We start from the raw sequence: 136550 nt of genomic DNA, 5'->3' as shown, positions 1-136550 counted from the left end.
GCTCAAATACTTTAAAATTTCTGATTCGCTAGAGAAATTTTAGTGACTTCCTTGGGCAGCTTTCCTGTAATCAGACTGTCTGATAAGTTTTATTTAGTGTTAAAAAGGAAAAACAGCCACAGTGTACATCTTAAACATTTTATAAACTACCTTCCCTTTAGTCTTGTACAGCATTTGTTGGTGCATTAATGGGTTTACATAAAAATCTTGTTTTAGTTTTATCTTTGAAGAAATGGTGGTTTTAGCATATTTCTGACTTTACAGAAGTGTACAGAACTGCTTTTAGCAACTTCCTTGTGAACATATTTTAACATGTAAAATGCTGGAGTATCATTTTTAGCCCATAACGTATGGTTTCATAAATTAAGAATAATGTAACTGCAAGGAAACAAGACACTGTCAAGATTCTTAAGGCTCAGTATTTGCCCCTTGATCCTCTGAAAGACACTTTTTGTTGTAAAGCAGAATTATCCCCATTATTGGGGACCATATGACTTTAAAAAAGGCCTTGCAACCGTTGCAAATAGTAGCTGGTACAAGAGCAAGACAACAAAGGACTTGTATGTATATGGCATTGTCCATTCGCTCCCCTACTAACCCTTTTTTTTGTGATTAAGCATCCTGTTCTTAGTGCTCTTCAGCTCCTTTCTCTCAAAATCAGTGAAATCTGAGGAGTGCCATGCATTTCCATCATGTATTCCTGTGGCACTTGTGACTATCATTCTGCCTAACAGCTGAGATGTTAACACTGTTGCAACCCTTTTTTGGGAAGCAAGTTAATATCTTTCTGATGGGGCACTCTACCACAGAATCTATTGCAGGAGGTAGGATGGAATGTGGTAATATTGAGCTTCTTGGACTTGAAAGTGTCTCTTTTTAATGTCCTTAACGTAGGTTATGAATTTGCCTCCAGGAAGTTCTCTACTTTAAATTTAGATTCCCAACTAGAATTATGTAATAGAGAAATTTTAGTTCTATGCACATAGTGGTGGGAAAAAAAGTAGGGTAAAAATAGTGAGCATACTTTTTGTAAAACGTTGAATAACCTCTTACTACAAGATTGAATACAGGGTGTGTCCAGATCTGGATTTTTGATGTCTGGGGGGTGTGTGTGACAATTTTAGAGTATCATGCACTGTGGATCGGTGCTTTATTTGTAAATAAAAGGGAAAACTTTTTTCTTTTGGGTAGTTTGTATCGTAAGGATAACATCTAACGGCACTGTGTACCAGTCATTTATTTCCATTTTAAAGATTATATTTTTGAGTAATGGAAATTGTACATGTTATCATTTATACATTTATTGGTAGAGAAATAGAAAAGTTATGTTGCTATTACTCTGAAGATGTATTTGATTGTCATGTATTGCTAAATACATTACTGCATAGCTTTTTTTCCACAAGTATCTCGTGCATTTATTTAAAGAGATTGTAATAACTGGTGCAGTTTAAAAAGAAAAAAAGATGATGTACATTAGGAATCCTCCTTCAGTATCTCAAACCTATAGCCTTGTGTTTCAAGTCTAATCCTTTACCTGACATTTGGCTGGGGATTTTGTCATATAGAGCACTGGCGCAAAAAAAAGGTGCTGAACAGATTTATTCGTTTGGGATTATTTATTTAATAGCTCTTTCATCATTTTATATGTTGCATTTTCCCCATGTATAACAAGTTTGTGCCTTTTATTGGGTATTTATTTAAAAGGAGCTTACTATAATGTAGGAGATTGTTTGTTTGTTTTTTACAGGCTTATTCTTGTATGGCTGTTTCTTGAAATCAGTTACTTTCCATTTTATAATAATGGCTACAGAATGTGTGGAAAACAATTCATTGACCATAAAACTGGGAGGGGGGGGGGGTTTAAAGATACAAATTCTGCTAAATAAAACATTACATAAGCACAAGACTGGCTATGTTGACATTTAATTGTGGCACTTAATTTAACAACATACAAAACTGTTTTGGGTTTTTTAAGATTGTTGCTCAGATTCATTCATTTGTTATTGAAAGGTTTTGAAAAATAAACTTTGGCACAAATAAGGTGTGTTTATTTTTAATGTGTTCCGATATTTAAAGCTTGTTTCAAAATTGCTATGAGAGAGTGGAGTTAATTGTTCTTGCTTCATCTTCCTAAACAGAGTGTGATAATCAAAGGCTGCTTAGTTTGTTATATTTAAATATAGTTGTGGCATTATGCCTTTCTTGCTGATGACATTCAAGTGATGCCTGCTTTTTTGTAATTTAAGGGTTTGATCCATCAGAAAGTCAGTCCGGTAAATGGGAAGGTCAGTTGCTTTGTTGAAAAATAACAATTTTTCTTTCCTTATGCAGGCTAATCTTTAATGGGGAACTATTCAGTTAGTCACTAAACTTTGGGGGGGATTTATTGAATCACTGAAAATAAAGTATATTAGACAGACAGTTATCCTCCCCTAAACTTATCCCCATTTGGGATCATTGTCTGTTTGCATCTTGGATGCAGTAGATTTTAGTCAGCACAAATCTACACATATGGATTGCACAAAATACTCTGCCTCTGAATCCAGTATAATAGAAGCAAAAAGGGGCAACATCCTCAGTTGCGTGGTTTTGTTATGTACACTGTTAACTAGAATCCCTGACACAAGGACGTGCAATTCTTATTCTTAACAGGTGGCTGACATTTGTAACCAGTAAATTGCCTTTACTGAGTTTTTTTTTCATTCTCGAAAAAATAAAATTGCTAGTTTTTTCCATCAGAAATTGCAGCATTAGGCAACTTGTTAGTTTTTTATTGCTTGCTTTAAACAATCAGCTAATGTCAAAACTAAGGGCATAAATCCTAACCAGGCAGTGTTCACTGCGGGTAGGTATGTAAAAGCCTCCAGAAAACAGCAAATGAAAGGCATATCCATTTACACATTGCATTCTTTGGATTTTACTATTTTTGGTTTATTGTTGCCAGGGAAATGTCTTGCCTAAAGTTCGTATCATTTGATGTCACAGAGAGTTGCTCTTGGAAATGGTTGTTAAAAACAACTGGCTAGATCTTAAGCTGAGCCATAGGTAGCATGAACAAGACACAGTAGCAAAGAACACAAAACCTGTCTCCATCCATATGTTCCTAACACTAACTTAGAAAGGTTTTTCAAAGTTTCCTATGAGACCAACACTTTAAGCAGCAGTATTTTGAACTGACTGCACTTTGGTGCAAGTTTGTTAGAAGATTTGTTTCAATTAATAACTTGAAATAGTAGACTGCACATTCTTAAAGTACTGGGTCACTGCCAGCAGGTCACATTCTAATACAGAGGCACAGTAACAGGAAAAGCTTTTTATTAATTATAAAGCATTTTAGAAAGTTCAGGAAATCAAGCTATTTGGTTAACCAGCCCTGACATACATCTGTGCTGTGGAGCTGTTCCATGGAATGTTGTACTCTCAGAATTCTGTGCCAAAACATTAACAAATCCACACAGTATTTTAAAATTCTGTATATTTTTGTCAAAATAACACAATATAATCATCCCAGTTTCAATTATTTTCGTAATTTATTTCAACATAGCTGTCAACAATATAGACAACAGCAAAAACCAATTCCCCCACCAGCAGAATTAAAGAAACTCCTACTACAACTCAGTTCCAGTTGGGGAGTGCTGGAGGGGCCTGGGGTGGGGGGCTCTCAGAGCCCTGACATCTGAACTCCCATCTCCCCCTAGAGCCTAGCTGCGGGGCAGCCCCAGCCCAGACACCACCATTCCCTTTCCCTGGATCCTAGCCATGGGGCACCACCCAGCCCTGAGACCAGCATTGGGCAATCAGTAGGCACACTCGGAGCCCAGACACCAGCATTCCCCTCCCCCTAGAGCCCCAACATGGGGAAGCCCCAGCCCAGATACCAGCACCCTCAGAGCCTTTACTCCCCCCAAACTTCTTTACTGTCCTTGCAGGGGATGTGGTGTGATGCAGACATGTCCTTCCTCACTCTTTGCTAGAGCTGGGTCTCTGGGGCCCTCACCCGTCACTGCAAGAATGAGGATCAAGCAGAGTGTGCAGCCTCCAGCCAAGCTGGGTGGGGCAAGCTGGGCTCTGCAGAATCCAGCGGTCCCAGGTGGCAGCCAGCAATTCTGCAGCCCCAATTCTGTGGGGGAAACAGGGAATTCTGTGAAATTCTGCATTACGCAGTAGCACAGAATTTCCCCAGCAGTAAAATGTATGCCTTGATCCTAGAAGTGGAGCTTTGTGGACAGTTCCTTGTACCTGCAAATAGTCCATGGGAGTTGACTGTACTCAGCTCCTAAATATTCACTGTAACTAAAATGAAGATGTATTCTTAACTTACTTATATTATCATAGCACCTAGGAACCTTAATCATGGACCAGGCCCCCATTGTGCTTGGTGCTGTACATACAACAAAAAGACAGTCCCTGCCCCAAAGAGGTTACAACCTAAGTATAAAACAAGAGACAACAGATGGCTGCAGATTGACTCACTGGTGGGAGTTTACAAGGAACAGAGTCAATATTAGCATGATAGGCACATTTTGTAGGCCAGCAGAAGCCACCTTTAAAATCTTTATTATGATTAAACCTTAGGATCAGCTCAATTTCATATGTAACCATAAATTCTGTAATCCCTTATTCACTACCCTTTGTTAGTTTCCTTATCCCTGTTCTGACTTTCACCTTTATCTGTGCCCAGTAAAGAATATTTTTTTGTTCACTTTAAACAAGAGCCCATGGAAAAACCAAAAGGGTGAGATTTTCACACTGTTACCATAACTCTGCTCCTGCTGAAGTCAATGGGAATAGTGTTAGGGCCAATCCCACCTCACAGCTACAAATATATGTTGGCACTTGTCTATTGCTTTCATTCTTAATTACAATTTCAACATTTTTAGCTTCACTGATTGCAGTTGACCCTTCTTGAAACATTTTGGACATATACTGTATACCCTTAACGCTTTTTATTTTGCTAAATACTTTGACTATAATTAGAACTTATTTTTACAACACATACAGAGATCAAATAATGAGGGGGGTTTGGAAACAGGTACTCTGTAGTGTGGTTTAAAATGAACGATACCTTTTTAAAATGCACAATAGACTTGGAAAATTGTCAATTATCTGAATTTCCGTTTGTTTCTGCACTTCATTTATTTCCTACTAAATTTTTGTTGAATTAAAAAGTATATGTAAGACTCACATCCACAAAAACTCTGGCACCTAAAGTCCAGATTTAGGTGCTACTGTGGCCCACAGAATTCCTGCACAGTTGCCACAGAAGCCTCTAAGGTGCCTAAACTCACTCCTCACCTAAATTTAGATTGTGACAGTCCCCAGTGTGTATAAGTTTCTGCCTCTGCCTGTGCATGCACATTACTGCTTCTAGCAGGCATGTGGATGCTTATCTCACCTCTTAAGCCCTACCACCATCTTCAAACCAGGTGAAGGTAGGCAGGGCAATACCTACCTTGCCTTTGAGATGCAATCCAGCTCTACAGAAAACAAATATGCTGGTTTGGGTCATTCTCGGTCTCTAATGTGGAAGCTGTTCCATTTTGTTTAAATATGTATTGGGCTAGAGACAGAATGATTCTAGTCCAATGGTTAGGCCACTCACCGGAGGTGGGAAACTCCTTTTCAAATTCCTTCTCCTCATCAGGCAGAGGGGGGAAAGTGAACTGGGCCCTCCTGCATCCTGGGTGAGGACCCTAACATTGGGCTAAAAATTAAAGAGGCCTCTTTCTGGGCCCCCCAGTCTCTTTTGTGTGGAGTTAGGTATACACTGCCACTGTTCTTGAAAGAAACACTTTACGTGCCCAACTTCAGGAATGGGTGACAGTTCATGGCTGTGGATCCTAAGAAGAGATAGGTGCCTCCCTGCAGCCCAGACTTAGGGCTAGTCTACACTTGAAATACTACAGCAGCACAGTAAAGCCGTAGCACTTCTGTGTAAACACTCATTACAGCCACGGGTGCGGTCTTCCTATTGGTGTAGTTAATTCACCTGCCCAAGAGGCGGTAGCTAGGCCAATGGAAGAATTCTTCTGTCGACTTAGGGCTTGGCTACACTTGCAAGTTAGAGTGCATTAAATCAGCCCCGGGCGTCCACACTGGCAAAGCACTTAGAGTGCCTGGACTCTGCAGCTGGAGTGCTCCTGGTAATTCACCTCCACAAGAAGCATAGAGCTTGCTGCGCCCCGGCTGAAACGCCCGGGTGTCAGTGTGGACGATGTGTTGCATTACTGCGCTGTGATTGGCCTCTGGAAACGTCCCATAATCCCCTGAAGTCAAGTGGCCGCTCTCGTCCTTGTTTTGAACTCGGCTGCAGGCATGCGGATATCCCCTTTCAAAGCTCCGTTTCTGATCAGCTGGCTGCTTCTCTGCCCCGGGACAAAGCAAACCGTTACTGTGGAATGCCGCTGCTGTGAGTGTGAGAGAGAAAGAGGCGGGGGGAGGGGAGTCTGCTGCTGTCTGAACTTACAAGACAGCATGCTGATACACTCTGCCCCCCAAAACACACTGTCTGTCCCCCCACATACACACAACACACTCCCTGTCACACTCCACTGCCCCCACTTTGAAAAGCACGTTGCAGCCCCTTGCACACTGGGATAGCTACCACAATGCACTGCTCTTTGTGGCGTTGCAAGAGCTGCTAATGTGGCCACGCCAGTCTGCTTGCAGCTGACTAAACACACGGCAGCGTTTTCCTTGCTGCGGTCTCCAAAGGCGGGTTTAAGTCCCAGCGCTCTACAGCTGCAAGTGTAGCCAAGCCCTTAGTGCTGTCTACGCTGCAGGCTAAATCTGTTTAACTGTCACTCAGAGGTGTGGATTTTTTACACCCCTGATCAACATAGCTGGGTTGATTTAACTTTTGAGCGTAGACCTGGCCTTAGACACCTAACTCCCTGAGAGGCAGGGCTTAGGACACACCCCACACTTCAGCATCTGCTGTTGGTTAGCTTAGGTGCCTCCTTGCCTAGCGTGCTGGCTTTTGTGGATTCTGTTCTCAGACCTCTATCTCTTCCCACTGTGTTTAGAGAGCACTTAATGCAGGGTTTGTGGATTCCACTGGGTGGCTAGGCACCCAAAAGTTACACATTACAACACTGAGTGTGGATCCATCCAGGCCTAGTCTTTTTTCAAATACAGCAAAGTTGTTTTTTATTACTGTCTTGGTTTAATAAACCATTTGCTTCCAATAAGTGAACTGGATTCACATACTGAAACTTAGATTTGGTCCCTGAATGTCCATATCTTGTTATACTGTATTGTTGTACAAGGAGCTGAAAGCCCATGCTGTCAGATGGGTGTGGTGGTTGAGCCAAGCAATCAACCATCTGTGCAGTCTTTCATACAACCAATGAAAGTGTTGCATGCATATTAGCTGTAGAGTAAGCGTGGTGATTGAGCCACGTCTGATGTGAGGGTAGACCTATGCCTGGCTGAAGCTGTACACCACAAAGGTGTAATTCGTTAAATCAAAATGGCTGAGGATTTAAAATGTTGGCTGGTAACAGACCATGAATCTCAGTGATGATTGAACCTGCTGATCATTTAAACAGAGTTCTCAGCCATTCCTGTAGCTGTTTCCATCATTTCACACTGACTCAACAGCCATGCTAGGCTTCAGAGTGACACACAGTGACACTTCTGGAATCTTCTTATGTAGGTTCTTTCACTTTCTTTTGAAAGGAGGAAAAATGTAAGTATTTCAAAAGCTTAGCAACTAAGTGAGAAATTAATTTTTCCTCATCTGGCATCATTATTTTTTCTTACCACATGGCCTGCGCCATCTCAGAAGTTAAGTCAGGGTTTCTGTTGCCCTCAAATGGAATAATTAGTGAATTGGAAAACACATCTGTCCTAGTCTCTTGTTCCTAATTGCGCAGGTATCCAAATCCAGACTGACAGTTGTGGAAGTACAGAACACTTATCTGTCATGAGATTAATCTTTGGAAAGAGTAAATTAAATTGTATCCAGGATTAACAGCAGTAGTTGTGCTGGCAGAAAGTACAAGGCCACTCTTCTTAAAAAAGCAAAATAGTTTTCAAAAATTGTATATTGTACTTGAGCAGCATCTGTTTGGCAGAGATGTCCTTGAAATGCAGTCCATAAATCTCTAGAGGGACTTTACAACTAATTTATACTTTCCTCTCTCTTTTCTTCCTACTCAGTTGGTGTGCTCGTAATAGCTTGGCTCCATCACTGCACTCTTCTCCGAAATTGCACTGCTAAACAGCCTTTGGCAAAGATATTCAAAAATAGGAGCACAAAGTTAGGCCCCAGAATTGATAGACTCAAGGCCAGAAGGGATCATCTAGTCTGATCTCCTGCACATTGCACACTACAAACCTCACCCACTCCCTGCTGTAATAGGCTCATAACCTCTGGCTAAATAATGAAGTCCCCAAATCTTGATTTAAAGTCTTACAGAGAATCCACCATTTACTCCAATTCAAACCAACAAGTGACCCATGGCCATTGGAGATATTTGCTAATAAGCAGTCCCATATGGGCCACTTGCCATTGTAGGCAACCTCATCATACCATCCCCCCATAAACTTATCAAGTTCATTCTTAAGACAAATTAAGTTTTTTGTTCCCACTGTTCCCCTTGGAAGGCTGTTCCAGAACTTCACTCCTCTGATGGTAAAAAATCTTTGTCTAATTTCATGCCTGAACTTATTGATGGCCAGTTTATATCCACTTGTTCTTATGCCAGCACTGGCCTTTAACTTAAATAACTACTCTCCCTCCCTAGTGTTTATCTCCAATGTATTTATAGAGAGCAATCATATCGCCCTTCATCCTTCATTTGGTTAGGCTAAACAAGCCAAGCTCCTTAAGTCTCCTCTTGTAAGGCAGGTTCTCCATTCCTCTGATCATCCTGGTAGCCCTTCTCTGCATCAGTTCCAGTTTGAATTCATATTTCTTAATGAAAACATGGGAGACCAGAATTGCACAAAGTATTCCAGATGAGGTCTCACCTTGTATAATGGCAATAACTCGTCCTTCTCTCTGTTGGAAATACCTTGCCTGACACACTTAGGATTGCATTAGCCTTTTTCACAGCCGTGTCACATTGCTGGCTCATAATCACCCTGTGATCAACCAGTACACCCTGGTCTTTCTCCTCCTCTGTACCTTCCAACTGATATGTGCCCAACTTATAGCAAATATTCTTGCTGTTAGCCCCAACGTGCATGACTTTGCACTATTAAATTTCATCCCATTTCTATTACAAATAAAATTGGTCCCAAGATGGATCCCTGTGGAACTCCAGTAACCACCTTTCAGCATGACCCATTGTAGTCTCCCTTTCAAACAGTTCCTTACCCTCCTTTTCAATTCTCATATTAATCTCATCTTCTCCAATTTAACTAATTTCCCATGTGGAACTGTATCAAATGCTTTACTAAAGTCCAGGTAGGTTAAATCTGCATTTCCTTTGTCCAGAAAATCAAGTATCTTCTCGAAGAAAGAGATCAGGTTGGTCAGGCACTATCCACCTCTGGTAAAACCATGTCATATTTTATCCCAGTTACAGTTTACCTCTGCCAGTAACTACTCTCTCTTTCAAAACTTGTTCTAAGTCCTTGTGTACAATTGAGGTCAAACTAATGGGCCTGTTGGTTCCCAGATCACTTTTTTGTCCTTTCTTAAATATAGATACCGTATTAGCAATTCTCCAGTCAGAGGGTACAACCCCTAATTGTATGGATTCATTAAAAATCCTTGCTATCGGGCTTTCAATTTCATGTGCCAGTTCCTTTAATATCCTTGGATGGATATTGTATGGGCCTCCCGGTTTGGTCCCATTAAGTTGTTTGAGTTTGGCTTCCACCTTGGATATGTCATTCCTACTTCCACCCTGCCACTGCCCCCAACCTTTTCACTGAAAACATAGGCAAAGTATTTGTTTAGGTGTTGGGCCACACCAAGGTTATCTTTAATCTCCCTTCCATCCTGAGTGCTTAGCGGTCCCACTTCATTTCGCCCTGTTTTCTTTTTATTTGTATGACTAAAGAACCTTTTATTATTTATTTTAATTTCCTTTGCAAGGTCCAGCTCTGCTTGGCTTTTGGCAGTTCTCACTTTCCCCCTGCACTTTAACCTCCAAGAGGAAAGTTTCTTGCTGATCCATCCTTTCTTCCATTCCTTGTAGGCTTTCTGCTTTCTCTTAATAACTTGTTTGAGATGCTTGTTCATCCAGCTTGGTCTGCAACCCTTCCCTATGAATTTTTCCCCCTTGCTTGGTGTGACAGGTTGGATCACAGAAACCCCCTGGGAGCTGCCACCTGATGTGCCAAGACTACTTCTGCCCCTGCTTTCCTGCCCAGACAGCTTAGGACGTCAGTGCCCTGCCTGGTTTGAGCCAGACCCGCTAGCCTGCTGCAAACCCAGACCCAAGTCTGAACCATGTCCCCTAACAGCTGTAGGCTTAACTGAAAGCAGCTTACAAAAGTGTGCCTCTCTTTAACACTCAGATGCCCAACTCCCAATGGGGTCCAAACCCCAAATATATCTGTTTTAGCTTTATACAGGGTAAACTCATAAATTGTTCGCCCTCTATAACACTGATAGATATGCACAGCTGTTTGCCCCCCCCAAGTATTAATACATACTCTGAGTTACTCTGAGTATACATACTCAGAGTTAATTAATAAGTAAAAAGTGATTTTATTAAATACAGAAAGTGGAATTTAAGTGGTTCCAAGTAGTAACAGACAGAACAAAGTGAATTACCAAGCAAAATAAAATAAAACACGCCAGTCTGAGTCTAGTACAGTAATAAAAACTGAATACAGATAAAATCTCACCCTTAGAGATGTTTCAATAAGTTTCTTTCACAGACTGGAGCTGGACACCTTCCTAGTCTGGGCACAATCCTTTCCCCTGGTCCAGCCCTTGTTCCACCTCAGGTGATAGCTAGGGTTTTCCTCATGATGGCTGCCTCTCTTGTTCTGTTCCACTCACTTATATATCTTTTGCATAAGGCGGGAGTCCTTTGTCCCTCTGGGTTCCCACCCCTCCTCCTCAGTGGAAAAGCACCAGGTTAAAGATGGATTCCAGTTCAGGTGACATGATCACATGTCCTGTGAGACTCCCAGCCAGACTCACAGGAGGGCCTGCCTGCAAACAGCCATCCGCAGTCAATTGTCCTGGTTGATGGGAGCCATCAAGATTCCAAACCACCATTAATGGCCTACACTTTGCATAATTACAATAGGCCCTCAGAGTTATATTTAATATTTCTAGTTTCAAACACAAGAGTGATACATTTATATAAATAGGATGACCACACTCAGTAGATTATAAGCTTTGTAATGATACCTTACAAGAGACCTTTTGCATGAAGCATATTTTAGTTACATTATATTCACACATCAGCATACTTTAATAAAATCATATAGAGTGCAACATCACACTTGGGTGGCAGGCTTCAGATAGGTTTCAGAGTAACAGCCGTGTTAGTCTGTATTCGCAAAAAGAAAAGGAGTACTTGTGGCACCTTAGAGACCAACCAATTTATTTGAGCATGAGCTTTCGTGAGCTACAGCTCACTTCATCGGATGCATACCATGGAAACTGCAGAAGACTTTATATACACACAGAGAATATGAAACAATACCTCCTCCCACCCCACTGTCCTGCTGGTAATAGCTTATCTAAAGTGATCATCAGGTTGAGCCATTTCCAGCACAAATCCAGGTTTTCTCACCCTCCACCCCCCATACAAATTCACTCTCCTGCTGGTGATAGTTATCTAGTTATGATAGATATCTCCTGCTGGTGATAGCCAGATAGTTTCTGCCTCTTTGACTTAAAGCAATTCCAAGCCTCCTCCACATTGAGATCCTTGAGTTCTTCAATCCAGTCCACTTCTCTAACAAATTCTCTTAACTTTTTAAAGCATGTATTTTGAAATCAAGAACCTTAGTTGCAGACCTATTTCTGTTTATCCTTCCATTTAGTTTAAACTAAATTAACTCATTATCACATAAACTATGGTTGTCCTTTACAACCAGTTCTTCTACGAGATCCTCACTACTTACCAATACTAAATCTAAAATGGCATCACCTCTCGTTGATTCGGTGACTGGTGAAGAAATCTGTCAACTATCACATCCAGGAACATCTGGCCCTATCATTATTAGTAGCACTTGTTCTCCAATCTGTATCTGGGAAATCTCCCATCATCACATTCCCACTGCTATTTATTTCATCAAAAATATTCTCTATCCATATCCAGATAGGCTCCTCAGGGTCTATAGCAGACCCCAAGCACTATACTAGTGGTTATAAAGATAACCTCTGTTACCTTTCTTCCCCAAAGTGATTTTAATCACAAGAAATTCTGTTTTATCCACTCCATCATTTCTAAGTTCTTTACAATCTACCTTGTCATTACAATACAATACTACTACTCCACCTTTTACTTGTCTTTCCTGAACAGCATATACCCTTCAATACTTGTATTGCAGTCATGACTACCATTCCACCATGACCCTGTTATCCCTACTATCCCGCCTGAACCAGTAGTTCTAGTTCCTTCATTTTGCTACCTATGCTCCTTGCACTGGTGCACAGACATCTTAGTTGTTTCTGCTTGGTTTCACCTAGATTCCTTTCCTGATTAGGTACAGTCATTTATCTGCCAGTATCGCCTGTTACTGTCAGTGGGATTGGCACTATCTTCTAGTTGTCCATTCTCTTACACTCCATTGTTCCTTTCTCCATTGCTGTGTCCTCTCTTACTTGATTTTTCCTCCTTCTCTCTTTTAGAATCAGGTGTGGAGATTGAATGTGCATCTCCCCACTGTCCCCCCCAAATTCCTAGCTTAAAGCTCTTTTAATCAGTTGTGCCAACTTCTATCCCAGACGTCTATTGCCCTCCCTGCTCATGTGGAGTCCCATCTCACGAGAACAGTTCTCTGTCCATGAATGTCTCCCAGGAGTTGAACATCCCAAAGCCCTCTTTAGAGCATCCTTTGCCTGAGTCATCTATTGATCTTGTCTTGCCTTCATTATCCTCCACTAGGTAGAATCCCACTGAAGATCACCTGAGCCTCCATTTTTATTTAAGCATCTTCCCTAGCCTGGTGTAGCCTTCCTTGGTGCATCCCAACAAGAATCTAGCAGTTATAATTTGTCCTCATGTGAAGGGCAATCTGGATTCTTTCCTGCTCCCATGAGGATCCTCTTCAGCCTTCGGTCTACACTGTGTATCTTCGCTTCCAGCAGACCCTTCTGTTCTCTGAGGCTATGTCTACACTGGCAATTGAACAACAAAACTTTTGTCTTTCAGAGGTGTTTAAAAAACAAACAAACAAACAAACCCTGAAAGACAAAAGTTTTGCCACAACAAGCGCTAGTGTGAACAGGAGAGCTCTCCTGCGGACAATGCAAATGCCACTCGTTGGGGGTGGAGGTTTTTTGTCGGCAAGAGAGCCAATAAACAGCGGCTACACTGCACAACTTTTAGCAGCACGTCTTTGGCGACGCAGCCACGTCACTAAAGGCTGTGTCACGTAGACATAGCCTGGGTCAGCTCTGGTGACAGGCCGGTCTGTTCTTATAGGGGGTCTCTAACACATAGACCTTCCTCTTCCCAGGGTTTGTGTGATTCTCTGGCCTTCCCCCTTCTGTTCTTTTTGGCTGCAAGTCTTCTTGTCTTCTGCTCATGTTTAAGTATCTATAGAAGTAGCCTGACTTTTGAGGAAGTCTGAGCCAGAAGGGTGCAGTATCTTTGCAAATCTACATACCTAAATATAGATGTAGGAGCCTCACTTTTTAAATTTTCTTCTCGCTTGCTTTAATCTCTCCCACTTTTCTTCATACTGTTCATGTTGCTTCTCCTTCACAAATGTGTCTGTGTCAGGGTTCCTTCCCCACTCTGAATGCTAGGGTACAGATGTGGGGACCTGCATGAAAAACCTCCTAAGCTTATCTTCACCAGCTTAGGTCAAAACTTCCCCAAGGTACAAAATATTCCACCCTTTGTCCGTGGATTGGCCGCTACCACCACCAAACAAATACTGGTTACTGGGGAAGAGCTGTTTGGAAACGTCTTTCCCCCCAAAATACTTCCCAAAACCTTGCACTCCACTTCCTGGACAAGGTTTGGTAAAAAGCCTCACCAATTTGCCTAGGTGACTACAGACCCAGACCCTTGGATCTTAAGAACAATGAACAATCCTCCCAACACTTGCACCCCCCCTTTCCTGGGAAATGTTGGATAAAAAGCCTCACCAATTTGCATAGGTGACTACAGACCCAAACCCTTGGATCTGAGAACAATGAAAAAGCATTCAGTTTTCTTACAAGAAGACTTTTAATAGAAATAGAAGTAAAGAAATCACCTCTGTAAAATCAGGATGGTAAATACCTTACAGGGTAATTAGAGTCAAAACATAGAGAACCCCTCTAGGCAAAAACCTTAAGTTACAAAAAAGATACATAGACAGAAATAGTTATTCTATTCAGCACAATTCTTTTCTCAGCCATTTAAAGAAATCATAATCTAACGCATACCTAGCTAGATTATTTACTAAAAGTTCTAAGACTTCATTCCTGGTCTATCCCCAGCAAAGACAGCATAAAGACAGACCCTTTGTTTCTCTCCCTCCTCCCAGCTTTTGAAAGTATCTTGTCTCCTCATTGGTCATTTTGGTCAGGTGCCAGCGAGGTTACCTTTAGCTTCTTAACCCTTTACAGGTGAGAGGAGTTTTCCCTTGGCCAGGAGGGATTTCAAAGGGGTTTACCCTTCCCTTTATATTTATGACAGTCTGTATCTCTGCCTTTACCCACCGCAGCCCCATTTGTCTGTTTTGCCTTATCTGTGGCTTCTTTCATTCTATCTCATCCTCTGCTTGCTAAAATACACTCTAGTCCCTCTGCATTGTGAGGCTGCTTAGGATGTTCTAGGTTACCCTTATTAATCCATCCATTAACCTGAGGAGTCAGAGAAAAATACACCCTCTTGATCTGGCTTGCATAGCTGCATGCCACCCAGTGAGACAAAGCAATTCACTACCATTCTGTTGGGAACAATTCCTGGCTAACTGATGTTCATTGATGCAAAGGCACCCAGCTACCTCCCTTGTACATCACAAAGGAAAGATGCATGTCGCTATGGAAACTAAAAAGGAAGGGCACCAGCTATGGAGCATACTTATGTATAACAACAGAAACATTCAGTGTGCAAAACAAATGCCTGGGCAGTAAGGGCTCAGACTCCCATGATTAAGCAACGGAAAGCATAAGTGATAACAGGATGGCATAAGAGGGCAAGGAATTTTGGAACCAACTTTCAGACCTACACTTCTGAGTGTAATTAATAAAAGGAAGTGCCCAAGTATCCATGATTTGATAACAAAGAAATAAAAATACTGACTTAAAAATTGCTAATGAGCATTATTAGGGACTGAGGGGGTTTTTTGGTGTGCGCGTGTGGTGGGGAAGGTCCTGGCTAAGGAGAGAACTATTATGGGAATACTAATCAAGCTACAGCAATCTCTGACTGTTCAGTTCCCCCCTCTCAAAGTAGTATGAAGAGATAACAGTATCATTTTCATAAGCCTGATAGGTTAGTTAATCCTCAAACAAGTAATTGCAAAGGAAATAAAATGTGGAGAAAGCACAAAGCTAACGGAAGTGATGAGTCTACTCAAAGCTGTGAGGAGACTGTTCAGGGCCTTGTGCAAGTACAGTTTGGAGTTAAGAGCATCATAACATTGCTGTGATTATATCCAACAGAATGTGATAAATGCAAAATTTCCCAATGAAATAACAGATTGGACTCAAGTTTATCAAGCCCAGGGCCTTTAGATTTCACCCTCTATCTTAACCTTTCTCCCTTTCACTGGCATATTTAGGTACATTTAATACTGGGTGTGGTGTGCCATAATAATGAACAAACATGTTTGATTTCACGTTCAAATTTGACATTTAAGTCATATAGAAATAGTATTAAAAGGCCTGAGTTCTACCTATATTCAGCTTCCACTGTTTCCAACATTAGTGGCCCTATTTTTGGCAGGTTTGATAAGGCCCCATTAAATCTGTATGAGCTGTTAGTTGGTCATCACTTTGATATCAAAGCTGCATCTCCTAACAGGCTTTCAACTGATGCATGAGCTTACCTTAGCAAGCAAAACCAGTTAGTCAACTGTAAACTCATTTGCTGCATGCTGGAACAGGGACTGTCTTTTGGTTCTTTGTTTGTACAGCACCTAGCACAGTGGGGTCCTGGTTCAAGACAGACTCTTAAGCAATATAAATAATAAACCCAGCCATATAATAGTAGCAGAACTGTACCTCTGTAATGCTATTATGGCTCTTAATAGCAACAATATGGTTGACTTTTTATTCAATCTTTTTAATTTCTTTTGCAATGAGTAGAAAACAAATTTGTGAGGTTTCAGCTCCCTACCTAACATCAAAGAGAAAAACCAAGATTTGATCAATAAAACTTTGCATCCAGTGAGAACTGGCTGAATGCAGGGAAGTTCTGCAGGGGTCATGGGAAGAGTGAGAGAATTCTTTCCCCACAGCCCACCATGTGCTATGTTAAGAACAGTTGCTCTGCAAGCAACTGCAGCCAGGATCCACCCAACCAAGTGTCACGGCCAATATGAGGGACCCTAATTAGTCCCCGCCCTTTCTATGGGAAGTATTAGCCAATCAGCTCTGTTGCCAATCACCTTCAAATTTCCTGTGCATGCAGCCTGTCCGAGAGTACTTGCAAAGTTCAACTGCAATAGCATAGTAGGGCACCAGGCTTTTTTGCCTCCATGTTCAGACCTTCCATGTAAGACCATATGGGTTGTTCTATGCTCTCTGGTTGGGGAGAGCAGATTTGCCCCCAGTGTTTGCAACTGAATTAGTGGATGTTACTTGTATGTAATTGGTATCCACCCCACACTGGCCTTTAAGGGGTTAATAAAGCCCGAAGGAGGCTGCAAGAAAAGCAGCCAATAGGAGAGGAGCTGTGAGGAGCAGCCAATCAGGGCCTAGCAGGACCATATAAGAAGAGCTGCTGGGCACAGCAGATTCAGTAGCTCCTTGGAGCTCAAGGAGGAAGGACTGGCTGCTTTTCAGGCAGAAGAAAGTTAGCACTCTGGACAGAGCAGTGTTGGGGTGTGAGAGAGAGCTGCTGGTTGCTAAGCCTAGTATGCTGAGGTAAGGGTGAAGAAGATGCTGGAATTGTAGGGAAGTGGTCTGGGGAAATGCACTGAGAAGTTGAAGGGGATGCAGTATGTGGCTGTTATCTACAGGGTCCCTGGGCTGGGATCTGGAGTAGGAAGTGGCTGAACAGTTAGACTGTAGTGCTGGCCTCCAGAAGTGGGGAGCACAGATTGTGGCACAGCTGGAGGGCTGTGTCATGAAGAGGATGCTGCAATCCTTAGTGATGTGGATCCAGGAGCAGAAGTGGTGGTGGACAAGACACCTCTAGGAGAGGGTGTATCAACTTGATCCCTAAGATGACCAGCAGGTTGTGCTAGTGTGATGAATGGAGCCCTGTCACACTGCAGTAGAGGAATATCACTTCTATGGGATTTAGGAACTCTTTTTGATGGGTATATTCTCCATGTGTGTAGCTTCCAAAGCTCAGGCCTCCTGAACCACTTAAGTGGTACTGGAATAGTGAGCTGCCACCATGTGGCACCCAGAAGCACCCAGAAATGGTGCTTTCTGCCCCATACCACTGCTAACACTACTAGTATGGCAATTGAATCATGTTTCCTGAATTCCAAAGGAGGTTCCTCCCAATGTCTCCTGGGAGGGCAGCCATGTGGAGAACTCACTGAGCAACTTCATGGGGGGAGTGGGGTGCTGATGCAGAAAAACACATCTATAGACAAAAGGGCAAGTTGCAGGCAAGGAAGTAATCATTTTTATGGAATTACTGAAGTCTTAGGTAGCATCTTGACAAAGAGGTAAATTTGGATTAAAGCATAACTGTATTTTTATATATAAAATATGATTATGCTTTAATCCAAATTTACCTCTGCCATAAATATAAAGGGAGGGGTAACCAACAAGGCAAAGTTTGTAACTTGGGGAAGTTTTTTAACCTAAGTTGGTAAGAATAAGCTTAGGGGGTCTTTCATGGGGGTCCCCACATCTGTACCCTTGACTTCAGAGTGGGGAAGGAACCTTAACAACCTCTTTATAGGGATTTGACTAGCTACTGATTATAAAAATGTGGGGTTTTTTTGGGAGGGAGGGGAGAGGCTTTTTAAAATTGTATCCTGGCATTCCCAGTAATTGCCAGACTGTCAGAATTCCTTTTTGACTAGCAATCTCCCCACGAGGGGGTTCCTAGAATTGAAATATAAAGGTCAAATAACATGTGGTTTTCAATTATTACAGAAGAGCACAAAAAATAAAGTGAGCTCTAATTTTTTTTAAAAATGACAAATTTTAGCTTGACTGACTGGAGCTTCAAGTCCACCTAACAATTACAATTGGAACAAATTTTTATAATTTTGAAGTATAAAAATAAATTATGGGTGCAGTATGTTAGAGTCAATGCAGAGAAAGAGTTATAGTACTCAGCAAGTAGTATGCATTAGTTACTACCTCAAATTTCTGCTATTTCTTGACTGGTTGAAAATACATACAATAATGGATCAAAGCCCCAGCTACATCAAAGACCAAATTTTGATCTATGAACAACTGTGATAGCTGTGCCACCTTAGACAGTGCAGATCACAAAACCCAGATGAAGCTTCTGGGAGCTGCAGATAAAGCATTCTCAGTTGAAGGGATCTGGTTATGGAATAATCTCGCAGAGGAGATCACGGGAAGCTAGAGTCTGACCACTTGTGTGAAACACTGCAAACTTTCTCTTTGAGAGAGCCTCGCCACCATAAGTGACACTCGCAATACAAACACCCCCTTTATTCCCAAACTCCTACCACTTCCAAGTAGAATTTTGATTCCCAGAGAGGGAAAAATGCCAGAAACCCCATGAATTCCACTGACTTTTGCTATTGATTTCACATGGAAGGTAGGGATGTAAATATCCATTTAAAAAGTTAACTGTTTAAACAATATAATTGTAATAGTTTAATCGGTTAACCAATTAAAGGGAGAGGGGTTGGGGTCGATGGGCTAGGGCTGCTCTGGCTGGCTGGGGTCAGTGCAGCTGGGGCTGCTCTGAGTGGCTGGCTAGGGTTGCTCTGGCTGGACCTGGGTTTGGGGGTTAACTGTTAGGGGCAGTTAAGACTAATACTTACCGGTTAACCATTTATTATTTTACATCCCTAATGGAAGGCGCTCAAGATCTCTAATCTATGGTGATGGGCAGCAGTATAAAACCCTATCATAGACAGATAAAATGTACATGCTGGATATGATTAACAATGCTAATTTAAGCCCTGAAGCCTTGTTTTGCCAGGAGTGACATTCCTGTAAAAAGAACGCAATCCTTTTCATAAAAAACTGGAGATCCTTCTTCCAACATGGATGAAGAAGCGCTTTGTGGAAAGAGGTCCAGTTATTTATTTTAGAGAGCCAACACATAATGCAAATCTTCTTCATTAAGGTCCTCAGTTCCTCATGCTCCTTATTCAAAACAAGGTTCACAGCACACACAAAAATAAAAAAACAGCCTTTAAAGAGTAGCTGGGCTGGGCCTGTTAACAAAATATAGTAATGCATATCCGCTGGAGGCACAGCTATGTTAAAGAAGAATTTTCCCAAGAATTAATACAACAGTCTATGGTGACAGCCATCAAACCTCGAATAGGTTGTCAAGCATCTACAACCCTGAAGGCTGGTGATGTGGGAAGCACTTTACTTGACACATTTCCCCTTTCCCACCTGAACCCAGCAATAATAATCCAAAAGATGGTAATGGAGGAGAACAGCAGAGAGATGAGCACCCAGGAGAGATGGGAGGTGGAAGTCGGGAGAGAGGAGTTCAATGGCACCAGCAGCAGAGCCCTTGATGCTCCTTACAGAGCCCTGTACTAGAGCCCTGCAGCAGGCCTGTGATCCTACAGGACCCATTACCATAATAGTGGGGTATGGGGGAGGTAAAATGCTATTTGTTGCAGGTGGAATTGGGTGGGCAAAAAAACCCCAGACCACAGGTGCTGACTTACCAATGTGCAGGGGGTGCTCAATCCCTGGCTCTGCAGCAGGCCCTGCCCCCACCCCGCCCTTCCCCCAGGGCCCTGCCCCCACCCCACCTCTTCCCACCCTGTTCTGCCACTTACCCCGAGTGGGCCGTGCCCTCACTCCTCCCCCCTCCTATCCCTGCATGCGATGAAACAGCTGATGGCGGGAGTCGTGGGGAGAGGGGAAGGTCGGACTGGCAGGGCCGGCAGGCGGGAGGCGCTGTCGGGAAGAGGGGAACTGATGTGGGGGTTGCTGATGAGTGCTCAGCACCCACTTTTTCCCCGTGGGTGCTCCAGCCCCAGAGCACCCCCAGAGTTGGCGCCTGTGCCCCAGAGTGCAATAATTAAATCATAGAATATCCAGGTTGGAAGGGACCTCAGGAGGTCATCTAGTCCAACCCCCAAATTAGTGGGGAAACACTCTATCTCTCGCCAGTCTGTCATACATATGAGTTCGGCAACGTAAAGCGAGTTGTTCCAACATTTCGGTGTCCGAGGTGGCTAGGAAGGAGACACAGTCCTGTGCAGGGCTCTGCGCTGTACCATATTTTCCATGGAGGCCGCACAGGCAGGGAGACAGCCCCTCCCTGGCTGGCAACCCAGCAGTGGGGGAGCAAGGAGAGAGCAGGCGGCTGGGATCAAACCACTCCCCGCGTTCCCTCTGCAGCCCCCTACAGCGGCAGCGCCCCCAGCTCCGACTCCTCGCACTCTCCCAGCCCACCGCTGCGCCACGCCCACTAGCACGCACCTACCCCGCCCACTCAGCTAAGCCCCACCCCTCTCCGGTCCCACCCTCCCCTGTCAGTCAAAGCGCTGCAGCCAATGGGCGCGAAGGGGAGGTGGGTTTCACGCTGACGCAGTGACGTAGGAATCGTGTGGCGCGGCGGAGGCAGGCCGCGCGGACGCAGGGCACGCAGCGCCGTCGGTTCCCCAAGATGGCGGCGGCCACCAGCGGCGAGATTTGTTGCGGCGAGGCGCCCGCGGGCGGAAAACGGGGCCACCTGGGCATCCCCGAGGCCGTGTTCGTGGTGAGAGCCGCTCCCGGCCCGCTAGGGGGGCAGCGGGCGGAGCCGAGCCGGCGGCGCCGTCGTGAGGGAGATGGGCCCGGGTCCGGGTCCGGTCCCGGCGCTGGGGTCCCGGGGTGGGAAGGCGGCACCTCGCCCATCCCTTCGGCCACGCCCCGGGGTCCCTGCCAGGGCGTGGTTGGCTCTCCCCCCACCTGCGGCTCGGGACGGGGGGGCCTGGGGGTGGCCCGCAGCTCCCCCGGCCTCGCGGGTTCTTTTGCGCTGGGGCGCTGCTGGGCCCCGTTTGCGTGCGGCGGGGGTAGGGGTTGGTGATGAGCAGGGAGGCTGCGCTCGGCGGGGTCGGGAGGGTCGCTCCTGCTGTAGCCGCCCGCTCGGCGCGGGCCTTGGTCAGGGCGCGGGTCCTGCTCCCCCGGCTGCGCTGATCGCGGGCTGGGCTGCCGTGACTCACACCCGCAGTGGTGGGGGGCGCTTTGCGGGGCTGGGAGGTAACCCTCGTGGATGCAGTTCTGGATTCAGCGCTGTCGCAACCTAGGTCGTGTCATCTGTGTGCCCCAGACTCGGATACTAATGCAGTTTATGGTGGATGTGAGTGTGCGTGTAGGGAGTGGGTCGGTATCCGAAATCTGAGGTTTTCTTTTGTGTAAAGTTCTGTGAGGTCAAACTGAGCAGACTAGAGTCTTGTATCGTACAACTCAGTGATCCCTGGTTAGCCTATTGTCATCTGCATCCAAAGCAACAATACTCGGTGCGAAATGCTCTGTCTTTATCTATCTGAAACCTTGCTTTCCCTTAAGGTGTCTTGATATCTCCAGAGCTCTTGGGGAAAACTGGTGTTGTCCTGTACAGAGAAATTATTTTGACTCTAAGGTGGTGAGCCATCTTTTTTCCTCTTGGAAAATTAAACAGCATCACATATCTTTGAAACAAAGTGTGCTTTTTTGCTATATTGAATTTCCTTCAAAAGTCTGAGGGGGGGAAAAATAAATCTGCACTATGATCAACTTGCCTTGATGACAGAGTTTAGACTGAAAACTGACATGACCACTGACTATATGTTGTTTAGATTAGTCAGTATACTAACGAACTTGTAAAGGCAACCCAGTATTTAAAAAAGGAAAAGTGAGTTTGAAAAACTTTACTGGAAGGACGGAATATTGTGTATTGTGATGTTGTTATAGGACGTTTTTTAATAAATTTAAAATCATTTTAGGAAGAAAGAAGTTGCATTAATGGCTCCGAGAAGCATGCTGTCTAGTTAGGTGTCTAGTCTTCAAGAGTGGCCACTACTAAATGTTTCACAGAAAATTGCTAGAATCCCTGTAATGGATATTTATTTACAGAATAATCTACTTATTTGGGAAGCTTCTAGTCAGTTAATACTTGCGACCCAAAGCATGAGGGTTTATATTTATCATATATAGTTCTGTATAATTTTACTATGAATGTCCTTTGTATCCATACAAATGGCTAATCCTTTTTGACGCCTAAGACTGAGTTTGATATTGGGGCAAAAAGATTCACATGCATTTTATTTTTAAGTTTTAAACTTACCTTTCAAATTAATTGGCTATCCTCTCATTCTTGTGTTTTGAGAAACTTTGTTTATTAACAGGAATGCCTGAATGACCTTCTTTACCATTCATTAAATTAAGTCATGTTCCTTCTTATTCACATCCCTTTTAAAGTAAGCAGTGAGCTCTTTTCCATCTCTCCTCATATAGAGCTCTTCCCATGCCTCTAATCATTTTCCTTACCCCTTCGATTTTTTTTATACATTTTGCAGCATGGGCAGAACTGAACACTGGTCAGGATTTTCAAAGGTGACTTTAGGTGCTCAGTTTGACACTTCTTAAGTGTGACTTGATTTTCAGAAAGTGCTGAGAAGTTGGGTGCACAATCACTCAACAGTTTAAAAATTGTTGGCTGTTATTCAAGAGAAGGTAGTCCATCAACTTGTATAAAGGCAATACAATTTCAGAATTATTTCACGAACTAGTTCTTTCTATAGCTTGAGCATAAGCTTTCGTGAGCTACAGCTCACTTCATCGGATGCATGAGCTGTAGCTCACGAAAGCTTATGCTCAAATAAATTGGTTAGTCTCTAAGGTGCCACAAGTCCTCCTTTTCTTTTTGCGAATACAGACTAACACAGCTGCTACTCTGAAACCTTTCTATAGCTTATCATTTTGGTGTTTTGACTGCTACTGCACGTTGAACAGAAGTTTTTATTGAGCTGTCGGTGATGACCTCTAGATCTCTTCTTGAGTGCTGTAGTTAATTTGAAACCCAGAATGTGTATATATTTTAAGTTATTTTCCCCCATGTTATTGCCTTGCGTTTTCTAGCAATAAATTTCATTTGCCATTATCTATTCAACTATCTAGCATTTAAGAAGAGACAAGCTTCTGAGATTCACGGAGCTTTTTTCAGACCTAAGGAAGAGCTCCAGGAAACTCGAAAGCTTGTCCCTTCCACCAACAGAAATTGGTCCAATAAAAAGATATTACCTTGCCTATCTTGTATTTCTTATGTCCTAAACAATGTCATTGGAAAACCTTAAACTATGTTGCTGTTTCTCTTGTCTCCCATTCCAATATTAATGAGAATATTAAACACCCCAGTATGGACCCTTAGGGTATATTTCATTATACGACCTCTATGCCATGATTACTTAGTTTAGGTTCCTTTAATCCTTACTACTTCTTGATGAGGGATTTTGTGAAAGACTTCTTGAAAGTCCAAATCCGTTATGTTCATCGGCTCTTTCCCCCAATATCTTGTTGCTTCACCAGAGAACTCTAGGAGACTGAAGAATCATGACTTTGTCCTCTACAGAAGCCATGCTGATCTGACTATTATATTATGTGAATTTAGGTGTTTTATAATTCTTGAATTATTGCCATCAATTCACTTGGCAGTAAAGTAAGGTTTACAATATCCAGGATCATTCTTGCAGCTTGCTAGTGTCTAGTCCTCTGGCATAGTAGCTGATCTTAATGAGAGATTGCATATTTTGTTAGTAACTTTTCCACCTCCTTCTTGAGTTTCTTCAGAACTCCTGAATGAGTGCTATTGATCCTATTGACTCGTTGCTGTATAATTTGTTCAGCTCATTCTCTTTTGACACTTCAGTCTCTGAAAGAGTCTCCTTTTTATTACTTGAAGAGTAGTCAAGGTAGATATTGCTATGTAGTCTCTTAATTCTTTGCTTCTATTTTGACTTTTAGCTTTGTGTACCAGATCAAAAGTAGTGATTAGGTTTTACAAAGATTAAAAAGTTATGTTTCTCAGTGTGGGAAACTGACCTTTTCACATACATCTACTGCTCTTACTTACAGTGTGATGCTACAGTACTTGGAAATTGATATTAACTTGGTACAGAAGGGATCTGGAGATATTTTTCCAAATGAATGAGGTTTCAAGTCTCATTGTATTACAAGTAGTTTTTAATGGTGTTCCATTGGGGGTGCCGTCTTGAGTCTTTCCTGTTTTATGGCTATTCTTATTGTGAATTCTTCTTCTAATGATATATTCTTGAAGTGCCTTGAAATTATTGATGCGTCTGCAGTGTCTGGCAGACCATCTCATGTAGGCAACCAATTCTCTGATGTGTCGGTTGATTGAAAAGTGTTAATGAAGGTGTTGGTGACTTTGTACACCGTTGAGAATGTTGTGTATGAATCCGTGTCTAAAAAGAGATTGATTCAGTATGGAGTATGTCACTCCTGTTCAATAGATATGTTGGTAATGATGATAAATGCGCACGCTTTTTGACTTGACTGAATGTATAACACCTCATTGCCAATTAAAAGACCATCAGAGCCAAATTGTAACACAGTAGGGGACTGTTTGACAACTGGAAAAACGATGATCATATTTTGTCATCTTCAGAAGGAGAAGGTAAGATGCCTTTAGTGAGCTGCTGAAATTCGCAAGTGAAAGTGAAAGTAAGAGTAAGCACTAGCACAGTTAATGCAGCCCCATGAGTTGGGTGCCACAGCTGGAATCTCTTTGTAAACTATTTACCTGAGAAAGCTGCTTGAAGTCTGTTGTGGGGTTTTGTGAAACAGTTTTACAAGTTGGTCCTAATACACTTTTGCAAGCTGTCTTCCAGGGGCAGGAAGGAATTAGTTAAGTTAAGGAATTAGTCTGGGAAGATGAAGTTTTTGTGATTATAGATCATGCTTATATGGTGCCTTGCATCCAAAAGGTGCAACATAAATAGAGTCTTTGAAATGCAGTCTCTTGACTCCCAGTCTAGTGTCTTGTCCATGAGACTTTGTAGATTATGTATCGGGAGGCAGCAATGTGAACTCCTACTTCAGATGAAGCTTGGAATTCACGTTTGGTTGTTGGCTCTATGCTGAGAAAGCAGGTTGACTGCACTTGCCTATTTGGGCAAGTGCACAGTGAGTCTCCATAGCCCAAGGGGATTTATGCTGTCAGTGGCATAGTAAACTATAATAAAACCAACCTGCCTATTTAAATAAATATCACTGCAATAAAGCACCATAAACATACACAGTCTATATTAATGGAATTGTTGGGGTTTTTTGCATTAGTAAAAAATGGAAGCCTCTAGATATAAAAGAGTAAATTGAGAAAGGGCCTTTTTTTTTTTTTTGGTCATCTAGCAGGATATATGTATAAACAAACTCTGTCAAACCAATAGCTTGTGAATGAATTGTAATCACATTTCTTTAACATGAATGTCACTACTTTCCTGACAAAATACTCAATAAGAAATCTAAAAGTAGTGGCCCTAGAAAGATTAATTCTTTGTATTGCAAAAGTGCGTAGAAGTCCCAACAAAGATCATGGCCCTTTTGCCCTAGGCACTTTATTTATATATAGTAAGATGGTCTCTGTCCCAAAGAGCTTACAATTTGAATAGCCAAAGAGTGTGAAAAGGAAGTATGATCTGTATTTTATAGATGGGGAAACTGAAATACAAAGAGGTTATGTGATACTACACTTTCGAATGGAAAAGAAGATACAATTTCATGTTGCATGTGGCTGAAACTGTAAGGTATATGCACCAACAACTCTAGCATTGTGAAATAGCTTCTGTGTCCACTGGACATGATCTAGGTTCTAGGCAAGCAAAGCTCTGAGTGATGTGTCAAGGGAAAATAACGATTGAAGGTATAAAATCACTTTTAGTGCAAAATAACTTTTGTCTACCTAATCTTTCTGATCACATAATTAGATCTTGGGTTTCTGTAAAATTCTTAATTTTATCTTTTTCTTAAAGGAGGATGTAGATTCTTTTATGAAACAGCCTGGAAATGAAACTGCAGATGTAGTGCTTAAGAAGCTGGATGAACAATATCAGAAATATAAATTTATGGAACTTAACCTTGCTCAGAAGAAAAGGAGGTGAGTTAAATTTTTTTTTCAAAGTTTGGAAATTGAAAATAAGATTTCAAAAAAAGGTTATATTTTGTTTAGTATTTCCAACTGCCTTAAGAAGTGACGGGAAGTATTAGCAGTGCCAATAATGCAGTAAATTTAGAAAGGTGCAACTCCACGTTTTTTTTCCCCACAGACTGATCAGCAGTGTCAGTAAGCCTGAGTTTATAGCTTGATAGACTTTAAGGCCAGAAATGACTACTCTGACTGTCTAGTCTGACCGCCTGCATAACACAGGTCATAAAATTTCACCAAGGCACTTTTACACCAAGCTAGTAACTTTTGTTTACTTTTTATTTTTATATAAAATATAAACACATAATAAAACAAAACATATATAAATATAGGCTCAAGATATAAATAGCATAAATATAACAAAATTTAACATTCATTGTTTGCAAAACCTGGAAAAAGCAAAGAAAAAACCCCAAACCTGCAGAGGTCATGCAAGGCATCAGTTATTAAAGTGACTAAATAGATAAGTGAGAACATAACCTACAAGTGTCGGGACTAGCATATACTAAACTGCAAAAGTATGCAATAGTTTCATGTATGATCAGACATCCTCAATTTTTCCAAGTGTTTCTATTACAGTCATTTTTTCCATTAATACAATAGTAGAGCGTTCCCTATGCCAGTCTGTATATGAGGGAGGAATTGCAGATTTCCCATTTTTTCAAAATAAGTCTTGTGGTCACTAAAATAGTTACTGCAGTCCATTTCTTAATGTTAACTGGTAGTACCAACTCATCCAGCACCCTTAAAATTCATAAGCTTGGAGAAAGAAAGAGAGCATCACTTCGTTTTTGAGAGCGCACTGACTATGGTGTTTCAGAATACATGCATTTTTTGACAGGTATAGAGAATGTGTGAAAACCCATAACTTCTGCTTTAGCAAGTTATCTTTTTAGAAAGACATCAAGTCTTGATTTAAATACTTTCACAAATTTTTGGTGTTACTAAAATGAAATAAGATGCCCTAGGACCTGGGAACTGCATTGTGGCAGCTTGGCTGCCCAGTTGCTTGTGAACCTAAAGAGTTGACTGAAATTGAAATGATTGTCAGATCCACTGCTCCCTGCCACTGAATAGCACTGTGAACTGACCAGGCTTTATTAATTTTACTCAGCTGCTACTTTTGGAGAAAGCTGTGAGCAATAACAGAGGCAGATACTGGGGCTTGCTTTTATTGAGGGGGATCCTTATCTATGAATAACTCCATTGCCTGCCTTTGCAGCCAACCTGGCAAGCTGCTGTGGAGTCTGGGTTGCCAAAGAGATGGAGGCACGAGTGGGGGAGCTGGCAGTAAACCAAGCAAGTTTCTATTAAAGGATTTGCCTAAATTGCCACATTCCCGCAGAACTTTTCAATTTTGATTAATCAGCATTTTCTGATGAATGTTCCATGAGAATTTCTGACCAGCTCTAATTTTAATTCTTCGCTCAGAGTAACATGCTTGTGCCATCAGAATTTGCCTTGTATTCATTGTATTGATTAGAATGTTGGAACATGCCAGGTACATCCAGCCTCCCTAGTTAAGTGTACTTGCTAGATATCTTATATATTCAGAAGTGAAGTATTTGTGTTAAATTCTAGGGCTAATTATGACTTTAATAGCTGATTAAAATGAATAGAGAAGGTCTGTAGAACTTGAGTTTCTAAAATTAAAAAGAAAAGATTGGATTATATAATAGCTAATTGTTTGGGGAATCTTATCTGTATGTGCAAAATACTAAATTATGATTCTTGTTAATTCACAGGCTAAAAAGTCAGATTCCTGAAATTAAACAGACATTAGACATTTTAAAATATATGCAGAAGAAAAAGGTAAACTATTTTGATTATTTAATGGGGTATGAATAAATAAAGCTAACAGCTTTTCCATACTAGCAGAAAACATTTCAATAAATGTTTTGGAGAGCATACATAATTCGCTTTTATAAGTTACAGTGGAATTATTCTTAAGGCATATAACTTTATTTACTAGCTTTCAGAAAGTTAACATTCCCGCTGTAAACTTCACTTTTAATAGCTGCAAATGATGCACTAAGCTTGGGCTCCATGGACTGTTAGTCTTTGTAGCCATTTCTAATTTGTGTATAAAATCACCACCTTATAACACGCTGTTCTCAAATTTGGGGTTTTAACTTCTATTTTGAAGTAAAAGTTTACAGTAGTCCCCCGAAAGTTGAATAGTCACATATTACTTTTAAAAAAAAAGCTGAAAAGTGTGTTCTTTACTCTAGTTTCTGTATGCTGTCTTAACCATTTGCAATGCAAGTAGCAACTTCAAGTTCTGTGATCTATCTTAAGGAATCCACAAACCCAATGGAGACCAGATTTTTATTGGCAGATAACCTCTACTGTAAAGCATCAGTTCCTCCTACGGATAAAGTCTGTTTGTGGTTGGGGGTAAGTAACTACAGAATGCCTCTAAAATATTTTTAAATAATTGTTTATCTCTACCACTCAGCAGGACAAAATTCTGTGCAATCATTGAGTTTAATGGAATTGTATGAAGTATAAGGAAAGTTAAGTACCTGGTGTAATTTCTAAAAGTATAATTATGGTCAGAACTAGAAAAACAGCACATTTAGGTGATCAAGTAATTGGTCCCTACTCCAGCCTCCAGTGGGAGTTCAGTGCAAAAAGGTCTTAATGGAATAGTAGGTACTAGATTCTGGACAAGTAACTTGCATAACTATAGTCTTAATTTACAAGACACCACAAGGCTAAGAAAATGCTGTAAAATTTTTAGTGCAATAATTTATGCAATTATACGCTGAAGGGAGACACTGTGGTGTTTGTTTTTGAAAAGCAGTGTCTTTGTTTCTTTTCCCATCTCTTCCATTTCTAACTTATGCCTTACCACTTGTAAGCTCTTTGGAGTATGGACAGGTTTTTTGTTCTGTGTTTATACAGCATCTAGCTCAATGGGGTTTTGGTTCATGACTGGGGCTCATAGTCACTATGGTAATACAAATTAATATTGCAGTAATAGACATTTTAAAAATATCTGAGAGAACCCTTTAGATTCAACTTTGGGTCTGAAAATCAAGCTGTATTCTTTTTGGCTTTTGCATCAGTAATTAAGATTCTTCAGCTACCCCTGTGCAGCCCCATTGTCTTTGACTTGGCACAGCTTAGCTAAGTTCCAGGTGGAGGGCCGACTGGTATGTCAAAGCACAAACCAGAACAGACTCCAACTCTCTCTCCTCCCTAGCTGTTGGCTCTGCAGGGGTAACGGGAGTCCCAAGTAGTGACACACTTTTTCGAGGGGTAAAGTCAAATGGGCTAAAACTGTTAAGGAAGAAGCTGGCATTTTTATATGGTGACTTTTTCTAACCATAATTGTACATTTTCAGTTTGCTTTTTCTTACTTTATGTATAATGACCAACAACTGTCAATAAATTCGGAGCTGTGAATATTTATCTCGCAATCTTGTTGATTATGTTTGCAGCAGAACATGATGTAGCTAGTCTGCAGTTTACATTGACTGCTGCTTGCAACAATAAAAACTGCTTTGTCTGTGAAGTAAACCTTACAGGGCAATTTCAACATGTTAGGGACTTAATTTAATCCGTTTTATTTAACGCTCACACTTTTTTCTGATGAGCCATAAATTCCGATCTGGCTTTTCTTTAAGATTAAATTAATCAGAATGATTGATTATAGGTATTTCATTATTGCACTGTGGTTCAGAATACCACTCCACCACTGCCTTGAAGGCACATGCCCAGTAAAACAGTTTGTTTTGACAATTAGGTCTGTTAATATTTTTCTATTTGTCTTCTGTATGTTTAGCCATATATAGCCTCTTACTACCCTATTCACGAAGTATCTACATTGTATTTCAAATGAGGAAAGGATTTGTCTTGTATCTTACATATTTATAGGGCACTTATCAACTTTGTATCTAAGCCCAGATAACGGCTTGGCTGGGTCAAAGGCTTTAAACAAAAGAGACCTCTAAGTACTTAAGCGATATCAAGCAGGGATATTCTGTGTTCATACCTTTCCTTAACTGCAAAGATAACTAACTTACTAATGTTTATTTTGAGACCACTAAGTCCCTGAACTCCCCATGCCAGAGCTGAGTCTCCCGGTTAGGACAAAAACATGGTCTGCACACAGAGCTATATGATGCTCTCTTACTCAAGTTATCTGCACAAAGGCATTCTTAGTATGGAATAAGAGTGTCCACGGGGGCAGTTAGTGCACACTAGCTATTTTAGGCTTTATCCTTATGAAGACAAGCACTTAGTGAGGGCTTGAAGTACGGAAGTTTTGGAAACGTTTAGAACTTCATTCCAACCTGAGCATCCTTTATTAAATGTCAGCTTTTCTGAAGGATTTCTCCCTGGTCCCCATCAGTGTAAGAGCCTGCCTGCAGAATTCATATAGCTTTGGCTCCATGAAAGCTGTTGCGGGCTTTTGTGTGTGGTGTATTCACATTCATTTACAACTGTCAAAATATGGGGCCAGTGGCTTTTTTGCATTGAATATTTGTTGCCATTAACTTGTATTCACACACAAATAAACCTGCCACAAAAAATTAGTCATGCTAACAACGCATTTTATGACAGGTTTTATGCGGTTTTTGGGCATGCCTTGACCTTACTGCCTCCTCATGGCTTACAGCATATATTGGTTTGTATTGGGCTGTGTATGCTTTGTTTCTAATTGCTTTCTTGAAAAGTTAAGGCTTTCTTTGTCAAGGAAAAAATAATTAGTGCATCCTCGGTCTCATGGAGGCTACCTGTAGGAGTTGTTATTCCAGAGTCATAAGAAGTAACATACAGTGATCCAAACCAATGCTAACATGTTTTTCTGTGGAATGTTTGCTCAATGTTGGTGGTTCCTTTTTTTGCCCCACAATCCTTCAAGAATGTATGTTAATGTTGTCTTCCACTATTTAGTGCCAACCTGCCATTTATGCCTTTGAAAATCACTCCCAGAATTAATTTAATAGTCTGGAAGATAGAAGAGCTCTGTTATATCTCTAACTCTGATTCTGTGAAATTCCACTGAATCACAATGCACTTGACAACTGATGCTAGTTGCTACATAGATGTGAAATTGTAAGCACCGATCTCCAAATAAAGAAAATAATGTTGAAAAACTGTATATAACTCTTACTCAGTACTCACAAAGGACAAAACTCCTCTGGGTCTTCAGCACCTTCACTTGACATTGTTGGTCTTTCGACATGGGGACTCATGCACCGAGAGAACAACGTATTAGTGATAAGATCTGCCATGTATATGTCAAAAAAGAATTTTGTCCTAAATTGCGTCAGATGGTTTTGTTGATTTGTTGTTGGGGGATACTAGGGTAAGAGCATTCTGCTGTTGAATCTGGATGTTTCCAGAAGACTTTATTAAAAGTAGTATATTTTTAACATTTTAAAGATATTTTGGAGAAACTCTTGCTGAGGGAGCCCTCTTCCATTTTGAAAAGGAATGTTAGAATTGTGTTAATTAAAATGTATGTAATTCTGAAAACACTAAAGTCTTGCTTTTGTTTTTGACTGCTGTCCACAAATGCAGCAAGCATCCATTTGTTGCTTAAAATGACATGGGGAGAAATATTTGCAAGCCTTTTGTGGGTTTTACTTAAATACTGAGGTGATAAAGGCCACACATAGGTCCCTGCATTGCACTTCCTTTTTGTTTACATGGCTAGCTTTGGTGTATATCTGTGAGTGTCTGTCTACATAGTAGGTTAGAATCAGTCTGAAACATTTGTAACATTCCCCTTGGAAAGAGTTAATGTTTTCTTTAAGATGTTCAACCTAGAGTAAAAGCTATATTAAAATTAAATATCTTTTCTTTTAGGCCAATGTGATGCTTGAATATGATATTGATGAAGCCCAGGCTCTGTTAGAAAAGAATTTGTCTACAGCCACAAGAAATCTTGAGTCTCTAGAGGAAGACCTGGATTTTCTTAGAGATCAGTTCACCACCACAGAAGTTAGTATCCTTTTGGAGGAAAAAAAAAAAACTTTTAATTTAAACACTGGTACAAATTTTTCTCACCTTTCCACAGATAAATATATTTTTAGAAAGAGAAATGTGTTATTCAGCTCTGTTTATTTGCTTTCCCTAACCAGAGTAGTGGATGGAGGATTAGCAAGTAGCTGTCTTGAATGGTAATGGTGGACTTTGTGTCTCAAATTCTGAGCAAGGGAAGGGACAGTTTAATGTAACACAGCTAGTCCCTGTTGGAATTCCATCTCTTAACAGACAGAGCTGGAAAATGGGCTATGAATGCAACTTGTTGTGATGGGCACTGCAGTTCTAAGTGGGTAACTTGAGGACATAGACTAGTACTTAGAGTTGGTAGCCAATTGGATTTATTGACGCTTCAGAGCAAAATGGTTCCTTGGCACAACTCTGGATAGTACACAAGTGGTGGTCTTTGTGTTCTCCACCAGCAGAATACCTAATTCAACTGCCACCTTGATGCTCTTGTGAGCAAGAAAGCCAGTGCTGGAACCATGTTAACGAACCTCTCTGGGGAGTCTTGATAGTATCACATTCATTTTGCATTATGTTTTTGGATTGTCTGCTTCAAACCTGCCTTTAGCAATGAGCACAGATTATTTACCTAGTTGAAGACTGATACTTTAGCTATTTATTAGTACTGGAGGGGAGCTATTAGGGTTTCAAATGTTGCCAATGTTAAAGGACATTCAGTGCTGAATAAAGTCATGAATGGCTGAAATAGGTAAACGTGGCAACCAAAAAGGGATAAGTTGCAACTGGAAGCAGTTTTAGCTTTGGCACATAGGAGTGGAAGTAAATATGAAGGGAGAAATGTATGTGCAAAAAATATGTAATTGTTAGCATGTAGATCCTCTGAACAGGGGAGTGACCATGAGTAGTGACCATGTATAGCTGCCTTGTCAGTTGTCACAATTTCCACAGCATCAAGGTTCTGCACTGCAGTCAACTGTTCTGTTAATCGGTTTCTATATTGTCTGTCATGCATCAGTGAAACAAGCAAGATTAACTTGGATTGAACATACATGGGTGGTTCTGCAATTAGTTATCTCTTTTTGCATTATAGCAGCTTCCTTAACTATACCCTCAGATATGGCTAGAGTTTATAATTGGGACGTAAAGAGAAGAAACAAGGATGACCCTTCCAAAAACAAAGCATAGTTCTAACAATTTTAAATGTGCTTACGATTTCCAAATATTTTTATTTTAAACACCCCCAAAATTCATCCTTAAGGGACTGAGTTAAGTTAATCATTTCGATAAATGATAAAATATATAAAATCAGTAATAATGGTGAGCGCCATTTTATTTATTTGTAAACTCACAATTTGGTTTCATGCATGCTTCATGAAATTATGAATTATTTGAAAGGATACCACATGATCCAACAAAGGACATAGCATTTTTGACCAGTTCAATCTCTTTGTCATAAGTAAATTCTTTACCTGAAGGTTTGTCTAAAAATGTGAGGTGCATGTATGAAATTGAGTTTAGGACATTTTATAAGGTTATTGTAATGTAAGGGTTTACTTGTTTCATGTTTGCTGATGTGTTGTATACACTTGATGAGGTTAAAAATAACTTGAGGGTGGGGAAGACATGTGGCTGATATTTTAGCAAACAGAGAAAATACAGTGAAATCCTGGGTTTTGTTTCTTAGTCAACTACTGCTTTGGCAACATCAACCTATAAGCATTCCCAGAGATCCACTTTGGATAAACTTGATTTTAATCACGTTTGGGTTAGCCAACTGATAGCTACTGAATTTTCTGCACTTTACATACAACAGTTCATGATCTGTCTTCAGAATAGAACAATTCATGGATTTCATTCAATAAACAGCACAAGCTATGTCAAGACTGCACATCGTCTCACCCCAGGCCCCGTTCACATACACGCACACTGTTTATCTTTGCAAATATATAGAACTAGGACTTCAAAATGCTAATATCCTATAATACAAGAAAATCCCCACTTACAGCCCTGAGACAAGAAGATGACTAGTTCAAATGTCTTAACACTTTTGCAAAGCCTCCTAGGTGAAACCTGTATTAAATATGGACGGTCTGTTTGAGCACAGCTTCTGTTGTAAACAGGCTGAATATTTTTTTCAGTTATAATGAAGCCTCACAAGATAGTTGCCTTTACCTCTGCAGTTTCCTCCTAAAACAAAATGCACACATGGTGGTGAAATTAGTGGTTAGTATTTACACTGCTGAGTGACTGGTAATACAGGTTTTGCTAGAAAATAAATGCAAATGTTAACTGTTCTATCTTCATGTAATAAACAATATACCTGTAAAGTTTTTGTACTTTTATTTCATGATATTAAAATAGTGAAACTCAACACTTGTGGCAAACATCTCTTCTGTGAATCTTTCTTTTTCAGTGTAAGATTACAAGTCTTGCACCTAAACTCGTATAACTCTTCAGTCCCTTGGAGGGGGAAGAGAAACTTGGGTGAAGCAACAGGTAAAGAAATTGGCTAGACTGAAGAGGGAAGAGATGTGTCATAGAATACCAGGATTGGAAGGGACCTCAGGAGGGCATCTAGTCCAACCCCCTGCTCAAAACAGGACCAATCCCCAATTTTCTGCCCCAGATCCCTAGATGGCCCTCTCAAGGATTGAACTCACAACCCTGGGTTTAGCAGGCCAATGCTCAAACCACGGAGCTATCCCTCCCCCCGACAGGAGGAGGTTACTTGTAGCCCCTAGGAGACACTTCCATGGTGGGAAGCAGGATTTGAGGACTGAATATGTAGAAGGGATAGGTATTAATGTTAGAGGCCCCAGCTACAATTTGGCAGTCTCCTGATTGGGAGTAGTCCAAGCTAATTCCATGATCTCAAGTTTGAGAGCTGGGGAGACAGATTAGGAGAAGGAAGTGAAGAGTTCAGTGTTTATCACATTTCAAGAAATCAGTGGACCATCCACAAGGAGATGAGGATAGGCAAGTAGACTGCAATCTTAACAAAGTGACACTCTCTAGGTCACTGACAAGAGATCCTACTTTCTTACTAAAAGAGCACAAAAGTTAAATATATATACCCAGGGTTTCCAGTGAGAGTCTGATTTAAATTATCTACTAGTTCCTAACCTTTCTGAGATCAAGACCCATATTTATGATCTGTACCTGGGCATGCCATAGCTATTGCAGTTGTTGCATCTTACCTGTTTCTTGTCCTTTTTTTCTTTTCTCTATACCTGATGTTTTTGCTTCACCTCAACTGACTTCCTTCTTCTGTACTGTAAAGGAAGCAGTTTCTCATTTCTCTTCCAGCTCCCTCCTAATTCCCTCCACTCCTTCCCTTTCTTCAGTTAACCTTTGGCTCTCGTTTCTCCCTTGGTGTTCCTCTTCCCCCCGGCTTCCTCTGTCATGCTTGGCCCATCATGGTGGCTGACTTTTTGTCCCCAGAATGCAGGCTTCTCTGCTGACTGCTAATTAACTTTCTCCAGTGCTCCCAGCTTCAGGCTGCTGATAAGCTGAGTAGCTGGAGTGTGGCTCTAGAACAATCCGCAGAGGACCAGAGCTGGGAGCAAACTGCCTCTGATAGAGAGAAGCAGCCCATGCTCTGGGGGCAGGAAGTTGCTGATTAGCTTGCTGTCTAGGCCAGGGGCAGCAGTTCCTTGGCCTGGGTTCAAAAGCTGGCAGTCAAACCGGGAGTACTGGTGGCTATTCTGCTTAGCATTTCTCCCTTGTACTTGCCAGGGAGATCCGTATCAGCGGTGGCACTGGGACAGGGACACAGTAGCAAGGATTTTGTGGTGGCCTGCACTACCTATGTGATCCTGGAGAAGAGCACGTGATGCCAAATGGTGCAGACAGCTTAGGTGCCACTGCCCTCACTCTGCTTCCTGACTCCAACCTCCTAGTAAGTGACTGCCTCTTCAGGGGCTGGGAGCCGGGGGAAGGAATCTTGTGGTTTACCCACCCTCCTTGACTCTCTCCCCAGATGGATTTTATATACATGTCCATTCAGAACTACCCTCCTAGCATGACTTGTGAATGCTTGTGCCAGGCTGGTCCCCTACAAGCCATCTCCCAAGAATTACCTGCAGGAATTTGGTGCACAGCATTTGCAGACTATGTCTGTTGGGGCATGGTGATCTAATTAGCAGAGATGGGGCAAAATTCATTGGATAAACTGTTAGGAATTAGTTGCCTACCTCTAGCTTTAAGAGGCTAAGAGATGCAAGAGAGGAAGTGAGTACGCAGAGTGGGAGTGTGTTGGCCATTGGAATGGGGTAATTATCGCTAATGGGATTAGGAAGCTTCTGCTGTTTGTTCTGCTTTCCTAGCCCCATTGCCCCCAGTCACTGCCAGCTGCAGCATGCTCAGGCTTGGCTCATCTCTCTGTGCCAGACTATGTTTGCTCCTTCTCTATGCTGAATGCAGCAGTAGACAAGAAAGGGGTCAGTGGATTTTGCTTGAGCTGGCAGCCATAGGTAGTGGAACGGCCCAAAAGGTGAGAAGGAATCACATGATGGTTCTGGTGAAGTGAGGGGCAACTGCAGGCCCATGCAGTTTTCCACTGTTCTGCCCCAGCATCCTCTCCCACACAGTGGATTAGTATGAGTCTCACATCGGGAATTTCTGCCTCTTGTAAAGCTGCTCTCTTTTTGGATGGCTTCAAGGCAGTGATTGCATTTCTCCACCATGCCCAGTAAAAAGTCAAGCTAAACATTTACAAGCCAGCAAACCTATTATTAGCTAGTGCTTTGGAGTAGAGAGGGAGCAGCAATAAAACCCAAACAGTATCCCCACCCGGTTGCACCTAACACACAATCCTGAGAATTTGTGTAAGCATAAGGAGCAAGCAGAGCCATTCTGTTCATGGTGCAAGCAGTGGGGGCCACCCTGAAAAGAGATTGAAACCTTTAAGTAAACTTATAAAATGTCTCTCCACTAAACATAGACCTGCTAAGGGGTTTCTGAACTGCTCCCCATTCCAGGCTAACTGGTCTCTGAACGGTGGAACATATCCTTATGCATACAGCCTACAGACAATGATAACCTTGCTCTGTTCTTTGTTTTTAAACCGTTCTTTAGGATTTGATTGCAAATCCTAGATATTAAATAATAGTGCTTTGAAGGAAAATACCTACAGATGGTCTAACACTGCAAATTCTGGCTATTTAGTCTCATTCTTATATTTATAGTCTCAAGTTCTCTTTGCTTTATATGGGGACAAATCAGCAGCTGGTAGAATGTGTTCTAGCTTCACTGAAGTCAGGGGAGCTAGGACAAGTTACACCAGCTGAGGACCTGGCATATGGTGCTTTAATATTGTGGATAACTACTGTAACTGTCACTGGCTGTGAACCAATGAATTATAAAAACCCAATGGATTTTTTTTAATAAATCCTGTAGAGCTGTATTGACTTTTGATAGACCCCTATTGACTTTTTTTCCACAAGGACAATGAGCGCATCTTAAATATTGGCTACCGAAAGACACATCGTTAAGAGAAAATGCATGGTAGATTTGTTGTAAACAGAGTGCATGTTGTTTATTATTTTGTATTGGATTTTCAGTCCTGGTTGCTGTGTAGAAGTACGGAGTTACTAGATGGCTTACTGATGAAGAATGGGAGTGCGGGGGAAGGAAAAAAACACAAGTTTTTCTTTACAAGATTTGAATTTCACATAATCACATTAACAATTTTGCTAAATACAAGCATGTTTCATTCACATACAGCTAAATACAGCGAGGGTTTTTTTTCCACATTTCATTACAGTGCATAACAGAAAGCAAGGAAAAGTGTACAGTATACTTTATTCTGGAGGTTCTGTGAAATTCCAGTCCAACATGCAGATTGTTTTAAATCTGTGACCTGTGCCACAAAAAGTTTTTGTTTTCCTTTGTCCTAGAGTAAAAACTCCTGGATGTTTCTTTTGAATGATACCACCATCTGATTTCTCTAATGCCTCTTGCAGTAGTCAAAGCACTAAAACCAGTTGTTAGAAAAGAATGTTTATCAAAGCCTATAAGGTTTTTCATTTCAGAAAAAGAAAAAACAGCCCAGACTTGTACACATGACTGTATTACATTGTCTATTGTTTTTATAAGCTGCCTAGAAAATGCAAGGAATTAGAAAACAGGTGAACACAATGCTCTTTTATTCAATATTAACCATTTCCTTTTGTTTCATTATTTTTAAGTAGTTAGTTTCAGATAGCACAGATTTTTGTCCTCAGACTGTACCTTTTTTGAACTATACTTACAATACAAATTCAAGGCTTACTCAAAGCCTGGACAAGCTTTTTTATGACTTTTCTAAATTTTATATTTAAATACTAAAAACCCAACCCCACCTACCAAAATGTAGATTTTTTTTTATCATTTAAACAAAAAAAGAAAAGGAAATGTAGTGAAAAGCTCAATCATTTTCCCCATTAGTGAGATCCTGCTATGCTGGCTCATGAGACTTTGATACAGGAAACATGATAGGCCCCAAAAATTTTACTTCCTTCGATGTTCACAGAGTATTACTTGATTAAACCAAAGTCTCTATATTTAAGACAGATTGTTGTTTAAACTAGAAAATCTGAGACCACTTTGAATGGGGGTCTTAGAGTTAGGTCAGCAAACTGAGTACAGTTATGACCTAATCAAGATTGACCATTGGTATTCAGAAGTAAAAGGCTGTATCATTTCCCGCAGCCAACCCCCATTTCAATATCCTCTAGATCTACGTTCGCTGCCTATGAATTCACAGTGGCATACCATGTTGGCTCTCACCTGCTGAGCTCAAGGATTGCAAATGTTACTAGAAAATTTAAAGGTAAAATATTATTCATTTTAATTTGTTTACAGCTTTTATACTTAAGCAATGGTCTTGTTACTTTTATGATACTATTGGGCTCAAATGGTACAAACTACAAGAACGGATCTGAAGAGAGACAGATTCAACTTGTCAGAAATCATACTCTTATGGAACATGGTACCTTAGAGGAGCAATTAGAAGTACTTTATTCTTGTCTACCTGGAGGCCTGTATTCAAATGCTGGATCTCTTATGTGGTTTGCCTAATCCCTCATAACCAAATTAACAGTTTGGCTTGTAAAACTCACAAACTTGAATAAATGTCACTTTACGTTTTGCTAACATGTTGATCCTCCTCGGCACAATGCAGGCGCATTGTTACCCTTCTGCATTCCAAAAGCTTTAGTTAATACAGTACTTACACGAAGCAAAGCTGAAATGGTAGATGGTGTTCCCAGAAAACAGACACTTAATTATAGCCTTTTAAAGTCAGCTACCTGCCCAGTGTAGGCCCCATCTTGGGTAGAATATAAATAAAACAAAGAGAAGACTTTTTCTCCTATGCTTCTCTCTTCTTCCCTTTTCACCCTCTCAGACACTTTAGCTCTATACCCCTCCTTCCACTTCCTATTTCTCTTCTTCCCCAGATGCCAGTAAAGAAAGCAACACAATAAGAGCAGAGACTGCTGCCCCTAGCCCCTGCTTTCAGTACTGGACCCAGCTCTTTCCCTTGTTCTTTAAAAGAAAACTCCACCTTCAGGGATGTATGATGCTCTTGCTTTAAATCTTTTTAGTTTTCTTTTGTTCTTTCCTTTTTTCCTAAGGAGCAATGTAAGTTTACACTGAAATGCTGCCAACATCACCCTACTTCTGACAGTAAGACAGAAATATCTGCATTCCCCACCTGGCTGCTAATCACTGGTTACCTTGACCCAGCTGTGAGATACTGGATGTGAGGATACACTTAGGAAGCTTTATACTCATGATCTGTTAATTATATTGGAAATCCATATAGTCGAGGTACTTCTACTAAAATCATGGAGAGAGATAATAAGTATTTATAAAGTCATCTGATAATTATAATTGGAGCTGTCATGCTGGACTTAGCCCTTAGTCTCAGCTAGGCAGGGCAAGGAAAACACCCCTCTTTAGGGGGATGGTGATGGTTAAGTTTTAGTTATCAATAAAATATCCCTTATTTTCCTGTTAAAGTACCATACTATAGTCTTAGTCTATGTTTTAACAAGGTACAAGAACATGAAGCCCCAAAAGTGTGCGTGCCGTATCTGTAAAATATATTTTTTTTGAGTTAACCCTGGAAGTAACATTCATGAATGGCAACCACGCTATATTCTAATCTTCCTGGAAATAAATTGTTGATGCAAACCAAGATTTTCTCTCTCCTCTCATGTGTATTGTATTAATAGACTTTTCAGACTGTGGCTTCAACACATGGCACACAAAAACAGTACATGTAAATTTCCCTGTTCTGTACCAGCTCATTCAGATCCTCTCTTGTTCTTATGCCTCCTGTCTCCTACAACATAAACATGCAACTTTGTTCATTCTCACATAGGTTTGTAGCCCCCCCAATTCTGAAAGAGGTTATTTGGAACGGACCATTGCTTTCCTGGTTCTGTTCCTCTGGTGTCCAAAACAACGTGTGAGGCCATTCACCATGCTAGAGTTACAATCCCTTTCCGTCACACTGAGTTCACTTAGTAGAGTATGTTTGATTAGTAGAGTTCATCATAGCTTTTCTCACTAGAAGTGATTAGCACAAGCATCTCCTATCTGATTTCACCACCTCTTCTGAAGAGTGCACTACATTCGGTACAAACCCACTCTTTACCCCTTCCCAGCCTTCCTGGATCGAAATTTCCCCCCTTTTAACAAGCTCATATATATCTCGAGTCAGGTCGGTGAAGGCCTTCTCCACGTTAATGGCATCCCGAGCAGATGTCTCAATGTACTTCATGCCGTATGCAGCAGCTAGTTTCTCAGCCTCGTGTCTAGTGACTTGCCGCTGTGTATCAAGGTCGCATTTGTGACCTACCAAAACAAAGACAATCTGGTATGGCTGGACGTGCACCTTTGTCTCTTCGAGCCACTCATGGACGTTCTGGAAGGACCTGCGGTTTGTAATGTCAAATAAGAGGAGCCCGCCTACTGAGTTTCTGTAGTAGGCTCTGGTGATGGATCTGAAAAAGAACCCCCCCGCCCAACAAGAAAGTAAAGATCATTTTAGAAGTTGAACATTCTGGGGGCAAGTTTTGTCCTTCTGTTGGTGGTGGCTGAAATTTTCCTTTTCCCAAACGTTTTTGACCAGCTCTATTTGTTAGCAGGTAGTTGGGTTTGAAGATTTATAGTGACAAAGGGGTCATTATGATCATGTAGTCTGACCTCCTGCATAACAGGCCAAAGAATTTCACCTGATAATTTCTGCTTCAAACCCACAACTTCTGTTTGAGCTATAGCATCTCTTTTAGAAAGACAGCTAATCTTGACTTAAAGACTTCAAATGACAGAGAATGCACCACTTCCTTTGATAGGTTGTTCCAATGGTTAGTCTCCCTCACCGTTAAAATTACTGCCTTATTTCTACTCTGAATTTGTCTAGCTTCAGCTTTCAGTCATTGGCTCCTGCTGTGCCTTTGTCTGCCATCTCAGAAGTCTTTTCCCCAGCTACTCCACGATCAAGTCACTTCATGTTAAGAGACACTGTACCATACACCATGTACCTTCCCTAAAAGGGGTCTTCTTGGAACCAAGCACTCAGCAGGTTTTAGCTTTTTGTAAGGCAAAGAGGGCGTTTTCAATGGCCTGCAGTAGACTTGGAAGCTGGAGCCTAGAAACACTGTGAAAAATCAGAGGCATCATCTGCACGCACAGGCACGCTTTCATTCTCTTACGGCTGCTATAAGCGCCAACACGTTGCTAAGGAACATTCAAGCCGCTCTCTGGGGCCACATCTACTTGAAGCAACTTGGGGACAGGGATATTATTGATTGTTAGCAATGATACAGTTTAATAATAATGCTGGTTGAAAATATGGGGAACAAATTCCACTTTTTTTTTTTGGTCAAAAATGTTAATTTTTTCCGTACACTGGTACCAGCACTATTTGTTCGTTATAATTTTTGTTGCCCTGCAAGACTTGAACTCACGGGGCTAGAGCCACAGAAGACTTTACGCTCCTAACTGCCACTTTTGGCACCTAAGTTCAAAATGTAGCCCCTCAACCCCCTGCTCAGTTGTTGCCTAATCCTGGAGGCAGCCCAAGTTCCTGGGCACCGAAGTTTCCACTGCTAAAGTCTCTGCCCGTAGGCATATGCAAATCCATCGAAGCTCTGCCACTGCTGACAGAGATGGAGTGATTAGAGCATTCACCTGGGAGGTTTAAGACCCGAATAAAAATCCTCAGTCTGCCTAAGGGGGGAGCGAGTGCCCGAACCACGGGGCTGTCGGGTATTCTGGGGTGGGCTCACTCGATCTTTTGTGTTGCAGCTGTTTCACTTTGTATAAAATACTTAAAAAATCATTGGGCCAGAGAATGAATGACTCTATAGCCGTGGGGTTGGTGCATTCTCCCCGTAGCCCCAGGTTCCAGTCCCCTGCTCCAAGGACTAGCTAGGTATTGTATACAACGCGGAACAGTTTCAACAGGAGAGATGTCTGATGTGTATGGCCCCTTCCTGCAATATCCTCAGCAAACCTTATTGAATTAAGTTTGTGTCTTTGGAGTCCATTGTATTACATGCAAAGGTGAATATTATTCGGGGCTACATTGAACAATGTGGTAGACAAGAATAGGCTTTTGAGACAATAGGTATGACATGGATTTCCTGGGGAATCACTAGGGGGAAGAGAAGGCAAAGTCCCCAGGTCCAGTTATGCAAAAACCCAGCCGTTTGAAGCTCTGCCCTGAGGAGAGGACTGTTGTCTGCTGATTACATGTTCCCAGATCAAAGGGCCAAGCTGGACACAGGAATGCTGGAACTATTCATGGTTGTTCTGGTTCTGAGCTAAGGTGGTTATGAACTTGTAACCAAAGAAAAACCCCTTGATGGGTTTGGAAGGACTGGCACCTACCAGAGCCCTTGTTGGCACTGGGGTAGTGGCTGTTAATAAAGAACCTACAAGCATGCTAATAAACTGTATTGTTGTTAATGTTTTCTCTGTAATGCTTTTACCTTAAGAATAAATGTGCTTGCTTAGAAAGAGCTATGGGGTAACTTGTAACTGTTGACCATTACAGCCGTTCATGGGCTTTGAAGACAATGGAATGTGCAGATGTTGGCCTGGTTAAGCAGTCTGGGGATATCACAGGGCAGATAGGGAACTGTGCAGCCTGGAAAAATCCCAGTCAGGAGGGCCATAGTCAGAGATGTGGTCTCTGCCCAAGAGAGGTGATGGCTGAGGAGCTGGAAGCCTACAGTGGGTGCCCTTGGTGCACCATGATGGGGAAATAGAGATGGAGTTGCCCTGAAGTGGGACAATCGCCCCCCAGAATACCTTAGCCTGGTGATTAGGGCACTCACCTGGGGTCAGGTCCCTGCTCTTGATCAGACAGAGTGGGGGCAGAAGCAAGGTTTCCCACACCCTGGCTGAGTGCTCTAACCAGTGGACTGTAGGATAAAAGGGGGTCACTTTCTTCCCCTCACATGTTCATGAGAAAGGACTAACCTGCTTTAAGCACCTACTGCAGGAGAGGGTTCCTGGCTGTGAATCCTGAGTGGAGGGAGGCATCTAGCCACCTTTGTCGGGGCAGGGCTTAGGCCTCCTCCTATTGGGTAGCTTAGGTGGCTCCCTGCTCAGCGTGTTGGCTTTTGGCTCCCATTCTTAGGCTCCTGACTCTCCATCTGCATTGTCTAGGGAGCTTGGGGACTGAGGACTCCAGTGGGCAGCAGGGCACCTAAAGTTAGGCATTGCAATGCTAAGCCTAAGTCCCCTGTGTGGATCTGGCCCATGGTAACTGAAGCACCTGGATTTTCAGGTGGAGGATGAAAAACGAAGGCCCCTATAAATGTTTTACAATCCCCAGGCATTACTAAAATGAGTGTTGTTTTTCTTTTCTGTACAATATATGGCATACAAGAGTCTGACCCAACTCCCTTTCCTGTCAAATAGGAGTCTCTCCATTGCCTTCAAAAGAACTTGGCTCAGGCAGTCCCACAAAGAATGGCTCCTACATTAACACTCATGTGGGCTGATTTGCCTGATGGAACAAGCCCAAGCTTACAACGAAGTGTAAGAAGGGCACTTTGATTGGCATTAGGCCTCTCACTTTTGTTTCCAGCTCCACTGAATTACGGCATAGGTATTTGAACCTTCTACTGATTTAGGCCCCAATTCAGTCGAGCACCTGCTTTTGCTTCAGTGCTTTTGCTATTAGGCATCTAGTGGAAAATATCAAATGCCAATGGACTTGTGTCCTTACATGCCTGAGGTCTGACCATTCACAGGTTCTCTGTTCTCACTGCTGCAAAAAACAACATGCTGGGAACCGTGAGGCACCTTACAAGAGCTTTGTGAGTCAGGGCAACTGCACGTGCAGCTAGAACTGTGACGTGAGAGCAAGCCAATCTGTGTAGTATTCATGCTGTAAACGGAACTACTACAAAACCAGCCCGTGAAATTTAGCCCGAGCAGATTTACATTTTGATGACAACTAAACTTGAGTAAATGCCAAAGAAGCTGTAGAATGATTGCTGACTGCTGCTTTCTGTGCAGATTAAGGGATCCGCTGTCAATCAGGAAGCAAGTATACACTTCTCCCTGGAGAAGGTCATGCTCCTGAACGCTCTTTCCTTTGTGGGATCGTCCTATTTCATGACGGAACGTATTGCTGCTCTTTTATCGTGGGACAGGCACTGATTTCTTAATCTAGAGCAACCAGAATCATAGTGAGGAGTCAGTGGGTCCTGCAAAATCTTCGTGTATCCAGAGAAACTGCCCCACAAATGACTATTTGGGGCTTCCAAGTTTTGCTTTATCAACAGCAAGCAGCACTGCTGTAGCGTGATGGGAGAAGAGCCACAGGGCAGAGAGAGAAGAGAACTGAGAAGAAGGAGGATTTCTTACCTATGCTATAGATAATCAATGCCCTCTCAAGTCTCTGGCTCAGATTCCCTTTCATGGACACACCCCCTGCCAACCCCAGCTTCCATGTCTTCGCTACAGCAACTCCATTGTTTGCATATGTGGGAAAAGTAATTTTTAGGGTAGTATTAAAGACACAGGTGAAAATAAGGTCACTCTGATCTCATGGCTATGGCTGCTGGGTTATTTCCTCTGGTTTTGTAGCTGTGCTGCTCATGGACCTGGATTAGGGTTAGAATTAGGGATACTTCCAGCATCCTGGAATGCTCTTCCTGGACCTGATTCTGATCTCAGTTATTCTGGTGTAAATCAGGAGCAACTCCACTGAAGTCAGTGGCTCAGTCAAAGTTAAGCACATGCTTGAGTGCTTTGCTTAATCAAGGCCCAAAACAACATGGTCTGTGGGAAAGCACTGACTCAGGCTGGCTGCTTGGAAAGCCGTATGGGGCCAACTTTTGAGACGCACAATATGCTGTGGAGAAGACTTACCCAGCGTGGACCTAGCTGGTTTGCTAGCCCAAATGTCTGTAATTCTGTGATTTCATGTCTTTTTGCCTTGAAGGTATTGCTGAAGGCCAAGCGATTGTGTACCATTAACAAGAACAAAAGACTTTGCAACCTGTGTTATGTGAAGATTTGTGCGGCCATCTGCAGCCCAGCTGTCTAATTCCATCAGGTAGCCTTCCAGCCACTTACAGGAGACGGGAAAGCTTCAATCAGCGATGGCCTCCAGCTGGGAGTCTCCTGCTCAGGTGTAGAGCAGAACAGGCAGAGAAGCTAATCAAGATTCAAGAATCGGTGGGCCAAATGGGTGGAACAGCAGTAGCTGTAAATGGGCTAGAATCAGGGGACAAGTAGCTGAGTGGTGTAATTTGCCCCCATTTAGCATTCGAGTTGTGCATAAAACAAAGGGTAAGCAGCCTCAGTATTCCCACTATTTCTAAGGCTTTAAAGCAAGGAAAAATTATTGTAGGGGGAAAATCTTTCAAGCCTTCTTTATGCAGCGTGGGGGGTGGGAGGCGCAGTGGCATAAGCTCATTTTTAAAAAATTCCTTAACAGGTCACCTTTACATTCCAAGCTGTAAGGACAGAGTCTGTATCAACTGAAGGCTGGGAACTGCCCTCTCCCAATGGTATAAATCTGGTATTTCTAGCCCTGAATGGATGCAAGGTATCAGACCTTAAACATGTCACTTGCTAAGGACTGAACATTGTCTATCCCGGGCCACAACCAGTGTCATGTGAGCAAATGGAGGGAGGGATTCAGCCACTGAAATGTTTCTGAGTCAGGTTAACAAAAAACGGCAGCTTTTTGAAGCTGCTCAGAGGTCTGGAAGGCTGGAAGTGGCCCACCAGGAAGTTGGATGAGTGAGCAGAGTGCAGGTGAAAGAGGTATGATAAATACAGTTATCACATGGCTGCAATTTACCATATGGTTCTGCACTGAATCCCGTGGATATCCCCCCATATAGTTCTTTTCTTTGCTAATGAAGTCACATTTGCTACCAATTAGTCTCTTAAATTACTAGTTCCCATTCAGTATTCAGTGCTCAAGGCTGCAAGGCATGCTACCACAGTACTCTCCCTATATGTAGGAAGGTAACTGTTACTCACAGTCAGCCTAAAATCCTTGAACTGGCCTGGTTGATCTCCATCCCATAGTCTAGAGCCTTCACTGGAGCTGCTGCACTTTTGACAATCCAGTTGCATATTTAGATGCCTCAGCTAAGGCCGTAGGAACCTAACTTTAGGCAACCATGTTAGAAACGCTTGGCTGCTGTTTCTTTACACCAGCCTGTTCCATGTTCTTCCTTCACCTTCCTGCTTAAACTGCGTTTTTGATGTGAAGAAGGTAACAATCTGCACTGAATTTACCTTGACTTTCTGTGCTTGGTGAACATTTATGTCTGTTCCCATAGCTAACATGCAGAGATCTGTTTTGATTTATTTTCACTTGGGCCAGCGGAGGCAAACAAGCCTTGTTATGTTTCAAAATCTTCCATTCATCCTCCGCAGTACAGAGAGAGGCTGCATGCTTCTGTATAACTTGGGCAAACGTTGATACACGCTCAGAATGCGTATTTTGCCTACTACATCTTTTTGGGCTCAGCAGAAAATTAAAGACGAAACCTTCTCTGTGCCATTGACTTCAGTGGGAGTCAGACGTGAACAAAGCAAGCAGGATTTGGCTCTAAATGGAACTACATCTGAGTCTCTGTGTTACAATTTATAATTTTGGCTTGCTCAGTATATTGCACAGATACTTACAAATCAAGTCTGAAGATGGTATGTTCGGTGCTACATCTTGCTGCTGGATATACTGTTTAAGAATTCCAGTTTGCATAAAATAGTATCAATGGACAAATAATTCATAATGACACCAAGGGACCATATTTCAAGGCAGAGGCATTAACTGCATTTCCTGGCTTCCAAGGGCCTGATTTCTCACCGGTCACATATGAACAATGCTGGCTTTTCTAATCGGAATTGTACTAACTCTTTCTATTTCATTCATTCCACCTCTGAGGTTTGAACGTATTGTTCTGTGGCGTCAAAAACCAGAGCAGGCTCACTGAATGGAAACCCACCTCGTTCTTTGTGCAAAAGGCAAAGGCCTCATAGAAAAAGGTGAACAGCTGCTAGCTAATTTCATTCCCTCTGGGCTAGGCAACACCCCCGGCCAAAGGGGAAAATCTACAGTTTCCCTCCACCTAAAAAGCCAGCTCTGGTCTCCGGCCCAACAACCAGGGACCAGCATTTTCTCCGAGTGTCCGAGGGTTGCGTTAGGGGCGAGCCCTGGGGCAGCCAGGCCAGTTAGATTTGCTCTAGCCCGGGCGGGGCTTGCGGCCTTCCCTGCTCCAGTGTCAGAGGGTTACAGGGTCACAGGGAAAGAGGGAGGCCTGGGATGCGGCCCCTGCAGCCTGTGGGCGCTGCCGGCTCCCAGGCTAGCTGCTTCCATCCCCTCCAGCTCAGCCCCCCGGAGGCCGCGGCCAGGGTGCGGCGAAGGGCCCTGAGCCAGGCCCGCGGGTGGGCTCCAGCTTTGCGGTCTCGCCTGGCGCGGGCCGGCTGCTCTCCCCCGGGCCGCCCGTGCACCCCGCGGCCAGGCTCCGCCGCCCGGCCAGGGCAGAGCAAGGAGGCGGCGCTGGCTGGCGCGGCTTCCCTCGGCAGATCTGCAGGCTGGTTCCCGGCGGGCGGGCTGCCGACCGGATCCCACCGGCCCTCCCTCCCGCTCCTCTCACCTGAATCGCTCCTGCCCGGCCGTGTCCCAGATCTGCAGCTTGATCCTCTTCCCCGGCTCGATCTCCACCAGCCGCGAGAAGAAATCCACGCCCACCGTGGGGTCCGAGACCTGGGCGAAGCGCCCCTCGGTGAAGCGGCGGATCAGGCAGGATTTGCCCACAGTGGAGTCTCCGATCACGATCAGGCGGAACTGGTAAAGCCAAATCGCTTCCATGCTCCCCCCCGCGGCTCGCCCCGCTCTGGCCTCGCCCGGTGCAATGCAGCCTCTGCCAAGCGCCTAGCACAAGGCACGCACCTCACAGCCCATGCCGAGCCCGGAGCGGATGCGATGGAGGCTCTGCGGCCAGCAGGTGCCCCGCGGTTCTGCTCCCAGTCCTGCAGCCGGCTCCAAGGGAGGCACCCAGCAGAGGGCGCTGGAGGGACACTGCCCACCAGAGGGCGCGCTGCCTCGCCCGCACTGCCCACCAGAGGGCGGCCCAGTCTCACCGCTGCTGCTGGGTTCTGGAGCTCTGATTTAGGAGAGAAATACAAGCGCTACGAGGGCAGGTCTGCGTGGAAGGTGGAGATCAGGGATGCCTTCAGAATGCATGGGATCCGTCTTCCCCTGTCCAGTCATGGTTTCTGGCTGCTGGGAAATCTTCTTGGGGGAGAGGCGGGTGGCAGGAATGCACCCCCTCCCCCTCCCTCTGCCTCCAGTTCTGCAACACACATGCAAGATGTCTCTGCTGGAAATGCAAAGGTCAGATGGTCTCCATTTTGCCCCAAGCCAGTCTAGATTTCCCCCTTCGCCAGCTGGTTGTTTTGCTTTTTAAATCAGGATCCGACATGCATTTTGCTACTGATCCGTATTTCCTTTTGCAATTGCAGAGAAATGCGTTTGTAATTCACTGAAAAGAACTTGGCAGTGGCTGGCCTAGATACAAAAGCAGAAAAGGGGTTGGATTGAATTTCCAGCTCTCATTCAAGGGCTCCAACCTTTTCCCCCCCCCACTCCCCCCGCAGTGTTTACACAAATATCTAGAGCTATAACTCAGCAGCCTAAATCCAGGTCAGCAACGAAGGATGCCAAGAAAAGGCTCTGATCCCCCCCTTCCTTACCCCTCACCAAAACAGACTCCACCCTGCATACAGGAAGATCAAAGCCTCCAGGCTCAGGAAGTCCGATCTTGATTAAAACAAAAAAACAACCCGATGCTAGAAGGCTTCCTAGGCTCTATTATTCTGTGCCTCCAAGCAGGCATTACCAAGGGGATGGTCCTCAAGGGCACCTGACTAGCTCCAGAGAAGAGGTTTCATTTCCCTGCAGCCAGAAGAATTGTAGCCCTTCCTCCAGTGTGGACTTTAGTCGCAGAGATGCCCAGGGTTGTAAAGATGGAGAGCTGGCGAATAGGGGATGCTGGGGATCACAGAGCTGATGAAATGGTAGCAACATCAGCACCAAACACTCTGACTCATCATTGGCATCAGCAGCTACTGTAATCCCCAGGATAGAGGAGCAACCGCCTTCTGTCTTACTCTACCACATTGACTAGAAAAGAAGCTACTCACCCAAAAAAACAAAACAAACAAACAAACAAACAAAAAACCCCAACCCGAACACAGCAAAGATCCAGATTTTAGCTGAAGACCAAGGAAATTAGCAAATGGATCAACCTGGTAAAATAAGGAGACACGTTGTGCAAGGCTCAGCCACCTAGAAATGCTGGCAGTGAACATCTAACGGTATCATGATTTATTATTTCTATCTTGGGAATACCCATAATGTGCTAGGGGCTGTCCTCATGTGTAGAAGCCACTGTCCCTGGCCCAAAGAGCTCACAATCTGGATAATGATGATTTTAACTGGGTGACTAATGGAACACTTTGTACTTGAAATAAAATAGTTATACAGGTCTATCTTTGCAAATGTTCACCCCTAAAACAAGTGGCTAATGAAAAACATTTAAATATCACAAAACTTAGCCAACTCATTGATTAAATGTGCCCACTTTTATTTTAGCAGTGTTTTGAATGAGCATTCCTGTCTGTTACACAGTGCTGAGCATAGTGAGGCCCTAGAAGCAACAAACAATACTCTTTTGAGCAACATCAGCGTGCTTAATGCTGTCCAAACAAAACTACAGAAACAAGCATCTTACATTGTATCTCATAGCTTTCATCCTGAAGTTGCACACAGCATTTTACACATTTAGAAGTAGATCCACCCATCACTTGCAATGCAGCCATCTCTGGAGTGGAACATGGCAGCTCTTTAACACCTCATAACTGCATCATACATCAGAGCCACTTAGGACAAGCTAATTAGATTATAAACTCAGGGCGGAGACTATTGTTAACTCCAGTGTTTGTACCTAGTACAATGGCACGTTGAGCTTGACTGAACCCTTTAAAATGGAAAAACAGTGTACTGAAAATGACAACAAAAATGTTGATTGAAATTTTTAATGTAGCAAATCATAAAAAAATCAAATTTTGAAAGTATAGACAATTGGTGAATAGTTTTGACAAAGAAAAAGGGACTTTTTTGACAAAAAGATTTGTTTTTGTTCAAGTTTCAGAGTAGCAGCCGTGTTAGTCTGTATTTGCAAAAAGAAAAGGAGTACTTGTGTTCAAAAAAATTCCTACTAACTCTAACACTGACCGGGTAATAAATAATGATAAGGGAAGAACAACTATATCCACGTGACACTGCAAGGGCATTTATTTTGGCAGAAGTGAATTTCCTAACTTGAAATTTTACCAGGATACTTACTTTAGTGTTTTTATTCCTGTGAAAAATGTCTAGCGATTTTTAATGGACTTTAAAATATAATTTATTAATTTGAAATATTTACCCAGGAAGTTCTCATTTCAGTAATATCTTGGGAATGGGGGAAAGGATGCTTCAAGTAGCTACAGAAATAGGGCAACAGAGAGATATTAAAAACATTAATCAAAGTTAGCTTTAAATTAACCAGAGCATTGTTAACAGTAATACTCGGCACATATCAATTGTATTTTACCCAACAATTTCAAAGCATTTTGCAAATGTGAATTAAGGCTCACAACAGAGCTTGCTGTTTATCACTGGTTTTTCACACACACCCCCACCGCCATGCTCGTCTTTCATTTGGACATTACAGAAGGCTAGTGAATCTAATAACAGGTTTCAGAGTAACAGCCGTGTTAGTCTGTATTCGCAAAAAGAAAAGGAGTACTTGTGGCACCTTAGAGACTAACAAATTTATTTGAGCATGAGCTTTCGTGAGCTACAGCTCACTTCATCGGATGCATACCGTGGAAACTGCAGCAGACTTTATATATACACAGAGAATATGAAACAATACCTCCTCCCACCCCACTGTCCTGCTGGTAATAGCTTATCTAAAGTGATCATCAGGTTGGGCCATTTCCAGCACAAATCCAGGTTTTCTCACCCTCCACCCCCCCACACAGATTCACTCTCCTGCTGGTGATAGCCCATCCAAAGTGACAACTCTTTACACAATGTGCATGATAATCAAGTTGGGCACCAATGTGATATATGCCATCATGTGCCAGCAATGCCCCTCTGCCATGTATATTGGTCAAACTGGACAGTCTCTACGTAAAAGAATAAATGGACACAAATCAGATGTCAAGAATTATAACATTCATAAACCAGTCGGAGAACACTTCAGTCTCTCTGGTCACGCAATCACAGACATGAAGGTCGCTATCTTAAAACAAAAAAACTTCAAATCCAGACTCCAGCGAGAAACTGCTGAATTGGAATTCATTTGCAAATTGGATACTATTAATTTAGGCTTAAATAGAGACTGGGAGTGGCTAAGTCATTATGCAAGGTAGCCTATTTCCTCTTGTTTTTTCCTACCCCCCCCCCCCCAGATGTTCTGGTTTAACTTGGATTTAAACTTGGAGAGTGGTCAGTTTGGATGAGCTATTACCAGCCGGAGAGTGAGTTTGTGTGTGTATGGAGGTGGGGGGGATGTGAGAAAACCTGGATTTGTGCTGGAAATGGCCCACCTTAATTATCATGCACATTGTAGGGAGAATGGTCACTTTGGATGAGCTATTACCAGCAGGATAGTGAGTTTGTGTGTGTGGTTTTTGGGAGGGGGGTGAGGGGGTGAGAGAACCTGGATTTGTGCAGGAAATGGCCCAACTTGATTATCATGCACATTGTGTAAAGAGTTGTCACTTTGGATGGGCTATCACCAGCAGGAGAGTGAATTTGTGTGGGGGGGTGGAGGGTGAGAAAACCTGGATTTGTGCTGGAAATGGCCCAACCTGATGATCACTTTAGATAAGCTATTACCAGCAGAACAGTGGGGTGGGAGGAGGTATTGTTTCATATTCTCTGTGTATATATAAAGTCTGCTGCAGTTTCCACGGTATGCATCCGATGAAGTGAGCTGTAGCTCACGAAAGCTCATGCTCAAATAAATTGGTTAGTCTCTAAGGTGCCACAAGTACTCCTTTTCTTTTAGTGAATCTAATGTTACAGTTATTATTAGTCATTATTGTAGAGCACTATATAGTGTATTAGCCAGGTTAAAGCAGTCCTAAAAGACAAAGACCTTGCCTCTGTGTCCTTACAGGATTCCTAGCACACAGCAGTTGAAGGACATGGCAAACAAACGAGAAGGGATGAGCTAGGGCAAGGGTTACAATAATAAAACCACTTGGTTACTCAGCTGCAAGCAAATGCACAGCTCTAAGGTTGCTAGGGTGTGCCTGTATTAACTTATTTCCTGTACGTGAAACAAGAAGAAATGTACCTAGGAGAGCTATGAAGAAGGAAGAGGTGGCATCATGAACTGGGACTGGGAGGATGCTCCACTAGTGGACTCACTGCAGAAAGAGGCACAATTGTGAAGGTGGGGTGAAGCTAACAAAGAGTTCCCAGGCCTGATATCGTGGGTGTGGCAGGTGACAGCAGAAGACCCAGGGGTGTGAGCCAGGGCTGAGCTCACAGTCTGATCACTGAGCTCCAGTGTGACTTTCTTTGACGCCGTGGGACTGAATCCCGAGGAATTCCCTGAGCATCAGGGCCAGACGAACCCGTAGGGTCACAGGAAATATCCTTATTTTTATTTCCTTCAGACACATGAATATAGATGACCATAAACGGCATGACTAGGCAGCCCAGATGTTAATTAGTAGCAACCGAGAAAGCAGAAGACAATGAGAGCCTCCGAGAAATTTTGTTCTGTGGCAATTTTAGAATGTGGTAAAGCTGGTGCCTAAAAGAAACATAACCTATATTTAATGCAACATACATACTCCAACGAGCTATCTAGAGGATGTGAACGTTTGCAGTCGGGTCAGTAATCTGCAGAGAGAGCATAAATGGACAGGAGAGATCTTAACAATGCCACATAGCGTATCAATGATCTGTGGATTAAAAATAACCCTTAAGGACTCTTTCCCATTGCTGTAATGACAGAGTACTTAAGGAGTTCTTTTAAAAAATCCTGTTCTATAGGTCAGCGGAAGATTGGTGAACTGCATGGGGCAGCCTATGGCAGAAAGTTTCGAGGCTGCCCTGAGGCACCATTCACTTCAGCACACCTGGAGAACCCTTTGGCAATAAGCTAGCCTCCAGTGTGATTCAGGTTGCCTTGCTAGCGCCCTTCATGTCCCACACGCTATGTCTTTAACCCGAGCCTGGAAAGCCTCATGCCAGCTTTGAAAATGGCCTTAAGCCACATTCGTGAAACCAGCTTAGCACGTTGGCAAACAAGGGTCTAGCTCCGTCCCTCACTTTTGCCCTGGCAGCCCACTGAAATCAAAGGGTAGAAACAAGGCCAGCATTTGGCTCGAACTAACTGCTGTTAGCCTCCGAATTGGGCTGACAGTTAGCCCCTTGCAGGCACCAGTCCAGTGCTGGCAGAGCTGAACAATTATGGAGTGCAGTCTAAGTTCAAGGCCTCTCTGTCGGGTGGATGGGGCTTGCCATGTAGTCAGTGTAGGCCTGGATGCCATTAAAGCATACATTTGTTTAGTGACTTTAGACTACAGAGGACATGCCTTAGTCAGTAACTTGTTTTAAAGCAGGAAAATCCAAGGGCCTGAGGAGAGGCCCTTTTCCTGTCTATGCTGCAGCATGACTGCTGTTATTGTCATACGATGGCTGAGGCTTTAAGAGTATTTTGCAGGCGGAGGGCTTTTAAAATACAATTCTAGCCCCATTTCCAATCTGGGCTGGGCTAGTGTTGCTGTGCACTGAATCTCTGTGCCACTCCAGAGGCAGCTGCACTTCAGTGAAATGAAGCACTGAGAGCTAGTTTCAAAGCCAGTTTAAACACATAAGGTCAGTTACAATGGGAAGCGTGCATCCAAAGCCCATAGGCACCACTGAAACTTTCCGCCCTAATCCTTAACTCTTACACTGCATTGTTCACGCATAGATTGCTTTATTATCCCCATGTTGCAGACAAAGAAATAAAGCCAGAGTGCGGTAGCAGGACTTGCCGTATCTCCTACAGCAAGATGTGCTGTCGTCTGTTCTTCCCCATTGTGGCAGGGCTAAGCTGTCTATCTTCTGGGCAAGATGTCCCTGCCAGCAGGAGTTTGCAGGAATTACTCTGCATCGGTCTGTACAGTGCTAACACCTGTGTGTATGGTAGGTCTGCCTTCCTGCGCAGGGTCTACCAGCTGCCCTGCACGCCTAGTGCCTTGGAACAGAGTGTGGGGTACAGAGGGGAGGGGAGCAGTAGTTCCATGGCATAGTCTCCTTCCCCCAGATCCTGCACATGCTCCTCTGCTCCAGGGGCAGGGCCTGCTCTACTCTGATCCCAATGGATATCCCCACGGGAATTAACACCGTGCCAGGCAGCTCTAACCCTGTGCCGACTTTGGGGAGGGGTCTTTTCACGGGAGCGGGGCTGAGGGAGTTGTGCATGAGCTGCCATCTCTGCAGAGGGACTGGTGCCCGGCAGGGCTGAATCATTCCTTTTTCCTGCCGAAGACTGGCATGCATTGGGTTTGGAGGCTGCCTGCTCAGGCTCCTCGCTGGGCCCCAAACTCCCTCCCTGAGGGGCACATGCAGAGGAAACGCTGTGACGTGAACCTGACAGAGTTTTCTGTGTTCCCCCACAACACACACACAGCCCCTGCGCTCTATGGCAGGCAGGTAGGACATTGGGAATCACTCCTGCCCTGAGAGCTGAGTGAGCTTTCCTCTGCCTCGCCCAAGGCTAATGAGCTGAATCACCCAAAGACTGAAATAGCAGAAGCGAATTGTGAGTGACTAGCCAGTCATTGAAGGGTGTGTGTGTGCGTGTACATCCTTTCCGCTCCTCGACCATGCAACGGGGTAAACACCAAACACTGGGGGTTGCTTCTGCTCTTCCCTCTGCTCACTGGGCAGCTTTGCAAGGCATGAACTGGAGCTCCTGGACCATGCACTCCAACAGCCTGGAAGCCCCCCACGCTGCTGATTGACCAGCCTGCCCCCCTGGGGCCGGTCTCCCTCCCATTTCAAAATTCATCCAACTCTGCCGCTCATTTCAGTGTAGCGGGTGGGAGCGTTTGATCAGTTGGTACGTAGCTGCACAGAGCTCCTTGGCGGATGGCTCCTTTGTTGCTGGCCCTGCTATTGCTCTGGGGCAAAGACCTGGCCACGAGGGTGCAGTGCTATGCATTGCTATTCAGTGTAGCCCTGAGAGAGGATGTCACGAAGGGGCAGGCTTCTCTACGTCCCACACTGCATCTGGCGCCTGCAGCCATCTTCAGGCTACGCTTCTTGTAACGTTGTCTTTAGATGGTCTACAGACAACGAGCCTGTCTGAAAACCCAGCCCAGTTGCCTCTGGGCATGGGTCAGTGCAGCAGAGGGGCAGGGGCTGAGCCAAATGAAACAGGCAACGGGGGAAAATGCACACTTGCTGTCTTGCAGTATTCTTGCTGCGAACAAGGGTCACGCAGCTCGGCCATTTCAGGAGCAGCTTTGAGCAGCTGGGGTGCAGTGCTTGTCTCAAACTGCTCTCGGGGGACAGGGAATGAGGGCTCCTTTTTGGCACAGGGACCATCCCAGATCTGCCTGTCCGCTCAGGTCCCAATCCTGCTCTCCTTGGCCTTCATGGGAGCAGGAGCAGGTCTGGGGCACCACGGCTGAAGAAGACATCTTACAAGTAAATAAGGAGTGAACATTTCCTGCTCAGAAGAAAGAACCAAAATGGGGCATAACAAGGGGGCCCACTACTCACCTGTAAATGAAAATGCCCCCTGGCACCCCAAATGAACATTTCTCATTGCAACCAAATAAATCCCCCAACCTCCCAGCAGTGGAAGGTTGGCTGTTGTCACATCATTAAGCACACTCATCCTGCGAGTGTCCAGCCATGTGCCAGTGTGGCATACCACCGCTCAACTCCCAGCGTTCCAGCGAGCCAAACAGCTGGCAGAGGTGCTCTGGAGAGGCCAGATTACCCTGCGGAGCTGGCACACGGTGAGCGCGATGGGGACTCGTTTACAGGGAAGGTATTTGCGCTGAAACTGTACACAGGCCCATTCGGAACGCCTCTTGCTGCTACTGTGCGGGGCCCCGGTTATTAGGGAGACAAGGTGGGTGAGGTCATAGCATTTATTGGACCAACGTCCTTCGATGAGAGAGAGATGCGCTTTCAAGCCGCACAGAGCTCTTCTTCAGGTCTCCAGAAGAGGAAGAGCTCTGTGTAAGCTCGAAAGCCTGTCTCTCTCACCGACAGCAGATGGTCCAATAGATATGACCTCACCCACCTTGTCTCTCAGATGGCTCGCTGTGAGGGGAGCAAGCAGCCGTGCTGCAGCAGTTCTCCTCAGCCCTCGCAGCCCTATGGCAAAGGAGAATTCTCTCCGATTTAGGAACACCGTACGTACGTTAATGAGTCCAGCAAGCGTGTCCCCACCGTTCTGTAGATAACGTGCTGTGTCTTCCCCAGCGGCTGCTGAGCTACAAGTTAGCTCAGGCAGTGGCCAGAATCGGTGCCTGTGCTACTCTTCCTGTGGCCAGTGCTGAGGGGAAACCCCCGTTTTCTGAAAGGAAGCTGGTTTCTCTAGGTGAGGCAGAGCAAGGGATAGGACGCTTTCACACATGCATACCTCGGTCACATGAGTAGTTCCATTGTCTTCAAAGGGCCTACTCCGGGGAGCAGAAACAAACAGGTGTGTAGAGCTTTGCAGGCTCAGAACCTTGTGATTCACGGCATGAGCAGCTACTGTGTTTCTGAAGCTTTTCCATTTTGTGACCCCCCCCCCCCGACACCTAATACAACATCTAGCCAGTGAGAATAGGAGGGTCGCATGACCCCCCTCTCCCTGCCCCCCAAAACCTGTTTGTGGTGCCCTGGGAGTCACAGTTCCCAGCTTGAGAACCCAAGATCTGCTATCAGTTTATGATGCTGCTGAGACACTATTAATGTCTGAGTTTAATGCTTTTGTTTAATAACATTTACAGTGTTTGGAAGTGGTATTTGAAAATTAATTTAAAAGGTTGATTAATAAAAAGGCAGAGTTATAATTAATTGCAGCTGCTAAATTGACAAAACTTGATTGACGACACACTTTTTAAAAAGAGCACTGGAAAAACATGTTTTATATTTTTTTTGCAGAAATTTGAGCATAAACACAAGAATGCGGGGAGATGCCACACTGACATCAGACACTCTAGGCAGACCTGTGCTAGGCTGTCTATGAAAACGAGGGGCACAGCAAAGAGCTGCAAGGGTGAGGGAGCTCATTTCTGAGCACTATTTTACATCGGTTTGCTTTTAAATTTGTTAATTACACTAGTAACATGTGAGGGTGGTGTCTGGACCCCAGTGAATGCCGGGGCGGAGAGAGGGCATCTTCCCAGGGTTAGCCCTCAAGGAGCGTTCATGGAGTCTGCTCCTGAGATTAGTGCTTACTCCAGTGGGATCATTTAGGTGAGTAAAGGTATGTGGGTTGGGTCCTTTGACAGCAGAGATGGGAAGGCGCCATGCTTCATTGTGGGGGAGGCGCACAAATTTAATCACCCCGGTCAAAAAGCTGGGAGTGAAATCCTGGCTCCCTCAAAAGGAGAGTTTTGCTCCAGTGGGGCCATGATATCCTCGTGGTACCTATGGTGTTGTGGCTTGCTTGGCCTCTGGAGTAATGAGAACCCGTCTCTCACTGAAAGGGCAGTGCCACCCTGAGCACTGTTGTTAGCACTGTGATCGTTTGAAATGAGAGTTTCCTTTTCGAAGGAAACCACTTTCTTTGACTCCGTTACAGCACGGTGCATTGTGGCAGTGCGGTAAAACCCCTTCACCGCAAGCGGAGGCGCTACTGAACCATGGGCAGCAATGGCTAAAAGCCAGAGCCCCAGCACTGATATTTACTAGGGCCCTTTGCTCCAAATATTGTACCATTGAGCCATGATTTATGGCCCTCAGAAACAGCCAGTGCTTTTTACACCCACTAATTGGCAGCTGGAGATTTAAGCCATCTCCAGTCTGATGGTAGAACTACAACAGGAATACATAAAACCCTGCTCAGCACCGTACACGCCATGCAATTTTAATGCCCTTTCGGTTTCCAAGGATACTAAAAAATAAAATCAATCAAGCATACATTTCTGCAGCGCTGTTTGTGCATGAGCCTCACAGCACGGCACCCTGCTCCTCTGCTCCCAGCGCCGCCTGGAAAAGTCCAACTTTATAATTCAATGTTGCTTTCAATGGTCTAAGGAATAGAATAACCAGATTCCACAACCGGGAAACACAGGACCTGATTTTGATCTCTTTTACACCAGCATAACTCCATTGCCATCCGTGGAGTTACAGCTGATTCACACTGCTGAGAGTTCAGAGTCGGGCCTACAGGGAAAAGCTGTGGTGAGTCTATCCTCTATTCTCCACTGCCTTGGATAGTCAGTTACACCCACTCAGATTACACCCACTAAGCAGTCAGGCTGCTCAAGCTGCACCTTCCACCGGCTCTGAATTTGGACGCTGATGCTCCTTTCACTTACACTAAACTCTATTGGATTTCATCCTGGTGTACACTGGTGCAAATCACAGCAGAATCGGGCCCTATGTAGATAATGACTGACCGTCTGGTGGTGCATTATAGACAAATAGATCAACATGATGGATTTGATTAAAATTAACTATATGCAATGGACCATTTATTAGCTAGTTACACAAGTAAATCCCCTGTTAAATTAGACATGTCCTGGCAGCTGTGAATCCAAGACCGATTACAGTACTGCAAATGGTCATATACGAGAAGCGCTAACTATTGCATACTATTGTGAAAGCCAGAAGCAGCAGGAAGACGTTAAGAGGATTATTATTTCGACAACACCAGCAGTTTGCAGGGCCTTTACTGACAAGTCTGAAGACAAAGGTACAATGGCGCCCTAAAGCAACTGAGAATTGAGCTTACTGTTTTTTTAAAGAGCACTTTACGATGGTTGAAGGTGCCAGAGTGACGGCCCTGGAGCCTGATGGGCTCACACCATCCCAGGACAGGTATAATGCGATTGACAGCGGTAGCATTACACAAGGTGTCAGTTTGGCCCTGTCTCTTTTTTAGTACTATAACTTATCGTATGGCGCCCTGACTTACCGAGTGCAGCCTGCATTTTAGTCTAGCCCCATTCGTCAAATAAAGGAAGGACTCGTTGTATGTTTTCTCAGAAAGAGCCCCAGGCTCCCTAGCAAAACACTGGTGTCTCTGAAAATGAATTAACAACCATTGCTCAGTGTATTGTAGGTGTGTGCTCAGGGGCCTTATTTCAGAGTATGCTACACTTCAAAAGGGCACAGGCTGATTGGGCTACATGGCAGTTTTCCCATTCAAGCATTCCAGCTGAGCAGCCAAAACTCAGATTAAAGCCAAGACCAGATCCTCCAGCAGGAACTTTATGCCCTTGTAGCCCTACAGGTCTTTCCAGTGAGAGCACAGAATCTCTTCATGCCCCATACATCAGGAAGAATTAATAATGAAGGGACGGGAGGGTGTAGCAATTTTTCTCAATGCAGCCTGCCTTTAGCTACTGCCATTGTTAGAAAATGGTTCTGTGGTTTCCCCCCTTGAGACTTGCCATCGATCACTTGTTTACAGCTGGAACACGACTTTGACTTGCTGGCAGCCTGCAAGGTCAGTTTAGGGATGCACATACAGAGTCTGCTTTTGTTCTACTGAAGTCAACGGCAGTATTGCGATGAGCTGTGAATAGGCCCTACCAAGGGACAAGGAAGCTGGCATGTGTTTTGAAATCCTGGTCTGAGACTAAACACAACACATGACTAGTCCATCAGCTACACTTTTATCGGAAGCTCAACTACTTGGTTAGACACAGTATTGGGGGTTTTGTGGCTGTATTATTAATATTTTTCCATTTTACAAACGGGGTTGTAAATAATGAATTACAACAGAAGGCCTGAAAAAAATGCCCTGAGGATAGCCAGCAGAGCTTTGTACTTTGGTCTCCCACCTTTTGCCTTTGGACAGGCCATTAAAATGCAGCAGGCAGGCGTAATTCTGAACCATGAGAGGGATTTCATTGCCATAAAGGCGTGGCAGATCCAGCTGCACAACTTTCCATTTTAATAGAAGAAAATATTTGCCTGCTTATTTAAACCCATTTCCTAGCTCAATGGCTGTGCCACAGATTGCAGATGTGCTAAGTAAGCCAGCAAAGAAATGAGCCTTCACTGGCTCCTTGTTACATTTTTGATTAACCTGATTGTATTGTGGTAGCGTGAAGGGGCACCAAATAATAAATGTTGACCCCCCCCCCCCTTAGGGCCTGATCCTGACTTTACTAGGAGGGGAAGAAATTCATCACCTCCCTGGATAGGGCCCTTATTGCTTGGCTTATTGTTCAGTCTCCTAACTTCCCGATGCACATGCAACAGTGCTAAACCAAGCTCAGAGTCTGATCCACTGCTCACTAAAGTCCATGGCAAAGCTCCCATTGGCCTCAGTGGACTGATTCAGGCCCTCAGCCCATGGGTCTGTGAGGTGCCAGTGGGAGGGGAGGGTGCCCAGCAGAATCACTGCTTGTTTCTTTCCAAATGTTCACCTTCGCTGGGCACCTGCCACCCAGACCCTGGTTAGATTTTTACCAATTGAATCCAGGGGGAAGTTCACCTGCATGAACATTAAATAGAAGCCAAAAAAGGCTGTGACCCAGGGACGTTAAACAAGTCTGTTGTACCAGCCACCTCAGGAGCTCTGCCAGGCCCGGCCTGTGCCCCTCAGCAGCGTAATGAGCTCATATATCCACCCTGCATAGGTGATTTTTCCTTCCTAGGAATACAGTTCTGCCTAGCCCCCTGGTTAGTTTGGTGTTCATCCCGAGGCTCTGACTAGCAGTAAATATTCATTTGTGCTGGAGAAGGGTGGAGGAGCAGGCTTGGCTTTAGCAATGCTGTGATAAATCCATGAGCTACAATACCACTATGGGCTGGCCGTGGGAGAATAATCAGGATGATTGAAAGGGAAAATGAGAAGTGTGACAAACCTTGTAGAAGAGCAGCGCAGCCAAGCTGAGAGGTCAGCTGTATACAGCTCTCTCTGGCATCTCTTCTCCCCAGGTCAATTTTTAATTGTTCCTATTTACCAAGGGCCAGCTACGTATACCTAAATATTGGTTAACCACATATGCCCCAGCAGTCCCCTGGCTTCAGGGGGACTGTTCGTGGAGTGAGGTGAGGAGGGGAATAAGAATCTGGCTGTATTGTTTATGGGCGCGTGTACAATATGGAATCATAGACATGGAGGATGCGAAGGGACCTTGCACAGTCATCAAGTCCAAGCTCCTGCACTGTGGCAGAACCAAGTGCCCCTAAACCATCGGTGACAGGTGTATGGCCAACCTGTTCTGAAAAACTTCCAGGGTTGGGGATTCCACAACCTCCCTTAGGAGCCTCTTTCACAGCTTAACTACCCCTAATGTTAAAAAGTTTTTCCTAATGTCTACCCTAAATTTCCCTGGCTGCAGATTAACCCCATAATTTCTTGTCCTATCTGCAGTGGTCATGGAGACCAGTTGATCCCCATCCCCTTTATAACAGCCTTTGGCATATTTGACGACTGTTATCAGGTTCCTCCTCAGTCATCTTTTCCCAAGATTAAACATACCCAGTTTTTTTAACCTTTCCTCATCTATCAGGTTTTCTAGCCTTTTATTATTTTTGTTGCTCTTTTTTGCATTCTTTGTCCACATCTTTCCTAAAGTGTAGCATGCAGAATTAGACACAATACGCCAGCTGAGGCCTCACCCCGTACTGAGGAGAGTGGGACAATTACATCCCATGTCTTACATGCAACACTCCTGTTACTACACCCCACAATGAGATTAGCCTTTTTTGCAGCTGTATCACATTGTTGACTCCTATTCAATCTGTGATCCACTCTAACCCCCCCGATCCTTCTTTGCCTAGTCAGTTATTCCCCATTTTCTAATTGTGCATATGATTTTTCCTTCCTAAGCATAGTTCTTGGAATTTGTCTGTATTGAATTTCATCTTGTTGATTTCAGACCAGTTCTCCAATTTGTTAAGGTTGTTTTGCGTTCTAATCCTGTTCTCCACAGTGCTTGCAACCCCTCCCAGCTTGGTGTTATTTGCAAGTTTTATAAGCATACTCGTCTCTCTCTTATTCAAGTCATTAACGAACATATTGAACAAATACAGACCCAGGACTGACCTCTGAGGATCCCACTATATACACCCTTCCAGTTTGAGAGCGAACAATTGAGAACTGGTCTTTGAGTACAATCGTTCAATAAATTGTGCATCTACTTTATAGTAATTTAACCTAGACCACATTTCCCTTGTTTGCTTAGGGGAATGGCATGTGGGACTGTATCAAAACCTTACTAAAAATCAAGATTATTACATCTACTCCTTTTCCCCATCCACTAAGCGAGTAGCCTTGTCAAAAAGGGAAATTAGGTTGGTTTAGCATGGTTTGGTTTTGATCAAGGCATGCTGGCTAGTCCTTATAACCTTATTATCCTCTAGGTGCTTAGGAATTGGTTGTTCAATAATTTGCTCCAGTATCTTTTCCTGGTATTGAAGTTAGGCTTACTGGTCTATGATTTCCTGGGTTCTCTTTGTTCCCCTTTTTAAAGGTAAGTACTTCGTTTGCCCTTCTCCAATCCTCTGGCACTCCCCAAGAGTTCTCAAAGATAATTGCTAATGGTGCCAAGATTGCTTCAGTTAATTCCTTAAGTATCCTAGGATGAATTTCATCACGCAAGGGCCCTGAGGCCTGATGCTTTCTAGACATATAAGAGCACATCATGCAGGAGCCCAGACCACATCTAGATGCAATCTCTATTTCATAAATGGTTCCATCATTCAGTAAGATTTTGCCTTCTTGGTACTTTTGAAGCAGGAATCGTTCACATGTTGGGCCTGATCTCACACCACTTTTATGCTGGTATAAACGTCAGTGGAGCTACTTGCCATAAGATCCAGAATCAGGCTCACTGTTAGAACCCTGTATCTGAACATTGGCAGGAAAACCAAACATGACTAAGATACCAAAATGTAAATAAATAGGGGAGAAGTTAGTAACTAAGGGTGTGGCTACACTTGCAGATGTAGAGCGCTGTGTGTTAAACCCACCTTCGGAGCGCGCAGTAGGGAAAGCACTGCAGTTTGGCCACACTGACAGCTGACAGCACACTAGGGCGGCCACATTTGCGGCACTTGCAGCGGCTTTGGGAGGGGTGCATTATGGGCAGCTATCCCAGCATGCAAGTGACTGCAATGTGCTTTTCAAATGGGGGGTGGAGTGTGACAGAGAGTGTGTTGTGTGTATGTGGGGGGAGAGAGAGTGGGTTTTTGGGGTGCTGAGTGTGTGTCAGCATGCTGTCTTGTAAGTTCAGACCCCCTTTCTCTCCCCATTCACTCAAAGCGAACAGTAAATGTTTGCTTTTTCTTGGAGCTGATAAGCAGCCGGCTTCTCCAAAACTGAGCTTTGAAAGGGCATTTCCGCATTCCTGTAGCCGATTTCACAACAATGACAAGAGTGGCCACTTGAGTTGAGGGGATTATGGGATGTTTCCAGAGGCTGATCAGAGCGCAGTAAAGCACCACCTCGTTCACACTGGCGCCGCGGCGCTCCAGCTGGGGCACAGCGAACGTTATTCCACTCGCCGAAGTGGAGTACCAGCAGCGCTGTAGTCGCGGAGTCAGAGTGCTCTACGTACCTTGCCAGTGTGGACTGGGAGTGAGCTAGTGCACCCGGGGCTCCTTTATTGCGCTGTAACTCGCAAGTGTAGCCAAGCCCTAAGAACAATTACACTGAATATACACTTATCAGAAACTGAAGTGTGGTTTATTGATTTTGTTTCTTACACACAGGTCAGTTTTACAAATTCCTTTTGGTTTATTTAACCAGCTCACAAAATACAGTATTTCTTCTTTAAGAACATCTTATTACATAGATTTATGTTGTTGGGTGGACACCCGCTTGGGCCCAGAGGGGTTTAAGATAGCCCTGGGAGAGGGCTGGGGCAGGGGAAGAGCTGGGCTGATTGGCAGAGCAGCCGCAGCTGCGGGCCACGCCCCAAACAGACCCAGCAGGCCTTATAAAAGCCAGGGAAGCCAGGAACGGAAGAACACTCTCTCTCTAGCTCTGAGAGGGAGGGACCTGGCTGTAGAGACTGGAATAGAGGACCTAGTTAGGAGCAGGGCTGGGGAAAGGCCAAGGGAGCTATAGAGCTGTGGCCTAGGAAAGCCCCAGGCTGCAGGCCTGGGAAGGCCTATTAGGTTTGGGGGTTGCGGGGCAGCCACGGGTAGGCAGAGGCAGTGGGTCCAAACCCAACCTTGCCTGTGATGAGTGGCTCATACTGCAGTATGCCCCAGGACACAGGGGCTATCTGGTGACTGGCAGGAGCCTATGACTGATGTGAGGTAGGGATAGTGAGTGGGGGGTTCCCCTGGGAGGGGGAGACCCAGAACTGTGGGATACTGTCAGGAAGCAGCACCCAGTGAAAGGGGCACTGGGGTTCTGGGAGGGACACAGGAGCCAGCAGCAAGGGGAGACACCAGCCTGAAGAGGGCACTCTGGAGGCTGGTGAGCTAATTTCCTCAGATGACCAGCAGGAGGTGCTGCCGGTGAGTCTGCGTCCCGTGACGGGGGGTAGGGGGGTCTACTAATATTTCTCTCTGCAGCTTATGAGTTTCACAATAAGATCAGTTTTGCTTTTCTCTCTGTCTTGGTCAAGAGTAGAGCTGGACAAACACTTCATAATAGATACTTTACTTCACCAATGTTGACTTTTCCAAGTACAGACAGTGAACCCTGGATACTCTTCAAGATTACCAACATTAATTTGGTGAATAATTTGTTCATGAGCTGTTTGTTCCAAGTAGTTGGTTAACAATCTGAGCAGGTCTGATTAGACACAGGTCACATGGTATGCTTCTGTTTCCTGACTGGAGGAGCAGAGCTTCTTACAAGCTGGCTTCTTATACACATCCTGCTACTGGTGAATTAGAAATTTGCTTTTTGAGCAAAACACTCCTGCTTGTAAATTCACTTGCAAGATATCTGCAAAAAGCAGATATGAAAGGGGCATGAGCACAAGGAAAGCACATGCACTCATGAGTGCAGAAGAATGGTCATGGGAAGCTTTTCCCTGCAGAATTTGCCCAGCTCTACTCACGCTAACTTTTTCCATTTAAAAAAAGGCCAGATCCTGTAACCCAGGTAGGCCTACTCCGGACAATAGGATTACTTGTGTCCCACCAGTAACTGGTGGCTGCAGGATCTAGCCCTAAGGACAATAATTTTGGTTTCAGCTGCATACAAAGACATAGAATCATAGACTATCAGAGTTGGAAGGGACCTCAGGAGGTCATCTAGTCCAACCCTCTGCTCAAAGCAGGACCAATCTGCAATTTTTGCCCCAATCTCTAAATGGCCCCCTCAAAGATTGAACTCGCAACCCTGGGTTTAGCAGGCCAATGCTCAACCACTAAGCTGTCCCTCCCCTCCAAGACATACCTGACTTCAACAAAGTTGCATGTTTATATCCAGGGGAGTTATGGACCTAAATATATTTACTATATATAGGAAAAGCCCTGTCTCGTGAAGGGAGTTTGTTTAGTCCATCATACAAAAATAATAAATACAATAGAATTCTTTTGGTATGTTATTTCCAAATTAATCTGCAGCACATGTTAACATGGACCTGTGCTATAGCAGCCTATAACATTTAGATACTTTTACCTCTTGCAGGTAGCATTCACAGACTACAAATGTCAATGTAAGACACATACCAAAGGCCATTAACTTTATTTGCTACAGGTTCCTCCACTCCTATGTATGACACTGACATGTGACAAAGTGCCTTGCATTTTTGCAGATAAAGTGCTTTTTCTGTTAAGTGAAGCAGATATGACCTCCTACATAACACGTGACTATGCTACCACTTTATTATGCTTGGCAGTGTAATCTTTTACTCTGATGCACTAATAAATACTAAAAGCTTCTGAAATTAATCAGGGCTTAATTTACCAAAAAAACCCACCAAAAACCAATGCAACCTTAAAAGAAAAATATCCAGATCACAATACCTTGGGCCAAACTTCGACACCAGGGATGAACTTTGCCCTGTAACGATGATTATTTAACTTTGTTGGCACCATATTAGGAAATAACTGAATCTTAGGTGTGGCGCTAATGCTAATATGAAATAAATACTTGAACTTTTCAAATTACTTTTTGTGTGTGTAAACAGCAGTTTTGGCACATTCACCACAAATGTACAGACACTGTAAATCACTGAAAGGAAAAAATAGATATGTATTTGCATTATGGCCCAAAATGTTGATACCCATTATTCACAATAAATAGCACTTCACTCCACAGATAGTAGTCCCACTGACTGGGACTCAGAGTAAGGTACTATTCAAATAGTAAGAGCATCAGAATCTGCTCCTATGTAAGCAGAACATCAGTATGTTATAGGCCAGATTTTCATACCCGTCCTCCGGTTTAGTAGCACCTTAGCCAAGGAGTAATCATCTCAACTTTGATGGCACTATCCATGGAGTAATGCTTTACTCCATGTAAAAGTATCTGAATCAAGTCTCAAAACTTCATTGAAACCAACAACTTTAGTAGCCTTAAGATTTTAAATTAAGCAAATGCCACTATGGGGCCAATCTAGCTCCTTTGTCTCACACTTCAGAGACAGTCAATGGGATAATTTGTGTGAGCGAAGTGAACCAGATTGGGACTCAGACAATGTGTATCTCCATTTGATCTTGTTTTCCTATGGGCTATTTCTTAGTGCTTCAACACTACAGTTGGCCAACATTTTTCTAACACTGGTCAAAAAATGATTGTTTTACTAAAATGAATTTTTTAATGAAAAAGCTACCAACATCAACTTAACTTTTCAGGGTTTGTGAAAGTGTCTATCACTTACACTTTTTTTTGGTAAGCTGACCGTCTGTGGTAATCTAAGACGGGTGTTTTGGTAAACAAATTTAAAAAAGGAAATTAAGAGCCACAAAAAAAAATCCTTTTTGAACTCTTCAAAAAGGAAAACAAACTTCAAATGTTTTCATGATTCCCCCCACATTTCTCAACAAGCTCTACTCAGCCTTGCAAATTGCTTTTAAAGGTCAGATATCTAGAGAAGAAATTTCGTCAAGAGTAACCATTCTAGACTAGGCAAGTAGGATTCTTTTTAGTGCGGCATTGCCTCTAACTTACAGGATATCTATGTATAGATGGCTACTCAGACCATGCTAATGATAGGTATAAGGAGATCATTTGGTATCTGAGGGAAATCATTCTATTTAATCAGAACATGTACATTTAAAGAGGAAATTACAAAGCTGCATTTAAAATGGTTGCAAAATCTCTACTGATGTGCACTGGATAGATGCAAAATCCCCAAAAGCTATTATTTAATGAAAACTCCAACATAGATCACAACTTGTTGACATCAGTTGAGAGAAAGGAAGATCAAAGTAGTAGCCAGAGATACAAGGAGCAGTGGGAGATTTCGCCAGCTCTTTTTACTATGTAACTTGTTTGTACATACTGAACCAAAGTAAGGTCATGGAATACTTACCTTTCCCATCAGTTCCAAAAATCTCTCTCCTTTCCTCGTTTTGTGGCTGCAGTTTTGACCTCTCAATACACATCAGGCTGACACACAGACTGCTTGCTACATATAATTTCATACTTAATGTTTTATATACACAAGGCATTTGAAAGAACTGATTTGGCCCAGCAGTGATTTAATCATATTTTGTATTTGGCTGAGTGCAATCTAATTTATATTCCACTGCAGTTTCAGTTTAAGTAAGTGACTTGCCCAAGGTCACAGAGGAAGTTTGTGGCAAGGTTGGGAATAGAACCTTTATCTACTGAGTCCTGGGCTGGTACATTACCTGCAAGACCATCATTCTTCACTTCCGAATAAAAGTAGTATGGAATTAAATTTGTTGAATTCTTCTTGGATATCTTAGTCCTGTTGCTACGTTGTCTGCTCCAAACAGTCCTCTTTCTGCAGGTTCACCTTGGATCTCAAAGCAATCTAAAGTGTGTTTTTTTGTTTTTCCCCCTGAGTCACAGTCACATTATCAGTGACAGATGGCAAGGTCCCATTTTGAGATGCTTTCAATGCTGCATCCAGTATGAAGTGTACCACTTGAAAGGGAATATGGATAATGCTAAGCTGCAGCTTTATTACAACTGTCTCACTGCACAGAAAAACAGCACAAAATCCAGTAACAAAATAAACCCTGTATTAAAAAAAATATTTACACTTCTTCCCTGCCAATGTACTGAGACTCTAATGAAATCTAAGAGTATATAAATGATTAACAAAAGTAACCAATGTGTTTTCTTGGCTTTTTGCTAAAATCAAGCATAGCATCAGTTTAGCATCTTTTAAGTCCTCTACTGGGAGATTAACACCACTTAGCACCTGCCATCTTTAAAGCACAATGCAATCATTATCTAATTAACCAGACACCTGGGCAGGTAGGGGAGGGGCTTCATTCCCTGCTCATGAGGAGCTTCCCAATTCTAATGAATATGCTCATACTTCTAATTGTACAACAGAAGTTTCATTTCAGTTTCCTCCTCCCTGCCAGTGAGCGCAGCGGCAGTGATCCTTCAATCCATTCATTGGAGGCTGACATCATTTCCTGCCAAAAGGCCACTTCCTCCTGCGTGGAGTCCATCCAGTCTACAGAGATACCGTAGCTAGTGCCTTAGAAAGAACAAGGACATGATCATAGCAAGAGCTGCAGAAGAGGTTTCTACTAAATTCTTGCATGTAATCTAGTCCTTCATTTTATGTTTGTATTTAATATACATTAAAATAAATGTAGCATGTATTAAATGTACTGGTGTATTTGATATTTTTTGCTAGCTATTCCTTAAATAATAAAAAGGAATGGCCTAATGGGTAAAAATATATTGGCCAGAATTTGTCTGGATTGATTTTTAAAGCAGTACTAGACTTTTGAGGATTATTTGTAGGTTTAGCATTTTAAAATAAGTATTAAAGCCATAATTTTCTTTTGCATTGCAATTTAATTTTCCTGTTCAAAATGTTGTGTAAAATGTTTATATATAAATAATATACAACCCCCCGCAAAACAAACTCAAAAGTGCCAAAAAGCTCTAACGTGCCCCTATTAAAGCATTTAAAAAAAGGCAAATTAACAACTCTAAAAATAAAACAAGCATCTATCAATAAAAACCAAGCATAAAATAACTCCCTAAAAATTAATAAAAAAACCCAAGCACTCCAATTTATTACAGCATAACAATGCAAAACTCATTGGTCCCAATTTAAAAATTATATGAACAAAGTGCCTTGCCATAAAACTTCGGGTTTGTCCTGCCAAGACTTCTCCAAAGCATCATGTTGCAACCTACAAAACCTGGCTCCTTCCTACCATGGATTAAAATAGTGGCCAGCTAGGTTGATTACAAGTCTAAACCAATAACTATAACAAACTAGCAAACAGTATGTGTATATGTAATTAAATGCATATGCTAATTGTATCTTCAATAAATGCAGTGTACCCCTCCCCACCCCACCCCCCCAAAAAAAATCCCATGAGCTTCTTATAAGCATAATACAAGTGCAAAAAAAGTTAATAGAGGTAAATGTGAAGCCTTAGCTGGAATACAGTGTCCAGTTCTTGGTGCCATACTTTGAGAGAGATGTGGGCAAACTGGAGAGAGGGCAACAAAAGTGATAAGATGTTAAGAAAACCTGACCTCTGAGGAAAGGTTTAAAAAAGCTTGGTATGTTTAGTCCTGAGACAAGCCTCAGAGGGGACCTGATTAACAGTCTTCAAATATGTCACGCTGTTTATAAAGAGGATGGTGAACAATTATTCTCCAGGTCCACTGAAGGTAGGACATGATGGAATGGGCTTAATCTGCAGCAAGGGAGATTTAGGTTAGATAATAAGAAAAATTTTCTAACTATAAAGATAGGTAAGTACTGGAATAGGTTATCAAGGGAGACTGGAGTCCTTGTCACTAGAGGTTTTTAAAAAAAGTTAGACATATGACTGTCAGGGATGGTCTAAACATACTTGGTCCTGCCTCAGCATGAGGGTGCGGTTGAAATGGACTAGATGGCCTCTTGAGAGCCCTTTCAGTCCTATATTCTATAACACTGCCAACCAGATCATATTAGCAACAATGAAGCCTGAATGTGATATTTTTATATCTCGTTTATTAGCTGCTTGGAGCTGCTATTTCACAGTTGGGAACTTCATAATTCTCTTGGTGACATGTTAAGAGACAGAAAACAGAGGGTGTGCTGGCAAGTCCCACACTGTTAAGTACGTCTGAGAGGAAGATCTTTTCAACTGCTACAAATGTTTTCCAAACAACCCCTGGGGACTGTTCATCCTGTATTATAACCCATTGAGACTTCCTCTGCCTCTTCCCTCTCAGCAAGGCCTCCTGTAACAATTTCCTGGTCTAATCATAAATGAATGCAGTTTAGATTTGAGTTATACTTGTTGCACTTAGACAGTTTCATGTAGAAAAATACAATCTGCCAAGGCCTAAATGTAGGACATGCTGCAAGCTAACTCACAATGAGCACCATCAGAAAAAGGCATAGAACAGATTTCAGCAGAATGGAATTCATTTCTTTAGTGTCAATGTTGATTATAATCTCTGCATTAGGAGGCACCATTGTTTAAGTCAACTATTTGTATTAAAGGCAGGAGGACTGGGATAAGGGGAGAGTGTGCTTATAAAATATGCAGATGACACCAAGCTGTGAGGAGCCATACACACTTTGGAGAACAGGATTGGAATTCAAAATGACCTTGACAGATTAGAAAAATCTGTCTGAAATCAACAGGATAAAGTCAATAGAGACAAGTGTAAAATACTTCACTTAGGAAGGAACCCCCTGCAAACAAATGCACAATTAAAAAATGGGGACTAACTGCTAGCTGGCTGTGCTGCTGAAAAAGGATCTGGGGATCACAAACTGAATAGGAGTCAACAGTGTGACAAAGCTGCAAAAAAGGCTCATGTCATTCTAGGGCCTATGAACAGGAGTGATATATGTAAGATACAGGCAACTCTACTTGGCACTGGCAAGGCCTCAGCTGGAGTACAGAGCCCAGTTCAGGGCACCACACTTCAGGAAAGATGGGGGGTTGGACAGAATCCAGAAGAAAGCAACAAAAATGATAATAGGTTAGAAAACCTGACCTATGAGGAAAGATTAAAAACATCTGGGCATATTTAGTCTTGAGAAAAGATGGAGGGGGTGACCTGATCAGAGTTTTCAAAACATGTGAAGGGCTGTTATACAGAAGACAGTGATCAGTTATTCTCCATGTCCATTGAAGGGAGGACAAGAAGTAATGGGCTTAATCTGCAACAAGGGATATTTGTTGGATATGGGTGGGGGGGAAACCTAACAGTATGGGCAGTTAAGCTCTAATACGCACTTCCAAGGGAGGCTGTAGAATCCCCAACACTGGAAGTTTTTTAGAATCTGTTGGACAAACACCTGTCAGGGATGGTCTAGATCAACTTGGTCCTGCCTCAGAGCAGGAGGCTGGACTGATGGCTCTCAAGGTCCCTTCCAGCCATTCATGTCTAAGATTCTGTGAAGATCCCCCCCCCCCCCCGAAAAGGAGCAGGGGGAAGTAAGACTGGAACAGAAGCAAAGAGGCAACAAAGGATGACTATCCAAGTGAAGGGCATCGAAGCAGTGTGTCAGAAAACACAATTTCTAATGGACATCCATATAGAAATCTTGGTACAGAAACTCTGACATCATCTATATCTCACCCTGTGGGTATCTGGTCTATTTAGGAGCCCCACTGGCAGAATATATCCGCATATCCCTGACCGTAAGGGTCATAATCCTGCTGAAATAACACACTTGAAGTTGGGCACATGTGTAAATGCTTGCCTGAATTGGGACCTTAGACAGTAAACTTTGACTGTCTCTTAATATGTCTATACAGCACCAAGCAAAATGGGGTGCCAATCTCAATGGGGGATTGTGGGCACTTCTGTGATCAAAATAAATTTAACAATATTTATGTCCAGCAGACTATACTTTTCCATTTTGTGCTTTATTTCTAGCTACCATAATCTCAGAACTGACTGTGCACCATGAGTACCCAGTATGCGTCCAACGCCATTGTAAGGTATTCATTATTGGTCTGTCTTGTAAATTTCAATATATTGTTTCAGAGGGAGTTACCCGGTAGTGCTGATGCACATTAAGAAAAAGGACTTGTGTAAGCACTATTCAGTCAATGAAGAAGTGCTGTACTTTATTTGGGGGAGCGGTTGCAAACAGAAGGAGCGTTTCCTCTCTTTCTCAAACTAGAGCCAGTTCTTGGGGTGGAGTTGCTTCCTAGGATCCAGGTATTTGTGCAGACCTCCTAACAGTCCCAGGTTTTGCAAGACTGTCCTGCTTTCACCTATAAAACCCCCTGTCCTGGTTGAAATGGCTCTTGGCTTGCAGGGCTGGCTGGGCTTGACTCCCTGCTCCAGGCATTGCAACCTGCTTCTCCTCTTCCTGTGCTCTCTAATGTGCTCCTTGCTCTGAGACCATGTATGCCTCCCCATGGGCCTTTCCTGGCCCCTGTCCGAGCCTGGCACATGCTCAGAATGTCGGAGCGGATCCCAGCCAGCCCCTCACGACAGGAGTTGCTGCATCAGGGTGAGTGCAGGATGAGCTCTCTCTGCAACTCTCCCACTCTCTGGGGGCAGGTCCAGCCCACTTTAGCCCATGAGAACATTGGGAGGGATATTGGTGTTTGGGCTGAGATTCCTGAAAGAAGGGTTTGCCAGCATGCCATTTGTGACCGCCTCTGACCTAGGACTGGTGTGTGCATGTAAATCCAACTTACACTTGGAATACACCCACACTCCTTGTCACTGACATCTCCTCCAACATGAAGCAGACCTGGAAGGCCCCATCATGTTCTATGTGGCGACAATATTGAACAAAATTTAGTTTAAAGAAAAAAAAATTCTCCTGACTCAAATAAGGATCCAATTACCTGTCCCAAGGCCCAGCCTGATCCCTCCGAGGAAGTGATTGGTTAGTTTTTCATGATCCCACACAGTCAGCTCAACACAGGCATCTTTCAGATCTTCTGTGTGGAACCCATCATACACAATAGTGTGATTAAAAACAGGGTTTGAGTCTCTTTTAATAACTCTGGTCTTCTGGTAACTCTTCTTACTGGTGTCTGGAAGCACATAGCTTAGAGAGGAGAAAAAAAATCATCATGCAATGCAGAGTTAAACAATTTTTAAAACTATTTTCTGGTTTTGTTTTTTGGAAAGGATGGATCTGAACCAAATTTCTGGGTCCACAGACTCCTCAATTGTGAGCTTAGGGGAAATTTGGTCTCAATTTAACAACTAGTCTCTAGAGACATTAGAATAGTCAAAAGATTTAAATGAAAGATTTTTTGTCATAAGATTCCATCTTAAAAGTGAAAGTTTTCATGAAGAGTTTTCTCTATTTTAAAATTTGATGGTTTTGGCAAAGATTTGGTGAGCATTTATAAAAATTATTCATTTTCAGTTTATATTTATAAAAATAAATTTGATTTTTTAAAATAAACAATGTCTTGAATGGACATTAGCACAAGAACCCAATTACTGTGATACTTAACAATAATCCAGTACCAATCCTAATAATAGTTCTGGACTACATCTCAGCACAAATTCTAAACAAGACTGAAAGTCCTACAGGATCCAACCCTAACACAAACCCAAAGATTCCTACAAGAAATACACCCAAAGGTAGCATTGGTACAATTATTGACCTTAACCCAAAACGAACACCTACTGGTCCCAACCCTACACCTAGCATGGTGAAACGTACCATGGTTAGAGGTTGGCCACAGCCCTACCCTACCCATTGGCCACAGCCCTACCCTAGGTTGGGCCCTGTTCTAGCCACAACCCTAGATCACAGATCTCTTCCAGTCCCAATCCTAATGGCTCTAATCCAAACCCCAGCCTGGAAAGCTCTACCGATCCAAACCCTAACCATATCCCGGAGAGCCCAACCAGCCCCAAACTCTAATCCTAGCCTGGCAAGCCCTACCAGCTCCAAACCTAGGCCAGCAAGCCCTACTAGCTCCAACTCTGGCCCAGTGAGTCATACAGTCCCCACCCCTGGCCTTAGACTAGCAAGACCTACCAGCCCCAACCGTAATGTGAGCCTAGGGCCCTCTGCTGGCCCCAACCCTAACCTGAGCCTAGGGAATCCTACTGGCTGCAAACCTCAACCTATGCTGGGGTGATTAGGGCTAGCCAGGCCAGGGTTTGTGTTGCAGTCAGTCAAAGGCCCCACCCCTAATCCTAGCCCAGGGCCTTGTATTAATTTAGATGGAACATATGGGCCCAAAGGGTCAAAGGTGTTAAGGACCTTGTCATTGTCCAACATTAAAGAAGGTTTGGGATAGAGAAACCTCAGCCTGCTTAGTATCACGGCAAACACCTTTACAAATCTTTTAATACCATGTATTAAAGATACAGAAAAGAAGGAAAAACAGATAATGCAATTGAAATGTAAAGTATTAAACAAGGCTTTCATTTTAACACCATCCCTTGTTCCCTTTCCCTTTTGCTAGAGAGATTTTTAGAAGGATTATCCCTCTTAGTATCTTAGATAGTAACTGTCCTTTTTGGGGAAGAGAGAAGAAGTTAGTAGAGTTGGGCTGGAATGGTCATTGCTGTTATTAAAGTCTGATCCTGTTTCCTAGAAGAAAAAACAAGATGAATGCAAAAAGAGGAGAAACCAAAAAACACCAAAGATAGAAAATGTAGCTTCTGTTTCCGGCATTGATTCTTGCAACCTCACAGCCGGAAAAAACACAGGCACAGCACACAGTCTTACCAGCAACTTTGAGACTGGCAAACTTATACCAGCATCAAGCTGGTTAGGGCACTGCTTTTAGCAGCTTCATTCTGCTCACAGGCTTACAGAAGTGTTGCAAAATATACAATCTTAGCTGACTAAGCCAGACTCTTACCAGACAGAAGGAAAAAGGAGAGGGATAGGAATGAGAACAAAGATGGGGAAGGAAAAGAATAGAAAAAAGGGGGACAAAGTCTCACATCCCAGTTGGTATTCAGGATTTAGCTGAAGCCAGCAAAGGTGGGATGTCATTTTTCTCCCTCTCTGACCTAGTCTGGTCAGGACATCTCTTAGGATTAGAATAAAGAAGGTCGGGGGTCCCTGGAAATGGTGAGAGTGGCAGGCATGATGGTGAAGTTCACTCCAGTAACCAATTTTTCCTTCCAAAAAAATCTTTCTTTAAGGATCCCCCCACCCCCAACAGAATAGCCCATCCTTTCACTATTTTGTCCACCAATTAGGCCTAATTTCTGACACATCAATTTTGATTTTCAGCCTCACATGGTCTTGTTTACCAGGCATGATTTTAACACAGTCCTTGAGTTATATCAGTACACCTTTTTGTTTGGAGCAGTTCAATCGGTCTGTCTTCCTTTTGCAACTTTCCCCATCAACATTTGTTGTTGCAGGTTATTGTGACACTTCAAGAACTTTCACTCATTGTGAGCTCAGCTGTGAACAATTAGCATAAATCTGTAGGCCCAACTGTCGCAACAGCCCTCTGACAGCCCTAACCCTAACCTTAGCTCTAACCCTGGGGCCCTCTGCCAGCCCCAAACCTAACTGGAGGCAGGCAAGCCCACAGATCCCAACCTTAAACCAAGCCTGAGCCCTCTGTCACCTATCCTCTGGGGCCCTCTGCTGGCTCCACCTCTAACCCTAGTCCTGGAGCCATTGCCTGCCCCATTCCTAATCCTTATCATAGCCCAGGGCCCTTTTCTGGACTAATTGTAGCTGGGCGAGCCCTGCAAGTCCTAACCTTAACCCTAGCCTGAGGCCCTCTGCTGGCCCCATTGCTGACCCTCAAATCTATCCCTTTCCTGAACTTTAACGCCCATTTGGGGATCATATCCTTACCATTCCATCAGCTCTCCCTTCAACCATTCAAAAGTCATTATTTAAGCTCAAAAAATTGTGACATTGGACTTAAATTCATGAAATTTAAAAAAATATATATTTGGTTTTTTTCTATTTGTCATCTTGTTTGGGATTTTAACGTTCATGTGTTCACACTTGTCTCCCCAACAAGCAGGCTAAAAATCTTTCATTAAGAAAAAAGCAAGGTAAAATTCTGTGTAATCGCTTTTATTCAGGAGCTAGGGCTCTATAGAAAACATTTAAAATTGTGTGTTTTGGCAGCACTCCAACCCACATCAGCTCAAACACTTGCCCCAGAGTCCCTTAACGGCAACTCACATCCACATCCAAGGTGCCCTACCCACCATGAACCTAGGGGACCAACCCCTAGTTGAATGACACTTATGATTTCAAACCTTAAATCTAGTCTGTGGTCCTCAACCAGCCCTATCCCTAACTCTACTGTCTACAGTACCCCATACCTTACTTGAAGGCCACTTACAGGCTCCAACCTTAAACATAGTTCAGAGACAGAAATCCTATACGACAACATTAACCTCTCCACACTCAAACCATAGCTTGAGCCCCCCAGTTTTGCCCTTACCCAGGGTCTTGAATTAGGCCCCAAGTCAAACCCAACCCAGCAACCACCACCAGTTCCCATGGTAACCATTCACCCATAACACTAATCCTGGGTACCTAACAGCTCCAGGCCTAACCCTAGTCCAGAGAACTCTACAGGCCCCAATTCTCACCCTATAGCTCAAGGCCAGCACTGGTCACAACACATTTAACTACTACCCTGGCTACTCCAACTTGTTCCAATTGTAACCCTGGCCTAAGGACCACTATCAGCCCTAACTCCAACCTTACCTGGGGCCCACTACATGTCCCAACACTCACCTATCCCTGGGCTACAACTGGCCCCAACTGTAACCCTAGCCCATAGACTTGTCAGAACAGTCTGAAGGGAAATGTTGAGAAATGCTCTTTTTCCCATAAAACAGATAAAATTTGAAAAGCCGACAATATTTTGGACATATTTAATAGATCTGTAGATTGTTAAGCTCAGAGGGGACCACTGTGATTATCTAGTCTAACCATCTGTGTAATACAGGCCAGAGAACTTCCCTATATTAGTTTCTGTTTCAAGTCCCACAGTTGTGTTTGAAATGGAGCATTCTTTTAGAAAAACATCTCATCTTAATTTAAAAATTGCCAATGGCATAGAACCCACCACAATCTTTGGTAAGTTGTTCCAATGGTTAGTTACCTTCACTGTTAAAAATTGCAATTTATTTCTAGTCTAAATTTGTCTATCTTATTACAGACTGAAAAGCCCTCTATTATCAAATTTCTGTTCCCCATAGAAGTACTTCTAATCTGTAATCAAGTCACCACTTAACCTTCTGTTTATTAAGCTAAATAGATTGAGCTCCTTGAATCTTTCACAATAAGGCAGGTTTTCTAATCCTTTAATCAGGGCTCTTCTCTGAACTCTCCCCAATTTTTCAACATCCTTCTTAAAATGTAGACACCAGAACTGATGCAGTATCCCAGTAGAGATTACACCAGTGCCAAATACAGAGGTAAATATAGCCTCTCTACTCTGACTCTACACTCTCTTGTTTATACATCCAAGGATCACATTAGCCCTTTTGGCCACAAAACTGCACTGGGAGCTCATGTTCTGCTGACTATCCAACATGATCCCTCCCCCCCCCGAGAAAACACAACACTTCACTCTTCCCCATCTCAGCTGCCTTTATAAACTTGAACACGTTTTGCTGACACCAAGACTGAAACTATGGTTCTGTACTTTACATGCTTATGTGATGATTAGAGTGGTGCAGCCATGCTGTTTATGTATATCAATCTTTCACACAAAAAGGAGCATACAAAGACAAGCCTCCCTTACCTCCGTGTGTGTGTCTGCGTGTGTGCACTTTGATACACAAAATTCTCAATTTCGCCTGAACGCACAAGGTCAGACCCAGAGGCCCTCCCTCCATTTTTACTCAATCCTCACTTAGGCAAAACTCCCATTGATTTCAGTGGGAATTTTGCCAGAGTAGGGACTTCTGGATATGCTCTATGGTGAACAACAAAAGGCAATTCACTCCAGATGATCCTAGAGAACAGAGCACTGCACCTAAGATAGTGTGCAGCTATTTATAAGTGCAAAGAACTGATGCACTGCTAGGTATGACCGTTAGAAGAAAACACGCCTCCAAAAAGACGTCTCCAGGAAGGTGTGTGTGTGAGCCCTGCATCTAAACTAAGATCTTCCCCACTTGTGTATATGGGAAAAAGCTCATACAATTACCATTTCACAAAGGAGTCAATTCCAGAAGGGCGCAACTGTGGGAGGTCCTTGCTGTCTTTGACCCAGATATGAACTTCCCCAGATGAAGGATTCTTTGGACCTGCCATTTCAGAAAATAGAACGGTTTTCAATCAAGTCCTAATAGTAGTCAGCAAGCAGAGGAGCAGCTTCCTTCACTAAAGTGTGAAGGGATGGATCCAGGGCCCAACTCTGCCCCCTACTTCCCACAACACAGAACAGCTAGATACCAGTTCTGCTGGTGTGCAGCCGCTTATCAGCTTGTTAGTCCCAATGAAACACTCCTACTAGAGACATTAAAACAGCACTTCCTCTCACGGGCCAACAGAAGGTGCTACACCCCCAGAAAAGCCATTTTATCAGGACAGTCTGGCTGTGTAGCAGCTTGGGAGGTGGAGACAGTATGTGCTCACAGCCAGAGGCAGAGGCACTGGCAGGACTGAAAAGCTCTCTGCAGCATGGAAGAGAGAGGAGACACCTGATCTGCATTATTGAGGGGAGATAGCAAAGAGTACAAGGGTATGTTCTATCCTCTTTTCTGCTCATTTCATCCTAAATCTGCTGTTGTCCTAGTGCTCACCCACACCGCTTCTTCCCACTTCAGAGAAAGATTTCCTTTGGACCTTATCAGAGGTCCAAGCAGACTGTAGTCCCCTGGCTAATGAACGTTTCCTTTTGTTACAGAGCCCCTGTACAATGTTTCAGTCTGCAAGCGCCCCTCTCCTGGGAGTTCATCTCCACCCAAAACTAACACAGAAGGATTTCCGTTCCCTTTCCCTCCATAACACCCCACGTTGCAGCGACCAGCCCCCATGGTAGAGGAGGTCTAAACTGGGCTCCATTCAGAGCTTGCCAGCACGGCTGTCTTAAAACTGTGGGCAGAGTGCACTGATGAGTGAGACCAAGGCTCCTGTCTAACCCGGAGCTGAGCACAAACCATACACAACCTGCATACTGAAGTACACAGCACCTGCGGCTCTTCATTCACGCAAATCACAAAGACCATCTCTTGCTCTAATGAGATTATCCTTTAATCATGCCTGAAATAGACTGGGTTGCAAGCTGCATGCCCTGTAGGCACGGCAATATTTCTTCTTAATGTATAAAATATATTTTACCTAAGCTTCCTGGTGGGACGTATTTAATAGACAGATTCATCACGCCTCGATGATCCACACCATTAAAGGCAGAGAGGGTCTGAAAAAGAAAGATCCAAGATGTGCTAATACAAGTGCATGTTTAGCCTAAAATACACTGCAGCATTTAAGAGCAGTCGGGATGTTCGTACAGATAGTCCTAGGTATTCATGGCTGGGGCAGTCTGTTCTCAGGGGAGGGCTCTTCACTCTGAGGCTTTGCTTCCTCACTTGGAGTGTGAGAACCCAAAGGCCCAAAATTGGTTTGTGATTTTATTAAACCACTTTGAGACACACTAAAGGGGTTTGATTTTTCAGAGGGCAGGTGTTCATCACTTTCTGAAAATCAGGTCTCTTGAAAGGGATCTCAAACTGGGCATCTCAACATGGCGGCACCAACAAATCCATTGTCACTTGATATCCAAGTTATCTGACTGTCAGGGTGTGTTGCAATGCCTAGTTATAGAAGAGGCTGTAGCCTTGAGATGTTCCAATAACTTTCTCCTCCATGCAGTATATGAAGAAAACAGAGAAATGGAATGACACTTTTTGCTTGGTCATAATTAACAAATTAGTAGGATACCAGCTGAGACATACTTACCCGTGGCTTCAGCATGTACCAGTTGAGTTTCTTGTTGCTCCAATCCCAGCTAGCTAGGTCTATTTCTATCTCTCCCAAGAAGCTGTTACGTCCTAGTGGGTCATTGTGCCACACGGAAAGATTTAATTTTTGGATCAGCAACACCATTTTCTCTATTTTATACTAGAGAGGAGAAAAAGAGGGTTGGACTGCTCAAAATATTTTGCTTTTGTCTGAATGTTAAATATAATTTTAAGATAGACCTAGTTTTTTATCATTGCAAACGCAAAGTAATAACCTGTCTCAGTCCAGCCCAAAGAAAGAAAGAATCTATAGAAAACAATCCAAAAGACACCCGCTCAATGCTTATTTCAAAGGACTGGGCCCCCTTCTTTGGAAAATTATAAATCCCATGTCAGCCTAGCTTTATGCTGCTTCATACTTGATTCAGATATTGCTAATGCCTTTTTCTGGGAGTACGGAAACAATGACTTCTGTTTTTATAAGGACGCCCCAATACATTTACAAGAATTATTATACAGCATTTTTTATTTTAATTAATCCTTCAAGCGCTCATCAGTAAGATCATAGTGGTGAATGCCACATATTCCTACGTTATGAATGGTAGCCAGTGCAGGGTAGAGGAAATACATAGCTCAGGCACAGCCTGGTCATAGGGGCTCTCAGAACTCATTAAAACTCCCTCTTCCAATCCCAGTATTGCCAACCCTAAACATTCAAAAATCATGAGTCAGCCCTCCCAATAAATATAAGATTAGCTTTAAAAGCCATGAGATTTGTAGAGAGAATATACATTTGGGGGTCTTTTTATTGGCCCTCTGCTTTTATATTTTCAAATTTTCCTTCGCAACCAGCTAGAGTTTTTTGCCTTTCAGAGAAAGCAGAGATTCTCATGTTATCACAGGCCTCTAGCACCTGTGGCTTTAAGAAACCCACCAAATTATCATGAGTCTCATGATAAAGTCGTGAGGGTTGGCAACATCTCAATTCTCTGATTTTGGGGATTAAGAAAGGTTTTAGCTAATTGCCACTTTTTTTGCATTTGTTTAAAGGAAGTTTGTAGCCTCTTGTTCTTGCAAAAAGCCTTGAAAGTGTAACCCAAACAACGGGGATCGATACTGGCCACTGATTTTTCCAAAAGATCTGAGGTTATCTGCAAGCTACCCCTTCTCCTTCCCTATCCCGCTCCTCCCCAGACTTTGCGGTCTGTAAAACACTCACGCACAAGTCCCTTGAAATTTTGGAGGATCCCAGACCTATTTATGCAGTGGGAACAGTGCCACCCTGGACATTACTGATGGCACAAAGGTCACTACCACAGGCTCCCTCCAGGCCAGTACCTACGCATGAACAGGGTCCTTTGCTAAGCTGCCAGTGTTAAGAGCAGAAGGGAACCAACAGATCTAGTCTGCTTTCCTGTATATCACAGGCCAACAGCACCAGCCAGCACCCCCGCACAAAGCCCAACCACTGAAATGAGACCAAAATGTGATAGCCCACAGGAGACTAGTCTGTTACGTGCCACAGGCAGAGAATAGGAGGGACCGAGGTGCACCAGTGCCTGAGGCTCCTGTAATAGCAGGGAAATGATAAGGTGAGATGAGGAGGGGCTGTTAATAGCCTGGTCTAGTGGACACACAAGCCTGACAGCTAATGACTAGAGTTTTCATCCCAGTTTTGACAGGTCTCACTCTGTGGTTTTGGTCAAGTCACTTAACCTGTCTTAATTTCCTCAGTCCATGAGGGTTTAATAATAATTATTACAGTTTCCACGATATGCATCTGAAGAAGTGAGCTGTAGCTCACGAAAGCTTATGCTCTAATAAATTGGTTAGTCTCTAAGGTGCCACAAGTCCTCCTTTTCTTTTTGCGAATACAGACTAACACGGCTGTTACTCTGAAACCTATCCACCTCATAAAAGTGGATGTGACACTTAGTAGTTACTGTTTATAAAGAACTAACATTCACCAGAATGCACACAGAGAGTTAGTTTTATCCAATGTTGCTTTTGTGAGCTGTATAGGCCTTCTAGTTATCTATCCACATCACAAAACCCAATATAGTATCCTTGCTGGCAGCCTCACCCTAGAGGTCAAAGCATGAATGCGCATGGTGGCTGGGTTATCTTCTCAGTCATAGATACTAAGGTCAGAAGGGACCATTATGATCATCTAGTCTAGTAATGGAGATAGCCTGCTTAGACCAGGGCTGGGTGACATTGCAGGGAACACCAAGCTTGAGGGCCACATCCAAAGGGGTTAGGAGTACCCACAATTCTGAGTTAAGTCAACAGGGGCTTGCAAGTGCTTGGCACTTCTAAGGACCAGACCCTGGTGTTGCCAGCAAGATCTAGGTGTGCTAGAATAAAGCTAGTCAAAAATGTCCTTACTCTTAACACTTCGTTGTAAATGGGATTCACTGTTCTCTTCTTCACCGAGGTTTTTCTCTTGCCCATTCTAGCTTTGTCTGGGAGCAGGTAAGTTTTGACATACCTGGAAAAAAAAGAACTCCAGCTGAGTAACATTCCACACTGCCATGCTCCAACAAACGGGAGATTTCTGAATGGTTACATGGAATTTATGCTAACAAAAGACCTGTAGTTGACAATCTGGAACCAAAACTAAGAAACCGGTTAGAATATTAACTTGGCTTCTGCATGAAGTTATAAATCGTTCAGTGGAGATGGATGAACTCTAATGAAACCAGAAGAAGGTGGCTCCCCAGCCAATATGTAAAACTGGTAATCATTTAGAAAGCATTAAAGACCATTTTCTGTAACAGTAAATGGGGTAGTGGATCAGCTGTCATACCATAAGATATCTGTATGTGCAAGATCGCAGTGACATTGTGCAAGGGTGAAATAAGAGAAGAGAGCAGGAGAGGTGGGATGTCTCAAGGGGACTGAGCCTGTCACCATGTTTGAGTCCGAACTGCGTTGGTGGTAATCAGAAGCTATCACCGTCTGAAACCATCCAATTGCTAGTGGAGAAACATCCACATCAGAAGAACCACCATTACAATTAGGACCAAAGTGCTCTTTTTTAGGGATTCTCCATAGAGAGGCCAAGGATTGATAAGGCACAAAATGGACACAGGAGAATATACCCCAAATATACTGTGAAGTTCCATCCTAGACAAATGCTCTATTATCTGTATTGATCTCCAGCAGGCTTAAGGTGAGGGATGTAAGGTCTTCTGAATGCTTTATGCTTTGGAAATGCCTGTCTAGCCTGTCATGCCAATATAGTGTTTGGAATTTGCCTGAGAAAGGAACTACCCTTTTGCTCCCAGAAGTAATACCTCCAGGTCAGGATTATGGCACATAGGTGTGAGGGAAATTTGTAAATTATTGCTTGGGTGACAGAGGATGATTGCACAGATAGGGTACTGGATTAACGGACTTGGGTTCAATTCCCAGCTCTGCTTCAAACTCCTGGTGAAGTCATTCCGACTCTGTGCCGCAGCTCCCCATCAGTGAAATTGAGATTAATAATTCTTGCCTGCCTCACAGGATAATTTATTAATGTTTGCAAGTCATTCAGATACTATGGCAATGGGGCCACATATGCAGATAGATTTCCTTTCAGTGTATGGGGCACCTCTACACCAGAAGGAACGTACACTAGGTTCAAAATTTGCTACTGCAGAGTATTACTTGTGCATCACACCAAAAGCGTTTCTTAAAATTTCCCCCTCCCCCAAAATTGTACTGTGGGTTTTGTCCTACGCTGTAGATCCAGAAGACATCCACTGAAGGTCCTATAAAGGTTAAAAGGGAGATTATCCTTTTCAGCTTCACATGATGGAGAACCATCACGGACATCCACAAATATGTGTTTGCAATGTTGTGATGGAGTTTTTGCCACTACATGCCAAAGGTCTCTAGGAACCAAAATAAACAAGAGTCTGATCATAAGGAGTATCATGCACCCATCTAAGTTCCCTCTAAGCTGCACAACAGTCTATCAAGCAGGTGAGGAGAGGCACCTCTCCCCCAGACACAGCCTCAGAGCTGCTGCGGCGAGAGAGGGCTGGGGGGAGTCCTCTCTCCCTGCTGCAGCCCTGGGGCAGCTTGTACCCCAAACACCTTATCCCTGGCCCCACCCCAGAGCCCACACTCCCAGCTGGAACCCTCATCCCCTGCCGCACCTCAACCCTCTGCCACAGCCCTGAGCCCCCTCCCACACTCCAAACTCCTCAGCCCCACCCCTGCCACACATCACCACCATATCGGTGCACATAGCAAAATTCATTCCGCACATGGATGTAAAAAATTAGAGGGAACTTTGGCACCCATATCCCCTATTGTCTTCAACAGGAATTCCAGGTGCTCAGGCCCTGGTCATGACCAGGGCCTGAAGTTTCAAAATCCTATTCAAATTTAAGTCAGTGGCAAATCCCTTATCGATTCCAGTGAGTGTAGGGCTGGCAGCCAGTAAGGCAGTACTGCCAAGCCAACGGGAGAAATCTGGAGGAGGGAGGGAGGAAACCAATACACTTCTAAACACAAAACGTTAAACAGGTAAAGCAAGAATCCCCTAGGGAAAATAATCAGGCAATTTAGAAATAAAACCAAAACAAATAAGCCTCACTCACGGGTCAGATCTGCCTTTCTTCTCATCCACCACAGCCAGGTCCTTGCACTGAGAAACATAAATCTGGAATTCTCGGTTTTTCTCATCATAATCCAGAGCAAACTGAACAGTCCCTTGTGCATCCACGCTCCCAAAATCACCACTGTAGACGCTGAGAACGCTACCACTTACCTGTCCAGGTAGAAGAACAAGGTTAGTGCTAATAAGGTAGGCAGCCTCATTATGCTGGGAAAAGCAACAATTAAAGTACATTCACAGCAAAACACGCTGTAAAAACTCTGTACTTGATCTTAGCTGGCTCCTGGGTACCAACATAACACTGGCCCAATTCATGTGACTAAGGGCTGTGGGATCAAGTCCTTGTGGAGTGTGGGCAAGGTGCAGATGGGAATACTCTTTCAGGGCCATGCTATTAAGTACTGGATGTCTGAATTCACCAAATGACACAGAATTTTTTTTCATCCTGAGACCTCAAAGCGCTCTGTGAGAATGAGGGTAGCTGGGTCTCTTGACCATGGCGGACCGAATGAGCCATTTTACCCCAGCACACAACAGGACAGCTGTCTGTTATTCTAACCCAATGTCACCATTGGGTTTTTCAGAAAAGAAATAAGTTGAGACTACCAGAACTCCTTGCATGTAAATCTACAGTTATTGGGCCAAATCCCAAAGTTCCTTACTCAACGGTTATACAGTTTTTCATTCAGGTTGATTCCCACTGATGCCAGGGAATGCCCTACCTGAGTAAGGACTGATGAAAAACTGAGCAAGAACCTCAGGATTAGCCCCATTGTTATTACATTGTTGAAGCACTCTCAATGTGCATGGTGCTGTACAAAAGAGAGGCAAACAAAACCCCTGCCCTGAGGAGCTGATATACCATGAGATACATTCCTTTGTGTGCCTGGTTGCCAGGACTGCACATACAAATTGTGCATCTGCACAGAGAAATGGATAGCTAGACACCTACATAGTCTTCTGCACTCACAAACACTGCTGTGCAAATGCTCACTGGCTTTGGGCCTCCATTTAAAAAACAAAAAACAAACAATAAAACCCCCACAGCCCATCCCATTGCCTTCAGTAGAAGCAAGTGATTAGGCAGAAATAAAACACAAGCAAAGGTGTAAGTTCTATTACACCAATTACTTCGATTCATTGAAGGCATATGTTGATGGCATTGCAGGATACAAAGCAAGTCATTAACCTTCCCAACACCCCTGGGCAATATTTCACTGTCATTTTATAGGGAGTTTTCCCTGTTATTCAGCCTGTCCTTTCTCCCTTCTTGACTTCATTTCATTACCCCTCAGGAATCCCCTAAATATTTCCTCTCAGTTTTTGGAGCCAAATTCACTGCCCTAATAAAGTGCTGCACTGGCTTACCCCAGCAGAGGGTTTAGAGTTGGATTTTCTAAAGCACCTTAGTGAGTTAGACACACAAGACCTGTTGAAAGCTCCTGAACTCAGCTGGTCAGTTTTTAAAAATCCCACCCAACATACCTTCCCCATACTCCTCTCTTCACCTAGCTAAATATATTTAGATCATGTAATCTTCCCTCAGATCAGTTCCCTTAGTCCCACTTTTATTGTGCTTCTCTGAACTCCCTTCAATTTGTTGACAACGGAAAGATGGTCTTGCTGTTGGGGCACTGGACTGGGACTCAGGAGATCGGAGTTTGGTTCCCAGCTCTGTCACATATGTACTGTGTGTCCATGAGCAAGTCACTTAATCTGTGCCTCAGATCTCCAGCCATAAAACCAGAGTAATAATCCTTCCTTTCTCACCACATCGTCAGTTTTCTCTATTTAGACTGTAAATAGCTTGGAGCAGAGATTGTTTCTTATTCTGTGTTTGCATAACACCTAGCACAATGGGACCTTGATCTTGGATGGGGCCTCTAGGCACAAACTATAACATACATGCATAAATAATAAAAAGAAAATACAATCGCTATAGTGATCCTCCTCCTCCTCACAGTAACACAATACCCAGAAATAATGGGAGACTCCAGGTGCCATAGCACCAGAGCTAAATGCAGCGTCACTGCATCCTACCGCAAAACCGCTTTTTAGCACGATGAGCCCATTAAGTACCTACCGAAGAGACTGATGCCATGTCAGAGGAGTGGCTGCCAATGCTAGGAGTCTTTTTGTGTCTGTTAAACTGGAAGCTGATTTCTGAAGCAGTGTCCGATTCCGTCTGTGCAGAAAGTAACAGGCATCTTTAAACACTGCGGTGCGAGCACTCTGAAGCACTATGCACAAAAACCAATAGCTCAGCAGACTCCCATTAGACGCAGGTTAGAAGAAGATTTAAAAGGAATGTAGTGCAGGGAGTCTCCTCAGGGATATTCCTTGTGTCCGACTGAAAGATCATCATTAATTGACAACCAATGGAGCGGCATGCAATCTCCCTTGCTGAAGAGATCACCACAACGTTATGGCTTGGGGGACAATGACCAAGGAGAAGTCCTGGGTATCCTTCAGGACTAGTTCTGTTAAAAAGGATTTTTGATTCAATCTCCCAAACCTAAGGCCTAGTTTAGGATTATTCAGGGCTGGCTTTAGGGAAAATGGCACCCTGAGCAAACTTGCATTTTGTCATCCCAGGGCCCCACTCCCTCCCCAGGCTCCCCCCAACCCCAGCCCCCACTGCCTCCCTACCCCACCTCACCCCCTATCCTCACTGCCTCCCCAGGCTCCCCACCCGGCACTCGCTGCCTTCCCCACCCCGTTGCCCCAAGCTTCCTTCTGAGGCCTCGCACCCTGGGCCTGCCCTGCTCCTTGCTTCTTGACCACAGTGCCCCACTGACCACAGCGCCCCATAAGGCCAGCCCTGGGAGTGCTCCAATGTCATCTCCAGAGTTTATGGTTCAATCAACACTTAAAGAGAGCATTTGCAACCATGTATTTTACTGAGATGTTAAACATGTTAGTCATGTTAAAGTTGGTGGAGTTTGGGTTACACGCACACCCCTACCTCAGATAGAAGGACGGGGGAAGATCTGCTCAGCTCTTTGGTTCGTTGGGGCTCAAGAAGTTGATGAGTTATCATTTGCGGCTTATTGTACGCTGTAGGTACAAATGGGGGAAAAAAGGCAACACGTTGTCCTATAGGCTGAGGCAGGAAAACATAATGAGGACAGAACCAGTTTCCATTAACTGTGGCATATACTGTACATAGGGCTTGGGATGACCTAGGGAAATGATCTTGGAAGTCACTGGAGTTCTACCCACTTACTTCACATCTGAATTTAGCCCTATAAAATTGAATTGTATCCCTGAAAATAGCTCAGAAAAGTTAGCTAAAATGTATTTCAATGAGTTTTCATTATATTTTTCAGAAAGTGTGTAAACTCCCTCTAGTGGCTAATTTAATTTAAATATTAGCCTAAAGAATTGTGTGTCACTTACTGTCTTCAGTCTGAACAACAACAGTTTATCTCCTTGTTAATTTAGGATAGAATATAAACACAAAAACAAAATTATTGATATTTTCATCTCAGTGTATTGCATACAGTATTCACGGTTTGCAAAAAATCACTAAGTATTTGTGCCTACAATTTAGGAGTTGTATACGCTCTCCTTCCAATACTTTTGATAAAAACAGACAGATGTTTATTTTGAATCCAGCTTTCTCTTTGTAATTATGTAGGTACCTGATCCAAAGCCCACTGAAATCCATGGGAAGAATCCCATTTATTTCAGTGGGCTTTGAATCAGATCATAAGTTATCAAATTCATTATTATGATCTAATTTGATCTTGATGCTGCATGAGATATGGGGGAAAAGTCATCTCACTTCTTAATTATTGTTAAGAAGAGTGATGTTGGTCACGAACATCTAACGACAAGTTCTGCTCCCAGTCAACGAGTGTAAATCAGGGAAACTCCACTGACTTTACTCAGTTCCTCCTGCTTTACACCGGTGTAACTTGGAGCAAAACTTGGTCCTGAGATTTTGGTCAGTCTTCAAATACATGGTATGCACAGATTCTTATTCACATTAAAAAACCGCCAGTTACAGCGTTGGCACTGACTAGCTGGTTTTTCAGAATATGTGGCAACATCTCATGGGGAAGATCCAAACTCCAAAATTAAACAAACAAGGGGGGGGCGGGGGGAAGCCTGTTGTGTTTTAAAAATGTACCACATTAAAGAGAGAGTTAGGCATTTAAACAACCAAGTTAAATAAAATCATTTGATCCTTAACTTCTCTTTCCAATAACTAACCCCTTTCTAAAACAATGGGCTTGATTTTAAGATTATACACACACAAAACATTTCAGTCATGAAGGCCAATACACCCCACCAAGCTACAATGATCAAAGGGCCCAAGCACCCTCTCAGTAGTATAGAAACCTACATGTCATTTTTACCTCTAAACTGGAGTAAACACAATAAGCTGCTGATTCCAACCCTCCCTCCAGGTTTATTATTTTGCAAACAAATTACATCAAAACAACACTACATAGTTGGTTTTGCTACCTTCAGGGCTTATGGCTCTGAACAAAACTCCATAGCAATCTTAAAATAGAGGCTGAAATCCTGATCCTCTGTGCAAAGGCCAAATAACTGAGTTGTGCAGCGTGTAGGGACCTGGTGCAGCCAGTCTAGAACCACTACTGCAGCATCACCTCTTCCAGCCTCTCCCAACACAGAAACTGCAGCCAGCAGATCCGTATTCTGCCATAGTCCCAACCCCATTATGCCACTGACTGGACTGCAGTGCACAGACAGCCAAGTTATGGCCTTTTCACCAACCCCCTGAAGCTCCCAAGGTTTCACCTAGAAGAATGTATGACAAGCCAAAGATAAACATCAATTTGGTTAGAAGTTTACTGGGTGTGAATCGGCTTTCTAATTTGATGATGAAACATTCTTTGCTTAGTCCCTGTACAAGAACCCAATGGCTGCAAGATCCAGGCCGAAAGTCTGAGCTTATGAAAACGTACAAAAAGAGGAAAGACAGACATTACTCACTCTCACTGGTTGTGTAAATGTTCACCATGCTTTTGGCTAGATTAATGCTATTCGCTCGTGCCAGAGCCATGGCAACAGGGGATTGATCCCCGCCTTCTTCTGAAATAAAATTAAACACCAAAGCACCAAAATAAGCAAATGAATAAAAATAAAAAATAGATCCAGGGCTTGTGGGTCTCACCGTCAGCATGTTAATTAAATAACTAGGACACTAACTGGATCAAATAAAGGAGGAGATTGAAAAGCACACATGGCAGTTTAGGCATCTGACTCTCATTGACTTTCAGTGGGAGGCAGGCATCTAACAGCCATTTGTGCCTTTGAAAAATCTCCCCCAAAACAAAACAAAAATGTATCTCCATCATGGAAAAGGCAAACGATAAAAGATTAATCTAGTCCCCAAAATAGACCATCAAAGGCACAAAGCTTCCCACACAACTCACACCACCTGGCAGGCTCATTCCTGTGACAACAACATGTAGACAAAGAAATTTAAATATATCTTTGAAAAATTGCCTGGTACCTACATAGAACACTTCTATTAACTGAAAGTGCAATTTGGTATTTCTATGTTGGGAGAAATAGGGACTAAGCCATGACGTAGCAACAATACTTGCAAATAAGGGTAGGTGAAGTTTAAAGAAAATGTTTTTAACTAGATCTTAACTTGGTACTGTTCTAGGCCATGATAAAAGTAGAAGGTGGCTAGGGAGCCTTCCACTTCTGTCCATAGGAAGCCAGCCCACGTTTTAAGAAAAACAGCTCAAGTATTGTTTTTCCACCTTCCATTACACGCTGGCACAATTCATTTTCCTTACATGCCTCAATGGGTGCTGCTGGGGGGCAAACTCACACCTCAGGCAGTTAGGTATAGCAAAGCAACATTACCATGAGGAGGAGCAGGGTATAAAAATCCAGAGAGATGAAGAATGGCAGTGCAATTAGTTGTGGCTGCAATTTTGTGCACAAGTTTAATTGTGGATAAAATCTTGGAGGCCTGAGAAATGCCCAAAAGTCATTAGCATCTGAACACTCTTTGGTGGCCTCAATCCAATTCCTGGTCTCCATATCACCAAAGCAAAAACTCCAAATAACCACCGCATTAAATTAGGCGCCTGGTGTCTGATATTTCTAGCAACACTTCAATGGGAAGAACAAAAGTTTCCTGTAATAAACCCAAAGGCCTTACACAAGGACATGCATCCCGCTGGGTACCGAATTAACATGAAATCTCTGGGTAAAAGCTCTCTAATGGCACCCTCCAGAGAGAGAGAGAGGGAGTGGAGTGAGCAGACAGACTGAACTGTCCTCATCCACAGATTAGGTGACTCCAAGTCAGAGATTAGGTCCATTGGTGGGGTGATGTGTGGGAATTGTTCAGTACTATTGGCCATTCTACAACAAACCTGTGGCCAAACAGAGGACTTGTGAGTCTCCAAAGCTGTTATCCTGGCACATTTCATAAGCACAAAAACTTTATGCAGGAAGTAAAGGGGGAGGGGAAAAAGGGCCTTCAGGAAGAGAATATGCAGGGAAGTAGGAAAAAACCTACTTGTTCATTGGGGATGTAGTTGGAGTTCTCAATACCTGAGAATACAGCTGAGTCAGTTCCTTGAATCGCTTCTCTCTCCGTGGCTGGTTCCTTGGACATTAGGTTTTCTGCAGGCTCACGTGTCTTAGCCTCAGGCAGCTCTCCATTAGTTTCCATGTTTTCTTGAATGCCCAAATCAGACCTTTTATCCCTATCACTATCACTGTCTGAATGTACAGGTTCTATTAATATCTGAATCCTACTCGCCAATGAGTCCACTTTGCGCCTGCTTTCTTCAGGCATGACATACTCATCGGCAGGCGTTTCTGGTTCAAATGTGCTGCTGGGCCCCTCTTTCGTGGGCGATTCTATTTTGATTGAAGGCACTCGCACAGGCAGTTTGGATCTCCTCAAGCAGCGTTGTGCCTTTCTCTCCTCCTCCTGCCTCCCATTACTTTCAGTCAATGAATTATTTCTAGCAACCACAGCCCCTTTGCTCTTGCCATACGTAGATCTGGCCATAGAAGAGGCCGAGACCTTCCTTGAATGGGCTATGTAGCACGGTTCATCTTCACTAGAAGAGAAGGTTACTGTTCTTTTGTAGGGAATTCTGGTTTTCATGGAGACATTGGACTTTTCTTCACCATTTTGGCTTTGATTAGACTGTACAGAGAGAGAGCGACTCAATATGAACGGTCTCCCATTTGACTCTACCACGCTGGGCTTTTCAAAGGACTCCTCTGAAACATGACCTGCTACTATGGTATCAGCACCTTTCTCCCAAAAGTTCCTCAGGTTCTTGAAATGTTCATGATCTAGGCCGATTTCCTCATCTTTATGGCTCATGGAAAAGATGGTATAGTTGGCTCCTTGCTTCAGAACCAGATTGTTGTCTTCCTCTCCAGACAGAGATTTTGAGCTTTTAAGTGACTCTCTCTTTGCGTGACTGCCCTCAGTCTGCTCTGTGGGATTCACAAGAGTCTCTGACCTGAACAGGCCTTTGCTTGCTTTCCTCTTGACTGGTATCTTGCTGGCAATATTAGTGTCTATGGGGGGAGCTTTCTGCATTGCTGGGGTGCCACTGAGCACATCAGGAACCTCCACCCCAGAAGAATAACTGGACTGAACCATATCCTCTTCTGAGAGCTTGGCAGGCAATGGAGGTACATCATGACCTACAAAAACAAACATTCACAGCCTATTCCAAGAGCTCAAACAAAACCTCACCAGAAGGTTTGTGCTACAGCTGATTAAAAAGAAAGGGAGAAAATTTTGGAGAAGTGCCCAGTATTCCTTCCCTCCCCTTTCCCCTGCCCTCAAATTTTGAAGTTTCAAAAACAAAAAATTCAAAAACCCACCCAGCTCTAGTTTGTCCCCGTGAGGCAAGGTAAGCAGCACTGCTATCACAGCTTTGACCCTATTTACATATTATTCATATGCACTATTTGTGATGCCCTAATAGTGTGCTTAGTGCTGTTCAAGAGACAGAAGACCGGTCCTTACCCTGAGGAGTTTACAAGCCAAACAGACAACATATGACACACTGGGGGATCCAAAAGAAGATTTAGTCATAGGGTTTCTCTCCCTGCTTCCTGTCTTTGACATAATGTGCTAGAGGGTTAATGTTTGTGAGTTTCAGGAAACCCATTCCTAGGTGCTGAGGTAAGAACTGCCCTTCATCATACATACCAAACAATGCTTTGTACCTAGATGCCTTCTATGCTGCATAATAAAAGTCATATTGCTGAATAAACAACAAAAAACCCTACCTTTTTCAGACAGCTGCCAGTTGTCTGTTGTACTTACTCCAGCGTTGCTCTCTCCTGGCGAGACATCATTTACACTCCATCTCTGCAGGGAAAATAAACCCCATCAGTGTATATGAACTGGCGAAACATCTGGGTCTCTCTCACCAGATCAATTTTCTGCCATTGTAGAGAGGTCAGGCATTGGTGCACCTTAGTACATCCTGTTCTCTGCTTATGGCACATAATCGTTTAGTCTCCAGAGGGCTTTAATACTTTAGTCTAGTCTAGGTTATTGGGCTCAATACAGGGAAAGCTGGGTGCGGCTTAGTAATTTGTGATACAAGGTCAGACTAGATGATTGGGTGGTCCCTTCTGGCCTTAAACACTATAAAAACTGGAAAGACATTGTCTTGTATCTCAGCATAAACACCACGCAGCCTTCGGAGCCCTTCAGGTCTCTCGCTAAGCCGGTAGCAATTGGCATAGGCTACGTACCGACCCCAAGGATAATCAAGCAAAATATATAGGTTGCGTGTACACTACCTCATTTGATGAGGGTGGCAGTATGACATGTCTTGGTTTTGGCTTTGGCCAGGTTTTATGTTCCTCTGAAGAATCCAAAGCAGTTGTACTGGATCTGCAGAAGATGAGAAATGCCTTAGCAAAGATGTAGATTCCAACACCTAATATGAAGGCACATTTTGTGGGGAGATTTTTCAGGGTCACCTAACCTTCTTTCATGCCTGCTCAGTTCTGTTGAGCTACTTTTGTTACTTTCATAGTGTGTCTGCTTATGCTGACACCTCTCTGCTCAGATTATCCAGAATCAGTGGCTTCATTTATTTCCTTCATAAGCATTTGGAATGACTTGGTGCATGATAAAGGGCCTGACCCTCGACTCTGGGTTATACTGACAACTCTCCCATTCCAGTCAATAGGGCCTCTAGAGACGTCTCTCAATAAAAATAGAGGGACAAATCCCCAGGTTTCCATGGGCTCAGATTTTCCCCTTCTGCAGGAAAACCTGAGGGAATAAAAAATTATGGAGATTCCTCCAGTGGAATCTCCTTCCCGATATGTTCCATTGGAGGGGTAGGATTGGCACTGATGCAGAACAGATGGTGGGTCCATCTCCTAAGACCCTCATATTTCCTAGCTGTGTCCTGAGGAGTCGCAGGAGACCAGAGCCATCTGTGAGAAGGCCTAATGCCACTGCACTGGTCTTTGTCAGCTAGCCCTCCGTCCCTCCCTACCACCTGGCACTGAGACTTCAATGGAGTCACTCTGCCGTGCCTTTCCTAGCTGAAAACTTTCCTGAAACCTCGTCTTAAATGGATGCATCAATGTGTATTTCCTCCCACCCCTCAATGCCCACTCCTTCCCAGCCCAGCCAGTGCAATCTGCTGCTCAGACATGGCTCTCCAGACATAATGCTGCCAGAGAGGCAGATGACCTTTTCTGCACAGGAGAGGGAGGCCCTTCTAGACCTGGTTCTGGGAGGCACTGGCTATGATTGGGCCCCCAGCTCTTCCTCATTTCAGTCCAAAAGCTTAGTGGGGTTTAGACATTTATACAGACAATGGGAACAGCCACAATTATATTGGACAGGATAAAAACAAATCCTATGGAATACAAATGCTTCAAGGAATAAGTCAATTGCTAACTGCCTGCAGGTTAGGAAGAAGCTTCCCCATGACCAGGCTATGTGATTGCTTGCCCCTTTCTTGGACAGTTCTGGCCAACATCAAAGACAGCACAGTGAACTTCCTGACTGCTAGTCAGATCCAATACAGCAATTCCAGTGTTCAGGTTTGACTCCCAGGGGACTTTTGCCCAAATGAGGACCAGGAAAAGCAGAGTAAAACCCTGAGGATTTGGCCCAAATGAAATTTAAAGAACTTCTGTACTGGCAAAGAAAGTACACAGAGAACATCCTTCTGCAAGGAAATGCTTTTAGACTGTGTCCTTTATTAAACAATCCCCCTGATAAACTGAATTGAGCATGGCTGCATCGCTGTGCCACATGTTTAACAATTCATTGCCTTCCTGTTTCTAAGAATGATTTCTTATTTTGCTGACCGAAATGCAAATGAGATGGGAGCAACAAACAGAAATGCAAATATTTTAATGGTTTATCCAGAGCTTATTAATACTAAAGGCAGTCACCACTTTGCTTGTACTTTGATGGAGCATTTTTGCCCAATCAAGCTTCGATGAGGCATACTGAATTGTTAAAAGGGGTGGCAAGGAACTGCCAAGAAATGAGCAATGTTCCCAAAACAGCTTCTTTTGTTAATGATGCTCAGCTGAAAAAAGTTAAACAAATATAAAACCACCATTTATCTGAAAAGTTATCAATAATATTCTGAGATTGGCTATTGCTGCCTTTTTGCTGGCCCCCTATCAAATCATGCAGGAAAAGCCCTGATGGAATAAACACATTACCAGACATTTATTAAGGGAGGTTAATATCAAAATACTTTTCAAAGAATTGTTAAAGATATCCCTTAGTAACCAAAAGTTCAGTTAAAGAACCGGGATCTTGCTTGTTACGTTTAATTTTCATGAGCAATAATGGAAAGTCTGTGCAGCCAATATGCAGCACTGAAACTGTTGTCCTTTGTCAGTTACCTCTCGGCTCCCAAGTCAGGAGTGAGTTCAGGGAAGAGAGGACTGGTTGCGTCTGATGGCAGTGAAGCTGCTCTGCCTTCCAGGCTCTGCCGGATGTGTTCATTAGGTTCATCTATTATATAACAGAGGGGATTGGGAAATGACATTTAATTAAAACTGTGACAGCCGCTATGTTTTATTTTGGTGCAAGCAAACACTTGTTAAATGATTCATACCAGAGCTAAACTGTGAAATTAACTCAGGGTAATTGATTGAGAGGCAGGCTGGCCGGCTCTCCACTCCCACTCTCCACTCCCACACTCTCGCTCAAAAGATCTGCCAGTTTCAATGGTGGTGGACACACACACACACACACACACACCCCCCTTTCAAAAGCAGCATTGTCAAAAGCATGTCCCAGTCCCCTGTGATTTGTCAGCGTAAACAGACCTGGCTAACAACTCTACTAATGACAGAAGCAGTCAAACCAGCTATAAACCTTAACAGGACACTGCAGTGGTGGTCAATAAAGTTAATCCATTCCAGGATTTGAATTCAGCTATTTCCTGTTTTGACTCAAAGTCATCTGTTCTTGGCAAACAGAGGAGGCGGCCAATCGAGTTAATAAAAGGAGATCCCTATTGTTTGTACTGGCACAGGGCTAAACTGTGTCTTCTGAGTTTTATTGAACCAACCGACAGGAAAAAAAACAAGAGAAGACAGTAACATTTAAAGCAACATGTCAGGGTACAAAAGCTGCCTTAGAAACTCAACTGTCAAATATATCTACTGTACAACAAAAAGGGTTAAACTCTCAAACAGGGATGAAAAAGTCAACTTGTTCTGAGCAATAGAAGCTACTTGGTATCTTAATATATTTATTCACCAGCCAGCAAGGTCTATTGCACAGAGACAATGTACCTGTTACTAAACCTGCCAGCACTCTTTAGATTATATTGTATGAAACAGACCATGCAAGGGTTCCTGTTCAAAGGCCCGATATACCACATTACAAAATGTGGTATCCCTGGCTGTTCAGCTATTGGTTTGCAAAGACGTGGGTCAAACAGCAGAAAAAACTCTCTATGGACAGGTTATGATACAGCTGCTTACTGCATCCACTGGGATTATTGCACCTTCCTTGGAAGCATTTGGTGCTGTTCACTGTCAGACCAATCACTGGACCAGGCAGATGACTATCCAAGCCAATATGGCAATACCTACATTCCTAAGATCTGAAAAATCTGTGCATTATCACATGTCAAAGATTCTGCAGGCCAAATTCTATCCTCACCTGCATCTATGTAACTCTGTTGTCTTCATCTGGGTTGCACAGGTGTAAATGAGGGCAGAATATGGCCCCTGCAATTGGAATTTAAACAACAGTTCTGTTGGTGATGTGCAAACCAGAACTTTCCTAGAGAGGATGTGGTTCTGCCATTCTTACAGGAATGGCGTGAGCAGATATAACCCACATTCAGTGGCCTGCTCCCTGTAGGTAAGAATGTTCCATTTTTACACATGCAGTGCCGTGTAGCCTCACCCAACGTGTCTCTCCATTTTTACATAATCTTTTTTCAGAGAACGGCACAAGTAGTAGCATTTAAATGTACCAAGAAAAGCCACAGAGCTGTGACGTGGTAAGAAGTCTCCTGTTGGCTGGGCACATGCTGAGAACTGGCAAATGACAAGCAGTGTGTGTAAAACCAGGCCGATGGGCAGAAGCAAGAGCTTCCTCCTCCTCCACCCTAAAATTCTTGCACGTGAGATAGCAAGACAGAAACAGGTTACTGTTCTGGAACCAGAAGGAGAGGGGGCAAACACAAAAACCTCTCACATTTATACTTGGCCTATTCAAGCCATGAGAGGCCTCGACAACTACAGTTGCATTCATTTTGCAACTCACAATGAAACCCATCGCATTATATTTGCACTGTTGCCAGCTGAGGACTCTGAGGTCTTCATGTATTCTCATACCGACCATCTAGATTTCTCCCTCAAATCAACAGTCATAATTATTTTTTTTTAATTACAAACAGGTTGTCAGGGTATTATAACCCATGAAAGCCAGTAAAGTGGCCTCGGTAACTTTAAGAACAGATACAGTGAGAGGCAAGTTGCACCCTGAATTAACAGTTGTTCAACCAGTTTAGCTTGCCTAGCTATTTCTTTAAAAGAAAAATGCATAGGTATGGCTTAATCATATGGCTCTAATGCTTCAACTGTTACATCAGCTATCCTTTCCTTATTGTGTTAAAATATAGACCTGCATTTGACACAAGATGAAATTGTACTATAGGGAACCATCCTGCATTGGCAGGGAAAAGAACTGGCTGCTCAAGTAGGTGTTTTGTTTGTTTGTCGTATATTGATTGTCACAGGATAAAGAACAAAGAAATTATCAATAAATTAATGAAATTCCCTAGTCTGAGAATAAGCTAAAACAGCTGACTGTAGGCACACACTTACCATCACATTCCTCCCAGGATTTAAAAACTAGTTATTATCTCCAGGACCTGGGAAATTCACTAAATGCCAAGCTATAATATATATAGCTATATATAGTCTGTCTCCTTTAGGTCTTTATGCTGCTGCCAATCACCACAGTATCAGAGCATCTTCCATGTCGAACAGTAATACTGAAAGTCCCCAGAGGACTACATGGAGTCTCTGGCACTTTTCCTTTGGAGTCCAAACTCTGCTTGTAGTAGGGCTGTTAGGAATTTTTTAGACTTTAAAAATTTCCTCTTCTATTTTCCTTTGGTAGCAGCTAAGGATAGAAGGGACTTCAGTGTCCAGCTGGGTAGGACCTTTCCAAGTAGAGGTTCTCTCTTAATAAACAATGCTCAGAGCTTTAAATCAGGATTCAGAGCCCTAGACTCATAGAAGCATTGCACTAATCTTGTTAAATGAACACCTACCTCTTCCAATCAGACTTAAGAACTGACGGCAGGGTGAACAATTCTGATCTCCAGAGGGAAGAATAAAGGTTGGCAAGACAGCAATTGAATGCCCTTATCTCACTGATTTCGGACTCCACATAAGCCGTAGGGTATGTCCCATTCTGAGAAAGTCTAGTCCTACTTACTTGCACGGGCCAGGTTCTGCTCTCAATGACACCAGAGTTATTCTGGTGTAACTTCATTGACAACGGAATCACACCAGTGTTGGTGAGATCACTGTTTGCCACTTACAGCTGAGAGCAATTGGCTAATACATTAATACACAGTAATCTGAGAGGGGAATTTAGCATCTGGCTACTACTAAAAGAAGCCTTTAGTAGAAATAATGGCTCCAGTGCCTGACCCATAACCTACAGAATGGCAGTGGGAAGGTTAATAGGAAAAATTCTATTTGGAAATAATAAAGTCATATGCTGCTCCAGTGATTTGAAATCAGTCGCAGATTAGAAAGAGAAACAAGGAGGAAGGGGAAGAAAGAAAATGGGAGAAGGAAGAAAGGGCAAAGTCTAACCACAATAATACACAATATGAAAGTTTAGCAGCATTTGCAATGTCCTGTTTAAACAAATATTGATCACACTGCTCAAAACACACAAGCAAAGACACAACCTTTGTGGAGTCTGAAATCGGTGAGATACGGGCGTTCAATTGCTGTCTTGCCAACCTTTATCCTTTGAGATCAGAACTGCTCACCCGTCAGTTCTTAAGTCTGATTGGAAGAGGTAGGTGTTCATTTAACAAGATTAGTGCAATGCTTCCATGAGTCTAGGGCTCTGAATCCTGTTGTAAAGCTCTGAGCATTGTTATGAAGTGAGACGAGAGAACCTCGACTTGGAAAAATACAAGACATATGTAGTCTATGGCACTTTTCCTTTGGGGTCCAAACATCCTTGGTGCTAGGGATGTTGGAATAGTGCAAAGGAAAGAGCAACCCCCTCTCCTGGAGTGTATCAAGAAGGAAATGCATAAGGAGCCCAGTATGGAGAGTAGGTGGATATGAAGTCAGATGGAGCAACACGATAGATAATTTCGAAAAATTGGAAGGTGACAACCTGGGTTCTGCAAAAGAGCAAAGCACAAGTATATCACTGAAGACCTTGACAGCTCTAATCAAAGATTGCCATCAGGACCATGGCTTCCTGGAATCTGCTGGAGCCAATAATTAATCAGGCATGTCTGTATATCTGTGATTTCCCACCCTAGCAAAATAATTAAATCTGCAGATTGCACAAGACTGGCATACAGTCCCACAGCGTTTCTGCCTAGTCTTACTTGGCTCATATTCATCAGAACTGGATGTGAATCATCCCCAGTATTATTTTCCCACAAGTGTTCAGTAAAAAGTGCCAAATGCAGGCTGGTTATATTTGGACTCAATGCACAGCCCTACCCATCTCACAAAGGGCCACACTATTCTCTTCACTGCCCTTAGCAGTCATAGGAGATTTGTTCTGTTCCATATACAATGATGAAGTTATACATGCGTGTCATATGAACTACAGTGCATCTTGGAATTAGTGCATGGTCCCAGACACACCCTTGCCTTGGTGCTAGTCAGACATTTTCAGCACTGCCTCAGCATACTTTGTTGTTCCCTTGTAAGTGACTAGACCTGCCGAGTTGCCTTGTCATTCTCTTGTTAGAGGGGCAAGGATTCCCCCTCCAGCAGAAGTGGCAGAGAGCACGAGGAAGGAGGCAGCCATCCATATGGAAGCCCTGAGGCAACTCCCTTCCAGCTCGCTCCCTGCCATCTGAACCCCACAAATCCCTCTGAGGGATGGTTCACAAACTGGAGGAGGAACCTTAGCAAGGTAATAGTGATGGCCACAGTGCTGACTTACTGTGCTCTGTAGAGTCCCACGGGACTGAAGTGGGAGGGAACAATGCCATGAAGAGCAGCCATCACTTCCAGCCCACCCCTCACACATCTGAGCCCTGCCGGGCACCAGAGCGTCTTCAGGGTTGAGGGAAAGAGAGGAATGATGCCAAGGAGGAAGCACTCATCTCTACTGAGCCGAGAAGCACCAGGACTCTGTCCCCTCTACTTGGGGAAGTGGAGAGGATAAGCTGGTCCTAACTCACACTGACATTACATTTACTGCATACATAACTGTAGATTTAGACTGTAAACTCTTCAGGGCAGGGACTGTCTCTTGATATGCATTGTGTTATGGTGCCCTGATCTCAGCTGGGACCCATAAATGCCACTAGAGGAATAAATACCTTACAAAAATCCATAATTTAATAAGCAGGGATGGTGAGGTGGGGAGATGTGGAGAAACCATGCCACTAATCTTGGGTTTCCTCGGTCTATCTAACAAACAGAATACAGTACATTATTCCCATTCTCACTACTCAGTCAAAGTGAAATCACACCAGAAACAGTAAAGCACATTTTCAGGTTGTGGTAAAACAGAAGGTCTTCAGCACAAGCCACCTGCCTCTGGTCCCCACTAGCTGTGTCTGGAGAAGGCACACTAACTAAGCCATTTCTAAATGGATTTCCTGTGGGGCCTTTGGACCCAGTTTATTGAGGCTGCGTTTTTATGGTTAACAGCAGCCCAGTGCTGAGGATCCAAGTCAGGTACTATGGACCATTTAGTCCTAGCTACTTCCCCAAAACAGGGATCAAGTGCACTTGATCTCTGCAGCAGCGTAAATCTCACCTGTAAGTCCTAATGCAGATCGTTGTATTTCCTAGTACTGAAAACAGTTCACAAAACCCCTGTTGGAATGTAAATGTCAAGTATACAAAGGCTAGTACCCCAAAGGCATGGCACCTAGGAATCACACCATGCAGTGTCTGGGGCTCACCTTTTTCTGGTTACCAGCAGATTGCACAGTGATGCGCAGTAATGTACTTACTTTCCAGTTTCTCCTTTTTCTTTCTAATGGATGCTCGAAGCAGGTCTGGCCCCTCTAATTCCTCTTGAAAACGTTTTGCCTTCACTTCATTAAACCATTCACCAGTCACAAACTTTTTCTTCTTTTCATCCTTGAGAGAGCCTTGTAATCGTCTAAAAATCAAACAAAGAAAAAAAAACAACAACCCCCAAACAAGTGATGCACTAAAAATACACTATATTCACAAATATTTTACTGATGCTGGCCAGAAGTCATGTAGGAACCCTGACTCCAGCCGACTGAGCTCACTGAGACTTTACAAAGCCTCACAAAGTATTCTCAACACCGGTTTCAGAGCAGCAGCCGTGTTAGTCTGTAACCACAAAAAGAACAGGAGTAACTGTGGCACCTTACAGACTAACAAATTTATTTGAACATAAGCTTTCGTGGGCTACAGCCCACTTCATCGGATGCATAGAATGGAACATATAGTAAGAAGATATATATATACATACAGAGAACATGAAAAAGTGAAGAGGCTAATTAATTAAGATGAGCTATTATCAGCAGGAGAAAAAAAATTTTTTTCTCAACAAAGTATCCAAAACCTCACACAGTATCCAAAACACTCTGCATGTGAAAGTCAGATATTCTTAGAGGTTTTTTTTTATTTATTTAAAACCCAGCCTAACATGGGATTTTTCTAATGTATTTCCAAAATGGAAACCTGCTGATAATACTAATACTTTTCGCCTTCCATATGGAGGATCTCCAGGGCTCCTTTACAAACGTTATTCCCACCGCACCGCACCCCACCCCAAAAAAACCTTTCCTGTGAGGTAGAAATCACTTCAACCCCACTGAAATGTGGCCAGGATGGATCACAGCAGCTGATTTAAAAATTAAGGACAGGAGGTGAAGAATACCACACCCAGATGAACAAGCAGGGGAATTTAGGTGGGCTGAATATAATTATTTATGAGGGAATTCAGGAAAGACACTGGGCTTAAAAAAAACCTCTGCTCTTACTAAATGTGCTACAGTATCATGCGTGATTGCAAGGGGACAGGAACCTGGTTTTACAACTCAGCTGCTTCCACCTGCCTAGCCAGGGCACTGGTTCAGTTCTGGTCGAGAGGGAAGAGTGCCATTCACTGAATCACCAAAAACATTTTCTGCAGCAAGTGCATAATCCTAGATGGTCTCCCATTCAGTTACAGACCCACCCTATTCCTGCTTAAATTGTGGATTAATTGAGATCACAGCCCAAGGGAATACAGCTGCAGGTACATCACATTTAGATGTTCTAATACTGTAGGCTTCTGTGTTTCCTGTTTAAAACTCACCCAATCAGTATTTTACTCACTGGAACATGCTGTAATCTACTCTCTCTCCAATTTTATAGCTGTCTGGCCCAGCCAACTGGTGACTATTCAGTAGTGCCTGTCCATAACTAGTTAAGACCAAGATTACCATCCCTTCCATCAGGAAATGCATATTTTAATAAAACCTCTGTAGGCAGCAGGGTAACTTATATACATGGGCAGCAGGAGAACAATTATGGACCAGCTGTTGCCGTTCGTACTCACAGTGAGTAAACCTTTACTTCTTGAGTTGTCCCATTCATTTCAATAGGATTATCTGCAGAGCAAGGGTGGCAGAAGCTGGACCCATATTGGGTGACACTTCTGCACACCATTTTTTAAAATACAATCGACAGTGAAACTCTGTTTCCTTATGGTAGTTTCTTTAATACTGGAAAGAGGATAGAAACACAATAAATACTTTTATACTTTTATAAACAAAACAACAGACTAAAAATCTGATACTTTTGTCTTGCTTTTGTGGAAGCCTGCATAACTACCTTCAAAGACTAAAAATCACTGTGTTACAAACAGAAAGTCAAAGCGTGATGCTCACAATATGAGCAACAATGACTATTTATGAATGAGATTTAAGATGTTATTAAACAAACACTAAAGGGCTGGAGGTGCCTGCTCTTAGGTACACAGGCCATGACCCTGCATGGAAACACTGTTGAGTTTGAATATGGTGTTTGGTGCAAACACCCTCCGGACACAAAGGGATGGGGTATAAAGGCTTAAACAAACAGCAGAACTTTGAGGTCTCTTTCAGTCAACTGAAGCTACTCTCTTTATCCTAGGAGATGTCTAAGAGGGTGAAGGATGGTGTAGCAACTTTGTAGTTTCACACCTTAAACAAAAATCTCCAGCCCAGTGATGGATGGTGACCCTTGACCAGGGAAGCACAAATCACAAAAAAATAGTTATTTCCACAGCTGCACAATGTATTATTTAATAGCTATGAACAGCTTGCCTTATTTACAGTGAAGCAGCAGCAGGTGGACCTGGAAGCTGGAACCACCCGTGTTGGTTCCTCAGGCACATACATGTGGCCCCACCCCATGGGGAGGGAGCCAGAGGGCACAAGCCTGGGCTGCAGAGGGCAGGGATGGGGCCTAACTGCTACAATCCTGCAGTGGCCTCACCAAACAGTGGTAACCACAGCAACGCCCTTATAAAGGGACTCCTAGGCATGGTGAGCTGCCATAGTGACAAGGCAGCTTTGCGAGGCACTAGCTATACCAAGATTTGAGCCTCACGCAACACTACACTCTTCATACTTTCTAACGTTGTATTCTGCTACCGGAAAGTGAGAGTTGTGACATTTAAATCAAATCACAATTGGTCCTCAAATCTGCATATATTTATCCGTTAAATTTAAAAAAAAAACTATGTAAAATGTATTTTGTAACTTCTGGGAATCCTTGGTTAGGCTGTGCCTCACTTGCTGGGCTGATGAGCCGCCCCTGCTCCAACCATATGTGACAAGCTAGTGCATGGTGACAGCTGGCCCAGAAAGGCACTGCAGATCCAAACTCCCTGTATGACAATCCTTTTCCATTGAGTGGCCCAAATTTTCAACCAAGACTTAGCCAAGTCTCTCTTTTCATGTCTGCTAATGAATAGCTGCCACAACTATAAGAAACTGGACAGCTCACTTGATTAGTGCCAGTCAGCTAGGCAGTAAGGGGGCGGGAGGGGATCACCTTGGTCGGTTGGCCTGGAAAGTCAGACGCAAACAGGAGTATTTGTCCCAGGGGAGATGCAGTCACCATGAATGTGTGAGCTCCCCTGATAGATGAACATTATATGTGAGGCCTTTCCCGCCATGAGTTTCGACACTCTGAAGTGCACAGAGATAAGAGCTGGTACGAAGAGCTAGGGCTGCAATTTACCTCTCAAAAGGGCTCTTTGAGGAATTGATTGGCTCACCCAAGCTCTTTCTCACTATCAAATATTCTATGGTATGAACTGGATGAGAGACTGACTGAGCATGCTCCATGGGGCTGCTATGCTTCCCAGGCATTGCAAACGTTCCGTGACTGAACATTCCTATGCAGCATGGCCAGTCACATCCTCCCAGTATATATTGGTCTAAGTGGAAATAGCTCAGAACATGAGACTGAAGAAAGCAGACAATGGGCCTCAGATTTTCAGAGCTGCCAATAAAATTAAGGGAAACCCAGTGGCTATTTCCCCTGCTCAGGTTAGAAAATCCCAGCATTGTACTTCCCCCATTGACTACTTCAGTTCCTTCCCCACTCAAATGCAAATATAGATGGTCATAGACAAGAAGGAGGGAGTGAACTCTTGTAGTGAGATCAAAGAACTGGGATCTACTTTAAGCTCTGCCCAAATAAATCCTTCAGGAACTTGAGCAAACTCTTTCAACTCTCTGAGCCTTGGTTCCTATCTGCAAAATGGCATCGTAATATTTTCCTTATGGGGCCACTGTGAGGCTAAATCCATGAATGTTTCTGACTCAGACTGAGGGCCCTATAAAAATCCTATGTATTGTAACAAACCTGTGGTCACCCAAGAGTTGTATGGTTATCAGTGTTGCACACCATGGCCATTGGGAACTTCATGATGACAATGGGGAAAAAACCCTTATCTTCCTGCTCCAGGACTTGAGATAAAGGAGAATCTCCTTAGCTCTTAACAGTATAGTGCCCATGACACACAGATGAGCAGTTGTGATCCCATCCACTAGCAGGCTTTGAGGGATATGCACTAGCCAGTTCATTACAGTATCAAACAGCTGCACTCCCTCATTATTAATGCAGCAAGTAGCCGAATCATGCGGCAGGAGTTTGAAACCATTCCCCTGCCAGCTGAAAGAGGAAAGTTAGTAAAAGGCACTCCTACTTGGATAATATCAACGAATGACAAACACAAAGATCACAGCACCTGTGTCCTTCTTCATGATACTTTTATAACTTCCTGCCCACAGAGTGGGCAATTTACCTGCCTAGTGCTACAAAGGTTAGGTCAGAACAGCAAGAAAATTAAGATAGCTTCATGCATTAACTGGACAGGAAATCACAGTGAAGGGTACATGGGGAACATGGGTCTTCAGCTGTCCCCACATATGCAAATCCAAGCTGGAGGCACTGGTCACTGCATTTTGGCAGTTTGCTTTGGGGGAGCCTGTTTAGGGTAGGTTTTACAGGCTCTGCACTTTTCTTTTACCTTTGTCTGTCAATCCCACAAGTATCTTTCATGAGCTCCAGAACGTCTTGAGTCAAATGCATCCCCCGTTGAAGTTACACACGAGGGATTAATTTGGCCCCTCAACGTCCTCTCTGGACAGCTCTTTTTCTCCTGGCCACCACACCAAGCAGATTTTTGGAATACAAGTACTTAGCTGTTCTTCCTGAGCACTCCTCTGTACTTTAACTGGCCTTGGCACACCCAGCTGACTTTTTTGGCACCCCAGCTAGTAAGTTTTTTGTTTGCTAACCTGTACATTTACAGGACAGAAACTTTGCCGAGTTAGCTGGCTCTACCTCCCGGTATTCAATACAATTCAAGGAAAAGGTTTCCCAACCCTATGGAGATTGCTGAGGGTGCCAGAGGAAAAAGAGCCACCAAGATCAAATTACCAACAACGGGGGGTGTTAAAAACCCAGAGGATACCGATACAAAGATATGAAGGGTCAAATTTGACCTCTTGTTTCAGAGCAGGTGTGGTGGGTAGAGGGTGCAGACCCTACTTGCTGCAGTACGTTGCTTCCTAACAAAATGTCATTAGAATTTAGTGCTTCTGTCAATATTACAGACTCCCTATTATCCCCTAACCATCAGCACAGCTAGCAGAGTTCCCCAGCACTAGGGATATACCTGGGTTCTCCTACATTGCTACTTTTCCTGCAACAAATCCAGGGAAGGGTAATGCTTTATCCAAACTCGAAGAGTTGGGAGCTCACATCCAAAATTCCCATCAGGTAGGAGGAGAGGGACAAGGGCCACAAACTCAGAGAACAGCCCAGATCACCCCTCTGAAGGGCCTTGCCCTGCATTTAGTTAGCTGGCCTCTCACTCCACCCTGTAGTATAAAGCAGAGTCCATTGAGAGTGGAATCCTCTGGACTCAGTGCTAATATGTCCCCTGAAAGCCTGTGGATCCCAGAACACAAGGAGTAGCATGCTTGGGAGAACACACAATATTAAATTCACCGCTCCCCCACTTAGGATCTAGGGCATTTTGTGGCCTAATTTCCATTCCTTTTCTCCCCCACTTTGGTACATACAATGGAGAAAATTTTGGACCAAGGACTAGTAGAGAAGTAATAGTACATAAAAACTAGGAGATGTATTCTGAATTCACTGACAGTAGTGGAAATCCACCGTATCGCCTCTGACTTTACTCAGCTTCTCCCAACTACCAGAGATTTGCTCAAAAGCAGGTCAGACAGTGAAATCAACCATGGACATCCCCTACAGAAAAGCACTGAACCAGGTCAATTGTATTAGAGTAGGGCCCACGAATATCACCACAGTTAAAAATCTGTTACTCTTTCCAAACTAAAGGAGTACTTGTGGCACCTTAGAGACTAACCAATTTATTTGAGCATGAGCTTTCGTGAGCTACAGCTCACTTCATCGGATGCATACCGTGGAAACAGACTAACACGGCTGTTACTCTGAAACCTTTCCAAACTAAGACCTTATGCACTGGGAGTTTAAATGTGCATAAAAAAACCCCCACCACCACTGCAAATGGAAACGTTGCCAAATTTTAGCAAAGAAAGAAAGAATACCACAAACTAAACAACATGGCCAATTTATTTTGCATTTTAGGAGGGCAATCATGATATTAAAACCATAATTTGGATTAGTGCCAACCGTGGCTTTTGCAGTCACATGTTCTTTCTGTCTAGATCCTAGTCTACACTAGAAAAGTATGTGTTAGTATATTCCCTTCAACTCTCCTCATGCAGATGCAGCTTATGCCAGAAAAAAATTGCATTTGGTATTGCTTACACTGGTTCCCTGCACAAATGATGCTAGGCTGGTATAACAGCCTCTACACTAGAGCTTCTGCCAGTATAGAATCACAGTGAAAACAAAAATCACAACCCTATCCAAGATTGCTATGCTAGAAAAAGATTAGACTGGACTCCAGTCATGCTTTCTGACATTCCCACCCCACCATCATCTGGTCTCTGGAGCAAATTTCCTCTAGCTGGAGGGCAGGACATACAAAGGCTCCTCAGAGGCTGCTGTAGAAGTGCTACCCACCCATCATCCTAGACGGTATGTCTTGCCCTCATGATGGGCACAGGCTTTTCTGACTCAGCAAAATATCAAAAGGTCATATCACTAGTGTAAACTGGCATAATTCCATTGACTTTCATAGAGGCAGGCTGGTTGCCCCAAATTTTTAAGCCTTGTGCTTATTGCCAGTCAGAATAGCTTAATGGCTGGTATTTTAGAAGTGGCAGCAGCAACAACTAACAAACCAGCCAGAATGCAAATGAAAAATCAAAACAGCAGAAGGATGGTGTTCTGGTTAGGGCATTGCAGATCTGGTGTCTCTTCCTGGTTCTGCCACAGCTCTGTGTGTAGCCTTGGACAAATCACTTAGCCTCTCTGCCTCAGCTCCCCGTCTATAAAATAGAGATCGTATATTGCCCTCCCTCACAGGGCTGCTGGGAGGATGTGGTCATTAATGTGCATTGGCACTCAGGTACCACAGTGAGAAGCATCATGGAAAAGCCTTGTAAGTGAACAAGATAGAGATTTAAACTTCCATTTAAATAAATCCTAGGAAACATCTACACTCCAAGGGGGAAGACTCACTTCAATTGCTGCTCCTGTATTTTCACTCCCATCACTCAAACATGACTCCAAGCATGTGAGAGTTATTGTTAGAATCAGAAACAGTTGTGCCCAGCTCTTCTGGTGGCCACAGCAGCGTGGTAGAAAAGGCAAGAGGGGAAATAGAAGGATTCTTCACGCTCTGACAGTGAATGGGGGAAAAAAGAACCACTGTAGCCTACAGTCCTCACACATGCACACTGCTGGGAAGTGGGGTGGTGGGGAGATCCTAGGCTGATGAGCCTCACAGATCAGCATTTGTGTGCACTCAAGCTCTCTTACCTGATACGATCACTGTCTTTTTTCTTCAACTCTGCATCTCTCTGCAGAACCTTCATAAGCTTCTCATACTCCTCTTCTGTCAGAAAGCTTAGGTCCAGCATCTTTTCTGTAATGATCTCAAGCCAGCTGGAGCACCAACAGACCAGACCCTATTTGAGAGCCGATTGTGAGGGTGCCATCAGCAGCTCCCTGAGCAGAGGGGCTCAGTGTGCCAAACAGTATTAGAGCTTGAAAGCATGGCTTGGAGGGAAGTTGCATTAAGATTTTGACTCGTACTTCAAGGCACTAAGCAGTTCTCTGGCATGGTTTTCTATACAGAATGCCTGCTTGTGCCAAGAGAAAAAAAAAACCCGCAAAACCTCTCTCCACAGTTATGTTCCTTCCTTTGCCTCACACACAGTCAATCAAATATCCAAATATAGAGATGAGAGCTTCCCACTGGCTTTAGCTGCCTCAGAAGGGATGAAGGACCGACTCCGACATTAGACATCAATCACCAGAACTTCTAGCATGTGTCCTCCTCAGTATAGAAGTCATCTCAAGAGCAGTTCAATTGTCCCTGCAAAGAAATAGCACAGAGATGCCTTTATAGATAAACATGACATATGGTGACTGAATGTGTACATTCGGGGTGTTTATTTGTTCTTAAGCACAAGTCCCATAGCAAGCTGTTCTGTCTTTCTTCCCATCTCTGACAGCTCTCGATACGGTATCAGTCTAACCATGACACAAGCTTATTTTAGTCAGCTTCATGGGAACTGGTAAACAGCTTCCCTAGCAAACTGCTTCTAAAACAAACAGGTAAGAAACACAGGCAAGGTATTAATTCACATCACCTCCATTTCCCCACCTGTAGAAGGAGGTGAATGTCAGACACTTAAGAGATCCAAAAAATGGTTTGTAAGTGCTAACTGTTATCGCTGGTTAATCTACAAAAAGAACCTTAATGCTGCTCATTTAGTAATGTGTGTGCAGGTCTCCTTACACTGCATTTGTATTTGCTATTCAAACAGTAGGATTCTTAAATCATTCTGTGGTCCAGCAGGCACTGAGCACAGAAGTGGGGAGGGAGAGCAGATCACATATTGCTCTGTTACAGTGTGCCCCACGCTCTAGCCAATTTGAGGGTAAAGAGGTCCCTGATCACCTGTAGAGGGAGTTACCTCCAGGTTCTTTCAAATGGAAGGTCACTATGAAGCAGCAGTAAGGGAAATTAAAGGTGGTCTCCAGGTAGTGATGAAAGATGCTCGGTAGATATTACCTCCAGCACAGAATCACCTGCTTTGCACACATGAAAAAAACAAAAACCTGTCTATCCATGGAATATGGTGATTTCTACTCTAGTCCTTTAACGTGCTTTATATTTAAACAGGCAGCTCACAGAACCACATGGAACAAGAGCACTTTTCCCAGTGTTGCCAACCCTTGCGATTTGATCATGAATTTTGTGATATTTGTCATTTCTTAAAGCCTCAGCTTTTGAAGTCAGGTGCTAATGGGAGCAACTCAGCTGTCATTTAAAAGAAAAGGAAAAAAAAAAAAAGATTTCTAGCCCTCATGGTTAGAAAGAAAAACCTGGGGAGAAGAAAAAAAAAAAAAAGAAACGTAAAGGTTCAAAAGCCATAAAATGAACTCAAAAAGGTATTGTTTTTAAAATTCCCTGTCCTAAAAAAAACACACTCAATCTCATAATTTGGAGGGGAAGGGGGGAGAAAGAGGGCTGACTCAAGTTTTATGTATATTTGGGATTGCCAATACCGTTTTTGTCTGACCAACATCATATTTTCTTACCTGTGTTACCAGTAGCACTTTAGAGGATTAAAACAGAAATACTTCAAAAAAATTCACCATTTCTGCATGAAATGTACATTTAATCAGCAGCTTGGTATGAAACTGCACAGAACAATTTCATGTTTGTTTCCAGTCACTTTCCCCTACTGGTTCTCATGCACTATCACAATGATGAGTTTAACCAACATTTCCAGGACATGTTTAAGTTCAAATAAAATGCACCATGAAATATTTGTTACTCTTTATTTTGTCAAAACTTTTATTTAATTTTTAACAAAACCTGAAATTTCGGCCAAAATTACTTGAGAATCTCTCCAGCAATGACTCACGTTTACTCAGCAACCTAATAAACTACGAACAAAAAATTACCTACATATATAAACAAAGCATCTACTAGTTAAAGTGTCCTGTTTTACCCTCTGGAGATTGTATTTTAGTAAATTATTTCATTATGGTATAGGAGGTCAAAAAAGGAAGTTAAAGCCCACCACAAACAAACTGCCAACACCCTCTTTTTGGAAAACAGGTTTAAAAAAACCCCCAAACTACCTGAAGCGTTTACTGTGGAAAAGTTGTTTTGTTTTTAAATTGTGAGAAATCTCCACCTGCTGTTTAGGTAGCTGACTTCAATGCTGTTAAGCCATTGGGACCAGCCATGCAGAAGTAAACAGAAATTATTTGCATAGGAGCTAAGCAAAACTGTCACCTTTATGATTTTAGCCAAAGCATTTCTTGATGTTTGCTCTGCATATTACTACACCTCTGTTGCTGTGGACTCAGGCCTGAAACAGGAAAACCTGCAGTTATTCACCACAGTATTTTAAGATAAGGGCAATAGTGTGTAATTTGTTTACTAGTATCTAGAGGCGCAGTAAACAGGAATAAGATCAACTGACATCAACTGTATGTTATCAGGCAGGAACACTGCATTCTGTAACATATACCGCTTCCATAACATTTCTTACCATAGATGTCCTAGGTCTCATTTGTTCTCTCTCTCTCTCTCATTAAAATACTTTTCTATATTGGAAGTAGTCCTCTCTCCTCCCAAATCTGCTATGGGAGAAGGGTGACAATATGTTGTAATGTTCCCCTATTCAGTAACAACAAGGCCCATCCCTGCATTGATAAAGGGAACGTACTAGATGTTCAAAAGCATCTTTTACATCTAATTACCTTGATAGGAAAATCTCTGAAGGAGAACCTCCTAGAAAGATCAACACGAGGAAGGTTTGTTGTGCAGAGAAATCCAAAGAGGTCAAATTGGAATAGTCTGTTTCCAGGTCCACAGAAACCCCACAAGTTAAGTAGAGCGTGACCAACATGGAGGCGGCTATCTGATATGTCTACTGTCACACTCCTCCTTCCTTAGGGCCATCCTTCCAGGCTGGCTGCAACCTTCACTGCAGTAGCTTCTGTCTCAAGTTCAATGGAGCTGTGCCCATGTATACTAGCTGAGGATCTGGTCCAAAAATCAGCAATCTATTAACTTTCCTCCAATTAGCCCTGCTATCTCTTTGTAACCAATGGCACTGAGCAGACATAATTGGTATGCCCCACACACCAGCTCAAAATCCCAGGACCAAAAAAAAAAAAAAAGGGGGGGAGAGGCCAAACACCTAACTTTCTCTGAAGCATTTTTATGCTTAGAGGGTTAATAAACTGTTGTGACTTGAAGGGAATATATTTGTAATCTTAAGTGCCATGCTAAAGTACATTTAGATCCTCTATGGTCCTGGATCATGCTGGAGAGCTTTTAATTGCTCCTGTGCCTTTTGCGACTTGACTGTTTGCCGTGTGTTATAATTTGTATTGTGTATGCACAACTGAATTACCTCCACCCCGCCCTCCAGGCTAATCTGCTCAGAACTCAAATTACCAGTTTATTCAAGGGTTTGAACAAGGGTGTACAAATAACCACCTGTGTAAAGAAGGCTTAAGGGCTCAATTCTTACTCAGGGAAGTAGTCCAACAGACTACAAATAGAATTTGCAGGAATAAGGATTACTCACGCGCATAAGTGTTATAAGGCTAGACTCTAAAGTACTGTAAGCTATTACCTTCAAGTTATTTTACCTTTTCTTTACAGAGGAGCCTGCTTTCTTCTGGGATTTTTTTTTCTTTTAAATAAACCAGTTTGGGGGAAGACTTGTGTGAAAATGAAGCTCTTATTAGCCTAGTTATGCATGAAACCACTGCTCCTTTTGGAAAGTTGGCTACTAGAGGAGCTGCCTTCTTGTGTATGCTGCGCTCTTCAGCTATGCCAATGGGCTTCTTAAAGAAGTCTAATACAAGCCATTGAGATAAATGGTGCCAGAAGAAGACTGTTGCCAGTTAGCAGTTTACAGACATTTGTCACCTATAGATTATCTACAGGGCACTCCAGTCTCAGATCTCCTTTCACAGTGTACATCCTGTTTCTGAGTGTCGCATGTCTTCTTCCTCAACATTGGTATGTGCCGAGATTAACGATACCACACACTGCAGGCTAAGTGGATTCCATTTATTCTATGGTGCTCTGCATACGAAAGAGAAACTGAGCCAAATTAGAAGCTTTAATCTGCAAATTTGGTGGACAAATCCCATTTCAACAGCCACTGCTAATGCTGGCTGAATATTTGACAAGTCGATACCACACTATCACCTAGATCAGTGGTCTCCAACGTTTTTGGATCACGCACCCACATGGTGCCGCCAAAGAAAGAAGATGGGAAGACCTGCTGCAGGCGTGCAGAGCTGCCGCCGAAGAAAAAAAAGAACGGCAGAGTGCTGTCCAGCGGCGCTCCTTCTGCCACGCACCCCCTGGGATCCTCCGGTGCACTCCCTGGGGTGTGCGCACCCCACTTTGGAGACCACTGACCTAGATCAACACAGTCATCCAGATCTGGACCACACCACCTTACAGAACAAAAATGGGATATGGAACATATACAGTTTTCCATACCAATTCAATAAAGATATAGGAAAATGTCAGTTTAACAAAATAATCTCCATCCTTTGCCTAACACACAACAAAACCAGTAAAAGGAAATAATTGTCCCCTGCAAGACTATTCATGGCAAGGTGAACATAGCAGCATGCTGCAGAGGTCACCTATTCTAGCCTCCCCCCACTACCAAATAACCCGTGACAATGTAACAGAATTACAGACTGTAGTGCACCGAGAGGTAAGCACTTCACAACACATCCATCAGTTGAGATATACCTGGTAGGCTGGGACAAAAACAAGGAAATTGCACCATATTTAAAAGCAGAAGCAATAGTAGCAATTAGCAATACACGTTTGGAAAAGGAAGACATTTGGAAGACTCAATTTGCTTTCATCAGCAGAATTGAAGAAAAAGCCAACCTGTTACTGATAGAAAAAGACCACTTTCTTTAAAGGAGGCAATCTTGAAAACCCATATAAAAGGCTCTAACCATTAAGGACTCGGCCGATGTCCACAGATGTCAATGGAAGTCTTGATAGTGCCATCAGTGGGTATTGGATTGGCCCTAACTGAATTGTTCGATTTCAGCGAAGCAAGATTTGCAGTCCAAGGCAAAACTTCCATTGACTTCAATGGGGCAGAGTTTCACCCTTAGAAGAGATAAGCTCACAAAGACCCATTTCAGGCTCCACCATTGTTGGCAGACATGGAACAGTTCATGGAACATATTACTATTTGTGAAGATCCCAGGCCAGATTCTTTGCTGGTGTAACTCCACTGACTTCAGTAAAATTCTGCCAGCAGAGCCCATAGCCCTCTCGTGGAATTGAGCCCACAAAGACACAGGAGTTCCAGATGGGGCTCTGAAACAGGTGCAAGGCTACCCTTACCCAAGAGAGTCCTGATTGTATTAGTTAGAATTACCACTTCATTCAACAAATCAACCAGAAGACAGACAGGACAACTTGGGAGTGTTTGTCAGGACAAGCTTGAGACACTAACAGGGAGCGAGCTGGGACTGGGAGTTGCTGGCTCTTCCCTAACCCCAGCTGGGCTGTCCTGCACCGTCACATAGCCACACTACTCAAAAAGGGGCATGAGAAATAATGTGTTTTCCATGGTGACAAGAAGCCACAAGGACAACGTGTTTCCAGGATTGCGTCCTCAGCGAGCAACAGCAGGGAATAAAGAGGAACTCAGCACATTCAGGGATGCCCAGATGACACCATTATTACCAACTTGCTGGTTTGTTTCACTGTACTTTGTTCAGCATTTGCACATACAGTTGCACAGACAAAATGGAGCATAGGTATCTTAAAATGAACTGTACAGTGCAGATACAAAGAGCTGCAGAGGGAGAAAGAAAGTAAGTAATAAAGGGAAGGGATTGGGGCTGAGAAGTGAAAGTTCTCAGATGAGATTTAAAATTGAAATGAAAAGAACATGAAGAGGAGACGGGAAGACTGTTAAAAGTGGCCGGCGCTGCACAGAAGAAGGCTCTCACACCACAACTGAAGAGGACACAGTTGGTAGGTAACAGAAGCTGGGAGGGTGGTTACAACAGAGTCTACAGAGAGCAAGAGGTTTTTGCAAATGCAAACAGGCTCCTGAGCTGCCAGGGGAAGCAGAACCTCAGTCAGAGCAACCCTTGGAATCTAAGGGTATGTCTACACTACGAAAGAAGGTTGAATTTATAGAAGTCGATTTTTAGAAAGCGATTTTATACAGTCGATTGTGTGTGTCCCCACTAAGAGCATTAAGTCGGCGGAGTGCATACCAAGGCTAGTGTTGACTTTCGGAGAGTTGCCCTGTGGGTAGCTATCCCACAGTTCCCACAATCTCCGCCGCCCATTGGATTTCTGGGTTAAGCTCCCAATGCCTGATGGGGCAAAAACATTGTCGCGGGTGGTTTTGGGTACGTGTCATCAGTCACCCCTCCCTCCATGAAAGCAAAGGCAGACAATCGTTTTGCGCCTCTTTTCCGTGCAGGCGCCATACTGCTTTCAGCAGACGGTGGAGTAGGGCTGCTAACCGTCATCATTGACCCACCGCTTCTGCTGCCACTCTGCTCTTGTCTCGATAGCGAATTTCTCCAAGTTGTCTCTCATGGGTGCCCGCTTCCGCTGCAACTCTGCTCTCCTGCTCTCATGAATCCACCTTGCTGGATATCAGCCACCGCTTCCGCTGCCACTCTGCTCTCCTAGTGGTCTTGCAGGGCCGTTTCCGCTGCAACTTTGCTCGGCTGCTCTTGTCTCGCCATAACACGGCAAGTGTGCAGCCCACTCAGCTGTTGTGTCCTGGCAGCAGACGGTGCAGTAGGTCTGCAAACCATCGTCACTGAACGACCGCTTCCGCTGCCACTCTGCTCTCCTGCAGACGCCATACCACAGCAAGCATGGAGCCCGCTCAGATCACCACGGCAGTTATGAGCATTGTAAACATCTTGTGCATTATCATGCAGTATATGCATAACCAGAACCCGCAAAAGCAGGTGAGGAGGCGATGGCAGCGTGGTGACAAGATGATGAGGACATGGACACAGACACAGACTTCTCTCAAAGCATGGACCCCGGCAATTTGGCCATCCTGGTGGCAATGGGGCAGGCTTATGCCGTGGACGCCGATTCTGGGCCCGTGAAACAAGCACAGACTGGTGCGACAGCATAGTGTTGTAGGTCTGGGATGATTCCCAGTCGCTGCGAAACTTTCGCATGCGTAAGGGCACTTCCATAGAACTTTGTGACTCGCTTTCCCCTGCCCTGAAGCACAAGAATACCAAGATGAGAGCAGCCCTCACAGTTCACAAGCGAGTGGTGGTAGCCCTCTGGAAGCTTGCAAAGCCAGACAGCTACCAGTCAGTCGGGAATCAATTTGGAGTGGACAAATCTACTGTGGGGGCTGCTGTGATCCAACTAATCAACGTAATTACTAAGCTGCTGCTATCAAGGGTAGCGAGTCTGGGAAATGTGCAGGTCATAGTGGATGACTTTGCTGCAATGGGATTCCCTAACTGTGGTGGGGCCATAGACGGAATGCGTATCCCTATCTTGGGACCGGACCACCAAGGCAGCCAGTACATAAACTGCAAGGGGTACTTTTCAATGGTGCTGCAAGCATTGGTGGATCACAAGGGACGTTTCACCAACATCAAAGTGGGGTGGCTGGGAAAGGTACATGACACTTGCATCTTCTGGAACTCTGGTCTGTTTGAACAGCTGCAGCAAGGGACTTACTTTCCAGACCAGAAAATAACCGTTGGGGATGTTGAAATGCCTACAGTTATCCTTGAGGACCCAGCCTACCCCTTAATGCCATGGCTCATGAAGCTGTACACAGGCAGCCTGGACAGTAGTCAGGAGCTGTTCAACTATAGGCTGAGCAAGTGCAGAATGGTGGTAAAATGTGCATTTGGACATTTAAAAGCACGCTGGTGCAGTTTACTGACTCGGTTAGACCTCAATGAAACCAATATTCCGATTGTTATTACTGCTTGCTGTGTGCTCCACAATCTCTGTGAGAGTAAGGGGGAAGACGTTTATGGCGGGGTGGGAAGTTGAGGCAAATCGCCTGGCCGCTGATTACATGCAGCCAGACACCAGGTTAGAAGAGCACAGCAGGGCGTGCTGCGCATCAGAGAAGCTTTGAAAACCAGTTTCATGGCTGACCAGGCTATGATGTGACAGTTCTATTTGTTTCTCCTTGATGAAAACCCACCCCCTTGGTTACTCTACTTCCCTGTAAGCCAACCGCCCTCCTCTCCCCCTTCCATCACCGGTTGCAGAGGCAATAAAGTCATTGTTGTTTCAAATTCATGCATTCTTTATTAATTCGTCACACAAATAGGGGGATAACTGCCAAGGTAGCCCGGGGGGCGGGGGGAAAGGGGGAGGAGGGAAGCACCTGGTGGGGTGGGGGAGGAGGGAAGGAGAAGGCCACACCGCACTTCTAAACTTCTTGAATGCCAGCCTTCTGCTGCTTGGGCAGTCCTCTGGGGTGGAGTGGTTGGGTGCCTGGGGGCCCCCCTGCCCCGCGTTCTTGGGCATCTGGGTGAGGAGGCTATGGAACTTGGGGAGGAGGGCGGTTGATTACACAGGGGCTGCAGTGGTGGTCTGAGCCTTTCCTGCACCTCAGCCATATGCCGTAGCATATCCGTTTGATCCTCCAGCAGCCTCAATATTGCATTCCGCCTCTTTTCATCATCCTACTGCCACCTCTTCTGTTGCTCCAGCCATCTATCCTCTCGTGTGTCCTTCCTGTCCTTGCGTTCATTTTGTGCTTTCCTGGACTCTGCCATTGCCTGCCTCCACGCATTCTGCTGGGCTCTTTCAGTTTGGGTGGACTTCATGAGCTCAGAGAACATTTCATCACGAGTGTGTTTTTTTCTCCTTCTTATCTGTGCTAGCCTCTAGGACAGAGATGCTAGTTGCAGCGTTGAACATTTGCAGCTGCGGGAGGAAAAAAAGGGAGATTAAAATTGAAAAAGACACATTGGCCATTTAAAAGGAGGGGCTGATGTTTTCGGGTTAATGTGCAGCACAAACCCAACTAACCTCCCCCTCCCCCAATTCTCTGGGATGATCACTTCACCCCTCCCCCCACCGCATGGCTAACAGCCGGGATGATTTCTTTTCAGCCACACGCAAACAGCCCAGCAGGAACAGCCACCTCTGAATGTCCCCTGAATAAAATTCCCCTCTTTCAACCAGGTGACCATGATTGATATCACTCTCCTGAGGATAACACAGAGAAATAAAGAACAGATGTTGTTTGAATGCCAGCAAACACCGGGACCACACACTGCCATGCTTTCTTATGCAAGGATTCCAGACTACATGCTACTGGCCTGCCATGGTAAAGTGTCCTACCATGGAGGATGCAATAAGGCTGCCCTCCCCAGAAATCTTTTGCAAAAGGCTTTGGGAGTACCTCCAGGAGAGCTTCATGGAGATGTCCCTGGAGGATTTCTGTCCCATCCCAAGACACGTTAACAGGCTTTTCCAGTAGCTGTACTGGCCGTGAATGCATCCCAAATCTTCAGGGCAAAGTAATATTAAACACGCTTGCTTTTAAACCGTGTATTATATTTACAAAGGTACACTCACCAGAGCCGCCTTCTCTGCCCTCAAGGTCCAGGAGCCTGGGTTGGGAGGGTATTGGATCCAGGGTGATAAACAGTTCCTGGCTGGCAGGGAGAACGGTTTCTCCGCTTGCCTGGTGTGCACTATCATCTTCCTCGTCCCCAAAATCCTCATCCTTGTTGTGTGAGACTCCCTCCTTGCAGGAGTCCATGTACAGGGGTGGGGCAGTGGTAGAGGCACCCCCTAGAATTGCATGCAGCTCATCATAGACGTGGCATGTCCGGGGCTCTGACCCCGAGCGGGCGTTTACCTCTTGGGTTTTTTGGTAGGCTTGCCTAAGCTCCTTAAGTTTCACACGGCACTGCTGTGGGTCCCTGTGATAGCCTCTGACCTTCATGGATATTTTTTCAAATATTTTGGCATTTCATCTTTTGGAACTGAGTTCTGATAGCATGGATTCATCTCCCCATACAACGGTCAGATCCACTACCTCCCGTTCGGTCCATGCTGGAGCTCTTTTGCAATTCTGGGACTCCATGGTCATCTCTGCTGATGAGATCTGCACGGTCACCTGTGCTGATCAGCTTGCCACACTGGCCAAACAGGAAATGAAATTCAAAAGTTTGCGGGGCTTTTCCTGTCTACCTGGCCAGTGCATCTGAGTTCAGAGTGCTGTCCAGAGCGGTCACAATGGAGCACTGTGGGATAGCTCCCGGAGGCCAATACCGTTGAATTGCGTCCACACTAACCCAAATTCAACCCAGCGATGTCGATTTCAGAGCTAATCCCCTCATCAGGGAGGAGTACAGAAATCGATTTTAAGAGCCTATTAAGTTGACAAAAATGGCTTCTTTGTGCGGATGGGTGCAGAGTTAAATCGATCTAACGCTGCTAAATTCAACCTAAACTTGTAGTGTAGGCCAGGGCTAAGTGATGAGAAACAGGATGACTGCCCTAGACTAGACTTGAGGAGCTATTTGTAAAAGAAAAATACCCAAGGACGTTGTATGACCTGGGGCCAAAATTTAAAAAAAACAAAGGCAATTTTTGTTAGGTCTCCAGTCATTCCCAAAGCCACAATGTCCCTTTATTAACAAAGTGGCTTTATACGGATTAAACCACACACACAAGTAACAATTACAGCTGCATCCATTAAGTTCACTCCCTAGTTTTTGAACTGTGAAACCGCAGTACCTATATTACAGCAATAGGCAGAAACTGTGCAATTGTACTAGTGTAGATCAGTCTTAAGGTCCTTACACTAGTGCTTACACCACTAGTTCCCACCAAAGCTGCTGCACCATTGGTACTATTCTTTCTGATAGAGATTAATAGTCCTCACTGCGTAAGTATGGCCTACAGTCTTTCTTCCTAGATCAGGGGTGGGCAAACCTTTTGTCCCGGGGGCCACATCGGGGTTGGGAAATGGTATGGTGGGCTGCGTAGGGAAGGCTGTGCCTCCGCAAACAGCCTGGCCCCCCGACTGCCCCCCGCAGAACCCCCTACCCCTCCAACTCCCCTGTTCCTTGTTCCCTGACCGCCCCCTCCCGGGACCCCCCGCCCCAATTGTTGTCCCCCCCCTCCCCCCGGGGCCTCCTCCTCTATCCAACCCCCCGCTCCCCGTCTCCTGACCACCCCCGCCCCGAACCTCTGCCCCATCCAACTGCTCCCTGACAGCCCCCCAGGACCTCCTGCCCCTTATCCAACTCCCCCGATCCCCGCCCCCTTACCACGTCGTTCAGAGCGGCAAGACAGGCTTATCTGAAAGTCTGGGAGGTGGGCAGGTGCAAGTCGTGCTGCCCACATGGCAGCACAACTTTGGAGGAGGGGGGGGTCAGCGGGGGAGGGGCTGTGGGCTAGCCTCCCTGGCTGGGAGCTCAGGGGCAGGACGGTCCCACGGGCCATAGTTTGCTCACCTCTGTCCTAGATGCATAAATATACCTGTAGCCATATTAAAAACACATACTGTCTGCTTGCCCCCAGCTTATAGAGCTATGTAGATTGCTTCATATCAGTGGCCTGTCTTCTTCATTATTTACCACTTCATCTGTGATGATTTTATGGTTTCTTCCAGATCCTTAATAAAAGTGTTAAATAGTGTAGGACCAAAAAAACAACCCCACCAGAACACACCCATTCAATGAGGATTCCCCATTTACAGTTACATAATGAGACCCATCAGTTAGCCAGCTTTTAAGCCATTTAATGTGTCATGTTAATTTTATGTCTTTCTAGTTGTTATTTTTAAAAGCAAAATGTCATGCAGTACCAAGCCAACTGCCCTATAGAAATCTAAATATATTATGTCACTGTTAACTTTATCAACCAAACTTGTAATCTCAAAAAAAATATCAAGTTAGTTTGACAGGATCTATTTTCCATAAAGCCATGTTGAATGGCATTAATTACATTACCCTCCTTTAATTCTTTATTAATAGAGTCCAGTATCCACTTTTCCATTATTGTGCTCGGGATTGATGTCAGACTGACAGGCCTGCTTGGGTCATCCCATTTACCCTTTTTAAATATTGGCATAACATTAGCCGTCTTTGAGTCTTCTGTAACTTCCCTGGTGTTTCAAGACTTACTGAACAAAAAAACCCAAATATTAACAGTCCAGTGAGGTCCTCAGCCAGCTCTTTTAAAGCTCTTGAAAGTTATCTGGACCTGCTGATTTAAAAATGACTATTTTTTGTAACTGCTGTTTAACTGCAAGATACAAGTGGAATGGAAAGCATGTTATGGTCCCCCCTCCCAAATCTGGACCAGAAATATTTATTGTAATAGACAAATACCATTGCTGGGGTTTTTTGATCCTAACATACTTAAACTCCTTCTATTGTCCTTAGACAAGGCCAGAGATTTCTAGGCCTGAAGGTATATTAATACAGATGCAAAGTTCCAAACTGCACATACCAGTTTCTTTTTCAAATAAGACCATTTGGGCGGTAGGGAGAGTTGACAGTGTGTCATGCCTAGAATGTAAAATTTAGAGCTTCCTAAACTGCCAACATGAGCACAATCTAGTAGCTAATGCACAGGTCTGGAAGTCAGAATATCTAGATTCTACTCACAACACTATCACTGACTCGGTATGTCTACACAGCCATTAAACACACATGGCTGGCCCATGTCAACCAACTCAGGCTCTCAGGGCTTAGGCTGTGGGGCTGTGAAATTGCAGGGTAGATGTTTGGGCTCGGGCTGGGGCCCAGGTCAGCTGACAAAGGCCAGCCATAGGTGTTTAACTGCTGTGTAGAGCAACCTTCATTATGTGGCCTACGACATGCCCCTAACTCTGTGCCCCAGTTTCTCCCCCCACTGCTATGAAATAGAAAAATATCCCTACTTCACCAGGATGTTGTAAGGTTTAATTCATCTGTATGTGTAAAGTACTTTTTACTTCTTCAGGTGGAGTGCTTCACAGAGGTGCACAATATTCTTTTTAAAATTAAGATACAGCACCAATAGTGACTAAGCCACCTTAGCTTTGGCAAACAAAGAGTGAGTGTAGGCTAGTGTGTGGAAGTTGAATTCAATGTAATAGTTTTCTGAAAAGTTACTACATTAGAAACAACTCTCCTCTCACTCAGACAGCAATATAGTTGCATGAACTGTAATGGAATTACACCCTTGTGAAAGGACAATCATGCCCAGTGTTTGTAATAATAAAACCAAGTGATTGAGTTCTGTAGAAACAGCTGTAGGAATAGCTGATCGGATAAAGAATAAACTTGCAACAAAGAAGGCTGTGTGGTTTTCCACATCAGTCTCCCGTGAGAATGCCTTCTTTACAGCTGTACCTTTTCTGCATTGGTCAAGGCCTACCTGTGAACATCTTTCACCTTTCAGAGTTGCTTCCGTGAGGGGTTTGATTGGTCAAGTTCCCCAGTCTCAAAATGGAAATCCTGCAGCACAGTAATTTATTTACCTCAACTTCCCATGGATTTTTTTTTAAACCCACCTTCTGTACATGACAGAAGTTGTACGTGACCCAATTAGTCATTCCCATTGAAGGCACAAAGATGGGTAAACAGGGAGGCACCAACGGAGGAATGCAGCTCTGACCAGATCAATGGCTTCTTATTTTCAGAACTACTCATGTTACCTTTTTTACCCATATCTCCTGTATCACTTTACTAGACAAGAGTACGACCTTCGGTGGACTCATAGTTTCAGTATTGCCTGCCATTATATATACATACATACACACACTTTCTAATAACACTTGGTATGATTGAGACTCCCAATAACTTATTAATAAAAAAATTCTCTTACATCTCCATAAACAGCTTATACAGGGTGTTCAGTAACAAATGATGTCACTGAGATTAGACCTGGGTGAGATTTCTCAGGTGAAACTTTTTTTTTGGGGGGGGGGGGGAGGAGGGAAAAACATTCAGTGTCAATGAAACATTCTGCAATTCAAATTGCTCAGGTTAAAAAAAAAATTCCTGGGGGGGGAAAAAAAGTCGTCAAAAATTTCTACATTTTACAAATGAATTTTTTTTTTAATAAACAAAAACACAAGATCAAAACAAAACATTCTATTCAATCAAAAATAAATGAAAACATTTCACTGAAGATTTTGAACTGAAAAATTGTTCAGGTAAACCCCAAAACAATCCACAACCCTCCCCACCCCCCACAATTTTCTGGAACTGCCAGTGAACCAAAAAGACTCCAGTTATTTGCACAGCTCTTGCTGAAATGTTCTTCGTAACATGGAAATTGCCATAATGGATCATGCCAATGGTCCATGGTAGTTCAACCTTTGACAGAGACTAGTACAGTAACTCCCCACTTAACATCCTCTAGCTTAACGTTGTTTCAATCTTATGTCCCTGCTCCATTACAGAACATGCTTGTTTAAAGTTGTGCAATGCTCCACTATAATGTCGTTTGGCTGCCTGGTTTGTCCACAGCTGGCAGCCCCCCATGCCTCCCCCCAGCAGCCCCTGCCTGCCAGTGGATCCCATGGATCAGCGTCTTCCCCCTGCTCCCCCCACCTCCTGCCTGCGGCAATCAGCTGGTTTGCAGTGTTCAGGAGGCAGGAGCAAGAACCCCACACAGGCTCCCACTCCCTCCCCTGCCTCCTGAATGCCGCAAACCAGCTGTAACTGGATTTCTAATGCTTCACTAAACTCTACTCATCTCTCTCCTTGAGTGATATTTTGCGGCAGAGAGCTCTGCAGGTTAATTTTGCATTAGACTTATTAAACAGAATTCCTTTTATCAGTGTCAAATGTTGCCTTTTAATTGGCATAGGTGATCCCTGGTTCTTTTATTATGAAAAAGAATATGTAGACCTAATAGGGTTAAATTAAAGAGAACAACCTTATTTTATACACATCAATGCCTTCAAGAAAAAAAAATTACAGGAAAAAGGTGACTCAGAATCCACAAACCAAAACCCATTTTCTGTTAATAAACTGTTAACTGGATGCTTTAGTTTAAATATTTGAGAGTTCTGTTTACTTCATAGGTGGGGAATATTTGCAAAGCTTTTACAGGATGTAGTTCATTGTAACTGTGTAGTGTTAGAACACAAATAAACAAGCACTGCTTACAAGGGATACAGAGTAAACCTCTGCTATTCCCCTTTAATATGCATGGCAGTGTCCCAAATGAAGCTGAGGATGCCAGCATTTTAAAGAACTTGCTATTACTGGAGCCACCCTCTTGTGTCACATGGCTAAGTCTGTTTGGTCTATCAAGTCTTCAGTTTGGAATCCCTTGTAGATGCCAGGGACAGAAGGTGGGTGGGGAGAATGGGGTCGAGATGAAAGTGAAGATGCACTGAAAGTGAAGAAGTTTGGTGGGAAAGTTTGTACAGTGCCCACTGTGTAAGGTAGGTGAGGCAATCTCTTTTGTTGGACCAACTTCAGCTGGTGAGAGAGACAAGCTTTGGAGCCACACAGAGTTCTTCTTCTGCTCCTACACTGCACAAGGACATTTTCTGGACTTTCAGAGAATTTGGATTTACACCTCCAAAATAAAGAGACTTTTCAGAAGACATTCCTCCTGCCACCTTGCAATTACCACTTTTATTAATTGGTAGTATTTCAAAACTCTCCATTCTCATCAGGAGCTCCCCATGAAATCAAGCCCGAGTTCTGTTCTACTTAAACTTCCATTATGGAAACATCTTGTTTTCCCTCACAACACTTAATAATGCCACTCTTCACCAAAGAAGGAAAAAAACCCAACCCCACATCATATCTATGCATTAAATATGTGGTTGCCTGTTTTGTAAGTGCTTCAGAGAAAGTGGAAAATGCCCTTTAAACTGCGTATGCTGTTTATTTGTGAGGCAACTTGAAAAAGGTTGTGTAAAAATAAAATGAAGAGTGCTAGGAAAACATCTGCAGGTGAGATCTTATCAGTACAAAGCCCAGGAATGATTCATTTGAACCACTGCAGAAGGAAGGCATGTATTTAGACAAATCATCTCACATTCCTGTACTTTGGACTTGTCCCCTCCTGTTTGTCCATACTCATCTTTTTTAAACAGTTCGAATCTGCTTTACCATGCCATCTTTAAATAAACAGGATAACGTAAATTACAGACTTGTTCTAATGACGAAACTGCAGGATGGGAGGAGGACGACGACGACGGTTGCTCATTACAACTTTTGACTTTTTCTTGACCCCAACAGACACCTGCACACCCCAGGGCTGCTTCACACCCAGAAGGATTTGCCTTCATTTCCTTTTGCTTATTACACAGTCAGTCTCTTCCCTAACCTCACTTGTTATGAGCTCAAAGGCATAGCAACCTCTTGGCAATCAGAGAACAGGTCAGATCAACCAAGACATTATAACTACACTGTAGTTAAGCCTCTGTCACTGCATGAACTCCCATTGTCATATACCTCATCCCACCAAGCTCTTCAGCAAGTAAGAGTCAGCATTCAGTGAAGAGCATCATAATGGAAGCCCTATTTTCTTCCCAAAAATAGGAATGAAAAAAAAAAAAACACCTTATTTAGCTACTTCTAATGAAGCAGGAGCTCATACCAGGCTGAACACCCTGGGGGCCAATTCCTCCCATACTTCTCAACTTGTCAAGATCTAAAATGTGGGATGCAATGTAATACAAAGACCCAACACACAAAAAGTTAATCATGCAGCAAATTTAGGATGCCATAGGATTCCTTCCGTGTCAATAACTTTCCGTAATCTCAGTTTCATGATTCTTTATTTGTGATGTAAATGACAAGAATGAAAGAGAGGGGATTCCAATGTAGTACGGTGCATAGGTAACTCGGACTAGAACGAGTGACTTGAAATGAGCTACACTTGAAATGAGGTAGGATTCCTTTACATTGTAGAAGTGTTCAGTTCTGGAGTTAAGTCCAGACCTAGTGCTGTTTTAGATATTGGACAGACATTAAATATTTAAGGCTTCAAAAGAAAAAACAAACGCTTTCACTTTCATTTCTTACCTTGCAAATCCCTGAACTGCATGTACAGTATTCGAGTTAGCTATGGTTACACCCTTTCCTAGCAGACATTCTTCTGTGGGAAAACAAATCCGTACAGGGGAATATTTTTGAACAAATCAGCTCATTTTCTAAGTTTGATGCAACTCTCCAATACAAACACAAACTCAATCACGCATTCATTTACTGGAGCAGGTTTCATTTGATCAGGCTGGATGGGGAGAGCTGGTAGGACACACATTTTTGGCAGTGCTTGTTAACCAAGAACATGGAAAAACAAAACACTTGGGCCCATTCCCTCCCTTCCTCAATGCTCCACTGTTACTTCAAAAGTCCCCAAGTTAGAGTCCATCCAGTGAAGTGTGATCCACAATATCTAAAAGGGCAGTGCAGCTCACACAACAGGAAAGGGTCAGACTGACTTTCAGACTGAAATGCAAAATAAGTGCAACATTCATTACATAGCGAAAGCCAAGTTGTCCCCACATTAAGGCCTTGTTTACACTAGAAAACTAAATTAGCTTAACCAAAGGTGTGATTTTAAACAGGTTCAGGTAAACTGGTGCAAACTCCTGTGAGATGCTCATTTCAGTTTTGCTTAAGACGTTTAAGTTTCTGATTTAAACCAAGCTGAAATTCAAACAAGGATTGCAACCAGTTGAAATCAGTTTAGTAACTAATTTAGGTTGAACAACTGGTATGACTTTTCTGTCTAGCCAAGATGTTCTTTACATCTGTGTAACCCAACAGACATGCATTAATGTTCCAGAGAGATGGGGAACAGGACATTTCAGATCACAACTGGTTCACTTGCGTCATTGAATAAACTTTCTTTATTTTTGAGTGTTCACATGGAAAGCTGTTGTCCTCTAAAACCTTTTATTTGAATGGCAGTGGCCAAAATTCTGCTGTCAGTTCCCCCCATTGCAATCCCATTGACCTAATTTACTACTGCAGTGCAAAACTGCACCATATATTGGACTGGGGCCTACTGTCCCCTTCCACAGAGAAGCCTACAATAGAGACAAATCCCGTTGCAAACTTTGAGATGAGCCTGGCCAGTTTCCTCTGAATTGGCTCTCTGCAGCAGGGGAGAGCTGAAGGAGATCTTGTAGTGCAAGCTAGTTACAGAGGCCTATACACACTGCTTCTCAAGTTCTTCTCCATGGGTGTGCATGTCTGTCAGGAACCATGCTTGTGTGTGTTCTCCACAAACAGCTGTCCCAAATCTGCCCTCAGGGAAGTTTCAATTTGTAGAGAGAGAAACTGCATCAGATAATGGTGATGAGGTCAAGACTGCCATTCTCTTCTATCCTCCCCATCACCTACAGAGTAGCCAGGAAGGGGCTACCAAGGGGGAAGCATGCAACAGCAGAACTATTCCCTCATTCTGTATTTGGGGACCTAGTTCCATTGGCTTGGATTACTCTTCCCACATGGTAACAAGAGGCGGCCTGGAGTCCTGCCCATATTTACACACCTGCCACCCCAGTGACAGTTGGCCCAGGGTTCCAAGGTATAGTAAGTGCAAAGGGTTGCACAATTATAAGGGCAAATTGGGGCATATACTGGATGATGCACATTATTGTGCATTGTAGCATTAAATTAACGCAATAGGGTTGCACAGGGGGAACTGAGGGTGTAATTGCTCAATGTCAACAGCTTGCAATGAAGTGAGCTTATTCAAGTACACAGATGGCATATTTGTCAGTGTAACAGGATAGCCATTGAAAGTGAATATCAGTAAATTGTTGTCCTGATCTATAATGTCGTCTCTGCCCCCCCCCAAAGATTAATTGTTCCATTAGATTTAAGCTATAGAACATTGATTCCCAAACTGGGGGGCATGAAAAAATTCCCAGGGGGGTGCGAGCCTGCCTGGCCCTTGAGCTCCCGGCAGCTAGCCCCCAGCCCCTTCCCTCCTGTCCACCTTCCCCCGCAGCTACACCACTGCATGGGCAGTGCAGCTTGCACCCACCCACCTCCCAGGCTTTCCAATAAGCCAGTCCTGCTGCTCTGAGCAGCCTGGTAAGGGGGCAGGGAGCGGGGCGAGGTGGGATTGGATAAGGGGCAGGAGGTCCCAGGAGGGCAGTCAGGGGACAGGGAGCAGCTGGATGGGGCGGAAGTTTGGGAAGGGGGCAGTCAGGAGACGGGGGGCTGGATAGGCATGGGAGTCCCAGGCAGGCATGGGAGTCTCAGGGGGTAGGGGGGTAGATAGGGGTCAGGGCAGTCAGGAGATGGGAGGGGAGTCCCCAGGGGGTGGGGGTTCTGGGAGGGAGCAGGCAGGGGACAAGGAGCAGGGGGGATTGGATAGGGTGTGGGATCCCAGGGGGGCAGTTAGGGGTGAGGGGTCCTGGGAGGGGGTGGTCAAGGGACAAGGATCGGGGGGGGTGTTGGATGATGGTAAAGGAGAGGTGGGGGGCATGAGGGTTTCTCAAAAATTAAGAAGGGGGCGTGATGTTGAAAAGTTTGGGAACCACTGCTATAAAAGGTTATTTGATGTTGATTCCACAATCAACAAGATCAGTTCTTACAGCTCTGTACAGATCTGCAGTTTACTGACAACGGCGGAAAGGGCTTTTATTCACTTTGACCTTACTACCACATTACTTAGATAATTTGTTACTGTTCCATTCTTCCCATAACCTTTTCAATTGTAGATAACAGTATTGATTTAAAATGCGATGAAAGCATGCTTGCCCTACAATGAACACATTGTCCTTGCTGTGCCGTATTGTGTGTCTTCTAAGGGCTGCCTACTTGCAAACTATTGGGGGGTGGGACCTTTTGACTCAGTGTTGCAGGCTCATTAAATGGACAGGGTCAATTAGTTTGGGGCAGTGGTTCTAATTTTTTTATTTGTGTACCCCCTAAAAGATTTCAAATTTGGACCATCTGTGGACTCCAGGGGTCTGCGGACTTCAGATTGAAAACCACTGACTTAGGGTGTAAAAACAACAAAAACACACCACAACCAACCAACAAACAAAAAAACCCATAGATTTACACTTCAACTACAGAGCCATATGGGCCCCATGTAGGGGACCGGAAACTCAGGGAGGGCCCCCTTTGTGGAGTTCTTCCATGAGGGAGGGAAGGAAGCAGGAGAGTCAATCCTCAAAACCAGCAAATCTCCCCCCCAAGATCCATGAGGAACATGTGGAAGACAGGGCCATCTTCATGGAGGATCTGTGACTGTCCAGGCTCCTGTCGACAACAGCTCCTTCAGAACAATCCCTCTTCCCCTGAGAACGGGGGGTTATCCCATTCCCCCCCTCCATGTGTATATGAGCAAGTTAAATGCTGAATGAGTAACTATGAACTTACTCACAAAAAGTTTGGTGTCCTGCTACATCTAGGCCACCCTGACTGTGTCCTGTCCCCTCTCTTCTCTCTCACCCCAAAATGATCATTTGTGGGGGTTGGGAAGTGAAGAACAATGCCATACGTAGCCTGTCCCTTGAGTGCCCTGACAGAAGCAGAGGGTACAACGTAGCTTTTGTGATCTGGCTGGGGAGGTGAGCTTGATTCTAAATAGGATATTCACTGCTAAGGAAAAAATACATTATTATTAATAAAATTAATGGGAATAGCCAAAAATAGACATTACTCATACAGAACCATTGTTTACATAGAGTGATCAGCTGCAGAGGGAACAGAAATTGCCAGCACAGAGTAGGGCTTATTATTACTCACAACAATGGAGCATGAACAAGGAAGTAAATAAAACAGGCCCAGAGGAATTAAGGATCACAGGATAGAGGGAAGGCCTAGGAAGACAAAAGGAGCAGGAGAAATCCAGTGGGGGGCGTGGGGGGGGGAAAGAGTTCTTCTATTCCAGGTTCTAAGAAATTTCTGAAACAATACAAAGCAGAAAAACAACAAGACAGTGTATTAGACAGCATCCCTTAGAAATAGCTATTGATGTAGCTATCAGGGAGATCCACCTACATGATAAAAATCTCTGTATTTTAGGAGAAACCCCCTGGAATGTTTTTCCTACTATTCCAAACGCATCTTGGGACTTTCTTTTTTTGGTTGCTGTTGATTCCCCCCCCCGGCAACCATGCTTGCCTCAATCTTATTCTTGATACTGGCCATAAACCATTCTTTAGAATGGATTGCCAAAGGCCTTGACAACAACTCAAAGTAAGTTTTATTTAGGAGGTATGATTTAATGGAATGAAAATTTGTACGTCCGTAGTGCTGACCATGTTCATGAGAAGTCAAAAAACCAAAAGACATGACATCATTGTTCTTGTACAGTGACAACGCATTTGGAATTTGTAACAATATGAAATCATATAGGGCCTGATCTAAGTCTCAGTGAAGTTAATGGAAAGACTCTCATTGACTTAAGTGGTAGTGAGAGCAGACCTATACTGTACTTTTATTGTAAGATACAGTTCCTTATCCCACATACATCATATATATGTATACTATAGTAGACTGTCAAAGTCTGCAATGATACAGTCTCTCTATAGAATAGTGACAGTATTTCTATAATCACTTAACAATGCTTCGAAGTTAGGATCTTGACAAATGTCACACAGGAAGACAGCAATAGACCAGGGAATAGAACTCTGGAGTGCTGATTCCCTATCTTTATCCACGGAATCATACTGCCTCAGGATACATCAGGATTTGCAAGCCAACATTTTTTGCAACCAGTGAAACAAATACAGGGCCCTTTGCTGTATGCAAAAACAAGAGGGTCATACCAACTACCACACACACACACACACTCGGTTAAACTTCTAACATTAAGGCAAATTCTCATAATCAACTTCTAACACTAAAGTTTAAAGCCACCTTTGCAACACCCAGATTTTAGGCTGCTAACAGGGCTAAAAAGGCTTCTGGCATAAATTAAAACAGTTGTGGGGTGCTCTAATTTATGTCAGCCTCCCCATGGCTGCCTATGGGCTGCACAGAAGCCCCGTGTCCCTGGGGTGATAAGCACAAGCCACACACACCCTCCCACCCCTAGCATAACCCCTGCACTGGAGCCTGTGAGGGGACGCATAGAACATTTACAGGTTTCAGAGTAACAGCCGTGTTAGTCTGTATTCGCAAAAAGAAAAGGAGTACTTGTGGCACCTTAGAGACTAACCAATTTATTAGAGCATAAGCTTTCGAAAGCTTATGCTCTAATAAATTGGTTAGTCTCTAAGGTGCCACAAGTACTCCTTTTCATAGAACATTTACAGTAGCCGTATTCTGCTGAGCCCAGGGCATACTGTGGTCCTGGAATGGCACACAGGGGCCAGAATCAGTCCCATTATTCTTCCTTGTTGTTAAATCAGATATTCTTGCCAGGCCACCTTGATCTGATTTTCTTGCTAACCCTGACTGCCATTCATTTTATTCCACCCATGCACATTTTCCTGAACCATCTTCAAGATATTTTCTCTTATATCAGGGAGCACATGTTTCTGCATTCTGGACTGAGGAACGACATACCTGCTGACAAAGTTACTTTGCTATTATCTCTGATCTCCAGAAAGCAGGATTTGTTAATCCACATTGTGACAACTATTAAAATCAACATGATTTTGTAGATGCACAAGCATCACATTTGCAGTTGAGATAGGATTAAGTGGCAATAAAACAGTAGCGGGTGTTTGTGGAAATAGCAGACAATCTCAATGGCAACCTGTTTCCTGGTGACCAATACACTCTTCGTACTTTGTTTAAAAGTGGATTGGTTTGTCATTCCCCCCCACACACCCTTCCCTTTTCCCAAAAGCAACATGAATTTCAAAGTTTGGATTGTTAACTTGCAGAGAGCAGAATGTCTCCAATTTTCTGCAGATAACTCACAGATCGGCTGAGCTCTCCCTTTTCTCTTCTGGCCATATCTGCTGGATGGTAACTTGTAATACTTTTTAAAAGGACAACCTTCAACTTTTCAAATAAATATGCTCCATTCAGTGCATATTAATTATAGTGAAAGATGAGTGAGGCTGAACAGAAAAATGGATTTCAGTTTCAACCTTTCTTCCCCACAAAGTTTGGGGCTGATCATAAACTAGATTTACTTCAACTCAGAGATAAGCAAGGCAGCTGCAAAGCTGGGATCAGCGGTCTGATTCCAAAGACCTCCACTCCCAAAGTTTAGGGGGCATTTGGATCTGGACCTGTCCATGGTATACTTGTTTTCAAAGGAAAAAAAGTTTACATAAACTTTATTAATCTAGCCAATTAGAAAAAAAAAAGTTATAAGCTAGGTTCGGGCAGTGTCCTTGAATCCCCATTTCCATTTCTGTAGTTTTACAAACACATTTTCCTGCTTTTAAAGATATTTTTCCTCTCCCCTGTTGCAGTGGGAACTACTCACATAAACAAACATAGGGCGCGGGGAAGCGGGGACAGTAAATTAAGGCCCTGATCCTGAGATCGGGGTTGCTGGCATGCACCTAATTACAGGATCAGGGCCTAAGGGGAGAAAACAGACGTGGACTACACAGAAAGGGCCTGATCATGTCCTTCCTTGAACCTCAGGGAGCCGTTTACACCTGTGCGAAGTGGGCACGAAACTCCAGTGTTCTGATCCGGTACCATTTTACACCCGGTTTGCACAGGCGTAAACAGCACAAGCCGGTGCGCGCCGACGGCGAGTCACCCCAGTAGGTGCTGGCCGGTGCACCAGGTACACGAACGGGACACAAAGTAAGGATCCGAGTGTGTGTGGTGGGGGGTGATTTCGGACAAATGGGGTCAGGCTGATGGCGCTTCTCCCGGGGCAGCCAGCGAGCCTGGCGCGGCTCGGATGCATCCTCGACCCCACTTGCCAGTGCCGGGGTCGCAAGCAGCTGCCCAGCCGCTCCAGAGCCGGTGCAGGGCACTCGCCGGGGCGCAGGCTCCCTGGGAAGCCGGGCACCTGGCAGCGGCTCCGCCCGAGCGCGGGCGGGCGCGGAGTCTCTTACCTGGCGGGCGGCGCGGGGCAGAGGCGGCTGGGCGCGCGCGCGCGCGCGGCTCTCCCCCGGGGAGCTCATCGCACCGGCAGCAGCGGGACAGCAGCTGAGCCCCGTGCCCGGGCAGCCGGCAAACCCGGACTGGATCTCGCACGCGCCCTGCCCCGTACTAGTGCTGTGCCTAGGCTCCCGCCCCTTATAAAACCCGGACTGGATCCCAGCCCAGTGACCAGAACAGCTGCTGGGCCCAGGCCCCAGCAGCCTGAAAACCTGGCCTGGATCCTTACATAGTGACCCACCCGAGTTCCCCCAGGGCTCACACACAGCGCACCTATTCGACCCACAGGGCACCCTGCCCAAGGACTGGCAGCCTTCATGCCAGCCGAACCAGCCTCCAACAGGGAACTGAAAAACCTGGAGGTCCCTCTGCCTGGCTACCGTAACGGACCCCTGATGCAGGGTGTCACACCGGTGTTGTGATACCCCAGCCCCCATGTGCCTAGGAAAGTGCTGGGTCCACCATGAGCTTGGAGGCAAGTGTTGTAAGTACTCCATGCTCTACAGGCCCTGCCTGCGGAAGCGGGGGGTCCCCATAAACTGTCACCGAGTCTGAGGACTAACAAAGGGTTCATTAACTGGGGCTGCCATAAGCTAACGATGCTTATGCCCTTGGCACAATTAACAGTCACAAGCAAAAGAAGGACCAATGGTGCCTAGCCAGCCCCTAGGGACAGCCCAGTCGAGGGGTGTGAAGATGGGGCTCCTCTGGCCTTGTGGCAGTGATACACCCTCCCAGGATCAATCACGCACTAGCTTGCAGATCCTTGGCCAGGGCTCCATTCTTCTGTCCATCTTCTTTAGACTCATCCACACAAACCCCCTCTTTAGCAGGCTGCTCCCAAACATCGGCCTGACATGGCTGCCGCTGATTCCCTGTCAGCCTTTCAGGCCAGGTCCCCCAGCTGCCCATATTCTCTTCCCAGCCAGCTGCTAGGCTGCTACTCCTGCCCATCTCCAAAACCTTGGTCCCCTCTGACCATATGTTGTACTTCCCTTTCATGAACAGGAGGGACCATGGAGTCCTCTCCCAGCTGGGTGTGAATCTGCGAGCCAACAGTACCCAGCAGTGAGCCCGTGGGTTCAGGATTTTTCTGTCATCAAACACATTTATGCATTATTATTATTATTATTATTTTAAACCAGGAGACTAATATTAAGTGAACATGGACAAGTGTGAGGCATAAGAGCTGTCTTCCTTATGGTCCTGCCAGTGTCTCTGTTCCCTTTTAGGCAACATCATTTTCAGAGGAGTAGTTCATGCATTGTTTCACGTGGGAGGCATCATTCTTAAAGGCGCTGAGGTTTTGGAGGCAACATTGAGAACCTGGGAACTCCAAAGCAGCCTGATGCTGAGGCTAACGGCCTGATATTAGGCATGTATGATGCCAAGTCTTCTCCTTCTACTCATACTCATTGTTCCAAGGTACCTCTAAAACAAACAGGAGATACAGCTCATTGCTGTCCAGTGGGCTTAGTGAAATGGTGTTTGGAGCCCAATCCTCAGTGAGACGGTCCAAAATCCACTGCCTCAGCAACTGGCATTCTTGCTGGCAGACTCAGAAGAGAGGCCAAGGGGTGAATGGACTTGGAGACTGGACTAGCTCTGCCAGTGTCCAGCTACATGCTGTGTGAGGAAGAATTATTTCTAACCATACCCCCTTTTAATATTAGTTAAAATACAGTTATTCATTTAGACTGAGATTTTCAAAGCCTCCTAATGGATCCACATCTTCTCGGCAGCTTTGAAAATCTCAGCATGATGTTTTAGTGAGAAATACTGGCTATTGGTCCAGTTCAATAGCCGTTACTCATATAAGTAGATCGACTGATTCACTCGTCAGAGCAAGGGCTGCAAAAAGAGACCCTATGTGCAGAAAGGCCTTGTTCTGATACCACTTACTAACATTCAGCTGTGAGTTTTCATAAATATGGAGACCCAGAATTCACATATTGCTGCATTTTTCAGAGTAATTATTACAAAATCAACATGAAAAACCTCCCTTCTCCTGATGCTCTGTTGTAGCTGCACCGTCTTTTTGTTCCTAAATTAAGGCCAGTTGCCAGTTCCACATCATAACTGGCCTGTTGATGACTATAATTTATGCAAGTCATCTAGGAAGTTTCTGCTTCCTACTCAGGGTAAGGTTCTGCATGGTGCTGAGCACTTCCTGGGAATGATGACTCCACAGATCCTAATGAGGTCAACGGGAGAGAAGGATGCCCTTAAACCCTTTCAGATTTAGACTGTATTTATCATTTTTCTTTATTATGTCATTTTTAAAGAAAAAAATATACCTGAACAGGTGAATGTTGCAGTTATTTCCATTGCCAATAGAATCAAAACTGACTCAGAAATTTAACATATAACATGAAAACA

General features: G+C 43.8%; 3 protein-coding genes across 5 annotated transcripts; 1 reads left to right on the top strand and 2 right to left on the bottom strand.

Moving 5' to 3' along the window:
• Nucleotides 1–20997: 20997 nt before the first annotated feature.
• VBP1 (VHL binding protein 1) lies at nt 20998–34911 on the top strand. Of its 2 annotated transcripts, none has more exons than XM_073361248.2 (6): nt 20998–21149; nt 26401–26525; nt 28319–28385; nt 28872–28970; nt 32397–32535; nt 33655–34911. In XM_073361248.2, exons 1-6 carry the CDS (start codon nt 21057–21059, stop codon nt 33723–33725), a joined length of 594 nt encoding a protein of 197 aa, XP_073217349.1. In that variant the 5' UTR covers nt 20998–21056; the 3' UTR covers nt 33726–34911. The 2 variants fall into 2 exon arrangements, with proteins under 2 accessions (XP_073217349.1, XP_073217347.1); XM_073361246.2 differs by lacking the exon at nt 20998–21149 and adding an exon at nt 24318–25046.
• Nucleotides 34912–38050: 3139 nt separating this feature from the next.
• Nucleotides 38051–50129, bottom strand: RAB39B (RAB39B, member RAS oncogene family). Of its 2 annotated transcripts, none has more exons than XM_073361245.1 (3): nt 49773–50129; nt 48674–49587; nt 38051–41533 (listed from the first exon to the last, which is right to left on the bottom strand). In XM_073361245.1, the coding sequence occupies exons 2-3, from the start codon at nt 48886–48888 to the stop codon at nt 41107–41109; spliced, it is 642 nt and encodes a 213-aa protein (XP_073217346.1). In that variant the 5' UTR covers nt 48889–49587; nt 49773–50129; the 3' UTR covers nt 38051–41106. The 2 variants fall into 2 exon arrangements, with proteins under 2 accessions (XP_073217346.1, XP_073217345.1); XM_073361244.1 differs by having other exon boundaries at nt 49919–50129.
• Nucleotides 50130–64938: 14809 nt separating this feature from the next.
• On the bottom strand, nt 64939–134250 carry LOC140917759 (synaptotagmin-like protein 2). Its single transcript, XM_073361243.2, has 17 exons — nt 134126–134250; nt 109953–110511; nt 102506–102657; nt 96699–96810; nt 94611–94704; nt 94089–94170; nt 92376–93494; nt 90789–90887; nt 88786–88877; nt 87904–88005; nt 85804–85973; nt 83597–83699; nt 81207–81368; nt 80589–80667; nt 79453–79552; nt 74173–74378; nt 64939–69866 (listed from the first exon to the last, which is right to left on the bottom strand). Exons 2-17 carry the CDS (start codon nt 110051–110053, stop codon nt 69721–69723), a joined length of 2919 nt encoding a protein of 972 aa, XP_073217344.1. The 5' UTR covers nt 110054–110511; nt 134126–134250; the 3' UTR covers nt 64939–69720.
• Between the last annotated feature and the right edge of the window lie 2300 nt (nt 134251–136550).

This window comes from Lepidochelys kempii, chromosome 9 (genome assembly GCF_965140285.1).
Source record: "Lepidochelys kempii isolate rLepKem1 chromosome 9, rLepKem1.hap1, whole genome shotgun sequence".
In the NCBI taxonomy this organism is placed as follows: domain Eukaryota; kingdom Metazoa; phylum Chordata; order Testudines; family Cheloniidae; genus Lepidochelys; species Lepidochelys kempii.
Note: the sequence above shows the minus strand (reverse complement) of the source record. Positions and strands in the feature narration are given on the sequence as shown.

Bases quoted from the DNA above. Each gene is read 5' to 3' on its own strand.
- RAB39B (XM_073361245.1), bottom strand. From the start codon at position 48,888: ATGGAAGCGATTTGGCTTTACCAGTTCCGCCTGATCGTGATCGGAGAC. The intron at 41,534-48,673 runs GTGAGAGGAGCG...GTTCTTTTTCAG, and splicing joins GCCGGGCAGGAGCGATTCAG to ATCCATCACCAGAGCCTACT.
- LOC140917759 (XM_073361243.2), bottom strand. From the start codon at position 110,053: ATGCTGGACCTAAGCTTTCTGACAGAAGAGGAGTATGAGAAGCTTATG. The intron at 85,974-87,903 runs GTAGGTACTTAA...CTACCTGGACAG, and splicing joins ACATGGCATCAGTCTCTTCG to GTAAGTGGTAGCGTTCTCAG. The intron at 80,668-81,206 runs GTAAGTATGTCT...TTTCTTTTTCAG, and splicing joins GGTACATGCTGAAGCCACGG to ACCCTCTCTGCCTTTAATGG.
- VBP1 (XM_073361246.2), top strand. From the start codon at position 24,930: ATGTATAACACCTCATTGCCAATTAAAAGACCATCAGAGCCAAATTGT. The intron at 25,047-26,400 runs GTAAGATGCCTT...TTTTTCTTAAAG, and splicing joins GTCATCTTCAGAAGGAGAAG to GAGGATGTAGATTCTTTTAT. The intron at 32,536-33,654 runs GTATCCTTTTGG...CTATACCCTCAG, and splicing joins GTTCACCACCACAGAAGTTA to ATATGGCTAGAGTTTATAAT.